Source organism: Ascidiella aspersa, chromosome 5 (assembly GCF_963924565.1).
Source record: "Ascidiella aspersa chromosome 5, kaAscAspe10.2, whole genome shotgun sequence".
In the NCBI taxonomy this organism is placed as follows: Eukaryota; Metazoa; Chordata; class Ascidiacea; order Phlebobranchia; family Ascidiidae; genus Ascidiella; species Ascidiella aspersa.
In genome coordinates, this window is record NC_139451.1 from 25,413,354 (window position 1) to 25,520,265 (window position 106,912).

General features: G+C 36.7%; 3 protein-coding genes across 3 annotated transcripts; 2 read left to right on the forward strand and 1 right to left on the reverse strand.

The window, feature by feature from the left end:
- Positions 1-1,227: 1,227 nt before the first annotated feature.
- Positions 1,228-9,865, forward strand: LOC146145605 (cubilin-like). Its single transcript, XM_083390624.1, has 12 exons — positions 1,228-1,237; positions 1,731-1,839; positions 2,724-2,856; positions 3,190-3,351; positions 4,805-4,909; positions 5,452-5,555; positions 6,518-6,665; positions 7,260-7,401; positions 7,802-7,933; positions 8,042-8,137; positions 8,708-8,826; positions 9,641-9,865. The coding sequence occupies exons 1-12, from the start codon at positions 1,228-1,230 to the stop codon at positions 9,863-9,865; spliced, it is 1,485 nt and encodes a 494-aa protein (XP_083246750.1).
- On the forward strand, positions 4,826-102,394 carry LOC146145606 (cubilin-like). Its single transcript, XM_083390329.1, has 76 exons — positions 4,826-4,909; positions 5,452-5,555; positions 6,518-6,665; positions 7,260-7,401; positions 7,802-7,933; positions 8,042-8,137; positions 8,708-8,826; positions 9,641-9,827; positions 10,361-10,476; positions 11,191-11,296; positions 11,790-11,921; positions 12,729-12,913; positions 14,078-14,240; positions 15,026-15,114; positions 15,427-15,531; positions 16,032-16,209; positions 16,649-16,809; positions 17,122-17,287; positions 17,507-17,735; positions 18,450-18,580; positions 19,106-19,227; positions 20,035-20,108; positions 21,157-21,317; positions 22,018-22,199; positions 24,434-24,590; positions 25,281-25,465; positions 25,932-26,092; positions 27,086-27,246; positions 28,330-28,479; positions 29,075-29,236; positions 30,164-30,369; positions 30,904-30,957; positions 31,338-31,501; positions 32,072-32,219; positions 33,439-33,587; positions 34,681-34,775; positions 36,147-36,315; positions 38,088-38,237; positions 61,388-61,496; positions 62,419-62,545; positions 65,075-65,201; positions 65,758-65,834; positions 67,100-67,246; positions 68,514-68,713; positions 69,183-69,346; positions 69,973-70,069; positions 70,548-70,648; positions 71,323-71,501; positions 72,417-72,638; positions 73,239-73,379; positions 74,005-74,198; positions 74,958-75,129; positions 81,237-81,434; positions 82,151-82,300; positions 82,967-83,091; positions 83,736-83,961; positions 84,844-85,031; positions 85,719-85,869; positions 87,075-87,228; positions 87,579-87,726; positions 88,215-88,320; positions 88,757-88,908; positions 89,338-89,464; positions 91,024-91,134; positions 91,694-91,827; positions 92,888-93,020; positions 94,936-95,056; positions 95,847-95,980; positions 97,001-97,077; positions 98,115-98,221; positions 98,830-98,973; positions 99,617-99,745; positions 100,511-100,601; positions 101,158-101,253; positions 101,644-101,786; positions 102,325-102,394. The coding sequence occupies exons 9-76, from the start codon at positions 10,402-10,404 to the stop codon at positions 102,392-102,394; spliced, it is 9,642 nt and encodes a 3,213-aa protein (XP_083246455.1). The 5' UTR covers positions 4,826-4,909; positions 5,452-5,555; positions 6,518-6,665; positions 7,260-7,401; positions 7,802-7,933; positions 8,042-8,137; positions 8,708-8,826; positions 9,641-9,827; positions 10,361-10,401.
- Positions 40,832-42,364, reverse strand: LOC146145607 (uncharacterized). Its single transcript, XM_083390330.1, has one exon. The coding sequence runs from the start codon at positions 42,139-42,141 to the stop codon at positions 41,185-41,187; it is 957 nt and encodes a 318-aa protein (XP_083246456.1). The 5' UTR covers positions 42,142-42,364; the 3' UTR covers positions 40,832-41,184.
- Positions 102,395-106,912: the final 4,518 nt, after the last annotated feature.

Below are 106,912 nucleotides of genomic sequence, written 5' to 3' on the forward strand. Positions count from 1 at the left end.
GACTCTTTGTGTCAAGGTCACGGATTAAATCTCGTGTTTGCGTTTTGTCTCGTCGCATTGTTTGCAATGGAAACGTTTAAGGGTCTGTGCGGCATGCGGCGTGCATTGGATATGATGCGATAAAAAGGAACTGCGCCCGCCGTTAAATTGTTTGCAAGCCGTTCTGGCGCACGTATCACTTGCATAACGTTGATCAAGTAAACTAAACTGCCACAAAAGGCATATGCCCGACTGAGCGATGGATGTGCTGTTTGGGTCTTATGTATAATGTGGAAGGATAAAAAAATGTTTGCCGATATAGGAGCTAATAACAAAAAATAACAATTAAAATATAATTTGGCAGATTACTGATTAGGATCTCATTTGGCATTATTAGTGAATTTTATCTTACTTAATTTATTTGATAGTGTAAAGGTGTTGGTTCAGAAAAAACACAGAAAAAATGATTTAAAACTCTCAAGAGATAAATTATTAGAAAGATATAATTTAAAGTAAAAAAAAAATGTTTTTGACATTTATGCCTTATAACATGACTTCAGGAAAAAAACACAGAAGAAATGATTCGAAACTCGCAAGAGATAAATAATAAGAAAGATATAATTTAAATTAAAAAAACTGTTTTCGACATCTGAGCTATAAAAAAATATAAAAGTGTAACATGAATGATTAGAAAATTGGTTGTGAACATTTAGCATTGCAAATAGGTAAGTAGTCAGTCCGACAGGACGGAACTAAAACTATGTTTTGGGTTCATGAAACTAACATGACGTCAGAAAGCTACTTAATACGGGAAGTCATGATACAAAGAAATTAAGAAACTTCCGAACTCTTTTTTAAATGTGCAACCATAGAATTTTGTCTTTATACATTAAAGGAAATGGCGATAAAAAGTCGCGTTAACCCAGAATTTTTTTTGGGAAGGGCATGGCTTGATAATACGCTTACCTGCAAACTAAGAATTTATAAATTTACTTGTCTTATTGTAAAGAGCACCCCTAAAAGCAGACAACCAATCACACTAAATTATAAAAGTTAGGAAGCCTTATTTTGTCCAAAACTGTGTCGCGTATGTTTCCTTATTTTCTAGGGTAGGTACCCCAAGCAAAACAAAGTCCCTGCTATAAATGTTCATGGTTATTTCAACTGTAGTATTGTGCAAGAGTTGGCAATTTTTTATGACAGGGTGCGTATAATATAATGTTGAAGTGAAAGGTTCGATAATGAAACATGGCTGTACGTAATGTTTTACCCGGCTTAAATAATGTTATGTAGCGTAGTTTTGCTACAGGGAAAGTTGATTCGTTCCGAGTAGTTCATTGTTTCATATTAAATTGTTGTGGCTAAAAAACAGAATGACAGGGCGCATGAGAATAAGAAATAGTCATGGATGGCCTGTTCAAAAAAGGAAAATAAATTTTAAAATACACATATTATTAAGTGTGTGACAGGTTTAAAAAAAAATCAGTATAAAAAATATTTTAAGAGTAGAAAGAAGTCTATAATATGTAGGCTAATGTAAAGATCCGACCCGCTGGCCGTATTTCGCCATTGTCTGGTCTTGTGCGACCACTGTTGACCAAATAGGAAAAAGTGATTTTCTATCGCAGGTCTACGGCGAAAACTTTTGTTCTCCTAGAAATGCCGAAGTAAACCCGGCAGCATGAAACTTTTCCAAAAAAGTACTTTATCTCTGCTATTTCTTGCCATCTTTCCTTTGGTTTTCACCCCAGGCAAATGCGAAAGATACGAAGAAGATGACAATTACGTAGCCGCTGTGTCTTCATTCTCGGAAAAGCAGGCGCAAAAGGCCTCTGCGACTTTATACACAATTGATGCACAGTAAGAAACCCCCTGCAAACTTAACAAGTCGCGCTGCGCTGTTACTTTATTTAGCTCGAAATTCGTTTGTGCTGTTCCAAAGCCAGCTACAAATTAATTATTGCAGTAGGCTATATTGCTTGTGTTTTTTAAACAAATATACATTAACTTTACGTATTTACGTTAGTTGCTAACGCGCTCCAGCTCTTGATTGTTTTCCGCGTGTTTAGGCCTAGGACGATATGCCGATTGTTCTATATGTTTTGAAAATTATTTACAAGCCCAATTCGTCAAAAAATTACCACTAAGCTAAACTTTATAATTCGTGGCTGATTTTGGTTATAGACTTTGCGTTTTAGCATATAGCTGCAAAATTTCATGAGATGAAAACAAATGCATATAGAGAGTTGCAATAATCAGGGGTTGGCAAGTTTAACTAATACCTTTTAACAGAAGAAACATTTCACTAAAAGGCAGTTTTGTCGGACAAATCTGGTAAGGACGTTTTGTTTGTTTCATTACGCAGCCGCTTTACCGCTTAGCTTACATGAAGGTTAATACGGCAAGAGACTCGACTTCAGCTATTTTTATAATTTTTACTACATGTGCTTGACAACCTGCGATTTAATTTGGTAATCCTCCTTGGCCTGATACAGCTAGGTTGTGCAAAAGCACGTTTAAATTAAAACACTATTTGCTTCGACGTTTAATTGAGAAATGCGGCTTTTGTTTGATGTTATGAAGTTGACCAAACCGTTGCATGGGCGAAGTAGGCCTATCATGCACTGTGCAAGTTTAACTTGCATTTTATTTAAAATGATTGACGTCGATTTAGTGTGTGTAAGGTATACCCTACACGAAGGCGAAATAATAACCTGTTAATTGTATTTCTGTCAATTTTGCAGACCACGCATGTACACCTCTGGCGGTCACCTGTTCTTTCAGACAGGTCCGAGTTATAATATTACCTTTAAAAGCGACGGGCAACTGGGGCGAATAAACCTGAACGACATGGACTTGATTGTTTTGATGGAACAGGTAAAAAGGCTTGTTTTTATCAGTGAAAATATTTTTACAGCCTTCAAAAAACTGTAGTCTACTAAAAGTTCTTCTAATCTAAATGTTTGATTAAGTTGCGGTTCGAATCTTTAAACTATCATGAAAAACAGATCAGGTTTAATTACTATTTGTATAAAATGCTCCAAAACTAGTTTGTGAAGTTTTTTGAGTTCAGTTCGTTTCGACGACTTTTAAAATATCTTCGCCAAACCAAAGAGATCTCTTTGCGCCAAACAATGTATTGGATACCAACAGCTAGAAAAAAGATTTATTTTCGCGCGTAAACTTTTCAATGTTTGCATTTTCTCAAAGGTTCAAGTCAATCAAGACGACATCGCGTATATTAAGGAAAATGGGGGTGGTGACATACCCCCTGGACTTCAGACTCAAGTGAATGACAACCGAGATGACATTGCGTCTCTAAAGACCGATACTACTAGCCTGGATAGCAGATTGGGAAGTTTAGAAAGCCAAGTAAGCTAAAATTGTATTTTAGCGATAATAAAAGTAAGAAGCTATTTACCCCTAAATCAAAGTAGGGAAATCGATATATAATCACTAATGGCCAACAGACACTTACTAAGGCTATTTGGCGCTGGTCTAGAATCTTACCACAACGCACATTATTTGGTTTAGTCTGCAAGTTAGCGTTTGGGTTTGGGTGGTTTAGGTGGGTATAGTTTAAGCAATATTACTGAATAATAATACTTGACCCACCCTCACCCAAACACTAACGGGTAACACTAATTTACGGAATGATGAATGGTCGGAATGGTCGGAACGCTCACAGTATTATTATTAAATATAATAACACTTGACCACCTTCACCCAAACGCTAACCCCCACCTTAACCCAAATATTGTGCGTTGGTTTAATAATTGTTTTAACGGGGTAACACTTAAATTAGTGAGCGTTCCGACCATTCCGACCATTCATCATTCCGTAAATAGTATTACCCTCACTAACCGACCCCTGAGCCCAAATAATGTGCAGAAGAGGGTACTTTTTAGTTGCAAACCAGTTCTATAGCCATTTACTGAACTTTAAATTTCGAACTTCGGTGACTGGCTCATTCTTCCATATATGAAAAATTGGTTCGGCTACTGTACTTAAATTTCGAAGTTCGGTAACCGGTTGCCGGGCAAATAGCCTCTTTCTTTAATATTACAATCTGGCGAACCCTAACCCCTATAATCAAATCAATGTAAAATTACTAACAGGTCTATTTGCGTACCGTACCTGAGTGTTCAGGGCAAAAAGCCCCTTCCACCACTATGGAAAGTATGGCAAGTGCACCCGCGATTTTTTTTCAACAGACACCAGACCTGCATCCCTAGAAAATAAATATGCACCCGGTTTTCCTATATGTTATAATAGCGGGGTGCACTTTTCATCTCAATTGTACCCAGTCACCCCATTTTTTTCGGCCGTGCACCCGCGAGATCTCTTCGAGGTCTTCCATAATGAAAACGATTTTCACTTGTTATTTTGTGTTTTAAAACATGCTGTGTTTTATTTTAGTTTTTACTGTTGTTTTTAGTTTGCAACTCTGCAAGGAATAGTTACAGATCTACAAAACGTGAGTCATTTTGTTTGTGTTGCAAAAAATATCAGAGTGAACGGAACATAGCATTGATATTAAGAATTGGCACAAAATAATTTTAACTTCCAACTTGATGTTTGGTTTTGTTGGTTTTAGATTAAATGTAACTCAACAACAAAGCGATGAGAATTATTACTACAAAAAAGATTGACTTTTAGCAAAAAAAAAAATTTGTTTCTTGTACAGATAGAAGTTCTTTAACACCATTTGCTTTCTTTACCACTATTTTTTATTGTTATTTTTTTTTCTGCTTTAATTTGCCTTTCTTTGTGAACTATTTTGTTTTATTGTTGCCAAAATAGTCATATGTTTTTCTTATGTTAGAAACTTGAGAACGACGACAACTGTGCTTTGTCCCCATGCCTCCACCAGGGAACTTGTATCGATCTTTATGACGACTTTCTTTGCCAGTGCACAGACCAATGGCAGGTATTCAAGCTTTTATGTGAACCAGATTGGAAAGTTTGGCATGTGGGGTAGTTGCACCCTCAGCTACAGTCATACCTGCGCATTTTCCATAAAATGTGTTTAAACGCTAAAAGGGCTTTCGATAGCTATATGGCTTTCGAGAGTAAATTAGTTTACTGCCATTCAAGTATTTTTTCTAATTGAACGCCTTACAGCTAGGTAAATTTGAGCAGTATGTTTATAACAGCTGCACACAATTTTAGGCTAAATAAAAATCCATGTGTAGCCAAAACCCAAAATTTTCAATTTGGCATCAGAACACTATGTTAAGTGTTCTGGCGCTAATGTTTAGCCAACACACCTTAATGTTTTATAAGGTGATATATTTGTGTAAAATATCAAAATAATGTGTATGAAAATGTAATGTTTAATTTCATTTCAACATATCAACACCAGTTTAAAAGGTATAGGTTAGTAATGTACATTACATTGATAGGTTAGCAAAAACTAATTAAAAGAAAAATAAAGAAACTTTTGTTGTAATTAACCAACAATGTTTGAAGGGTCCCACATGTAATGAAGATGTTGATGAATGTTCTCGCTTTGCGTCAATTGGTTGGGGATGCCAGAATGGTGGAACTTGCACCAATTCACAGGGCAGCTTCCAGTAAGTAATAACTGCTGTTTGATTTGCCTTGTTACCAAAAGTGATGGTATGGGTTTTGTACATATCTTTATTGTAGAACAAACACCCACCAACCTGACTAATGACAATAAAGATAGTTGCATGTTACATTTTAAATATTTGCAAGTGGGACATTTTTGAATTAGTTATTTACTTGTCAAAGAATATACTGTTGCTGCCAGGCATTATATCAATTTTAAAGAGGGTTCTTTTGACAAATATTTCTGTGCCAACGTTTCGATTACCTATTCAGGCAATCTTCTTCAGGGCAAATTAACCAGAAAAGTATATATGCAGTGAAGAAAAACGACGAAAAACCAAGGTGGCAAAACAAGGCGAAAAAAGGTAACAAGGCGCGAATAACATGAGAACATGATAACCGGCTGCAGCCTTCTAATTCTTTCCCTGTATACCTTTCTGCAAGGTTTGTTAGTTTGCCCTGAAGAAGATTGCCTGAATAGGGAATGAAACGTCGGCACAGAATAAATATTTGTCAGAAGAACCCTCCTTAAAATTGTTACTTGTCATAGTAACAAAGTAACAAGCCAGCTATTACTTTGCCTATCTTGCCTTGCTGTATGAATAACTATGCAAATCCAAAGTTTATGTGACATAAGTACTATTTTATAATATATTTAAGGACGGAAATGGTCTCCTAAAGTATAGCTTACTTCTAACTACAGTGAACAATTAGCTGTTTTATACATACTTTAATATAATAGTTGTGGTTACTTAAAACTTTTAAAGCCACCACCAAAGCCAAACTTAATAAAAACCCTGGATATATACCTTACAGAATGTGAGTTAATTTCTTGCCTCATCGCCCTTCAATTTAAAAAAAAAACATTGTTTAAATTAGGTCAGAAATTTTCTGAAATACTTTGGGGATCTCAAGTTGAACATATAGTTAATTCATTTGTATCCATTTTTTTGGCATTCTTCAGATGTAGCTGCCCTCCCGACTTTTTTGGGCCTTTCTGCACCTCCCAGTTTGACGATTGTTCAGACGGAAATGCCAAGTGTGTCCACGGCCTGTGCATTGACAACCCAAGGGATGACCCAAGTACTCCAAAGTATTCCTGTGTTTGTGATGTGAGTAAGCATTATTCATGTTCATATTTCATTGTAAGACACCGGTTAAAACAGTTTAATAAAGTCAAATTAGTGAAATACATTCATCCAAGCCAAAACAAAATGGGTAGCATTTTGAACCTTTCAAATAACTCTTTACTTATTTTCAACACTGATTTTGTACTTGATCGCCTTTGATATTCTTACTAGATCTTACTACAACCAAAAACCATTATGATACAAAGCATTTATCCAGAAAGCTAAATGTCCTTGTTTTTCAAATATGTCTTTAGATATAAAGGTAATGATATTTAAAGGAGGACCATTTGTTTGTTTTTACTGCATTAAATAAATAAATTTGAAGGTGCCAATAATAACATATTTAAAGGACTTTGCAACAAAAAATCTACAAAAATGCATCTTATTGTCATGTTTTAGGTCAAAACTCAGAAGACAATTATACATTTGTAAAAAAAAATGTTCATGTATTATTTCCAAAGAAAATTATAGACAAATATGATAGTGCCTTAAGAAAGCAGTTAAAAACAAAAAAAATGGTGCTTTGTAATTAGGATGTTCTGAACTCAATCTATTTGCCAACTATTATTTTTATAGGAAGGGTGGCAAGTTGTAGATGGAGCCGGTCCTGCCTGTACACAAGATAAGAATGAGTGCCTGGAGAAACCATGTTCGAAAAACCCAGAAGTGCAATGCTATAACAACCCAGGATCGTACACCTGTGGACCCTGCCCCAATGGTTGGTAACACTTATGATAATTTGAAAAATATTCTTGACTCTCCCTTTGAGCCTGTGTAAGTGTGTATCTCAGTTGGTAGAGCGACAGTCACGATAAAATTTGTCCTGAGTTTGAACTGCACTGCAGGCTAGATGTTTTTCTAGCCTGCCCTGCTTGCATCGTTGATTGACAGATTCAGTTAGTCTGGGGTGTACCACTATAGTATTAACCAAAGTGTTTATTAAAATAATCTTTGTGAAGCAGGGCTCTTTTGGTGTATATATTAACATATTTTTGCAAAATGTCCTTAAACTTTACATGCCTGTTTATCTTTTCAATGTTTTATAACCCACCAAAAACATCTACAAGGTTTACTGTAAACTGCCCGATCACAAAAATGCATATAATTTCTACTTTCAGGTTTTGTGGGTGATGGTTGGGCTTGCACTGACATCGACGAGTGCGCCACAAACAACGGCGGTTGCTCCTTGGTTCCTGTCGTTATTTGCCATAACTCTCCTGGTTCATTCTACTGTGGTTCATGCCCATCCGGTATAATGTAGGGATATACCAGCAATATTTCTGATTGCCTTTATTATATATACACCTGCTATGTGATTATTGCTACTGACATTTTTACAAAGTTCTTGAATTTTTTAGGTTACACCGGCGATGGTTTTGTGTGTACCCCACTAGACCCATGTACAGTGAACAACGGCGGTTGTAATTCTCTGGCCACATGCTCTGTAAACCCAGGTAAATACTTTTATGGTTTTAATGATTTCGATCTGATGCAACAAGTTTATTGACTTGAAATAAAAGTAGGGGTTGAAGTGGCTTTATATTGTAGTTAATATGTGACCCAGTTGGACAGTTGGAGATAGCACTCATAGCTTTTATAGTCAAACAATTGCATAACATGTTTGTTGTGTCAAGTGTTTCTTTATTTTCACCTTTTTTTGTGAAGGAGATCAATTCTTTTTAAAATTGAAATTTGTGTCATGGTGATTGAAGTTGTATTAGTTTTTAATTCATCTGTGAAAAAACTATTGTTTTTCTTTTCCGTAATAGCATCTGCTGAAAAATGTTTTTACCTTTGTTTTAAAGAGTTCTACGGTATTACTTGATAATAATTAATGTGTCACATTAACTAACGATGATACAATTTCGCATTGAAATTTCTTTTTAAGATCATGTCGATTTACTCAACATTTTTGGATTTGAGATTCATTATCAAGCTACGTTACAGATATGTGCATAGTGTACCTTTATATATTGATATTCTCAAGTGTTAAGTCATGAAACCAATTCCATGTCTTGTTTCAGCGATTGGCCCAACTGTAGTGTTCTGTGACTGCCCGCCTGGCTACACTGGCAATGGGTTCGGTTCCAACGGATGCACTCCTATCGATTGCGCAAGTTCATGTCAGAATGGGCAGTGCACGGTAAGTGTTGTGGGATTGACTAACCAAGCCAGAGTAAAGAAAACAGCATCACACTAGTAAAAACGCAACATTAAATGGAGAAAAATGCATGCTGTGTATACCTACTAATTTTCCCATTTATATCATTCCATTTCCTTTATGTATATTGTTGTTATACATGGGCATTGGGCATAAACAGTTATTATCAATGCATTTCACTTTTTAGGATCATTGTGAGTTAGTTAGTATACAACTTTGCGGAACGTTGCTTAATACAATAATGTTTTTTTTATATTTTTAGTAGGCATATATTGCCAAGTTTATTTGGAAAAGGTGTAATTTTACCTTAATGTTATGCAAAGCAACAAAAAAGTGTTTGTTGGTATATCCCAAAACAATTTTTTTGTATATGATAAAGTCATTGTTATCAAATTTACCAGTACAAATGCGTTATTCGAAAAGTTAATAGTTTTGTGTGACACTAGAAGACAGCTATATGTATACTTTAGTCAAACAACCTTAGAAATTTGTTATAATTTTTATGTTTTGACAAAATGTTACAACAGAAGTATATGTTATTATTAAATCAAAGGTTTTGTTATATATATGTAAAATAAATTGTTATCAAATTGAACAGTACAATTGTGCTACCTAAAAATCAACAGTTTTGTGTAAAAAATTATAGTTTTGGTGTGTATACTCTTCAATGAAAATGCTGTTGCTGCCAGACATTGCCACACTTGTAAAATTGTTTTCCGACAAAATAACAATTTTACAAGTATACTCTTTAGTTAATCAACTTAAAATATGTAAATTTTTATATCTTTTGCATCAGAGCATCGGTGGTTTAGAGCTGTGTGATTGCTTTCCTGGATGGGACGGAAACACTTGCAGTAACAACATAGACGAGTGTGTCAGCTCTCCTTGTCAATCGGGAGGCACCTGTATCGACGGTGTTAACGGATACTCATGCTCTTGTACAGCGGGGCACGGAGGGACAAACTGCGAAAACGACCAATCAAGTAACTGGAACAATTTTCAGTTGTATGGCTCCTACTAACTAGAACAATTTTGTAAGACGGGCTTCGAAAAAATCCATACTTTTGCTACCAGGCATAATATTAATAATGTTATCAAACACAGTTCCTCGAAACTAAGGTGTCTTTCACCCAGAAGGCGACTTGAATAGGTTGCCGTTGTAGCGTGTTTTTCTTGCCGTAACGTTGTGTAAGAATTCTAAATACCAGAAGAGCTGTTTTTAAATATTATTTGTTGATTTTCATTGTTTTTTAGAAATAAAAAATAAATATTCTGCTTTTAAAAAAAAAGGAGATATTGTGAGATCCTTGAGTAAACTTGTCTTAAAGATAAAGCTATTTTATTTATTCTTGTCCCCTTGATTGATTAACTTGGTGTGATGACTGGGCAATATTAACATGAATTGTCAACCTTCAGAAATTCACTTCATGCTGGTACATCAATCAACTAAAAAAATGTACGCCAAGTTTTTTTATTTTCTGTAGCACACAACAAAGGTTTATCACCTTTTGTTTAGGTTGTGGAGGCTGGTACAGTGGGGATTCGGGTTCCTTCAGCATGCCACAAGTGCCCGGGCTGAATTATGCCCCTTCTCTCAACTGTGCCTGGGTCATTCAAGTGTCACTTGGAAAGGTGGAGTTTGATTGATCTGCAATGATATGCAGTTACCTACTATTTAGTTATATGCCACATTCTTTCTTTTCATTTTCCTTTTTGTTTATCTTTTTTAATGTGTTGTTACTAGATAAGTCGGGTAAAGTGATAGGGAGGGTTACATGTGCCTGGGTCTATCAAGTGACACCTTGGAAAGGTGGAGTTTGACTTCAATGAAAATAATAAAGCCCTAATATTTAATAAAATGAACATTTTGTTGTTGACAAATGGTTCAACACTTTCAGCAATATGTTTGTTAACCACGAAATATCGATTTTACTGAATATTATGGCTTTATTATTTTAATTAAAATTAATAAAAAAAAACTGTGTATTGTGTTCCGGAGCTCATTGCAGTTTGACTGTTCTGCATTGAAATGCTCTTCCCAAGCATTTTAAACCAGAAGCTGCCTGTTATATGTCAATTTTTTCTTTACTTTTCGCTTTTTTTACCTGATTTTTGCTCCAAACATATGGGCGATGGGGCCCTACAGAAATTACATACTAAAATTAATTGATATGGTAGGTGGTTTTTTAAATAGATGTTTTTCCATGTGATAAGAATGCAGGTTGTTGTGGTAAAGTGGCAAACATGGTATAATAGGCGTTTTATTTGGGTCATGTAGGTTCGTATGGAAAACAATCATGTTTCACACTAGTTTTTATAAATTCACTAGTACATTTTTGCTTTAAGGTTATTGATCTCACCTTTCCTGTATTTGACATTGAGAACTCTGAAAACTGTGTCAACGACTTTTTGCAAATTCACGATGGCCAGTCTGCATCTGCGCATCAAATTGGTATGTACTCATGTAAACAACAAAGTTATAGACTTGCTTGCTTGGAGTAACACCTATATAAACTGTAGCTTTCTCATTTACAATTAAGTATTGTGCAGTGTTCAAACTGTGTTATTGCTTCTCACAATATTGGGCTTGTGGTTGTTTGCTTTCTAGTTTGTTTAAATACCTTTTTGACATAACCACAAAGTTTGCTTTTATGTGTTTTGAAGTGCATGGCGTTTAAGGACTGATAATACTGTTACAATGTCTGACTATGTCCTACATGTGGCTCTGCACTCTCTTTGACCTAAGTGATAATGTTTGGTCAGCACTTATGTTCTCTAAATATCATTTTTCGTAAAAAAACTGTAGCAGATGGATTCTGTGAAGCCATGTGGAATAAGCTCTTTCAGAAGAATAAAGACAGAATTAAAATTCGAAAAAAACAAATTCACAAGTTACAAGCAAAAATTAATGTATCCATTTATGTGATATTTGTACACTTTATCAGGAAAATACTGTGGGACCTCAGTGCCTGAAGTTCCCTTTCTTTCGACCCACAACACTTTATACTTCTGGTTCATTTCAAACTCGCAGAACCAAGGCCTAGGCTTTGAAGCAAGCTGGCAGTCAGCTGACCCAGGTTAGTGGCCGAAACATTTTACTTTCAAAAGTTAACAACTATTTTAATAAAAAATTTAAATAATTTTAAATCTTAATTACATAAAAGCCTACATTTTGATTTGTACTAGTGCAACCAGAGATACATTAGTAAATTTTATCGGGTAAATGCACCCATTTTTAGTTGATAATTATTAATTAACTTGTCTCAATACTTACTCCTATCTTTATAGGCAATATCGGTAAAGCTTAATTTTTAATTTTGTTCTTGTAACGTTTTTATATTTGGTTAAAATAAAAAAGTACAGAAAATGTATAAATCGAAAATAAGTTTATTCTAATGTAAATAATTAGCATTTTAATTTTTATTTGAAGTATATTTCTTTTATTTTGTGAAAAGAATTATGTTTTTTCACCTGTTTTAATGTTTTTATGTTTACTCTGAATTTAATTTTCATCACCAAAGTCCAACCAGAAAATAAATCAATGTTTTTTTGTCTTTTTAAATGAGCTATGTTTTTTTTACCTATTTTACACTTTTTGTCCGACTAGAAAATAATTTTTTGTATTTTGCCTATTTGAAATGAATTTGTTTTTTAACTATTTCAATGTTTTATGTTTACTCATGATGTTATTTTTATCACTGAATGTCCCAGACAGAAAATGTATTTATGTATTTTTACCTAATTAGAACTAATTATGTTTTTTACCTATTTTAATGTTTTAATGTTTACTGAGAATTTGATATTTATCAATGAATGTACAGCCAGATCACTTGTTAGCAGCATTTAAGTACAGATTCTTTGTTTAAATAAAATTTTTATTTCAGTGTGCGGCGGAGATATTGTCGGTCAAACTTTTGGCGACATTTCCTCCCCCGGTTACCCAGGTAACTACCCCATCAACACCGATTGCTATTGGACGATACAGGTGGAGGCCGGCAATGTGGTGCAACTGCAGTTTGGTGCTCTTTCGCTGGAGACGCATGTCGACTGCAACTTTGATTATCTTGAGGTATTTTTTTACCAAATGTGTTTTGTGCATTAGTACCAGTGATGCAGACAAGTCTTTTTAAATGGAAAAAATCCCAGTCAATGTATGTGCGAAATGTCTTAAATGAAGTCATTTGCAAAATAGTGTGAAAAAATTTCCAAAAAACAATGTTTTGGTGCACAACTGAAAAACGAAATTTAACGGTTTTCAGCTGTCAAATGTGAATCTGCTTAATACCTAATTTTTTATAAGTGTTTTTGGTTAAGTTATATGCATTAAAATAAAATGTAAAATTATTAAAATTGGTAAGCTTATCTGCTCCTGAGCGTCATTTCACAAAACAAACATCAACAATTTATACCGGGCATTGTATGCGAACTGTTTTTCAACCCACTGAAGAAATTTTATTAATTATCATTTAAAACACTTTTTTTGTAATCGAGTAGTTTTTTCTGAAAGATGTAGGTCAAATCAGGGAATTTTTACCAAAAAGTCTAGTCAAGTCACTTTAAAACAGTGTCATTGACTTCATTACAAACTAATATTTAAAAATTATTTTTCATTGGTACAACAACATGCTACAAAAAATATTACAGCAAACAAAAAAATAAGTCTTGATTAGAAATAGAACTAACTTAGAAGACAAAAGGTACTAAATTTTTTGTTGTTGAAATATTTTATTTTGGAAAGAAAGACAAAAAGAAATAACATGAAAGTATTTTTATTAGATTTACAGATAAATATTTTTCAGATTTTAATTGTAAAATGTATGTTTCTTGTTTAGTTAACTAAATTCAATTTTTTACATGATAGCTTTGCTTTAATCGGTGATTTAGAAAAACAACAAAATTAAAATATTTATCATTTTAAATAAAAGTTGAACCTAAAAAATGTATGTTTTGCCACCATCAATTTGACACACAATGCTTGCAACATTTATTTGGCAAACAAATACTTAATTTAAAATAAAAAAAAAAACAGAACCAAAACTAATTCACCCAGCTTATATAATGTTTTTGATAAGGCTCGTTGTACTGTGATTTATGAATCCAGGTTCGCAACGGGTAACTTGAAAACATTTATTTGGCAAACAAATGCATAATTTAGATAAAATAAAAACAGAGTCAAAACTGATTTACCCAGCCTATATATGTTTTTAATAAGGATTGTTGTGTTGTAATTTAGGTTCGCAATGGGTTGCTTGAGACCAGTCCCGTCCTTGCCAGGTATTGCAGTTCCATTTCTCCCCCTCCCCTTGTCACGACCGCTCCTGCTGCTTTCGTGCATTTCCACTCCGGACCCATCGACACTGACCAGGGCTTCCACATCGTCTGGTCCAGCCAACCAGGTGAATTTGTGTCCGAATACCTAATGTGTGGTTCTAGATTGCTTGTATCTAGCCCATTGTAGAGGTAGGTAGCAGTATGAATGTTGTTTTCAAGGTCTATATATCTACTTCTCGGCTTTTGTTTGGTATACGTCTAACCTAACACCAACCTATATGCTCACAACAACACCAACCTATATGCTCACAATAGTTTAGTGTTTTTAAATAAGTATATTTTTTCTTTCCATAAATATTTTGAAAGTAAAAATACTAAAATTAATTTAATTTTGTTAAAATATTTCGGTAACACTAATTTACGGAATGATAAATGGTCGGAATGGTCGGAACGCTCACAGTATTATTATGAAGTATAATAACACTTGACCCACCTTCACCCAAATGCTAACCCCCACCCTAACTCAAATATTACGCGTTGGTTTAATAATTGTTTTAACGGGGTAACACTTAAATTAGTAAGCGTCCCGGCCATTCCGACCATTCATTATTCCGTAAATTAGTATTACCCAAATATTTGCATGACTTTCCTTAAAACGCCAACAACTAGCTGACATGTATGTGTTTTTTGTTTTTGTTTAATGAATTAGTATATTGTACATATAAACGGCCTCCAAAAAATAAAAAAGTGGCTTTCTTTTTTTTAGGTTCATTAATTTTTGCAGTAAGTTAAATCTATACTTGCCACTAAATTTAAATAAATTATTGGTTCAATTAAAATAACCTTAATTGATTTTTTATCTCTTATATTTATGCATTGCAAAAATAACAATGTATCTGTTTTTCTTCAGTTAGCATTAGCGGTTGCGGAGGTTATTTCGATGCTGATGATGGAATAATCATTTCTCCAAATTACCCTAATCCATATGCTAACAGCCAGGTAGGATTGGAAATTTGCTTCTACAGTACCATTTAGCACTCTAATGATGAACTAATTGAGATGTTAAATGCCAGAGTTAACTTTTGTTCATAGGTCTTTCGACAGTTTATATAATAGTTGGTGAACCTTTCTTAATATTTGGATTGCGATATTTTGCATTAAGCTTTTTTAGCATTAAGCTTTTTTTGCATTAAGCTTTTTTTGAGTGTGTTTTAATGAGTAAAATATTGCGCATAGTTTTCAAACCCTTGCATGTATATTTCAAAAAGTGGTTAACATTTAGATTTTTGTCTTTACGTTGTATTTCAATAGGAATGCTTCTGGCAAATCCACATTAAAGACAGGGGACAGATTTATCTCGAGTTCACCGACATGGATATTGACGATCGGGAAACTTGTTTCTGGGACTTTATAGAGGTAACATCCTGCGTTGAAACCAGTGTTTTTGTGTTATGATGAAAAAAATATATGATCTGTGAAGACGCGCGAAAAATCACCACGACCACTTAATCTAAACTTAACCCCAAGTTTTACAAGCTCAAGGCAGCTAATATAAAAATAAATATATTCCTTACACCAGGCATAAAACGTTTTGTATTTTGCACCTTTTTTATTTGAATTTAAACTAAAACCTCCTTCTAATAACCTTTTCACCCGAGCATCATACGTAATATATCGCAATAACTTTGACAGACCAGTTATTAAAAGTACTTTCTATAATTTGCTGGACATAATTTAAAAATTCAATATGAAATATGAATTACCAGCCGTTCATTTTATCAGATTTTTTTTTAATAATATTTTTTTTTAATAATACTACAAAGTACAATTCTTTTTACTGACAATACACTTTACCAGTTCAAGCTAACATTTCCAGTAAATTTTAAAAATAAATTGCTATAAACATTTACTTTCAGGTTCGGGACGGCCCCAACGAGATGTCGCCCCTGGTTGGGACGTTTTGCGGACAAGAGGTCCCCCCACCTTTTACTTCTTCGGACAACGACCTTTATTTGCGATTCAAGTCAGAAGACACACAAACTGGTGCCGGGTTTAGGGCAACCTATACCGTGGCTTGCGGCGGTACTTATACAGGTAAAAAGTAAAGAAATTGAGTATCAATATTATTAAGTTAACACACATTTTTTGAAGTGAGAAAATCTAAAATAGGGTTGAAAATGTCAAAAATAATGGTCGGTGAATTTCACTCTTCGCATGTTTTTTTATAACTGTTTGACGATTATATTTGAAACTTTAAACAATGTTTCATATGTGTCGCTTTTAAATCTTCGTTTTGGTTTTGAAATCTAAATCCTAATGTAATCCTTGTTTTTTTTAAAAAGCACAAAAATTTTGAAAACATTAAAAAGTCAATATGTCTGTCAATCGAACGAAAATTACTCTATTTCCAACTAGTTTTAACTAATTTTAGCTACGTTCTTTGCAAGTATTAAACACTAATAAAATATGCTGCGGTTTAAAACAAAAAAAAGAAAAATAATTCTAACAGTAGGATTTCTTTAACTTTTCTAAGCAACTTCTGGAAGCCTGGTCTCCCCCTACTACCCCAACACTTACCCGGACAACAAAGACTGCTATTACGTCATAAGGCAGCAACCTGGCTACGTTGTGACATTGACAATCACTGATCTGGATCTAGAACGTTCTAGCACTTGCGAAAATGACTATATCGATGTAAGTATTTCTGCTTCTGCAATAGAGGTTATTTGATTGACAATAACGGATTTAATTTTTTTCTAAGTCATCACTTAATATGTACCTGGTTCTAAAAAAGGCAAAATAAAGTTTTTTAGCCCAAAGTGCGAAAAATAAAGTTTTAAAAGGCGAAATGTTGGCTCAGTGATAACAGGCAACATCTGTTATCTAAGAGCTCATTATTTTTGTCTAATTGATAAGCAATTTTGCACATTCTAGAAAATAACGCAATTTTGAAAGTTCAGCTCCTATGGCATATTTTCTAGTTTCTGAAATGCTTGTTTCTCGAAGGTTCGCGACGGCGTAGCTGAAAACTCACCCCAACTAGCTCGCTTCTGTGGCGATAGTGTCCCGGTCCCCGTTCGATCCACACTCAACCACATGTGGGTGCACTTTCACACCGACTCGTCCTCGGGAGCCGGCGGGTTCAGAGCCACCTACGACTCGCAGTTCACAGGTAAACGGCCTAAAAATAAACAAAACTGGCGATTTGTGATAGAGGCGTTGAATAATCTCTGTTGTCTTTTAGTTATGTAAATTATTTATAACGGATTAAATTGGAAAAAAAGGACAAATTCGCTTCCCCAAACTTTTTAATTATTTTTTTAAATACTGAGCTATTTTTTATTTTATACAAATCTTTAAAAAATACAGCATAAAAACCCGTGTTTTTCAGGATGCGGTGGGGTCTACACGGAACCGTTTGGGTCCCTGCAGAGCCCCGGACACCCCAGCCCTTACCCCCACGGCGCCAACTGTACCTACTACGTCAGCGTGGACCCGGCCTTCATCATCAACTTCCACTTTATCGCCTTTTCGTTGGGCGAGGCCAGCAGCGACGGAACCTGTGGTGATTTCGTCGAACTTTTTGACGGACCTGACATCAACGCGCCATCTCTTGGGAGGTTTGGGCAATTTCTAGCTTATTTGTAAACTAAACACTGAATTAAAAATCAGAAAAAAAACGCTTTTAAAAAAAATATTGTTTAAGTTTAAGATTATTTCGATTGGTATTTTACTAATATGTTGTATTTTAACTACTATTTTGCTTCTTAAGCACTTAACAAAATTCCTAAGAAAATGTGTACGCTGCTTACATCGTATTTTTTCATCGCTGATGGTAAATAATTAAAAACTTTTCCAGATATAAAGCTACCTGAGTTGTTATTCTAAATTCTTGCATGTGCCCAGGCGCTGAACTTTCAAAATTCCAGCGTGTTTTTTTGAACCACAATCAAATGATTTATCACCAACAAAACGTAACAGCTCTACGAAAAACAATTTTGCGCTTCCGCATTCAATGGGAAATGTGTTGTGTCTCTTTTAATTTCGTCAGAACAAATTGTTGTTTACTAAAGCGAAAATCGGTCCTGTTATTTCAGACTTCGGTTTATATATTTGTAGGTGCGAACAAACACTTTCGCATATCATACTTACCCACGCTGTAATTCCGGAAAGTATCGTACACTGTTAATGAATTAAATTGTTTTACTGGCGGCGTCTTTTTTGCGTTATATTGTAATAATATCCACCAATGATACTTAAAATCCAGGTTCTAAGCCTATGTATGTGCCACATTCAATCTAAATAACAGAGTATTTATGTATTGATCTTGTTAGGTATTGTGGTTCCATCGTCCCACCCGACATGGTTTCATCAGCTTACCAGTTAACCCTCTTTTTTGTCGCTGACGATTCCATCAATTCGGTGGGTTTCGCTGCGGCTTATTCAACCATCAACGCTAGCACAGGTAAATCCTACACTGCTAAACTTTTATCCGAAATAAAGTGTTTCTGTGAGATTTGGTGATTCCCGAATTACCAGTGATTCCGAAACTGTGTATGATTCTTAAGAAAAATGATTATTTGTTGTTTTTTATTGGTAATTTTTATTCCGTACACTTTGTCTTTAAGCTTGTAAGTTTTTAACGATTCTTGTTGTGTTGTTTTATCATCAATTGAAAACAGGTCATAACTCATATTTGATATTGATACGTTCAAAAGTACATATAAAGCCAAGTGTTTTTAAAATGTTTTTATTTTGAGTGAACTAAATGTTTTGAGTGAACTAACGTCCTTTCTAATTTGGATTGTCTGTAACCACAGTAGAGAATAAGGAACTATATTAACAAATATTTGCAGTCTCTTAAAGTTTGTTAAAGCTAAATGTTTAAAACAAATCCTAGATCCATTTATACTTAACTGATTCAACTACATTAATCACGTACTTTCTTCTCCGATTAATGTGCCACATCGTTTTTGTTGTATTTTTGTAGCTTGTGGGAAGCGTATCACAGACAACCAGGGTCTGATTACATCGCCAAACTACCCCAACAACTATTACGACATGAGGGATTGCGTCTGGGTGCTAACTGTGGATGCAACAATGCAAATCAGGGTGAGTTCATTTAAAGTTTTACACTTTCGCTCCCATTCAAAAAATGGCTTCAAAAATCGGATCAGTATTTTATTGTGATTAAAAAGCCGTAGAACTCAATAGAACCTAGTAGCACTGACTGCACCATAAGATTATACCTGTTTTTAAACCTAATATCTGGTTTTTAAACGGCAGAGTTTGTTAAATGTACCGAATTATTACCTTTTTGTATTACAAATTAGCATACAAGCACGCATGATTTTGACTTAAAACGTGTAAATTGTATTTAAATTTTTACTTGTTTTTTCAAGATTTTTTTTCGAACAATCGCCCTTCTGATGATATTGTGGTGCTTACCTATTGCCTCGCCCTGTATTGGGGGCGATGGTTAAGTTATGATAATATCGTTTTGTAGAAAATGTGCCGCTAATATTTTTTTGATTTTCTTGGTCTGCCGCAACTTAAAAAAGTTTGAGAACCGGCACTATCCTATACCTACTGTCTGTTGCACTGAAAGTGTATTGAAAATCGCCTTTACCCTTACAAGAGAGATGTCTGATCAGTAAGATCAGAATATTCTAGCAAACTGTAGTGATTTAAATTAGACATTTTTTAATGGAATATATATATATATATATATTTCGCCAATAAGGCAACGTCAAGATATCTGAATAAACAACGTAACAGTATAAGCATTTTATTTATTCAGATATATTGACAATGCCTTCATTGGCAAAATATATATATATATTATATATATCTCTTCTAACATCCATTAAAAGTGTCCGGTCTGTCGGTTTAAATGTTTTAATTATGAATCGATTTCAGGTCAACTTTACCGACTTCGCGTTCGAGGGAATGAACGCAGAGGGCGTCTGCATTTATGACTACTTGGAGTTAAGGTACTCCTGTTCTGTTATTTTTGTCCCTTTTTCCTCTTTTTTTTATGTTTTTTTGCTTTTATCTTTATTTGAATTTTAAAACTGATGATGGCATGAGGTATTGCTGAAACATCTGTAAACTGCGAAATGTCGATTTTATCGAATATTATGGATTTGTTATTTTTATTAAAAAACAAAAAAAAAGGTTAATGTGTTTTAAAGGCACTCCTGCTTTTAAACAGTAGTTAATACGGGGGTGTACAAAAAAGGTAACTATGCTAGATATACAATTGCACATATAGTAAAATGCTAATAATTTATGTAAAAAATTAATGTGATTTAAACCTAACAAAATGCCAAACACGTTGGTCATGTCGTTGGACCGATTCTAAAATGTGCCCTTGCTTTAAGATTTATGTACCTAAAACTAGAACTTGTCGCTGGCCATATATTTTTCTCTCTGAACTGCGGATTCTCTGTGAACTGCGAAGTAGTTGATAAGGGCGTGTGTAACCTTTTATTCTGACTTGCCAAATATGTGCATCTGAATTGCCGAACGGACCAAAACGCATGTTTCAACGACCAATTTTACCAGTGAGCAAAATCATATCAAATAGAACTAGTGTTTGGTAGCATCATTACTGGAGGTTTTAGTTGGACGTAGAAGGAATATCAAAACCTATATAACTGATGTTAAAAATGGATCAAGATACACCGAAACGTTCGAAATGTTATCTCCTTGTATGAGAACAACTTCTCTTACTTTATTCGCAGATAATAACTTAAGAAACCCAATTTTGCGATTAACTCATTTTATATAGATGAACCACAAAACTACCTATCAAAGTATTCCTGTCGCCGGCTCAAAACAAAAACAAAAAAACCTGCCGCGGGTAAAAAAATAAACCCCCTCAATCAAGGAAAATTAATTTAAAGCTAGCCTAACATCGACGGCCTAAAAGTAGAATCTGTCGCGAGCGTCATGTCCCCCCCTGTAGGTTGCACCCCTGAATTAATAATTAGTTTACATTTTGCCAACGCACTTATGCTCAAACAATTCACCCCCCAGGAACGGGGGTTATGACGATTCGGCGCTCATTGGCACTTTTTGCGGGAGCAACTCGCCCGGGATATTCATCACACACAGCAATCAAATGTACATGAAGATGCACACCGACCCCTACGTAAACGCCAGGGGCTTTCTCATGTACTATGACGGCAGTCTTACTGGTTAGTGTTTTGAGTGTTGTTTTTTGTTTTTTATTCCATATATTGCACAACCCAGACTTTAATATGTATATATATATTGGGGTTATGATGATTATAGAAGTGAAAAGTGAAGCTCCTTGTTTGATGGGCATAACATATTTTTTTATTCATGTTATTAAATGTATTCACATGTTGTTTCTCGACTTCGTCCCCTCTGAGCCTGCTTAGCTCAGTCGGTCCCGGAATGGCTAAGGTGTTGATATCCACCAAATGACATTTTTAAAAGAAGCCTATTTTTTCCGGCTTTGTTGGCATGAAAATCGTTAATTAATCGGACTAATTTTTTTGTTGAATTACAAACTGGTAGTGTAAACCTCAAAATAACATGGATGCCACCAAAATACATTTTTCCATTATTTAAAACTATTTTATTAAAAAATGTATAGTGCTAAATATGCTGAATTTGTCATTGAGCTGATTGTAAAGGCGTTGTTGCTTCAAGTTTTGTATAATAGATTCTCATATTTGTATAAAATGACAATTGTTCAGCACAACTTTTAGTAAACAAACAGTCAAATACATCACGTAAAAAAAGAAAATCTGGCGTTGCTAAAACAGTCGGGCAAAACGAGTAAAACAGTTAAATCGCTGGTAAAACACAGGGCCAGTTTTGTGTTTCAATTCACATTTTCGTAAGTGATTCTGTGCTTATAATTCCCAGGCTGCGGCGGCACACTTACATCGGCCGACGGCTACTTTCAATCTCCCAACTACCCGTTCGCCTACAACCACAACGCAGAGTGTATGTGGCTCATCAAGGTTTCCGAGGGTTCGGCTGTCCGGCTTACCTTCACAACGTTTGACATCGAAACACACGGCTACTGCGAATACGACTACGTTGAGGTATGAGTCGTGACTGAAAGTTGATGTCGACTGAAGTCTTTATCAGTTAACAGACAATAAATACAATGATGGCTGTAACAAAATAAACAAAAGGTTACCGAACACTTTTATTCGACACAAAATAAATATAAAACTTAAACTTACACAACGAACGAAGAAGACACGTTTTTGGCGAGGCAATGCGCACCAATAGGAGCACAGTTTAATAAAATAAAATTCTAAAAGGTTAACAGTGGCTGTACGTTTTTTTGTTTAATTATATATATTTTTTTTTTTTTTTTTTTTTTTTTTTTACTTTTTACTGGGGTTATGGTAACGCGTATTGTTTTGAACGCTACAGAGTTGCATTTAACGCTACAGAGTTGCATTTACTTAATTTTTAATTTCGGTTTCTATTTAATTTCGGTTTTAATTTTTAATTTCCGTTTTGAAAAAATGTATTAAAATGGTGAAAAAAAGTAAATATGCTGGATGTGTGATTGCTCGGATTGCAAAATGGCCAATATTCTAGATCAGGGGTGTACAAATGAATTCTGCCATGATCCACCACAGTCAAACCTGACGACATGATGATCCACCAAATGCGAATAGTAAACATATTGGACACGCTTTCATTTTTATGGTGCTTTATTTATGTAAATGTATACCCTACAAAATATTGATAACTTTGTAAAAGTCAAAAGTGAAGTGTGCTACAGCACCAAGATTGTTTCGATTTTTTTAGGTATACCGGCATTTCTTTTAAATTTCGTTTTTAATACATTGCCGAAAATAAAAAATGTTAAAAAATATATGTCAAATATTTTTGAATACGTTTTTCGTTAAGGGCAACGAAGCGCTGATCTAGTTCATAAGACAGCATCAAAACGTAAATAAGTTGGACGCAGAAAGATCATTCGCGCGAAAATTGTTCGCACTTACGTATAGTTAAAATAGTCAAAAAGTATTTGAAATGGACTCGTATCCAGTTTGTCAAAGAAGCGGTAGACCGAATGAATTACATTGGCGGGGCGCGTCCGGCCCGCAGGCCGTAGGTTGCCGACCCCTGTTTTAGACTTCAGGTTTTACAATAGCATCGAATTAAGACTTTCTGTCGCTTACTGATATCCTCAAACGCTCACAAAGATTAGCATTTGGGAGTCTCGTTCTATGCTTGAATTTTTACAAAATTCATCAACACTGACAACTGGTATTCACATAAGACACTGTAGAAAGTTTATTTTTTCAAGACTACATTAGAAGATCCGCCCAAAACGCTGAAAAGATCCGGAACCGGATCGCGATCCGCCATTTGAACATAACCGGTGTAGGTATATTAGTGAAAAAAATAAAAAAAATTAACCAACTTTTAAATACTTTGATTATGTCGTTGCGCGGATTGTAAACTGGGCTGTTGCTTTAGGACAGGGATGGCGAACCATCGTCCCACGGGTCACGAAGTGACCCACCTATCAATCTAGAAATACCGAAGTGTTATTAATCATTTTCATAATGGATTAATGTAAAAAAAATTCTTCGTTAGATAGCACTATACTGTTTAAATTAGGGCTGGAAAATCTGTGGGTCGCACAAAAGTGTTTTAGAGGTGGCGAGGCCTACATTAGCTGCACTTCAACAAATGCGCGCAGAAAAGCAGACAAATAAAGGAATTTTGTTTATCGCTGTAAAACGTAACGGGTGTCGACCCTTTAAGGGAAATTAAGAGTTCGCGGACTAAAAGTTCTAAAAACCCTGGTAAACCAATAAACCATGCTGAAAAGCTTTCTGCTGAACTCCTGTAAGCTTAAAAAAATGCTGCAGCACTTGTTAACTATTTAGCTTCTTAATATTTGTGGTAATCTGAATTTGGAAATCATCCAAAAACCTTGAATTACCAACCCAGACAATAACACCTAAAACGACGCAGCAGATTTTCGAATAAAATTAGCCAATAATTAAATATATGACCCACTTGTGCATTTTGTAAGGATAAGGTCGTGTGTGTGACCCGCGAAATGAAAAGGTTCGCCATCCCTGCTTAAGGATATATATATGTGCTATGTGCAGTTAGTTCTTTTAGCATAAAAATTGAAATCGTTGTTCTTTTTCACCGTTCGAATTCAGGCAGATTCTATTATTCTAAAGAAAATTCTGTTTAAATTACTAATGACTTGATAAATATACATCACATTTAATCAAAGGCCTTTCGCTAATGCATCGAATAAACACTAACAGCTTTACATTGTGCGTTTCAGGTGTTCGACGGCCCCACAGTGGGCTACCCCTCTCTTGGGCGCCAATGCGGTTCCAGGCTTCCACCTCCTTATGAAAGCAGCGACAACCAAATGACGGTGAAGTTCAGAAGCGACCCGTTCGTTGCCGGATCCGGCTTTGTGGCCCAATACCACGTCCGTAAGTACAAGGCTTGTCGTTATGTGCTTTAGTATGACACGTTTGTTTTGTAACAAGCTTGTTGTGTTTTTGACTATTGGTGAACTTTTTGCAGGGCTGGTGTGGTAAGGTTTTTAACGAGTAAAAAATATTGTCTCAATCCCAATCCTTGTTTTGCACTAACCTGACCTGACGATCTATTTTCCACTCAAAACTTTTTAGCAATAAATAAATAAATAAAATATTATAAAATAAGACTAAAGAAATAGTCGTTGCCTAAGTTTTTACCAAGGCATTGTTTCTATAAACCAAATTTTAATCCATTTTTAATGTTTTCAGCACAGTTTCCCTGTCCGATTCTGTTATACTATTTTACACACAAATTCGAATGTTATTTCCCAGAAAAATGTCTGAAATATTAGAAAATCATGGTTTTCCTGTATTTCTAATGTTCCTCAGGGCATTCCTACTGTATAAAATATAAACCAAAAAGAGTTTTTAAATTCTAAAGTTGAAATGGCATTTGTTGAAAATTTTTCCAACCACGTATTGTGGGTAGATGAATTATATGACACCCCTATGAGTGGATTTTTGAATATCCACCGTATTTAGTTACGAAATTGGCGAAATACGTATAGTCGAACTCGGACTCGGGACTCGACCGACTCCGTAGCCCTGGTTTAAGCATAAGCTTACACTTTTTTTTCTCAGAATGTTCTAGAACAATCAGCACCAAGACATCAGGCCTAATTCAGTCGCTGGACTTCCCAAGCAACTACCCTCCGAACAGGGACTGTCAGTGGTTGGTGCAAGGGACGAAGGGCAACAACATCGACGTTATCTTTAGCTACTTCGCAATGGAATACTGCGACAACTGCGCTTGCGACTATGTCGAGGTGAAAATACTGGTCTTACTCGCAGTACTAATATTTGTAAAACTTGCCGAATAAAAATGATTGTTTTTTCTCTTTCGTAAAAAAAACAGTCCAACATTCCTAAGAACACAAGGCTCAGTTTTTCTAAAAAAATGCAACATATGTATTTACAAACAAAAAATAAGACGCACTTTTCCTTTCGCCTTCGTTTCTTGTTTGGAAGTAGCTTTTTTACGTTAAACTTGTGTTACAAAACTGGTAAATATTAAAATACAACTGCTACTTAAACAGTGTCTTTAGATTTGCAGGCAATTTGTTGTTTACTTTGGATATACCAAAATGCCTTTTTCGAAAAACTACCGCATATTGTTACATGGTTAAAAAATACTATTTGTCTGTAACCAGTGCCACTCGACCACTTAGCTGCCGCCCCAAAATTACCTTTACAAACGAGCAAATCAATTTGGTGTTTGTTTGTATGTTCCAGATATACGACGGCGATGACCTTCACGCCAGCCCCAACCTTGGTCGGTTCTGCTCTGGTAACCCTGGCCCGTTCCGCACCACTGGCGATTCACTGCTTGTCGTATTTCACACTGATCCATACATACAAGCGCCCGGCTTCGAAATTACTTGGGCCGTTGACGGGTGAGTGATTGAAAATAGCTACATTAAATTGAACTAGCGGTTAGGAATACGTTGTGGCTGATTTTCGAGTGTTTTATCGGAATCGTACGAAGTTTTCCGAAAAACTTGGAAGTGGGTAAAGCGCTATACTCACGAATATTTGTACAATGTTAGAAGGTACCTTTTTCACGATTATTTTGCATTTTTTGACACTTCGTAAATATACGAGCTTAAAATTACAGTAAATCAGTGATTTCCAAACCGTGTGCCTCGAGAGATTGTTAAGTGTGCCGCGAAACTTTTTGTAAATTTGGAAAACAAGTTATTTGTATTATCAATAGTCATACACACAATCATTTCACATTAAATCCGCACTATCCATTACAAATTAAAAATATTGAGACACTTACAGATAGGGTGTCGTGTGGTAGGGGCGTTAGTAAAGTTACTATTTTCTTGTTCTATAAAAAGTGTGCCGCGAAATATTTAAGGTTTTTTTAGTGTTCCGCACGCCAAAAAGTTTGAGAACCGCCGGTAGTGATAAAAAACCTTTGTGCGAATAACTTGCCCGATGCTTTTAATTTAACGATCGCAAATGCATTGTTGCTGACATTCTAAGTGTTTTATTGAAAACGTACGAAGATTTCCGAAAAAACATGAAAGTGTTAGAAGGTACCTTTTTTCGCGATTCGTCTTAAATTTTTAGACACTTTTTAAAAATAAGAACTTTAACCTTTTTAACCCTAGTACAGTTTGGACTGCTATACAATCTTAAAACACTTACCTGAACAACTAGTTTTTACATAAAAATGTTGGACATCTACGAAAAACCATTTAGTTATTTAGGATCTTAACATAAATATCGTGCTCTCCGTCGCAAATCTCGAAAATCTCAATTTCCTTTGGACTGAGAACCCTTGAGACGAAGAAGAATCTTTCCATGTTTATTTTTACGACATTTACCGATTCGTTTTGGGGGGCAATCACCGCATTAGTTATTCCGTTATTCACCAGATGCGGCGACACGTTGACCGACCCAAGCGGCACGATTTCGAGTCCCAACTACCCTAACAACTACGACGACAACAGGGAGTGCATCTGGCAAATAATCACCAGTCCTGGCACAAGTGTGGAGCTTACAGTGACAGTGTTTGACGTCGAACACCACCCCAACTGTGAGTGCCTTTTTACAAGAAACTTTATTTGGAAGCTCATTGAAATGACACTACTTTATTTTGGGCCAAAAAAAGTTTTGCTTTCTATTGACAGAATGAGTTCGTCCCGGTTTGAAATTTAGCACTCGCCCGGTCACCAATGCGACAGCTGATCGACGCTTACTCAATATTATATCTAGTGCTATTTCGTTCGGGCAACTTCTGATTGGCAAATACTTGACCGACTGGCGAGTGCAAATTTTAAGTCATTATTAAACGTGTAGTCCGAACCAAAAGCGGGTAAATTTGTTCAAAGAAACAGTGACTTGTGAAAAACTACAAACATTACCGAGTCGCACAATCATTAGTTTCAACTATCAATGCAAACATAGACATTGAAATTAATTTATCTAGCATAGCTATAAACAAAAAAATCGCGGTTAGCCGCAGATGCCCCTGTTTATCCTACACAATAATTGCTTTAAAATACCAATAAAGTTTAATTAACTCTCATGTTGTATTGCGACGGGGCTGTGATTGTTTGTTTTTATAAACTATACACGTACATAACGTTTCGTCATTCGTCCAAACGTTAAAGTTATTACTGTAGAAATAAGTTAAAAAGATTTTGTTGTTGAAGCCAAATAGTTTTTGCTTTTTTGACTCTCGCCTACTATGGGCAACCCGAAACCCGCAGTTTTAATTACCTTTTTTCGTGATGCCAGATTTTCGCTGTCTCCCACATACATAAATTCACATTCTATATATTGTATAACGATCGTAGGATAATAAGTAATTTTAGAACTGTAAGTAACCCGAAAAATTTTTCTTTGTTTTAACATCCGCCAGTTTATTAGGCGACTACGACATTGTCTTTCACTTAATAACGTTTAGGGCTTCTTAATGGTGGCCTTCCCCCCTAATAATTGAGTTTCCACATTCAATTATTTTATTAATACCATTAACTCGGAATGTCCTATATTTAACATTTGTTTCCGATACCCGATAAATTTTGGGCAAAAATATCGTGATCCGATTCGATACCAAATGATTCCGTTGTTGAAGCCAAACTGTTTTTGCTTTTTTGACGCCCGCCTGCTTCAGGCGACTACGACGTGCTGGAAGTGTACAACGGCCTGGCGGTCGACCCAAGCTACCGACTCGCCCAGCTCTGCAACACAGGTTCCTCACCTCCCAACCTTCCTATGAAGGTTACTTCAACTTCGACCTTCATGACGGTCAGGTTCCTAACAGGTAACGAGCAGTTTATGCTTAAAACTTTTATGTATAGTTTTATAATTAACTGCGATTCGCTCTGCCAATAACTTACGCCGCCCTCAACTTTTACTATTTACTCAAATAAGCTAACAATTGCGGTTACTTATTTAAAGTGGACAAAGCTAAGGCCGTGAGTCCCAATTCTCGTTGCAAACTAGTTTTTGGCCACGCCTTGTGCTTGCATAAAAACCTTAAATGAGGTCGACGAATTTCTGTGTATGAAAAATGAAAAAGTCGCCTGGTTCTTCAGAAAGCCTGTTTTTTTATTCTCAATTGGAGCGAAAAGTAAGGCTAAGTTTAGCTAAATTGAAGAAACGCATTTTAAAATAAATAACAACTATTCAAATGTTGTTGTTTTTTTACCAGCAGTATGTTTTAACAGATAATTTTGTTGATGTGTTCCATATAAGTGCAGCTGTATAATTGTAAAATCCTTTTCAACCAAAAAGGCAAACATTGAAAAAAGTTTTTGCAGGGTTCATCATAATCAAGACAAGTGTTGCGTATGGTAGTTTTATCGGCACAGTGCAGACTTTTTTATTCAACCACCAACTGTATAACGCCTCAACAGATGCGCTGGTGAACGGCAAGGGTTTCACCTCCAGCTACCGTGAAGTGGCAGGTCAGTGCGGTGGCGACTTCCATGCAGCCAGTGGCACCATCACCTCGCCTAACTACCCCGGCAACTACGCGTCAATGCAGGATTGCGAGTGGTACATCGATGTCGGAGAAGGTAACTATGCTCTGCTCTAAAAAAGTTTCACATACGTTTCAAATGTGTTTGAACGTTAACTTCGGAATTTTTTGTTATTTTAATATAATAATTGTGTATAATTTTTGCTATTTTAATATACATTAATCCTGTATAATTTTTGTAATTTTTTATGTAATAATTCTCTATAATTTTTTTATTTTAATTTATATTAATCCTGTATAATTTTTGTAATTTTAATATAATAATTCTCCATATTTTTGTTATTTAAATATAATAATTCTCATGAATAAAAATCTAGTAAAAATACTTAATTTTACTCTGACCGAAAACACGGTTTGTGTGAAAGCTGGTCAACAATAAAATACAATTTGTCAAAGGTGACACTTGATTGATTTTTAGGTTTTTTGTAAGATTAATATGACATCATCCAAGACTATTTTCAACGTTTATTGGATGTTGTTTTAACTCCGTGGCGCAAGTCAGTCCCCGCCTTTATTTTATTATTTGGTCTTTAACACTTTAGACCAGTGATTCTCAAACATTTTAGGTTGCGGCACACTAAAAAATCTTAAATATTCCGTGGCACACATTTAACAGAACAGCAATAGAGCAATTTTATAAATCGCCCTGCACGCACGACAAACTATATGTAAATGTTTCAATATGATTAATTTGTAATGGATGGTGCGTATTTAAGTCTAAAATGCTTGAGTGTATGCCTAATGGTAATTTACTAATATTTTGTTTCCAAAAATACCAAACGTTTCGCGGCACACTTTTCAATCCTTCGAGGCACACTAGTATGCCGCGGCACACAGTTTGGGAATCACTGCTTTAGACGGATTTTACCCAACCTTATCGTGTTTTAATAGCAACAAGCTTTCGCTTTACGTACTTAAGTAGTAAACAAACTAAAAAGTTTACTAAAATTCATTTCTTTTCCAGGCAACACAGTTGTGATAACGTTCGAGACGTTTGACATCGAGCCTGAAACGGCTTGCGGCTACGACTTTGTCGCCTTGTACGACGGAAACACCACCAACGGAGAGTTGCTCCTTAAAGCTTGCGGATCGGCCGTACCCGACCCCGTCCAAAGCATGGGTCATCACGTGCTATTTCAATTCCACTCCGACCCATTTTCGACGCACACAGTAAGTTTTTGCTGGAAAGTTTGTTAAGATACAGAAATTGGCCGACTGCTGACTAATCATCTTGGCTTACCACCTGTTTTCCTTCTATTTTGTTCCCAACCTTATTGGCGCACACAGGGGTACACACAATAAGACAAAGTAACAATATATCTGAAGCGGAATTATCTACCATACCATAGTATTAGGGCCAACGCAACGACATAATAAAGCCAAATAAACAATCTTATCCTCCGCGGAATTTGACATAATCTTGTTGAAGTAAGGCCGAAACCTGTCGGAAAAAGGTCTAAACTTTACACTGGTACTGGTTCTCAACATTTTTAGCTTACGGACCGGTGAAATTTCAAAACAAATTTTGCGGACCGGTGGACCTTCAAAAAATCAAAATCAACTCCAAATGTAATTACGACAAAAGTATACAACCTTTAAGAAAAAAATGGATTTGAGATTTTTATTATTTATTGTGTTAGTGAAACAGCTGGTGTGTGTACCACTACCAGTCACCAAATCACAACGTCATTTTGTTTTGTTCAGGGCTTCAAAGCCACATTCGCAAGCGGGTGCGGCGGCAGAATTCTAGCGGACCAGGTGCGTAAATAAAATTGTACATATCTTTGTATAATTTCTTCATAATCGATGTTGCTCACCTATCTACAGTTGTCGCGGCGTTCGTCGATTTTCGGATTAGAAATTTTTCTCTTTCCAGACTTAAAGCCGATCAAATCTTATTTTCTATTTAAAGAACACAATTACATGAAAAACATATTTTTGTTTAATTTTTTTGCACACTTAAACTATTTATTTGATAAGTAAGCTAATCTTTGCAGACAAAAACTATAAATAGAGTTGTTTTTTGTTTTATTATACACTATGTCAAATTTAAGTTTTAACTTGGCTAAAACACCAAAAGTTCAATTCATACGTACATTAAAATGCCTTTTTACGCTTTTACACCCTTTGTTCTCCAGGACGGGGTAATAGCGAGCCCCAACTATCCCGGTTATTACCCCGAAAACACCAACTGCACGTGGACGATGTCTGCCCCCGCGGTAGACGGACATATCACCCTCACATTCACCCACATGGACATGTGGTTCGACCCAGACCACGACCGCTCATGTGGGGATGCCAAGTAAAAAAAAAATTACTTTTTTTTTGTGTTTTTCAAAGTAAAATAATTATTTTATTATTGAATTACTTAATTTGAAATTTAAAACCAAAGAGAGCAAGTCAATCAAATGATAATAAGTATAATCGCCACTTATGTCGCGCGCTTACACTATAGTTAGCATGACCAGACTTTTGGTTTGGAAATTATGGTTATTTTTACATAGTTAGGTTGTTGTGATCCCTTCCATTTTCTGATTGATTACTTTTTAAATGCCATATAAATTATTTTTTTTATAAAATACTACTGATTAGGAAGACAAACAGTTCTTATATTGCTTTTTTTCTTTTCGGAAACATTTGAAGTCAAAATTTACAAAAAAATATATTTATATTTTACTTTAAGCCACATTTAAATATACGTTAGGGAAGCGTACTATTTTAAAGTATACTGAGTGTGTTTATTTTTTCATTGACAAAAAACATGACATTTTTTAATGGAAACAATTAGGCGTGTACTAATTATGATGCAAATTTGTGTTTTTCGCCAACTGTATTTTATACCAAGGGTCATACGTTGTGTTTTTTGCCGCAGTTCGACTTATCGGCTCCTCGACGATTACGTTGAAGTGCTCGACGGGGCAAGTTTGACGTCACCGCTGTACGATTATTACTGTAAAACGTCACTACCGCCTCCCATTACGTCATTCAGCAACGCGTTCACAGTGACAATGGTGTCCCATGTAAGCTAACTGTAAAGTGTATATAAAACCTAAAACTTACGACCGTTCTTATGTCTTATGCCTGTTTTAGATCACCGCTGTTTTAAATCCTATACTTGTGAAGAGAGCATATGAATCTGACGAGGCCGAATATAGTGTTAATCGTATATTTTGGTAAAACTCAATTAGTCTTTTGCAATGGTTAATTTTTCTTAGACATTTACTAGTTAGTCGAATAAAAAAAAATTAATGCCGGTACAGTGTGACAAAAGGCATACCTCTGACGACACCAACTTATTTACCCAGGTTATTGAAGCACAGTTTTCCCTCTATTTTTTTACCACGTGCGCAGGTTCCCAGAATTTTGCACTGGTAATTTCAAGAACCACGCGTTTTTAAACTTAATTTGTTTAGCAATTTCTAATTTATTTTTTAGGCATTTACAGTATACTGTATTTTTTTGAGGGGGGGGGGGCTTGTATATTTAAAACATGTCGAGTGATTTAATTTTATGTCAATACGAAAAACGATTGGTAAGCAAGATTACAGCTGATAGTTACTGGTTGTACATACCAGGGCTGGGGAGCCGGAGCCGGAGCTGGAGCCCGGAGCTCGGAGCTAAGCATTTTCTCTGGAGCCAGAGCCGGAGCCATTGTTATTATTTTTGTGGAGCTGGAGCCGGAGCCGGAGCCATTTTTATTATTTTTGTTGAGCTGGAGCCGGAGCCGGAGCCCTTTTTATTATTTTTGTGGAGCTGGAGCCATTTTTCAATTTGTGGTGCTAAAGCTAAGAAATTATATTTTGTTCCATCTCCAATGTTAGTTAGCCAAAAGCAATTTGTAAAACTTGCCATTGAATAAGTGACTGGTGGCACCGGAGCTGGAGCCGGAGTCATTGGGTGTGTGTTTGATGGCTCCGGAGCTGGAGCCGGAGCCAAAGGATTATGTTTTACGACTCCGGAGCTGGAGCCGGAGCTAATGCTATTTTGCTGTGGCTCCCCAGCCCTGGTACATACTAGTTCTTTTTACTTGAAAAGTTCATTGGAATTTGAGAATTTCTCAATAAGAGTTTTAACATAAACAAAACAAAATTACAGTGATTTAAAAAAAGAACGAACATATTTTTTACTCGATTAGCACATTTCCTAAAACTTTGGAAATAAAAAAGTTTAGTGCTCTTTGTTTATATTTATATGTCCATGCTGTGTTTATATTTATATGTCCAAGTTTTATCTTCCCAGGGCGTATATCAGCGCACAGGCTTCCGTGCTCTCTACAGTGCTTCCACGTCACGATGTGGCGGCGACCTGACTGCCGAAAGTGGAGTCTTCAACTCGCCAAACTACCCCGATCCCTACCCAACCGATGTCAGCTGCGTTTGGAGCATAAGGTATGTTTTTTATTACACTCCAAAACCACACCTTAAGATAACTTATAAAAATCGCACTGACAAACAATAAGGTTTAGAATCTGACTCCCATGTTGCTGATATGCGGTTATCTTACTTAAGACTTTCCTCCGACTCCACCCAGGGTTAATATGGCACATTTTTTCCGCTAGAACAGCCAAACTCAGAATTTAGACACGAATTTTTCAGAACACAAATCATTACACGTTATCTTTGGCACAACAAATACGAAAATACGCGCGGTAGTCCTATTTTCCAGTATGTGCCCCATCGTTGTTTCTTTCGTCTAACTCAGTGGTCGGCAATCTTTTTTGGTCGCGGCCCAAAGTACTCTTTTCAGAGCTATTGAAGGCCCACTACGTAACACCATTAAAAAAGGTGACTGAATAAGGATATTTGATTTTAAGATGAAACACGGCGCGTTGGTGGCCAAAACACTGTCATATCATGATGTAAAACATAGGATAAAACGAAAAATCTATGCGCGAAGCGCGAAAAATTTTTCATTTATATACAGTTCAAATTTATAAAAAAAATCTGGTTCGACAGGCTCTTATGACCACATTTGGCACGTGGGCCTTTCCAAGCTGAGCCAATTTAAAAATTGTATGCCACACCAACTTTTAAAATAAAGTGCAAGGAATGTACGACTATCACGCGGCCCACCACTACATTATAACACTATAAGCTATACAAACGTAACTCGCGGCCCACTAAAAATGACTCGCGGCCCACAGTTTGCTAAAAATGACTCGCGGCCCACAGTTTACTGGTCTAACTAAACAATCTAATCCTTATGCTACCAATTTTTGTTAAAATTTCCGAACTGTGCTGTACAAGGTCTGTTCACAAAACTGTTTTTCGAAACAAGAAGTATAACTAAAATGAATACAAAAAACTTCTTTTCCGCTTTTGGACCGAAGTTGCATGGGTTCTATATTACTTTCCGTGTATTATAAATAATATTAGTATTTTAGAGTTTTAATTTGAACAATAAAAGCGTTTGCTTAAACTAGCGATGAAATACACGCTAAATTTCGAATCCCGTCAAGCCACTGTTCTCATGTGATTTCAGTTCAGCCCCAGGGAACGGAATTTCGCTCAGTTTTCTTTCGTTCGACCTCGAAGACCACTCTAACTGCTTGTTCGACTACGTGCAAATCAGGGAAGGTAAGTCGCACACTATACACAACCCTTTTTCTTCATCACACAATACACCTTTTCTATTAGTATTTTATTTAGAGACACAACTAAACGAATGCGATAGAAAAAGAGGCGCGATAAAACACATGTTAGATGGCGATGATTTAGCAGGGAGGCATTAAAATACAGCTGGAGGTTGATTCGGGTTTCCGTGTACTGGGCTTCAAAAGAGTCCTGTTCACTTGCAGAGTCAGTCGTTCATTGAATTATTTTTAGGGGCGATACGAAGTTCGAATCTGGATCGATTTGATCATACTGCATGCAACATGTTTAAATTCGCAACGGATTTGGCTTACTTACATCACACGATACACCGACCCCTTGTTACGTCATACGGTGGCGTAGCGACCCCGTGTGTCGTACTTTTTGCCCCAATTTTCACAAACCTGTAACGGAATATCGCGCAGCCATATTCTCACTCTAATGCTAAAATCTCTCACCCTGATGCTACGATTTTACAATGCGCTTTATCGTACAGTCGTGTTTTTTTATTTCTCATAAACCCTGATCCGGTTCATTAAAAATAAGTGATTAATTTTGAATCATATTAAGGAAATATTTTCGAGTGTCAAGTCAAATCGGTGGAAAAGTAGCTATTTCTAATTCCATTACAACTACTCATATACATTGATATGTCCCCAACTGACCCGGCTGATTAGTGGTTCACTTTAAATTATGGTAATGAAATAATTGGCATCGCGTCTTTTTTACCACAAATATCAGGCGTTAGATTAAAATACGCGGTATTGTACATGCTGATGGTTATTAATTTACTGCTCGAGGCTTAAATTCGAAATCTAATTTTAACCCAAGACAAGGAATCTAAAAACGCAAAGAACTAAACAACAACTAACAATCACTATTATTTGACGTAGTAAGCAAGTAGTGAGGGATTGCGGCAGACTTTGACACGGGCCACATTATCATGTAAAACCGGAAACTGTCTGCGTGCCGCTCCCATCGCGGGCCGGTTCTGGTTTTTCTAGCCCAGTGGTTCTCAAAGTTTTTTCATATTTATTCAACTTTTCACAGTGTATGGATATAATGAGCAAGGTGCATTTTTTTATTTATTTTAGAGATAAGAGTGAACATTACAAAAGCAGGGTACAATTGAAAAACAATACAAAAATGCAAAGTACAATTTTACCGAACGAAATTTACATTACGTATTAACAAAGTGTTTTAATCAAGTAGACGTGAGCCAAGTGGCTCCCTTTGAGAACCACTGTTCTAGCCTGTCTTGCTTGCATCATTGACCAACAAGTTCGATTAGTCTGCGATGGCTTCTACTGTACTATGATACGTACCTAAAGCCTATTAATCTATGCAATGCTATAGGTTCCACAACTGGCCCGGTAATCGCGCAGTTCTGTGGCGTTGAAGTTCCCACCAATCTTACCACGATCAACGGCCACCTTCTCTACATCATTTTCCGTAGCGACATCAGTACTGTGGGTCAGGGGTTCCAGGCCGCCTACCAACACACCTACGGCAGCACAACCATATCGTGAGTCGGTTATTAGTTGTGCTTTAAACGCAAAACCTTTCCACTAATTTTAATGTAGTCGGCCGATAAATTTCGATCGTTTTCTTTCCTACGGAACATAACAAAGTAGATAAAGTTTTCGTCGAAATAATGTTTTTTGCCATTGATATTTTTTATTTTTCGTTTTCTTTGGTGTTTTTGTTTCTTCAATCATATTTTGTTGTTGTGCATTTAGGTTTAATATAATAAGATTTTTTATTTTGTGTAAAAAACTAAAATCATCATTGCGTATATCGTGAGTTAGTTGTGTTTGAAACGCCAAATGTTGGCCAATAAATTTTGGTCGTCTACTTTCCTATGAAACATAAACTCAAAAAATATAGATTAACTTTGGAGCATAACGGTTGGAGGTTGTAGTAAGACGTAAAAAGAATATTAAAGCCCATACAGAAGTATAGGTATCACTTTGGACGTTTCGAATAACTCTTTATTCATTTTCAACATCAATAAAGAGTTATTCGAAACGTTCAAACAATATAGATTAAGTTTGTGTCAAAATATTTTTGTTTTGTTTGCCATTAATATTTTCGCATCTTTCGTTTTTTCGTTCTTTGTATTTTTCCAACCATATTTTTTTTGTTCTGTCTTTAGGTATAATATATAAATTTTTTAGTTTTGTGTAAAAACTAAAATCACCATCGCGGTTAAAAAAATCCAACATAATTAAACCACTTTATTATTAAAACAAACCTTCTTCCTGTATTTGCTTCGAAAGGACGTAAATGTGGTACGTGATTGACTAATACAAACTTGTTTTCTTGATAGTTCCTTTTGCTTTTTTTGCCAGGACGCGTACCTTGTTAAAATATTTTTAATTTTATTAAGGTGTGTGATCCACTTTAGGAATTGTCACCGACAGACTACTGATTACTGCATTTTGGTTCATATTTCATTTTGTAGTAAAACATTTAATTAAAATGTCACTCTGTATTTGAAATGTATCTATATATTTTATGAATATATAAGCAACACACATGGCATCATATCAATAAGATAGTGCATTTAGTATTCGCACGATTGTATCAAGTATTTATCTTAAGTTCATGAAAACATGCTAAAAAGCCATTTTTCGTATAAAACAACTTAACAAAAATTTTAACCTAAATCTGAATTTTTAAATTGACGTAGCACGGTTAATGCTAAACCAAACGTTTAAAAATTCGACAAAAAAGTGTTTTTAATATTATATATATATTCAGTAATCCACGCACAATGTTATCCACTGTAAGGGCACTAATATTTCGCACAACTAACGTTCTGCAACCTTTGATTTTAACTCAGAAACTAAAGAAGAATACAAACACTTTTCGATTCGAACTTTACAATATTTTTTAATTTCTTCTGTAATAATGTCATTAAAGTTAGCAAAACACGCAATCTTGACATATCTGGTTTGGAAAAAAAAGCTACCGATACCAAATATAAAGCTACCGTGTCCAATTTATTTGACCGAATCGCCGTTCCGAATGGTTTCGGGTTACTTTCACCACTTGTTAAGCGCGCGCGCTGCTTTTAATTTCAAAAGCAACACGCATATATGTAATATATAATATGAATATTTTATGAATATATATTAACGCACAATGTTATCCACTATAAGGGTTACCAATATTTCGCACAACTAAAGTTCTGCAACCTTTGATTTTAACTCAGAAACTAAAGAAAACAAACACTTCTAGATTCGAACTTTTTAAACGTACCTAAAAATTTAAACTTTACCGTTTTATTAATAGGGAATACGACGGCAACATCGCCTCTCCAGGTTATCCAGGTGCTTACCACAACTACATAGACGCCTACTACTACGTGTACGCTCCTGTTGGTCGACATATCAGCTACTATTTCACCCTGTTCGATTTGGAACCGGCCGTGGAGGGAGAGGGGTAAGTTTTCAACTCACGTTGCAAAACCAAAGTGTTTTAAGTGTTGTTTGTTGAGTGGGGAATGATTGGTGATTTATTTCGGTTTACAAAACTCTAAATAATCCCTTAATCTTAATTTCGATTTATTCGAGAATAGACTGAAAACTACTTGCTTATTTTACCTCACTTAAAAAAGATTTTTTTTATTCTAAGGGGTAGACTAAAAAAAACAGTTTGGACTATTGTTTTCTAATAAACGTAAAAAAAGTTCTATTTTTTTTGTTGTTTTGTTGTTATTGTAGAAGTACAATTTACCGATCTACAAGATTTACCTTCAGTGTTTCACTTTATTTAAATGATAGTCCTAAACTAAGTTCAGTAGGTGATGGAACTGGTAATATCTAAAAATAAACTGGTAATATCTAAAAATAAAGACCACGTAAGACTATCCGAGCCCGACGTGCGCATGCGCAGTACCAAATTTCACAACTGATAATAAGGTCGCAAACTAAATGTTTAAGGTGGAATAGCATATAGTAAAAAAATCAAACACCGTAATATTATATTTTACTGGACTTCTGGGTAAGTTTTTTTCCAAACCGGGTTAAAAAAAGAGAGTATTTGCACCAAAAAGGAATTTGTAAGCCACAAAGGACAACAACGCAGACAGTTATGAAAATCATGTTACCGCGAGGTAGGACAATTAACCGAATGACGTCATAATTGTTGAGAACAAATAACGACGCAAGTTTATTTAGAGAATTGGGTATCACGCGCAAACTAAACGTTCAGACGTTAATTCGGTTTCATATACACATTGTCACGTATTTTCTCGCCGCATTGTCATGGCCTCTTGCCTTATTGTCAGCGTTGCGGGTGTTGAAAAGAGTAGTAGTTTTTTCATTTTAGGTGAATAACATTCTCTGAATAATTAATTACGTTTACGTAAACACTTTTCAATGTTTCATGATTTTTCGCAGCACGATTTATTTTTCCAGTTTGACGACTGCATTCACTGTATTTCTACCGCAAACTCATTATTCATGTCTGCATTATGCACACTATGAAATTCAAACACAAACACCAGCTCCATTGTGGTTTTCTGACCAAAACCAAATGCATATACATAAATACATTACAGTGCCCCTCGAAATAATTCACTTGTCTGTATGCAGGGACGTTTTATTTTCACTTTAACGCTGAAATCCTATCGATTTGATTATATATTCAAACGCCGTAATACATTATCAAGTATAAAAGTAATGCACAAAAAAAAACAAAGTAAAACTAATTTAACACTTTTAATCCAAAAAATAAAAATAAACCCCAATACGCGCGGCACAACATTGTAATTATTGGTAGTAAAGGCATTTACCGCATATCGCAGACAACGCATTTCGAAAAGCATTTTCTTGTCAAACATTAACACAATAATGAAAAAAAATCTAACATTTTCTTCCTAACGGGTTTTACGCGCTCTTGATATTCTGGGGTTATTTTCGTAACCTAATCTGTTTTTGGGGTTTTGTCACGTAAACTCTTGTCACATCCCAGCCCATGTCGACTTGTGTTGAGTTTTTGCGTGCGTATTTAGCACTTGCTTTGAGTGGGGAGAAGCTTTCTGTCAAGAGTAAAAATAACCCCTGCGTTGTCGGATTCCAGTTTATGTGTTCTATGATAAGCAGCAAGTTGCCTTGAACTAGAACCAAAACTTGCGTAACGTGCATAAGATGCGAATAAAATAAATACCATCCATAGCTCGTAGCGAAGTTTGTAACGTTATTTGGACGCTGCAACCAAACTTTCATTTACGCTTGCTTGCATCGATTAAAAGTTTAAAACTGCGTCTAAAGTCTAATTGTAACCCCACAATATTAAGACTCTAAAAATCAGGGTTTGTAGATCCACCATTAACATGTCTGCGCCCAATTACATCCGACCATATAAGGTTGGCTGTGGTGTGTGTGATATCGAAATAAATAGTCAAGTACATTTCCGTGCAAAATAGCAAATGCTTTAAATGGGTGAGATATCTCTGATTACTTATCAAGGGTAAGTCAAGCAAAAATCAGCGCCTGTGTCTACAAGATCGGGTTTTCTTTCACAGCAAAATAGGTTTTCTCAGCACAGTGCTATTTAGTTGCACAGTAATAAAGACTTTTATAGCTTTCATCTAAACAAGTGGTTCCCAACAGTTTTACAAACAGTTAGTTTGCGCCACACTTTCACCCTTACATAACAAACCACACCATGCAATTATAACTTGACAATTACAGCACGTCAAGGAATACCTACCATAAATATTGTCAGTTATAGATGGCATGCCCTTTATATCCTGCACGTGCACGCTCACACATGCCTATTTGTAAGACAAAATAGATAAGTTTTTTCAAATTACTGAAAGTTTTGCGCCCCCATTTTGTAATCTTTAATGGCACCATGTTTAGAACCACTGGTTTAAATGAACTAAACGCAATATCACAATTCCGGTTGGTCTTTTATTTATCAAAATTGCTCTAGTATTGAAAACAATATATAGAGATAATCAAGAAACTAACCGAAATTTCGTAATGTCTCTGTTTTGATAATTACACCCGTTCAATGTACGACAAGCATACAACGTGGTACAGCAAACTAGTAGAAAGCGTGCAAAATTAAAAAAAAAAACTTTCTCATAAATTTTCGCCTGGCTTCTTAAAAAAGGCTGGTTAGTGGTTAGGTTAAACGTATACCTAACGGTTGTTTACACACCCTACTCGCTCAGACCAATGACCAGCATATACGACACATGCTTCTAAATGGCGCAATTTTCCTTTCGATTAAGACTGGTAGACTTGAACGTCTGTCCTTAATGCATAAAAAAAAACGAAATCGTCGACGCCCGAGATGTGATCTATGGCGCAATTTTCCTTGCAATTAACACCGATAGACTTGTACTTGTCCCCACGTTTAGCATAAAATAAAAAACTTAAATCATCGAAGCCTGGGATGTGATCGGCTCCTCCTTGGGCGCTTTGCAAGTGAAAGGCGTTAGCAATATCTGTGTCCAGTAGCCGAACGTGAGCAGCACGGCGCAGAGGTTTATCGTCGAGCTAAAAGCGTAGCAGACCAGTGGCAGGTAGAAGGTGTGCTTGGCGTACACGCCAATGTACAGGCCGCTGGCCCCGTCGCTCACCATACACACAACAGTGGCGGCCACCAGACGAACCAAAATCGCTTTCGTCTTCTTGTGCTTTAAAATACTCTTGCGCGCGAACGGGTAAATGAATAGAAACAGCATAGTGGCCTGGCAAACCACGTTCGTGCACGATACAGCCAGCGCCGGCCCGGAAATGTAGTCATCGGAAAAACCGCACCCGCTTTTCTCAATGTACACGAAACTGTTCAAGGCGTTGTAGAGGATTGCCTGCGAGTGCAGTCCGACTGTCATGATCACGATAGCCGCGTTGCTGCAGCGTTTCAACAGCCTCTTGTTCAGTCCGTCCAGCGCCGGGCTCTCGTAAATGATGCGCTGGCGAATCCAGATGAAGATGTAGATGCCCGAGGTTCCGAAGATCGACAGTTCGACCACCACCTTGCCGATCACGTTGCAAAACTCGCTCGACCTGGCGCTCTTGCCGTAGTTGTACGCCAGCAGGCAGCAGGAAAGAAATGCGACGTCGAAAAGCCCTGAAGTAATTGCGCACCAGTAGAGCATCCTGTCTCGCCTGCGTTGTCTTCTGTTCGACGAACGGCGCTTTTTCGCCATGTATACTATCATTGAGATCACGATTACAGTGGCCACGATTAGGCAGAGTATGCCCAGCACGTTCGCGACTATGAATTCCAGTTCGTCTTTTAGTTTGTCCGGGTAGTCGTCGTCTTCCTTCGTCACAGTGGAGTTGGTGTCTCCAGTCGCCAAAAGACTGCTGCTTTCGGTGGACATTGCGAGATTTAGGAACTTAACCACGGCTGAGGTTGTACAGTAGCCAAATGCCTTTTTCTCTAATGGAAGTTGCTGTGCTGAAGTTTTATTCGTTGCTTTTATGCTTGGCAATCCTTTAGAAATAGCAACTCAAAACTTCAAGAGAAATCTTCTTTTGATTTAACCCTGCATTATTAAGCCCACAAAATATTGAAAGGCTCGTTTAAACATGGCTGCAAAGGCCTAAATCTAAAAGGTAAGAAAACGCGATTAAATAACCTTAGTATATACATACTGGTTCAAAATAGTACGATTTATATATATAACTTCATTAAAAAATTCTTTAAGTATTCTACTTGGTAAAAGCAAATGGGCTCTATTTTTGTAGAACTTAATATGCTGTCATGTTAGGTTGCATACCATGCCGCTATGGGATCGAATACAACAAAATATACGCGCTGTAACCTGAACTACAAAAAGTCTGTTTTCTTGCAATCAACGATTCACACCCGAGTTTTCCGCTATGCTCGCAGATAAATGCAACAAACACTTCCTTCTCTAATTACTGTCGCCTACGCGTTTGCCCATAAAACATTGCCTTTGGCTAATAAACTTAGGCCGGTGTGGTTAATCTCGCTAGCTTGCAACTTTATGTGAAGAATTATGTGTATTCGTCAAAATTTCGCTAATTCCTTAAAAAAAATCTACTCAACCATCAGCCTGGCCTGTGAAGAGCCTACATTTTGTCATTAATGATTTTGTTCAAACGCATGGCAGAGTACTTAATATTGCGATGGGCTAAACATTTTCTTCGTGCTTATTTTGTTTCGCCAACCCTTTTCATTCTGAACGTTGGAACATAAAAAGTTTCCAACAAGTATTCAGGGTTTGTTGTATAAAGCAAAAATAACAAACATGACCGTATTTAAATTGAACGCTTTTCTGAATTTAGTCCAGTCAGCTGTTTCATATTTAACAAATTCTGAGGTTACCTTTTCTCCATTTCACAGGCCAAAAGTTTAACTTGAATGTGGAATATAGAAAAAAAATATGTTGGGCTGTTTAGAATTTTCATACAACGCGAATCGATAATGGCTTTCGAACTGTAGTTTAAAAATAGAAAAAAAAACGGGGCATTAGTCGATGTAAATCACACTACTTTCCAATCATAGACATACACAATGTTATCAACGGTATTGCCTTTTCAGTTGCATTAACAGAACAGTCAATGAATCCCCGAGGTCCCTCCTAAAAGACTTTATAACGTCTGATTTGATCAAAATTAGCAATTAAATCTTTTGTATATGCGATCAACCTATCAAAATAAAATCACGCACTAAAATCAAAAGTCGTTTTAAACGCTTGTTCGACAGCATGGCCAGTCTGCAAAACAAATCTGAAACGCGGTTGACATCCACGCAGCAAAAACGTGGTCTCAAATTACTCGTGCGCCTCGCTCGTTGATCTTGTATTCAGATATCTTGAGAGTTGCTATCGCTACGCTATTTTTCCCTATGTGGTTATTCCGCACACGGAAATGCTTAATGAATCACTGCGCTCACAAAAGCGGTTAACATTCCTTCGTCTAAGTCCTACTCTAAACCAGTGGTTCTCAACCGGGGTGCCGCGGCGCCCTGGTATGTCATTTCTAATGCTCAAAGGTGCCGATAGGTATTTAAAAAAATTGAAAAATCTGATTTTTTTTTAATTGGTAAGGTTCTTGATTTGTGATCATTTAGAGACCATTATATAAAATGACATTTTCCTACATTTTTTTTTAAGTTGATTGTGTTTTTTCAGTTCCAGTTGTAGTGACATTTCAGTAAAACACCCGACAAATGCCAGTCGGGTTGCCGCAAATCTATTTATGTTTTTGAGGGGTGCCGCCATAAACGGCAGAGAAACACTGCTCTAACCCATTAAAAAACGCTTGTTTATACAATTGTTGCACTGTTCTTACTTTTTTAAGTTGAGGTGTATGATTCGGAGTAACACTACCGGATGATTTAAAGGAAAATTAAAATATTCCAAGATTTCCAAGCTAATGTTTTCAGGTTAATTCGCCGAAATTTACATTACTAAGAAAAGTAGAAAGTGCGGCTTTAGGTTGCAAGCTAATAGAATCAAAACCGATACCACCTTAATATCGGACTAAAACCAAAATTACCACTTGGCGTAGGATGTCGGCTTCGACCCGATAATATCGGACCAACTAATCTGAAGTACTTTTACCAACCTTTAAACGACACCCAATTTTAATGTGTACTGTAGCCTTTCGTTACAACCTCACTAAAACCAGCCGATATGTCTTTTTTAAGCGACCTATTCTAGGTTAATTTAGCATCACGTCTTCAGGTTGGCGTTCAGAAACGAATTCATGTTCTACCCTGAGAAAAATTCTAAAAATACCTTTTTGGCACGCGAATGCTGCTTAAAATAATTACAACCCTCAAACACGTGAAGCTGCAAAGCAGTCGAGTTTGTTGCACTCGTTTCACGCTAGTACAATATTTGTCTGATGCTAAAAGAGTAGCTTAGAGATTCGAGAATGTTCGGTTTCGAATTGAAGTTTGTTTGTGATATTTCGTCGCAGGGATTTCGTGCGTCTTATACAGTGACCTCCGTTTCTTTATAAGCTCAATTTACAGTGTGTGGGATTGACTTTTCCCGACCTAATGATGCTATAAAACCAAATAGATGTTGACTATGTAAGTAATACTAAACTAATTAAAAATGTCCAACAGAACTTTTATTTTTATAACCAGACCAGGTTATGTATCTCTACACAAAACACCCGGATATAAGAACACTACATTTTTTTAAATTAAGTTTTTCAACGAAAATGTGGTATCGGATTGTTTATTGGAAATCCCGGAATAGTTTCATAAAGATAAAAAGCATTGTATAAATCTAATTTTATTGTCAAAAAATGTAGTTTTAGATTTAGTTCAGTCGGTAAATGGCGTTACGATGATTAACGGAGTATTAGGCGGATAACTGAACATGTTGCTCAGTCAAAACGGTTGTCTGTAAACATTTTGCTGTACGGCTAGACCAAGCTGCAACAGAACACACGCTTCGGCTACTGGCTTAACCCTGGGTACTCTAACTGAAAAGTGCGAGACATTTAAACAGCTATTTCGGCTTGTTTTCACGTGGTCGGTGCGACCACACATAATACAAGGATTGTTTGCCATGTTTCGTCCAAACTTGAACTACTTTTTCTGAACTGAAGATAATCCAGACACATCTGTCTGTGCAATGAAAGCTATATAATCCCCAACGCAATTTACCCGCTGAAACCAAAGTCTTTTCAGCTAACGCATGTTCTCCATGCAATTATCCCCAATTCAAACTAAATCTAAACCGAATCAAACGCACAAATAGAAGTAAAACATACCCAAAGTTTAAAAACTTTAGGGTCACGGTCTACTTTCTACTCTGACGGAACTGACAATTTGTTTGTATTGTCACACGCCTTTAAAATACCAATGCAACCTCCGCCTTTCACGTTTCGCTTGACTATACGCGCGCTTGCAAAACGCGCATTGTACTAGTCTCGATTCCTCTTAAATAATATCTAATCTATCAGACGCTGTTAAATAGTGGAAACTGCGTTCTAACTGTAGCGAGCCTTATGTAAGACTAATGATTCAAACGTCAGCCTATGCACGCTTCGCTAAAATCCGGTCATGCATACAGGGCGGTTGTTCGCTTAACTATACCCGACACCTCTGCTTTTTCTCTGGGTGCTTACGCAGGCCTGTGTCTCTGACAAGCTGGCGAAACCACGCGCAAAATTTGTTTACGAGGACCGCGCTTAAAAAGTGCTACAAAAAGGCAAATCGACGTTGTGACTGACTTGACTGTTTATTTTGCTGTGTTTTGCTTATTGCGACGCCACATAATCACGGGATAACATTGACTGGGTTTTGGCGCGACAGATTTGCGTGGATAGACGTCGTTCAATTCGCATCTTGGTGGTAGGATCAGACTTGGACAACTTTTTTTAATTATCTTTTTCAAATTAGATTAAATTTCTGCATTCCAGTTTTTCAAATTAGATTAGAATTGAAATTAACGAATCCTTGAAAACTAAAATTACAAATACATTTCGAAGTAGAATTATTTTGATTAATTTACACTCAATCAGTTTAAATCACAATTTATTCTCTTTTGTACGTGAATGGCAAATATTTCCGTGCTAGTATTAGTACTTTTAAAGAGAGTTCTGCTCTTCAGACTATGAAATTCACGTTTCACGTGACTGTTAAAGTCGTTCTAACCAAAGGGGCATTAGTTCGAAAATTTTGCTTCGACTAGAGGCCTCAAAAATGACGACAAGTAACAGTTTAAGTAAACCAGGAATTCCCTTAAAACGAGAGTTAAATTAAACAAGCAATATACATTAGATTAAAATTACGATTACAGTTAGACCAGTTTTACATTTATTCTTTCAATTAAACAACTAGAATTATAAAAATGTCCAAGTCTGGTTTTGGTTTTAAAAAAAACTTTCTTAAACTTTCTTTTGTGTCGTTTATCACTTTTGGTCTCCCGTCCACCAATACAAATGTCTGTTTTGTGTTTAACGATACACATAGCTCATAAAAAAGTACTATATGCATTAAATAAACTAAACACGTCGCCGTCAAAATTAGTCAGTGCGTTTTATAAATTAAGAGCGTTCAAGCGAAATGCGTCACGAAACGTCACAACGGTGGTCTGTGACATCATATTGATTGAGTTTAACTCGCTAATAACTAAAATCGTGATACTTTTTGCAACTATAAGGTTAGACCGACGGTCCCAGCTGAGAAAACCAGCGCCACACAATTGTCTAAGCATTGCATCTTTCAACAAAATATCGAATACATTTACATGCAATTTTACCCATAAATCTCGCAAGCTTGGTGGTAAACACTGCTCTGATTGGCTATCGTTGTGCTTTCAAATCGACAACCGCCAGAAAATAAACTTAAACGACGTTTTTATTATGTACTTGCTTTTCAACCAAATTTTCCAGACATAGTTTATAGTTTCCCACTAACACGGAATTGGTCGCATAGCAACTTATATATACTATTTGATCTTTACTATTCAGTTTGATTGGGAATTCACAATTAGGCAAATCCTGTACTGGGTATCATTTTTTTACGTTTTAGTCTAACAACTTTGTCTAGTAACATATAAATTATATTTTACAAACCTGTTTAATAGTAGGGAGCACTTATTTATTTTCGTTTCCGATTTATTGACGTTTGAATGCCAACATAATCCAGCAATTATTATCTATATAATTTATCTATGCCATTTAAGCTTGCGATGTACCAAGAAAAAATGGCAAAACCCATATACAGAAGGTATAGGTAGCATATTTCCAACGTTTTTCCAATATTTAAAACGTTTGAATTTTAAAATATACCTCCTACAGTGCTGTTGGGGTTTAGGATTAACACTACGTCTAACAACAACCCTGAACTCTTTCAAACTCTATTTTCCTGTTGACTACGTTGATATTCATAAAACAAAGGGTTTATGAATACAGCTAAACAAATTCTCCTGACCAATTTGCATTTATTATATTGCACCTACCACAGCCGCCGACCTTTCTATTCTAAATAGGGTTCTGGCATTTTTACAAAGGTTTCTTGGGAGCATATTGCCCTGAGGTTCTATAGTTAGACATATAGAATGAATATCAAAGTATAGAAAGGTAGCATTTTTTGAACGTTTTAACTTAACTAATTCACCAGATGTTGAATATAAATAACGATTTTTTTAAAGAGTTTACAAAATGCTGACCTTTCTTCTGTATGGATTTTGATATTCAGTCTACATCTGAGCTTCAAAAGATTTTCGCAATACCTCTGAAGAGTGCCAATTCCATCCAAAACAACAAATGCGTTAAAAGGCTAAACAGTATAGCAGTGTTCAGATTCGCGGGCCAGGGTATGTGGTAATCTATCATTAGGGCAATGATTGATCATTACTAACTGGTCTCTCTATCGCAGGAAGGGTTATGGGCGTCACGGTAACATGTCATTAAACGGTGGCGGCGCTCATTGTAGTAATTTTGGACAGCTATTACCGTTATACGTTCTGCGGAAAAATGGGGAATTTTGTTCCTATTTTTAACCGGCGAAAAGTCGCTATAAATATCTGTTGGAGGCAATCAAGGCAGCCTCTTATAAGAGAACGAATGGAATTTTTTTGTTAACTAACGAATTCAGTAAAATTAAAAAAAATATCAAATAAGAAATTATTTTAACTCTCTATATAAGTAAGTTTAAAAAATGTAGAAGTACCTAATAAATGTATCATTAGAATTTTTTAAAAGTAAACGCAGCAAATGTAGAACAAAGCAATCAATGTATCCTTGTATCTTTCTAAACCAGTGATATCTCAAACACTATAATGTGTCGCGGAATTTTTCGCTATGAACAAATTCTAATCGTATTATTCATTTCAACAAGCAATCAAGTTAAATGTAGTATACATTCATAACATTATAATGTTTACCTATCATCTTTCCGTGTATTAGGGGGAATATGACGCTGAAATGTTTTCGTTTTGGAACAAGTTTTATTTTTTAGTTCACCGCAAGCTAAAAATTACAAAAAAACGCTGTTAGGTTTAAGTGAGAAAAACAAACTTATAAGTTAACGATCAAATGTAGAAAGACGTTTTCAGAAAAAAGAAACATAACGACTGTACAGTGAACGTTTTTTTTTTAACATTTACTTATCTTAAATTTGAACCGACACCGAAAAAAGGTTTACAAAAAATGGCCCAAATAGTAAATGGCCGTTTGGAAAGGAAATTTAAGTTGTGAAATCAATTAAGAACTCCTTTAATAACCACTTTAAAGTTCAAACTTGTTTCAAGGATATTTTATTTAAACGCAATTGCTCACCATTGTCAAAACGTATTATACCCAAAGCCCTTTTACACGTTTAAAAACAGTCTCTAAGCTTTTGTAGTTACCTATACTTATACTACGATTTAAAGCTGTTTGGACCATAACAGACTATTTTTAGTCATGATTGCTGACCATACATACTTTAATTTGAAATTGCATTGCACTACTAATGAGCGTATAGAAACAATTGTAAGTCGATATACCTCACTACACTGGCGAATAAAACAATTGCACTGCTAGGTGCTTAATATAGAACTAATAACTTGGGTAATTTGTACTTCAACTTATCTGTCTTCTGTTTCGCAAGTTTCCGCGTTACTAAGTATATCGGCCATACTTCTGCTTATATATCCGACAACTAATATACGCAATGGTCCTGACGTGTATACGCTGTATACCGCAAATTGACCGTACTTATAAAAGTTTAAATTCGAATAAGCTCGCAACGAGCACCGTAAAGGCGCCTAAAACCTCCTTGCAATGAAAAGCACGCTAAACTATAGGTGTATGTTTTGGACTTTTGTATCGGATCGTTCATGCTGAATAGCATTACAAAAATCAACAGAAACAAATCTTAATTAGGCCACAAAAACGTAAATTCGTCAGCGGATTTCAAAAGGATCATATAGACACCATATACTGAAAAATAGCTACCGTATATATTAGGGCTTCTCTTTAGGTCGGCCATAAATGTTGTTTAACTGAGCTATTTTAACTTTTGGTTAGAGCCTATAAAAGCTATACCCTTTTCCAAAAACACAATAAGTTTTGGTATAGGTGAATTGCTGACAATTTTTGGCCAGTTCATGTATATCAAAAGTTTAGAAATTGATACGAGATAAAAAAAAAGTAAAAGTGGTTCGCGGCTAATAAACGTTTACAGGCACAATCGTGTAAATATATATATATCAATTTTGATTCATATGTGTTTTTGATATTATACTATAACGCAGACCATGCATTACTTCAGAAGCCATATGTTCTTAAACTGTCATTTACAAAATTTGGTATCAAAGTAGGCAATACTACGTACCCAAAGTTAAGACATGCCCAAATACAGTACGCTGACCGACATAACTCACTGCGATAACTGGCTAACCTGAAACGTACACGCTGTGCTAACCCACTGCTTATTGAAGAGGGCAATTGACGACGCGTTTTGAATTACACCACCAAGACCGCCGCAATATGTGACCGCACCGATATCCTGCCTTTCATCGGGATGATAATTTGACCGTATATTCACCACGCTATATTTTTTCACATTCTTGGCACAAAGTAGCGTTGAATCTGCAAATATACAGGATCGAATCGTGCGAAAATTTACTGAAAGCTATAGGGTGCGTGTCTTTAAAAGTTTGTACGATGGCAGGGTTTGCACGAATTCTTTGAATATTTGGAAGTCTTTGAATGCCTTTGGATTGATTTGCGTATTTAAAATCTTTGAAAAAATCTCTTTTTGGTCTTTTAATTTATTTTATTTGCAGCTTGGAGTTATGCGTTAAAAAGATGCGCTTTAAATCGATTTTTTGAACTATTATTTATTGTTTTAACCATGACATTGCGCCAACGAACCAATTTGGGGTCTTCATATTGCTTCAAATTTGCGTGCAGCCGTGTTTGCTAAAGCAGCAATCCTGCAAAAGTGTTGAATGTATTATGGTTAACCAACAAACCTTTTGTGGAGCTCGATAAAATCATAAAGACAAAACTATATTAATTTCTTGCAGTTTTGTGGGGCACATATACGGAAAAAGATGTTTTTGCTACAAGAAAAACCTTCTCACATGCTGTAAACTGTTTAGACATTTTTTTTGCCCAACATGTTCTAGAATCTAGATTGTCTTTAAAATAGAGAATGCAATTAAATAAACATTTAACCTGAAGTAAAACGTAGCATACTTGATTTCTAACTTAATTGTAACAGTGTGCTATACAGTGTCTTTTTTTCACAAGTATCCTCCCTATTCTGTACGGACCTACCTTAGAACCGATCACTATTTTAATAAATTACTATCGTGATTACTAGACTTATATTAAAGTAGAACTAGCTTTCTTTCGAATTATCTCGAAATTACCCCTGTCTACATCCGTGTATGTGATTAAATACCACGCTATTAAAACTTTGTAGCAATGCAAAACAATGGATTGCTTTATATACGCAAAGCAAAGCTACCGTATTGTCACGATCATGAGACTCTAGCCGCGTAATGATAACCCATTACAACTCCAACGAATTGCATCCTGTTACATCCTGTACGCGCTAAGCGCTGAGCTGAGTTTAACTGTTGTGCTGCGATTCTGACCGTCTTCACGGTATAGACGAGTTTACAACCGAGCCACTAAATGTCTGGTCATTGACGTTCTTGTTTTTCAACGTTTCGCTAAACGCTCAGTCATTTAACGGAATTTTTAGTTTTAAAATACGCACAAAATATTTGACGTAAAACCTTTATTTTTGGCTGTGGTAACATAAACAATAATATCGAACCTTCTTTAAAAAAGTTGTAAATTATTTTGGCCTATAGCAAGCTATTTAAACTATGCAAACCTATGGTGTTGATTGCCATTTGGGACCTACCTAAACTTGCCACGTTTAATTAACAGCATTTCGAATGACATACATTCGTCTAAACGACAAATTTTGAATACACCTCCAGCAACCCTTAGTACAATGTAAAACATGTTTTTCCACTTTTCCTGTTCAATATACAACGCCTCCACTTGCTATACTTCTTCCGAAAGGCTATATCTAAGCTGGGTGACTCACGATAGTGTGAGAGTTTACGTGTTATAGCATGGCTGCTTGCAACCTACGCTTTACACCGGGGATCGAAATATAGAGTTTGATCGTAAAGGCAACTAGGTACGTTGGCTTACTCACGCCATGCCTTGTATCTGCAGCTTAACGTCACTTTGTTGGAGACTTCCTGAACCAATATAACGGCTATTTTTAAAGTTTTTTTTTCGCTGAACTCATTAAGGCAGCCTTCTTGGCCTGGGGTAAATGCAAGGATAGGTATTCAAGCTCTGAATATTCTGATTCCATTTTTTCAACTAACCTATGCGAAGCGGCTTCTCTGCATTGTTTATTACTATCAAATGTAAAGCACGAAACTGACTCGAATCTGATATTCGTTGTGCATTACCTACTACTACAACAGACATTGAAAAACTCGTTGCCGAAAAGCAAGGGCAGCCGCCGCACTGAATATAACTGTTCTAATTTGTCACTTACGTTTTTTATTTAATTAGCACCACTTTATATATTGGAGGTAAATATGATATTCATCTTTGTTTAATACGATAAGGCTTGTAACCCACACAATAAACGTACCAAAAGCCTCTTTGCAATGAAAAACGCCATAAACTATACTAACGGTGTATCATACACCGTGTATGCAGGGTTTCAAAAGGATCATAGGCACTCTATGCTATGCCTGGTAGCAACAGCATATTCATAGGCACCATGTATACCCTAAAAACCTTGCCACATTTGAACAAAAGATTTTCAATCACGGTTCACTGACGAAGTTCTCATTGCTTAGAGCGCAGAATATTTAATAATTTACCAATAATTAAAGAACAATAATTGTAAAGAAACCACAAGGGCAGCCATCAGTGCTTCACCAACTAAGCAAATATTCGACGTTATTTGCTCTTACGATCGACAAATCGATTTAAGCAGGTGTTGGACTTACGTCGGGGAAAAATTCTTGCCTGGTTTAAACAGATAAAAAAACCTTTTTTAGTTTTGTTCACCCCTTCACATAATATGATAAAAACTATCTCGTCTATTAAATAACAACACAAAATGACTTCGGTTGTTTCGCAAGCTATTATCCATTTATGACAGTTCACCCTTTTTTCACCCCTTTTGGTTGGTTCACCCCTGCAATAATTTTATTCACTCTGGGGTGAACCATTCACCTGATTAAGAAACACTGCTCAATACTTTATTGCGCTTACTAATCTGTGCGCCGCAGACAAATGGATAAACTTTTCTAAAATATACAAACAATATTTTTGTCATCATTTTTTACATTCTTTTTACTTTAAATATATTTAACTATAAGGTCTATGTAATAATTCTTATTTTCAAAAATACATGTACTTATAAGGCCTTTATAAAAAGTAAATATACGGATTATTCTTAAAAGATAAAAGATAAGTAACTACAAAGCCTATGCTTAAAATATATGTAACTATAAAGCCTATGTAATGGAAACTTACAAGTAAAATACCGGTGCAGTAAAATTAATTTCGCGCTCGCTTTGCTCGCCAGGTGCGGCATCAAGTGTTTAGAGCTCCATACAAATGCGCCCTGAGTGAGGAAACACTGCACTGTTGAATATTGTTCGATGTCGCGTCCATACGCAATCATAGCTCTGGAGTAAACTTTCAGGCCCATATGGTGGTTAGAATAAGTTAGAATATATTTGAATCCTATAGGCCTCAGGATCCGTTATTTACTTTAGACATTCCAATACACTGGACACGACGTACACTACTTCATGAGTTGTTTACTATTATTAATTTATGAAACTTCTGGAATATGCGTTTTTTTTCGCAATACGATTGTTTAAACGAATTATTATCCCATCAATATTATTAAAAGGAATTGATGTTGAGGAAATATACAAGTACTGTTTACAGAATGAGTAAAATACAACTTTATTATTTTTTTTTAATTATTTCGTGCCGCAGCACAACAGAGTTTGTAAGTATATTTTTTAAACTTTTTCATTTCAACTTAAAATAAAGGAGTGTTTACTACAGTAAACTGAAAACAGTTTTATTTATTTTTTTAAATTGTATAAAATTAAACAAAAAAATGTTTTAAAAGTTAAAAAAAATGATCCAAGATGTACAATATCAAAGATAAAATATACTAAGATGTACAATATCAAAGATAAAATATACTAAGATGTACAATATCAAAGATAACTTAAACTAAGATGTGAAACATCAAAGATAAAACAGGAATAGTAACGGCATTTAAACAAGGAATACCTGACCGAGACATAGACCAAAAACTTAAAAAAAAAAAAAAACAAGTCCTGCATTTTTTCTACGATAAGTCATGAAGAACTACGATAAGTCATGAAGAACATACTCGTTACTCGTGCCTCATGAATTGCACAGCATTAGTACGCGTGTCGCTTGAATCTGCTGCGTGTTAGGTCGCAAGGGCTGGAAGTGTTGCAATTGTAAACCAGTTTGACGTCAGCATAATGGTAAATCGGTTAGGGCGAATCGAGAATTGTCCGGTTTTGAAACATGTGGCATTTGGCCCCTAAGCTAAAGGATTAGACACCAGTGCATGCATTTTTATTAAATTTTGCAGTTTGGCATTACTCTTCTCTGCTGTCCCACTTTGACCCCTGGCATAAATCACATAATAAATGGTGAAACGTACATTCTAAACACTATACATACACTAATTGATTTTTTATCAGTAAAAATATGTGTTATATGCAAAATGCGAAAATAAAAGAATATTGCACATTGCGATATTTAATAAAGCATTTGGCGTTAATTAAAAACTTTTAAGGGCTATAAAGCTTACGGTAATACCGACAATAACTTTACTCTTTTTTACACGTTTTAAACATTTTTTTACGTTTTAATTGACTTAACTTCAGTATAAAATTTACATAGTTTTGTTATACGTTTGAATCGTAACAGATGACAAAACTTTAGGCCGCCAATATTAGGTACAGGCATACAAAAGTAAAAATCATTGAATTCGAATACTGTATTACGACGATGTGTATAAATAACAAGTCCATCAGTTGCTGGATTCATCTTGAAGTCGCCAGCAAGCGAACGGTGACGTCAAAATCTGTGGCCAATAACCGAAAGTAAAAACCACGGCGCACAAGTTTAACGTTGAGCTAAAAGCGTAACACGCCAGCGGCAGATAAAAGGTGTCCTTTGCGAACACGCCAACGTACAGGCCGCTGGCTCCATCGCTGGCCATACATACCACAGTGGCTGCAACGAGACGAACCAAAATCGCTTTTGTCTTCTTATGCTGCGCCAAGACGTTTTTGCGCGTGAACGGATAGGTGAAAAGAAATATCATAGTGGCCTGACAAAGGACGTTGATGGTTGACACAGCCAGCGCGGGCCAGGGCTGGTAGTGTTTATCAAACCCGCAGCCTCTTCCGGGAATGTACAAGAACGTGTTTAAGGCGTTATAGAGAATGGCTTGCGAGTGAAGTCCAACCGTTAGTACAGCGATAGCCGCGTTACTGTACATTTTCAGCTTACGCGTGCTCACGCCGTCCAGCGCCGGGCTCTCGTAAATGATGCGCTGCCGCATCCACAGGAACACGTACACCCCCGTCGTGCCGAACACCGACAGCTCGACCTCCACCTTGCCTATGACGTTACAAACAGCGTCGGAGCGCGCGCTCTGGCCGTAGCTGTACGCGAGAAGGCAGCACGTCAAAAAAGCGGCGTTGAAAAGGCCGGAGAAGATAACGCAGCCGTACAGAACCGCGTTTCGCCTTCGCTGGCGCCTGTCGGTTGAGCGTCGTTTTCTCGCCACGTACACCAGCATTGAAAATAGAATCCAGGTAGCCGTGCTTAGGAATAGGACGCCGCAGACTTTGGCGATTATGTATTCGTGCACAGGCTCGTTTGTCACGTTTACTGTCACAGTAGTTGCAATGTTGGCGCCTTTAGACATTGCCAACCTTTTGGATTAAAGCCGTTATCGGTAATAGATTGGATAATATAATGTTGGTCTTTTCTGTTTTGACGATTTCTTGTAACTCTGTCAGCTGTAGTTGTGATTTTAATTCAAAACTGCTTTCTATGGTTCATTTAGATACGTTATCTTTATGATCACATTACGCTATAAGTCAAATACACGTTGAACAATTTTAAAAACAAGTGCAAGTTTGACACTAATTATACACCTACACAGTAAGCATTAAAACAATGAAAATAACACCTCTCCAGCATACAATGCTGATGCGTTTGTTAAATTTGCCAGTCCTTAATATAATTTGGTCTGCAAGACGTCAAATGGCCATAGCTGTTAGAAACTAAAACTTGATTTTCAAGAACACTAACTTTCTATTCCTTGCTTTGAAACGGTTTTGTTACTTAAAAAATTTCGAAATTCGATATCCAGTGCAATGTGTCGATGTGAAATCTGGAAACGCTGTCAATCAAGCAAGCCTTGCACTCTTCTCTCGCTGGCTGTGATATAAAAGACCTGTCAAAATGCCACCGAATAGTCATGGAAGTGTGCTTACTTTGGTTGAAGCCTATATGAGAATTCGAAAACCCAGAACCGCTTCGATTACTGTTTTAAAACCTGTGCTTCTTTAAAGAAAGGTACACTTTGAAGTATAATTTTTTCGTGGGCCACAAACATTGCAAAAAATATTGTTTAGAAATTAAAATAACCAACGGTTCTTACTTGCTGTCGCTTTGCAAATAGCTTTTACACGCTTATCGCCACATGGCGATCACGAAAACCGTATTAACTCTATTTGTAAATGGCCGCGTTTGTCTAATTCTAAATAGGGTAATCAGGTGGCACTATAAAAAGACGAATTGTACTGTGTTGTGGTCAAGGTTTCCCACATCCGTGCTTCATCAGGTCAATTGAAAAAAAATATATTTCTGCTTTGACCTGGTGAAGCACGGATGTACGAAACCTTGTCGAGAATACAATGCAGTTTGTCTTTCTATAGTGCCACCTGGTTAACCTATTTACACTATGAGCGTTGTGTTTCACACGTTAGGAAATCCCGCCTCATGACGCCATAGCACTTTATAGAAGGCGATTATAGCGTAGACTAATCGCTTCCTGCCATAACATGTTAATGGGCTCGGTCTACTTCATCCTGCTAACTTTATAAAGACTTCTGATAATGTTTCTCTTACAGTTATGACATCAATGGTTTTTAGGTCTTAAGAAAAAACTTTAAATCTTAATCTCTTGACAATTTTATTACTGTTTTCATTCTTTGGCAATTTTTTACATTTTTTTATATGCTAAAGAAACACACAGACTCTTTGTTACCGCTATAAACAATTTCGATTTTTAATGAAACTTACACACTCTTTGAGTTTGTTCTTTCTAATATAATATACATGGTGCATACTTGCAAAAAATAGTACAAAAGTGGGCGTTTTACACAGCCTTTTGTGCCTTGGCGTGAAAAAAGCGCATTCTACTATGTTCTGATATAGCAATGCTAAAAAACGACCCTTAATTGCTTTAAATAAAACTACTTGGCTTAATATAATGAATGTCAAAGCAAATTAAGTCGACATCATCTCAAAGACATTTCGATACTTGTATCATCGTTGGTTAATGAACTGATTTGGCTTTACCATTCATACTCCATTACAGATCCTTGTATAGTGTATCTAAAACTACATGAATCGAAATAATGTTTTTCGCCAGTTAACATTGTTTTTGGTAAAATGTAATTTTGAACGTTAATTATTGTGTCGATTTTGATATTCTTGTTTAAAACAAAAAATAACAAGACCCTTAAATAGATCAGACGCGCAATATTGTCACTTTATACACCTAATATAGTCCCGACTTCCGATAAAACTCACAATGCAAACTATCGCCTATATGATTAACGAGTCAAGGCATAGTTCCACCGAAAATTCCCGTTTGTCCTAAAGTTTTTCGTTATGTTACTCATCCCTTGAACCAGTTATGCGACACCGACCCTATTTCCTCTGTCGTCTTCCTGGTTTAAAGTAGGTTTATTCTATAAAAAAAGATTTTTTTCGTGAGCAGCGTCGGTTTAGTCGTTTTTTTGAATATTTATACCTAAAATAAAGTGCGACCTTACACACCACATTTGATCAAGATTAAGTTGTCTTACCAATTTTTTTATATTTGAGCATAGTTCTGCTACGTTACGAAAGTTAAACATTTTAAATCGGATTTCAACAAAAAGAAACAATCGTTAAATTATGCCAATGTTACTTTTAAAATTTTAAAATGTCTCAGTTTGTTTGTTACAAATGTGGGTGTTGTATGTTTCAGTAAAGGCTGCGCTGGAAATGGTAAAATGACCACAGTTTTAACAGCACAGCACTTTATAAAAATATGGATTCCTTCGGTTTTAAATGCTGATTAAGCGTCAAAACCAATGTCTTTCATCAGTCGTGTACTTCACATATGAAGACCAGTGCTCAACCGGGTATTCTGTATACCCAAGTGTATACCAAATTAAAACTGGGGTATACAGCTTGCGAAAGGTATTCGAAGGGCATACATATTAGTTAATCATTAGTGAACAACCCAAATGTGACAGCTTATATAATCGAACTACAATATTTCCCCCCTTTTACGATACGTAATTTCGATTCGCGAATCTTATAAGTCTATTTATGTTGGCACGAATTAAGGACACCTTTTAGCCCAAAGATACTGTGCGCTGCATGATTATTTCGCTTTCTAGAGAATCTGGCTGTTATGTCGTAATTAACACCCCTAAACTATTGAATGTTTAGGGGGGATAACAGTATTATAGGTCGAGATAGACCGATATATCGGTTTACCGATTATAGCAGTGATTGTCAAACTTTTTTGAGCGCGACCCAAATCTGAGTTTTATGAACATCTCACGACCCAAGCCTCAAAAATAAAAAAATGTGCGTTTTCTGACGTGCATGAAATAGAAAAAGACACAGATGATCAGATGTAGTAGCCTCTATGAAACAATAATTTATTACAAACAAATGATTAATTCTAACTTTCAACAATACTACCTGCAACTAATGACCTAGTTCAAGACTTGGACAACTAGATTTATTTTAGCTTTTTAAAATTAGATTAGAATTAAAATTAGAGCATTTTAGTTTTTCTAAATTAGATTAGAATTAGATTGTTTTAGGTTTTTTCAAATTAGATTAGAATTGGAATTACCGAATTCCTAAAAAAACAAATTTCAACTAGAATTTGAACTAGAATCACATACAACCAATTTAATTTAATCGCAAAGTATTCTTATAAGAATGTGAATGGTAAATATGTGTGTGCTTATTTTTAAGCCTTTTTATGCTTTTTAGACAGTAAAAAATACATACAAGTCGTTCCAACCAAAGAGTTTTAATTGAAATTCTGTGTTTTAACTGAGTCACTAAAAATGCCGTTGGACAAAGTAGCAGTTTTGGAAAAATCCGAATTAGATTAGAACTAGAATTAGAGCACACAGGCAATTCATAAATTAGATTAGAATTAGAATTAGCCGCATTTTGCTCTAATTCAATTAGAAAACTAGAATTATCTAGTTGTCCAAGTCTGCCTAGTTCAGTGCTTTTCAACGCGTGGGATGGTACATAATTGTGCGGACAAAAAAACTTGTAATACGGATGACTAACGTCGTGCGAATGTATGTGCGGATGAAAATGGTGCATTATTATCTTTTATTATGTGTAATACAGTAATCAAATAAGCCCACTTATTCGTTACAGGTACAATAATATAGTGTGGTATAGTGGTTCATTGCAACTTAAGCTATTTATTTTATATCGGTTAAGGCTTAGCCACACGGTTTTAATACACAAACCCTTTTATTGTTATTTCACAAATAAAACTAAAGGTTGCAAACTTACTGTGCTTGTTTCGTGCGGATGGAAATTTTAAAGGTTGAGAAGCACTGACCTAGTTGAAAGGAACAAAACCTATAGCTAGCATCGAAAGAAACGTACCTATAGCTTGAACGGAAACGGATGAGTTTCTGCACAGGACCTCAAGTTGCGAATAAATAATACACAATATTCTCAATTCTAATCCCAAGTTTATCAGTGACTACTGACTACGACAGCACTAACGCTCGTCTAACAGAATTCTGGGGTATATGTGTGTAATACGCAGGGAGTCGAACCGTTTGACTTTTCCGGTTAAGGTTCGGTTCAGGTTCAAGGATTTTCTCGGAATCCGGTTCAGTTTCGGTTCAGTTCCGGTTTTGGTTCGGAGTAATTTAAAAGTTCCGGTTCAGCTCCGGTTTGAACATCGTTATTTCAAAACCGGTTCATAAAGTTCTGGTTCAGATACAATATAATTTGCGTTAAATCTCAAAATGTGGGTCGATAAATGTAGAGAATAATCTTTGAATTGTAAGTCATTTAATCTAAGTTCCGTGACTTATGAACTATCTAAAAAATAAAAAATGAACGATTTTTTTATTCAATATTCATATTTTTTTCATAAAATTTCGAACATGGCGTGACTTGACTCTGTAAAATAGAAGTTGTGACGTCATGCTGGAGCGCACCGCTTTTGTTTACAGGTTCGGTATCGGTTAAGGTTCAGGTACTTTCAAATTATTCGGTTCAGTTCCAGTTCGGCTCCTTAAAATCTTATAAAAAACGGTTCAGGTTCGGTTACGGTTCGGAAAAAATTGACCCAAAACCGGTTCATAAAGTTCCGGTTCGGTTCCCTGGTAATACGAGCTAGCAGAATAATCTTCTAAAAAAATAAAAAGTAATAAAGCAAATGTGCGGCTTCCGCTTACATCAGTCTTATAGCTACTGTGGTTGGCTATGACTATACCGTGGTTGGCTGCCATCAAAACGTTCATAAAACCACGTATGATGCAATAATCCAGGTTACTGAGTTGAAGCCACATGAAATGCTTATAATGCAATGTTTCAGTCATGGAAGATTGAATTGAAAATACTTAAAAAATTAAACGAAAAAAGTTCGTTTGCGCAAGATTGAATCACCATAGAGCGACTCATTTTTTTACCTTGCGCGACCCATACTATGAGAACCACTGGATTATAGGAACCATACATCTGTTAAATCGTTCACGTCTTGTTTGCCATTTGATTGATATGTCACGCCTATTTTAAATAAAAAGTTTTGTATTTTTTTCGCGTTCGCGTGATTAACGATTCCCGTCTTTTAATGTGGTTATACTTGGTTTCTTTGGTGCGCACTAGCTTGACCGAAAACAGCAAGTTCTCAAGGTTCCTTGTTTTAAATCGCCACGTTATTGCGTAGATTTGTGGGGTATATGGAGTATTAAGAAGTTGCTGAAGGTATATATCGGTGTAAAAGGTTGAAAAGCACTGGTATAGACCATCATTCTCAACCTTCCATGCACATTTTGTAGTATATTTTATAGGTATTGGTAATACCTCCAAAAGGTGTTGGTTGTACCTTCAATATTGGTATTGGAAGGCTTTAAATAGGTATTGGTAGTTCAAACGGCTTAAATAAAGCCTTTTGAACCACCAATAAAAATTTTGCCCCATGAAGCGAGTCCGAGGGCTACTTTTGAGACTCGTGGTGAAAATATAGACGAAATCCTTATCTGAGTGGTGTCGTTTTACTTTTTTCAGGTGCGTTTACGATTACCTGATGATCTTCGACGGCGATTCGACAGAATTTCCGCTCTTGCTCTTCATGTGCGGCAACGATTTTCTACCACCAGCCGGTTCCACATCCCAGGTTATTTTACGTCTTTTAAACATATACCTTAAAGTTGGTTCAAATCGTACCGTAAATCAGAACTCATTATCGCCACAAACATAATAAAATAAACGACTTTTGATGCATTGTGCTTAAAATTTCGGCCGAGGGTTAAATATTACAAGCAGATGCATTCACAATGAAGCTAAATTATTAGGATTATCCGTTTAAAGAATACCTACCTCCGGGTTCCTGGTTCGAGACAGTTATCCTTAATACAAACTACGGATCTACGTAGGATCAGAGGGAGCAAGTGGTGAAAAAACACGTGGCGCTGCTACCTTTCTCATCCTGTGATCGTACTTTGATAACTCATTTAAATCGTATTGATTCGTAACTTAGAATTCTATCAACTGAGTTGTCGTAGCCCTTTGAGCCCTGCGTATAGCTCAACTCAAAATAAAAAGGTCCTTTCAAAACTTGTTTATATAGGCCATTATAGGATAACGTCGTGTAAACTTTCTACAGGATTTGATCAAAACGTTTATATTATGGCTCTATTTTTGGCGTACTGTGGTGTATTTTACAACTATCCTTGCTATGTTTGAGTAACGTGCACAATTGCACATATTCTTAATTAGTCCAATTCAATTACTCCGCTTCGAAATTTCGAACTTGGTGCGACGTTTGAATTTTTCAAGGGTTTCGATCAATGATTTTCCGTTTTGTATTCAAAACTTATTGTGGAAATAAAATGCCTAAAAGTATTATTATCTCCTGAAAATGCATTCTTACTCATTGGTTACGAAAACAATGCAAATATTGATTATGATTTTATATACACATAAATATAAAAACGAAAATTGGCGAAATGTATATGGCTAGGGGCGTCGCAAGTGCAACAAACAATTTCAAAGGTTTGCAAGAAAAAAAAATCGATTTTTATCGCGACTTTTTTCAGGGTGCAATGCTTGTGTGGTTCCACTCGGACTGGGGTGTACACGGACTCGGCTTCTACATGACCTGGACCGCTCAAGGTGGCGGTGGAATTGACCCGAACCCAACCAACGTACCCACAATCCAGCCAGGTGCTGATAATAATTAAATTAAAGCAATAATGGCTGGTTTTATCGCCCCGATGCTGTCGTTATTCTATTTGAATAAGACAACCGACTCTCTCTGAATGTTTATCGAGTTTACTAAAATCCCGTTTTTTCCTAGCGAAACATAGATTTGTTGGGGTCAGCATATTTAAAACTTAAAATCATTAAAACTACTTATACCTACTGCTTATTACACACCCGTCCAGTGATTTTTTAAGGTGTTTTTTCAAATTTCTCCAGCGGTTTCCCAAAAAATAATAAATAATTCGTTTAAGCAAATATGGCTATCTTTTGGTATTTAAATGAAACACTTGCGGTTTCTTAAAACTACTTAGCGGTCACCCAAGCCAAACCTTAAAAAAAAACCTGCGCCCGCCACCAAAAACTAGAGGTTAAAATGTTTACATTCTGCCTTTTTAAAAAAAGTTTTCCTTTTGCGCATCTTGAACTCGGCCCTTACCTCCGTATGGGGCATTTACTCCGGGCTCAGACAACTATTAATTCAGTCAGACATTTTCCTCGCACTTATTCAGACAATGGGAAGAACCCAGCCACAACTTTTACCTAGTTTCTTTGTTTTTACTTTACTTTCTCCTAGAAAAAAATTTTGTCGTTATAAACCAGTAATTTCCCAAGCAGTATGCCCCAAGAGTTTCTTAAATCGCGCGAAATGGTTTATTCGTGTTACAAGTAAGGATGCATTTAAGCATGAGATACTTTTAATACGCACTTTGCACCAGGGCTGCGGAGTCGGACTCGGGACGCGAGGAGTCGGTTTGTTTTTGTTGGAGTCGGACTCGGGACTCGAGTAAGACCTTGTAAAACTACCCGAGTCCCGAGTCCCGAGTCCGACATGCGCAAGCACAGTACTGAATTTTTAAACTGTTATGGCCGCAAAATGGAAATTGTAAAGGTGGAATATTATATGGCGGAATATTTTCCAACCATGTATTGTGAGTGAATGAATTATACGACACCCCTATAAGTGAATTGCTGAATATCCACGTTATTTTAGTTACGTAAATTAGTCATATACAGGCTGTAGAGTCCGGGCCGGACTCGGGACTCGACAAAATCGCACATTTGCCGGAGTCGGACTCGGGAGTCGGACTCGGGTTTATTTTTTTTGTGGGGAGTCGGACTCGGGTTATTTTTAACCGACTCCGCAGCCCTGCTTTGCACTGCCTATTCGAAAACTTATCATACCATAATATTTACATACCGCCTTGCCATGGATTAAGGATAACAGTCATGTTATTATGATTTATTAAGTTTAGAAGTCTGTTATACGAGGATGAGTCGTCATATGCAAAAGTGAATATGTCATGCGTGTTAAATGATTACGCATACCGAAGATATGAAAACACGTTAAACCGATGCTGAAGTCTGCAGCAGTTTAAAGCAGTTTAACTACAACCAGACTTGGGCAATTAAATTATTTGTTTTTATTTCGGTATAATTAAAATTAGGGCACTGCTGTTTCTTTAAAGTAGATTAGAGCATTTTGTTTTTTAGATTAGAATTAGAATTAGATTTAATTAATCACAAATGATTTAGTTCGAATCGCCATTTAATTTCGCAAGAATATAAATGGCAAATATTCCTGTGTCAATTTTTTTTTTAGCATAGCCTATGCTGTTAAACAATAAAAATCACTTAGCGGTTGTTCCGACCAAAAAGTGTTAATTCAAATTATTTGTTCCCACTGAGAAACTAAAATGCCGTTGAACAAAGTAGCATTTTTGGTAAAATCCAAATTAGATTAGAACTGGAATTAGAGCACAAGGCAAGTCACATATTAGATTAGAATTAGAATTGGCCGCAATTTCCCCCAATTCATTGTTTTAGAAAACTAGATTTATCTAGTTGTCCAAGTCTGACACAATGGTTCAGTAAAGTTTTATCCTATCTTCAAATTGAATGAACTATCAATACATGCTAAGCAATGTTGTTCTAGTAGGGTCAAGCAAACTGTCATGTTGTTATAACTTATTTTGTAAAAGTTTAAAAATCTGTTATAGACGGATATAAGAGTCGTCATAGAAAAATCAATGCGTCACGCGTGTCAAATGATGTCGCGCATAGACAAAACGCAAACAAGTTGAACCGGTATTGAAGTAGTAGCACATTAAAGGAACTTAACTACAACAACACAATGGTTAAGTAAAGTTAAATCATGTTTTCAAAAATAATGAAACAACAATACATGCAAAAATATTAGAGTGAGGTCAAGGATAACGTCTTGATATTATATGTCAATTACGTTTAACAGTCCATGAAATACAGAAATCATAAAAATGCTTTGACCTAAATGCACAATTGACAAATTAGATTTTCTGGTTTCTGATTTATTAAAAGCGAACACGTATGACAGCGTGTCATGTCATAAAAAAATTGTCTGCTCTTCTTAAAAATATCGACTTACCAGCAATCAGCATGTACAGAAATTTCCCAACATTTCTTTCGTGCCAAGGCAAATTATGACGTAATAAACTTGAATTGTCAACTTGTCAGGTACGTGTGGATCCGACCAGCTGGTGGCGGCCGTCTACCCGATCAACATATTTTCGCCAGGATGGCCGGGCGAATACCCAAATAACCTGAACTGCATATGGACCATTGAGGCAGCCGTCGGATATACGTAAGTTCGATATACGCTGTTGGATTAATATAATTCGGGTGTAGCCAACTTATTATTGCCCATGACACTTTTGTTTCTGTATTTTCCCCACCTATTAAACCAGTGTTTGTAAACCTTTTCATGCGGGCGACACAAACATTAAGCCTAAGTAGAACAGCCAAGCTTTAGCGACCCAATTCTTAAACGGAACTTTTTGTAGGTAAACACAATATCGCCTTTTAATTAATATGCGACATGTCTCAGTGTTTCTGCCGCACTTTGTCAAATTTAAGAGACAGCCGAAATCCAATCCCAATAAAATATAAACATATAAAGTTTTACATTGTAAACTACTGCAGTCGGCCATCGAACCAGGCCAAACAGCGACATGTGAAAAACTGTATTAAAGTTAGCATCCTGACAGGATTTACGGCAGGACATGTTTTGCTCATTTCACACTACTGTATTACACCCCTATCTTTTATATATGTCTTTTTAATATTAAGTTTAGTGCTGATACCACTTGTATTTTTTGTACCCGTTTGAGTTAAACCGGGCGTGTGTTACACCTTTACAGGGTTATTGTGAATGTTGACTTTCTTGACACGGAAACGCAGGATTCCTGCATGTACGATTACCTCGCCTTCTACAATGGTAAGCCAGCCATCGTACAAATCTAACATGATTCCGTTGTCGAGGGCATTTCCGTAGTATTCAATGTAGGGCGATACAGGCGAACTGACATAAAAAACATAAAAATAACTAAGTAAGTAAGTAATGTTTATTTTCCGTTAGCGCTGAAAGTAAAATACACAAAGTATGACAAGAACAAATTCATGCGCGATACGGCCGGAGCAGCGATCGTATAAAAATAGTTACAACAGGGGTGGGCATTCTTTTTCAAGTCGGTGGTCGAAACCAACCTCAGAAACGTCTCTGCTGGTCGTAATAAATTTCAACTGACAGTTATGCTTTCAGATACAATGAGTTGGCGTAACTTCCGTTGTTGATAGTTCCAATCAAGGGTAAACTTACACACCACTTTAAGCTGTAAATTTTTCGCATTTACTTTGTTGAAATAGCCCCAAAAAAATAGAAATGGCCTCTTATCCATTTCGTTAAAGAGGTGACGGGCCGGATAATATTCATTGACGGGCGGTTTTGGCCTGCGGTCCGTAGGTTGACCACCCCTGATTCACATCACTGATATTGACAACCGCGATTACGGAAACGTTTGTTATGCCAAACATTATTCATGTACATGTTTAAAAGGACGTTTTAAATGTGATGTTGCCGGCGTTTAAGTCCGACATTTTAGTGTTATGCATTTACTTTGTTATCAGTTTTCCATGTATTATACCAATATTTTCGCAAATGTTCAGTGTCCTTTTTACAACAGTAAAACACTTAATTGGGAAAGCGTCTGTACCTCACGAAAATAGTATTTTTTATGACTTGTTTAATACCTCGCCCGTTACCAGACGAACATACAGTCAATCGTATTCCAATGCCATTGACACATTATCACTAAACTTTCCGGTTTATCAATTTCATTCACGGGTTCTCTGTTAACATAAAATCTAGTTTTGGTGATGTGTCTATTATGTGCAAGAAACAGGCAAATTTTAGATAAAATGTGGGCAAGCCTAGGTGGTATTAAGTAAGAATTTTTTTTTCAAATTTTACATTTTGAAACTACAAAAAATCCTTGCTTCTTATAAATCACAGTGTTTGCCTTGAATTAAAATTTGCCCCAAATCCCGCTCTGGCTACAACAACCGTCTGCAAATTTCCGTCCTAGCAAATTGTTTTCAAATTAATTAACCTATCCTTGCTATTTCGGTGTGTAAACATACTTCTAAAAAAGCCAAACCCGGTGTTTTCAACAATTTGTCAAACAAATCGACTCTTTTCCCCAGGACCGAACATAACCTCACCACAGATCGGCAAATACTGCGGCCGCGTGAGCGTTCCGACACAGCACTCCTCTGGCAACTTTTTGACGATGCGTATGGTGTCGGATAACAGTGTGGGTTACCTCGGCTTCAACGCTTCATATCAGCAAGGTGAGCCGCTTACGTTGCTTCTGTGGTTTTAGTAAGTTTTTTTTTCTTTTGCGTCACGCGCAAGTCCGTTGAAATCAGGGGTTTCTAAATTTTTTGAAGGTAAAAAAAAATGGTTTGTATTTACTAGAGTCGGCATGAAATATTTTAGAAGTGAAAATATTTTAAAAGTCATTAATGGATTTATATATGCCATGAAACAAGTAGATTTAAGAAACCACCTGTTCTCAATCTAACTCGTGCACAAATACAATACTGTATAAATCAGGTGTGCTTAAATTGGGGTCCGTGTATCACTTGGGGGTACGTGGACTTATTTTAGGGGATCCACAAAGGCCTAATTAAAATATTGGTGTAAAATTTAAAATGTAGAATTAATATTCAAAAAAATTGTTTAATTGAAAAAACGCCCTGGCGGATTCTCATTAAATGTAATATTTTGACTTTATTTCTATTTAACATTTGTTGGACCGAAAACAGCATGTTTCTTAACACTGCTTGTTTTGTGACGTCATCTATAAAAAATTCGTGTAGACCCTGGTCTACGAGAAGCTAAAATCTATTTAGGGGTACCCAGCAAAAAAGTTTGGGAACCCCTGGTCTAAATACATTCAACAATAGCGGCTATTTTTTGTTTGTTCACCAGATTCATTATATGTGTATTTCCCAGACCTTTTTATTGTCTGCTTACCAGAGTTGTAAACTTTTTTAAAAGTCCCAGCAAAAGTCATCGGTTGGCCAAGTCAAGTCCCAGTCAGTCATAATCATAGCAAGTCATCTTCAAGTCAAGTCCTTGTCACAAATATAAAACTTTAAACTGTTTAAACTGGTAAACTCGTCCTATACGCAACATATAGCAAGCAAATTGTTTTATGTGCAAAAAATTAAGTAAATACCCAATTTAAAAAAATGCATAATGAAAACATTAATTTTAACCCTAGTCACTTTTCCAAAGGATTTAAGTCAAGTCATTTAAAACAATGAAACAAAACAGACATTACTAGTTATGTACATTAAAAAAAACTTTTTTCTGTAAATGGCTTTTAAGAATAAACAACTGATGAATTGGGAATGTTTAGTTTGTCTCTTAGCTTGAGATCATTTCGCCTCAAGTTTTCGTTTGTATTTTAAAATACAGTCATGTGGTTTTCTACTGGTATTCTTTAAAACACATTACACGGGTTCTGAAACAAAATAAATCGTCTTAAAAACGAAGTGCACATTACAAACTACACCTACATTCTGTTATATATGTCTGCTTATATCTCAGGCTGTGGCGGGCTTGTAGTGTCCGACTTGAGCGCTATCCAGTCGCCCAACTACCCCGGTCAGTATCCCCCTAACACCCGATGCAGTTGGGTGCTTGTGGTCACTATAGGCCACACCATCTCTCTGAACTTCGACTCCAACTTTGCCATCACAAACAGCGACGGCGCCCAGTGTTCTGAGGACAGCGGCGATTATATCGAGGTATGTAATATCGTATAGTAGATTTAATTTGCTATTCAAATAAAATTGAATAGCATGCTGCATTTTCGTCACTTTTGTAGTTATCAAAGGTCTGCTTTTTATTATGAAAAAAATGTTTGTGTGCAGGAAAACCTTAATATTTTGTTTTATGCTTTGACCTCTGTGTTTTTTCTATTTTTTGCTAGGGTAACGTGCAAATAAGAGTTTACCAAATATAGGTAGATAAACTCCCAAGTTGATCGGATTTTATTTTTATTTAAATTGTTACCATATCCAAGGATCGGTAACGGGTATCGGTTGGTAAAAAGGTGAAAAATCGTGTATCGGTCCGAGAAAGCGATATCGGTCGATCTGTACTTTACATGTCAAATAAATTTAACAAAAATATCAATCTCCTTCGTTTTTTAACAAATAATAATCTTACATGTTTTTTTAACAAAAAAAATCTATCTTACTCGTTTTTTTGCAGCTACTTAACGGTCGCGACCAGGACTCCCCGCCTCTTAATCCCGAGGGTGTCGACGGAAACGGTCGCTACTGCGGGGCTTCCCCTCCACAGGACCTCGTCACTTCTTCGAATGGAATGGTTGTCAACTTCCAAACCGACGACACTGGAAACGCCGTCGGGTTTAAGTGAGTCTTTTAACATTTTTCTTGTCTGATTTAATGCGTGCTGTTGGGAGACTGTTCATATTTTTTCTTATATTATTCAGTGTGCTTTTTTTTGTTTGTCTTTTTATTTAAAAAAATTATTTAAGATTATTTTTTGTTTTTTAGCAAAGTTATACTGTGGTTTGCCTTACTTTGTACAACTCGTAGTTTTTATATTTTTAAGTCAGTCTTGCTATTGTTATTTGACAGAACGGCAATAAAAGGATAGTCTTCTTTCGCAAATATTGTTTGTCAATTTGATTAGCAGGTCCCTGGTAACCTTTAGTATATTAAATAAGTTCTTTAATACAATTTAAAACATTGTTTAACGGTCCCAGTGTGCCCCAAGGTCGTGAGTTCGAACCTAACTGCAGGCTAGAAGTTGTTTTTTAGCCTGTCTTGCTTGCATTATTGATCGACAGATTTGGTGAATCTGTGAGGGGTTTTAATGTATCCGAAACTACAAAAACAACGGCCGTACAAATTAAGTTAAAATGTACGGATTGAACAAGGCATCAGTTAAAAAAGTTTAAAGTCACCTTTTCACACGGAGTTTATTCTAACTATAGTGATATGGCAAAAAAGCAACATGTTATGATTTATCGCAGGCTCGTGTTTTCTGGACAACAGGGCGAGTGTGGAGAAATAATGACCCTCACTGACCTGGTCACTTCGCAGACCTTTTCGTCGCCAAACTATCCCAGCGTAAGTATAAAATAATTAAATACTCTTCATTTATCCCAGTTGAATTTTTTGAAAATAAGTTGGTATTTGTTCTGTTGAGAAAATAGAAAGCTTCTATTATGTTGCTTAGTGTCTGTTAATTAGAGGTGTATTTCATAATAAAAGTAAATTGTTTGTTTGTTTTTTTCGGTTAGCTGCCTTAGTTTGTGATTTTGGTATTTATACCTCAATCGTACAATCTGCTTTGTTTATTTTTCTTATTTTACATGCTTATTTATTATATAACCCACTTTACTTGTTATTATTATGTGAAGTATTTTGAATAATAAATTGTTGATTAGAGAGGCGTATTCAAAAGAGTAAAGTAAATTGTTTTTTACCGGTTTGTCTTTGTGATTCTGGTATTCATAGCTCAATCCTGCTACTTTGATCTACTTCGTTTAATTTTGATTGTTTTATTTTGCACAAATTAATATGTTGATACCCACTTTACTCACAGAACTACCCGGATGGAGTCGACTGCTATTGGATCATTCGGGCTCCTAGCACTGAAGCAGTCCAGCTCGATTTCAATACGTTTAGCGTCGAGAACCATCCAAAGTAAAATACCTAATGGCAATATATTTCAAGTAACGCTAGGCTTAACTAGTTCAAGCAAAAATCTGCAGGCGATTGAAATTGTGTAAGTTATAGTACTTCAGAAGGAGTGACTTTGCCTTACTTCGCCCCGCTTGTACAAAATTTAGACTGGTGGTTCACACAATGTTTTTTTCCCAATACAATACATTAATTTTAAGGCAAACAATTCCTAAAGGGTTATATAACTTGCTGTAAAAAAATTGTTTTTTTGTGTTTAAACCCTGCTACTTCTGTATGGTAGTTAACACATTTAACGTCTTGCTTTAATGTGTTTGCAATGTAATTAGCGCACCAATGTCCTTTTACCATTTTCGTTCTGCCTGGTTATATAAAACGCTTGGGCTAACTTTTAGGCGGCTTCATTTCGAAAGTATGCTTTTCGACCTCTTTATTTGGGCAAGGCAAATCGTCAGTAATTTAAAAAAAATAAAACAGTGGTTCCCAACCCTTTTCGGCTTACGGCTCCCTACAAAAAATATAAATAGTTCGCGGAACCTGTACTAGCATTTTCGCCAAGTGGTTAACCACAACAATAAACGAAATTGAAACAGCACACAACTGTGCATACACTACAGGAAAATAGTATACAGCCTTGCGAAGCGTTTATTAAAAACACGCGATATTTTTTTAACCAGTTGTGAATACGACTACGTGCAAGTGATGGACGGGGCGACAGGCGACGGACAGATTCTCGGCACATTCTGTGGTTTTTCACAACCTCCCACCACCAAGTCCATATCCAATGAGATGACGGTACGCTTCCGAAGCGACCCTGTATCCACGGCGGGGGGATTCACCGCAACGTACAGCATCGGTAGGCCATCTGCGTCGTTTTTTCTCGTATTTTCGGCCCTTTTGGGGTGGCAACGATTTGATATTTTGTAACATAAAGGGCTAAAGTGTCATGACTGAAGTTTATAGTTGCAAAAAAAGAGGACTTTTCTATTTTGTAAAAATGTTCTTAACCTTAAAACACCTAACTAGATTGATTGCTATTGTTTAAGTGTTCCTGCACTTCTATCAATCGAACTTTAGTGGCAATAAATTCAAACGTAATAAAACATTCATATACGCAATGTGTATAATCTGTAATCATTTCGGTAAGCCTTTCCGGTGGCATAATGCGATCTGAAGTGAAATATTTTCATTTCTCCTTCACTTTGAAGTATTCAGTTTGAACGCTTGCGCCTTTACTCGTATTTATATTCTTCTATTTATTTGGACGGATAAAGCACGGATGTGCGAAGTTTGTTTGCATTGCCACTTGTGTTGCAGTTGAGTAAGAAAAATGCGGCAGTAAACCAATACTTTTATTGATTTTAACAGCTTTTTTTAACCAATGCTTACGCATTTATTTCCTAAAACAGCTCATCACAATTTAACAAATAGAATTTAAAACTATTAGATCCGATGCTGAAGTCTTTATCGGTGTACAGGAATTTATTACTAACAAATAAGCTTACACAAAGGGATTGCTATCTTAATTCGAATGGAACAAAACAATGTTAATAAAATAGTAACAGCACAAGGGTAATAACTAACAATTTGATCTCCTACCGCGACAAAGTAGTAACACCAACTGCCGTAAGGAAAACTACAATGTCAAGGTACCATGTGCTCAGTGACCTTTGACCTTTTGACTGCAAGCAATATAATGCTTACACAACTAAGTAATAAAGCCCTTACATCTAAATGCGCAGGGTTAACAAAATTTGTTAACATTTTTCAGCGGCATGTGGGGGCACGATCGTGGGTGTAGGGGGTACAATCACCTCCCCCGAGTACCCCAACAATTACCCCACCTCCACCTCGTGTTCGTGGGTTGTGCGGGGTCCTGCCTACCACTTCTTTTCCTTTCACTTTGACGCGTTGGATCTGGCTGTGGTGGACGGCGACGTTTGCGGAAACGGTGCAGGGGATTACTTGGAGTTCAGGACCTACAACTTTACAGGTTTCTTTTAGAACTATGGAAACTTTGTGCAAATAATATCTGTCAATGCTTTAAACTATTTTTAGGCCATTCTACAACTTTACAGGTTTCTATTGGAAATCGACAAGAGTATGAGCCTTTCGACAACTTTTAAGCCATGTTACATCAGGGTTGCCGTACAAGTTTAGGTCCTTGAAAGGATAAAAATTTATTTGAAAAGTATTTAAATGTCTTTCAATTGTTATCATAAAAGTGTGTAGCAACCCTGTACAACTGTACATATAATATTATTGCGAAAAAATCTAAAACCATAAAAAGATACCGATTGACCGGGACCAAAATATGTTTTCTTGTCAATATTAAAAAAAACAATTTCAATTATTAAAAGATTATTTTCAATAATTAAAGTCAATATTTAAAAAAAAAAACAATTTTTCTATGGGACACTTTTTTTTCTATGGGACACGTGATTTTAAACGTTCAACAATTATGACAATTTTGATAAATAATAAAAGGCCATTCAGTTCGTACAAAAACAGTTATTTAACGCCGTTATGAGTTTGTAAAGTAAATAATTTAGAAAGCGGGTCGTCAAATTAGGCATAAATACGTGTTATCCAGGTCCCTTGCTTGCGACCGTATGTGGCAACAACATGCCCGATGTAGTTGACACCGTCACCAATGTGGTCTACATCAACTTTGTCAGCAACCAGGCAAATGTTGCCACTGGTTTCAGCATGAACTACCTCGCCAGCGAAGACGGTAAGTCGTGTTTGAGTTTAATCCTGATTCCTGAACATGGTATAAGTCGCATTACAAAGTTAAGAAGAATATAAAAAGGAAAATCACATAAGCTCAACGCAATATGTAAACCTAATTAAAGTCAGAAATAACTCTAATTTGGTAAAAGCAAAACTTACATTGAATTTCAGGTTAAAGTTATGTCGGATTTTTTATTTAATTGCGCTAATACACGAAGGTAAAACACAATACTTTGACTTTACACGTGTTTAAATGTAATATGTAATTACAATTTATTGTTATTCTACCAACATCTTGCACAATTGCCAAAAATGTGCTCAAATAAAAAAGAGCGTTCCTCGTCGAGAAATACGAAATGCCTGCGTATCTGGACAAAATGGCCAACCACTAAAAGCAAAGCGTTTAACAACATAAAAATGCTGGAATCCAGGCTTTACTTATTTATTAATCAATCAAACCGCATTTTTTGTCACATTTTATACTTATATAAAAAAACAATTACTCTGTACAAAACTGCCACCATTTTAAACCAGTAAAGGCCCAGCGATTAACAATCACAATAAGACTAGAAACCAGGCAATACTTATCTCCGAACATTGTTATCACTGTTTGTGACGTCACACAGCGTGCGGGGCTGACCTGAACAACGCGGGCGGCACCATCTCAACGCCCAACTACCCGAACGCGTACGACCACGCTCGCGTCTGCACGTGGAACATCGTGGTGGCAGAGGACAGACGCGTGACCTTGACCTTTAACGCGTTCGCGGTCGAGGATCCGCACCAGGAGAACAACTACTGCTACTGGGACTACATCGAAGTGAGTTCGAACGGATGTTGGGTTTAACTTGAAATTAGTGTACTTATGTGCAGATAGTCACCGAAAGATCCTTACACATGCAATGTAAAACAAGGGTGGTCTAGCCTTTCTAAATTCGTTTTTTTGGCCAACGATAACGGCTTAGTGTCATGGTGCACCAGTCCAGAGGCCTTCGACTGAATAACTGCATAAGTCGGTCAAGAGCAAGCAAGGCTAGAAATACAACTAGCCTGCAGTGATGTTTTGAACTCACGACGTATTTATTGCATTATTGACCGACTGATACGGTTAACCCAGTGGTTCTCAACCTTTTTTTCACCGCGTACCACCTCGAGCTTCTATGATCTTGTTGCGTACCAACAAATCATAAAGAATCAGATATTTGCTCTAATGGTATACTTCTTAATACAAATCTTTGTGTACAATTATAGTACAACAAATTAGATAATTTTAAACATTTTTAGAGAGAATTTTTTTGCACGCCAGCTTGCAACAAGAAATTAAAGTTAAGATTTAGTTTTCGAATGACTAAAGCTCAATATATTCGTATTTTACGATATTTTATTTTTGGTATGTTTAACTTCGCCTTGGCAATCCTATCGAGGTTTAAGTCCAATATTTTCTCATGTTAAAATGCAAATTTTCGAATCGTCTACTATATGTTTGTAATTGATCTCCGAAAATCCTATTCGAAAACACCCAAAAAAATACTTTGACTGATAAAAGTCGCTAAACTCTCCACAAAAACTTGTGTCCCAGGTTTTCAATGGCATTACCGTGGAGTCTCCCTCGATCAGAGGTCGCATCTGCGGAACCCAGCTTCCAGCTCCCATAGAGAGCACCGGGAATACAATGAGGGTAATTTTCACAACCGACGCCTCGGTCAGCAATGGAGGCTTCCTAGCCACCTACACTTCGCAAGAGGAAAGAGGTCAGAATTGACTCTACACCTGTATTGGCCTTAACAGTAGTAGCAGAAAAACAAGAACAACTGGGATAGTTTGTCACAGAAAGTGTAGGGCAGTGAAATGGTAAAAAATGTTTCAATTGTAGCAAACTGGGGCAAAAATAGCGCACTTAATTGAAAATTAACTGGTGTTTGATTCTTTGAAAGTCTTTAAATGCCTTTAAATTTATTTGTGTATCCAAAAGTCTTTAAAAACCCTGTTTTTTCCAAATGTCTTTGAATTGATTCCTGTATTGAAAATTCTTTGAATAGTCTTTGCATTTATTTTATATGAAGCTTTAAGTTATGTGTCAAGTAAGACCAGTGTCTTTTTAACTATTTCAAAAATCGAGCGATCCAATTTTAGGTCTTTTTAACCTACAAATTTTCTTTGTTCTCATCCGTGTTTATAAGTTATTTATCTTGACCAAAAACAGCGCTTACCTAAATAACAAGTCATAGGAATATGGTTTAGTCCAGGACTTTCGTTCGATTTACCAGTCGACAGGATTTAGAGAAACGAAAAAAAATGCCAAACACTTGACCTCAAATTAGTAATGTGCATGCTTCTTGTCATGGAATGTTCACGTGGTTCTCCTGAGAGAGGTTGCCCGCGGCCCCTGAGCCGCGTGCTCTAGTCACGTGTTTTGTAATCATTGCTTGTGTTGTACGTTAATTGTATCGCAATGTAAATTACGCGACTACTCGCCTATAAATGCTCGTGCCCTTCTTGTGTTATAGCCATTCGAATTAAACCAGTTACTTACTTGGACTCTGTTTACTATTCTTGCAAGGCAAACAAAGGTTAGAAACACAACAGAGTTTTGGCGACGAGGATATTGGATTCAAGGTCTTCTGAACGAGGTATCTACGCAGTTTGACTTTTCCAACTACTTTTGTTTGCGCAATGGAAGAAATATTGAAGCTCATGCAAGCACAGTTACAGCAACAAGCACAACGCCAGGATGAACAATCCAAACGCCACGAAGAACAGTCAAGACGCCACGAAGAACAAATGCATGTAATGATGGCTCTAGTGGAAAAGGCTGGGTTACCGCAAGCAGCTACGTCATCCGCAGCAGTACCAAGTTTCAATCCATTTGATTCTACGTCTGAGTTATGGAATGATTATTGGTCGAGGTTCAGCACGTTTATCAAAGCACACGCGGTCCCAAGCGAACGAAAGGCTCAGGTTTTCTTAACAAACCAAACTCCTACAACTTACAAGCTGTTATCAAACTTGGCACTTCAGGGCAGCCCGTCCAAAAGTGTTAATGATCTATCTATTAGCGACATTGAGGGTTTTATGAAGAACCAGTTTGACCCAAAGCGATTCGTCATTCGGGAACGGTTCAAGTTTTGGAGTAATATGCAACGGAAGCCTGGTGAGACTGTTCAAGAATTGGCTGCACGCATTCGTCTTGAGGCAGCCACTTGCGACTTTTCGGCAATCAGAGACCCGTTGGACGAGGCACTTCGCACGCGCTTGATTTGCTCGATCGGCAATGAGGCTGTTCTCAAGGCACTTTTCAAAATTAAGGCTGATGAGCTCAGTTTTGCGCGAGCCATCGAAGTTTCCATTCAAACGGAGGATGCTGCTAAAGTTGCGAAGGAAACTGTTTATGGAAACCGAGGCTCTGTTCAAAAGGTACGCGAAGCAGCGAAGCCAAGTCCGTCTCCGTATACTAAAGTTTCAAAGGACGCCGCAAGTTATGCTTCGAGGGACAGTAAAGCCAAGACGAACATTTGTTGCTATCGCTGTGGCAAGTCTGGACATTTTGCTTCCACATGTCGTCACCGAAGTTCAACTTGCAAGTTTTGCAGACGTATCGGTCATTTGGAAGTAGCTTGTCGAAAGAAACTGGCGTCAACAAAACTTTTAAGCATGGTTCATACGGTGAAGCCTATTTCAAGCATTGGGAGGTCAACTCCGAAGCTGGACGTCAATATTTACGTTTTAGACAAGATTTGTTGCTTGGAGCTTGATACTGCTACTACCGGAAACTTCTTATCTGTTGATACATGGAAGCGAATTGGCAGTCCAACGCTGGAGACGCCTACTTACCGTTTCAATTCGGCCACAGAACATTCAGTGCCACTAATCGGTATTTTTCAGGCAGAAGCAGCATATGATGAAACCAAGTGTACGCTAGAGTTCCACGTATCTAAGATACCGAACCTTGATTTACTTGGGAGAAATGCTATTCAGTCTCTAAAAATATCAGTGGACAAATTGATATTTACCGATGTTGTTCCCGTACGTGCTTTATCTATCGATACTCAACCTGATATTCAGTTACAAACGGATTGCCGGAAACTTTGTAGTCAATTTCCGGACCTGTTCAAAGAAGAGTTAGGTTGTCTAAAGGACTTTGAATTAGAGGTACAATTCAAATCCGCGACGAAGCCTGTGTTTTGTAAAGCTCGCTCAGTTCCGTTTGCTCTTCAGCAAGACGTGGGGCAAGCATATGATGTTGGCATCACTAAAGGAATCTGGTCTCCAGCGAAGTTCAACGACTGGGGTACGCCTGTGGTACCCATACGCAAAACTCCGCTTCCAGGGAAATCCAAAGGTCGATTGCGCGTGTGTGGTGACTATTCGGTGACGGTAAACCCGCAACTGGCCACGCACCGCCACCCTTTGCCGCTTCCAGAAGATTTGTTACGCAAGTTGCAAGGTGGATATGGCTTCACGAAAATCGACTTGGCTGATGCGTACAATCAGATACGTCTCGGACCAGAAAGCCGAAAAAGGTTGGCTCTTAGCACACATCGTGGAGTTCTTCTGCAAAATGTTTTACCTTTCGGTATACACTCCGCTCCAGGGTATTTTCAGGAAATAATGGATGACCTTATAAAAGACCTTCCAGGAGTTGCTGTCTACTTGGATGATCTTTTAGTCAGTGGTTCGTGTGCAGAGGAACATCTTCGTAATCTTCGTCAAGTTTTCCAACGTTTGCATGACAAAGGACTTCGCTGCCGATTGGAGAAATGTGTGTTCGCGCAACCCAAAGTGGAATACTTGGGGCATACCCTGTTTAAAAGCGGAATTGCAAAAGGTTCCAAGCTTGATGCTGTATTGAATATGTCACCTCCGAAGGATGCAACAACTCTACGTTCATTCTTGGGGTCCGTTCAATTTTATGGAAAGTTTCTGCCGACCAACTTTGCCGAAGTGGCAGAACCTTTATATCAACTTACCCGGTCTAACATTTCGTGGAAATGGGGAGCGGTTCAACAAAAATCTTTCGATCAGTTAAAAGCATGGCTTTCGGAAGATAATGTTTTAACTCACTTCAATTCATCGCTTCCGATCGGAATTGCATGTGATGCTTCAAGTGTTGGAATTGGCGCTGTTTTATTTCACCGTTATCCTGACGGTACTGAAAGGCCGATATCTAATGCTTCAAAGACGCTTTCAACCAGTCAGCGCAACTATAGTCAAATACAAAAGGAAGCTCTTTCTATTATTTTCGCGCTGAAAAAGTTTTACCAGTACTTGTTCGGGAGGAAATTTATTCTTGTCACCGACCACAAACCGTTACTGGCACTATTCGGGCCAAGCAAGCCTACTCCGGCACTTGCGGCAAATCGACTCGCAAGATGGGCACTTTTTCTCAGTCAATTTAACTATGACATTGAGTATAGAAAGACGTCAGAACACGGCAATGCTGACGCACTTAGTCGTTTACCTGGAGGTAAAGATGAGGAGTTCGACGGAGAGGAGAGTGTAGATGACGTGGACACCGTTTGCTCCATCACTACATTAAGCTTACAAGTGAAGCCCGCCGATAGCGCCACCCTCCAGAAGGAAACCAAAGTGGATTCTGTCTTATCGCGTGTTGTGCGATTTACAAGGGAAGGCTGGCCACCTAAATGCAATCAAAGTGCTGATGATGACGCGGAGAAGTTTCGGAAAATATCCGATTCGTTAAGTACTTGCCATGGATGTTTGCTCTATGGATCGCGAATTGTAATTCCGCTCAGACTTCGACCCCAAGTCTTGCAGCTATTGCACCAGGGACATTTCGGTGTTCAGCGCATGAAGCAACTGGCACGAACCGCCGTATACTGGCCAAATATTGATGCAGAGATATTGTCATTGTGTCAGCGTTGTACTACTTGTGCACAGCATCAGAACGCACCAACCAAAGCAGTCATTCATCCGTGGATGATGCCAGAGAAGCCGTGGAGCAGAATTCACATTGATCATGCAGTGAATTTTATGGGCTACAATTGGCTGGTGGTAATCGACGCATACTCTAAGTATCCGTGCATTCACCGAACGCAATCCATGTCAACCAAAACTACTATGGAATTTCTAGAACAGGATTTTGCGCATTTCGGGTACCCGCACACTATTGTCTCGGATAATGCTCAAGCATTTCTTTCGGCAGAATTTCAAGAGTTCTGCAAACAAAGGGGAATTATACATTTAACAGGTGCTCCTTATCACCCTGCTACAAACGGTGCTGCCGAGAGGCTTGTGCAGACTTTCAAGAAAGCTCTCCGTAAGTCATCGAAGTCTCCCCACGAAGCGCTATTGGAGTTCTTAATCCAGTACCGACGTACACCTGACAGCAACGGTTTCTCTCCGAGTGAGTTGTTAAACGGACGTCAAATTCGTGCTCGGATCGACACCTTGTTTCCCACGCCAGCTCACGTAAAGCAACGCGAGCAGATGAAATGTGCATCGAAAGATTATCCTCGAAGGGAAATCATTCACAAACTACGACACTCGTTTAAAGTTGGCGATCCCTGTTATGCGTTATACTTTGGTCCAAAGCGAGACAAAGATGGACGTTGGGTCCCAGCTATTATAACCAAACGACATGGCAGTCGAAGTGTACATGTCAAGGTGATTCCCCGTGGTCCGATATGGAGGCGCCATATCGACCAACTTCAATTTCGCTACACCAGCGACGAGGACGCTGATCCAGGAGAAAATAACTTTCAGGCTCCTCGACCCTCAACGAATTCTACGCGGCCAACCTTGGTTCTGCCAAATCCCAATTTGGCCACAGCCAATCAAGATGAGTACGGACCTCACAATCCACGACGCTCGAAACGCCCACGTAAGCCTCGACAGCTATATTGCTGTTAACGAGGCGTTTCTTTCAAAGGGGAGGTGTCATGGAATGTTCACGTGGTTCTCCTGAGAGAGGTTGCCCGCGGCCCCTGAGCCGCGTGCTCTAGTCACGTGTTTTGTAATCATTGCTTGTGTTGTACGTTAATTGTATCGCAATGTAAATTACGCGACTACTCGCCTATAAATGCTCGTGCCCTTCTTGTGTTATAGCCATTCGAATTAAACCAGTTACTTACTTGGACTCTGTTTACTATTCTTGCAAGGCAAACAAAGGTTAGAAACACAACACTTCTCGTAACTTGTTCTTGCAGCCCGCTTGCCAATCGACAAAAAAATCTCATAACTACCTAAGAATGAAAAATATAAAGAGCGGAACTCAGCTCAATAAACATACTAAAAGCAAATCAATAAACATACTAGTTTATCTTTAAAAGAATATATGCACGTCTGTTTTAAAATATACCCCAATGGTTTAAACGTTAAGTTGTCCTTTATTGAATTTTGTTAGGGGGATTCAAAATTTGACAATATGGCGTAAAATCGTGGCGAATTTTACTAATTTTAATCGCCTTTTAAAAAAATCCCAGCTCTCCCCTGTCATACGGGTTTCACGTAGTGGGCCTTCAGTGCTCTTCTAAACCAGTTGTTCTCAACCTTTTTTCTTGCTGCACCTTTTTCAAATAACCGAACAATTCTCGCACCCCTTCTAGAATTGCTTAAATAACAAAATCTTGTAATTTTATATTTATACAAGTAACTGATAACACATTAACACAATACTAAAATGTGAAGTCAACTTTTTTCCCATTTAACTGAGCGAAAAAATATATTACAGTAAAGCCTTTTCTTCTTCTTTTTGATGGCTCAGGTACGTCAGGGTAAGTGGGGTTAGCAATGTGATAACCCTCCCTTACATTTTCTGTGTCTGACTTAGCATCCCCGCAAACCCCGTGGAACTGGTTAAGAAACCCTGCTCTAAACAGCAACTGATCGATTGTTTCAGTTTGCGGAGGCCACCTCAAGACTTCAGGCGGTTGGTTCACGACTCCCAATCACCCTTCCAACTACGGCAACGGCATGGAGTGTGTGTGGACCATCGAGAACCCAAACTCAAGCAACTCAACCATGCTCCTGTCCTTCAGCGAGTTCGCGTTGGAACATCACATCACGTGTAGTTGGGACAGAGTCAACTTTAGAGCCGGTGGGTGCTATATTGAAAGATCTTAATGATAGTAATTGTGGACGTTTCTATAGGCTTTTAACCAAAAAGTAGGCTAATTTTGTTTTAAACGAGTTTCACCCATTATTTAAATCGACACTTAATTTTATAGATAGAATTACAAACAAAGAATTAAAAATATCCATGTCCGTTTATAATTAGCTAAATAAGTTGTATTTTTTAAAACGTTACATAAATAAGGAGCGTCACACAATAGTCTGTCAAAATCGAAAACTATACGAATATTCAGGTTTAACTGGAATATAAATGATATTGTCACATTGATCCAGTCTCACTACCGCCAGTGCTACAATATAACTTGCGGTTTGGCAAGAAAAGCTAACGTATCTCACTATATCGAAAAAATAGCGTTGCAATTACCTGGTATTTCTTTTATGTTTTATGTTTTTTGTGTGTATGTTATGCATCGCAACTACTAGGATTCCATATTCTAGATTCGAAACCTAATATTCTAAAATGCTCAAATAACCCTAGTATGAACGCTTGAATAATTATTATCGAAAAGTAGAAAACGTTACCTACTTCTATATGGCCTTTAATAATTCTTCTATACGTCTTACTAAAACCTTTCGACGGTGGCGGTCGACGATTTATACGTCTTACTAAAACCTTTCGGGTTCCGAAACTCCGCTTAAGTTTTTTGTTTGCCTTGTAACTAAAACAACGCTCTTTTTCAGGTCCTTCATACGACGGTAGGCCGGTTGCAACTTTCTGCGGTCAAACCACCCCTGCCCCGTTCGGCGTCCCATTCCCAGTCACCTACGTGCAGTTTATATCCGACGTTTCGTCAACTGACACCGGGTTCAACGCAACCTACCGTTTCACAAGTAACGGCTGTTTCGTTTTTTTGTCGCTATTATAAATGTTTGATGGAATATGATAAAGGCTGACCTGTGACCACTGATACCTGTTCGTAGTATCGGTTATTGTCCGTCCGATACTTCAGATGTATCGGTATGATACTGTGCACGCTTTATCGTGGAATGCAGAATTTAAACTTCTTTGTTTAACCATTTGTCTAATAATTTTGCTAATTAATACCGCTTACTACTACGTAAGGACTTTTTTGCAACGACTGTAGTTAATTTCAGCGAAATTTGGATTCGCTTTTAGGGTCTAAGGCCTAAATAGCGAAATAAGTTTAAACGGACGTAGCAAAACAACAAGACGATTCTGAGCACTTCGTTTGCTTATTTAAAGCCCTGTATATTTTGTAAGTCAGCAAACGACTACACGCTAACTATAAATGTTTTCAATTTCGGTTTTCTGTCTACTTTATTTTTTCAATATTCAATATTTTTTTTATTTAGGTCGTTTTGTTTTACGATTTTGATTTTGTGTCTACCTTAAAGCGCCTTAATTTAAGGTACGACGAAATGTACCCAATATTTAAGTCGTGTACGTCTGCTATTTCGAATCAATATAATCTGTGTTTACAATTATTTTCACCATACCTTCTCGGAACGCCATTTTTAACTAAATTTTGTGTCCAGCTTGCGGCGGCTTAGTTCAAGGAACGACGAACGGAGTTATCACAAGTCCAAACTATCCGGACCCGTACGATGACAACGACTACTGCATGTGGACGATAGCTGTTGTACAAGGGACTAGGGTTAATGTGAGTTCGAATATTTAATAACCTTGGTATTTGAAGGCTTGTTTAAATAAGGTAAAGGACTATTTGCAGTTTGCGACCTCTTCATTTTCCTTGGAGGGTTAGTTCTAGCTATTTTTATTTCCTAATTGTTCCTGTGTCTACATTAATTCAAATACTTTGATTCAACAACTATAAGCAGTCCCGAAACTGTGTAAAAAGTTATTATAAAGCACTAACTGGTTTAAAATGGTTTGTTGGAGTTCAATGGTTATATGGTTCCCAGTAAGGCTACTCACACAATAATCGGTCCTACAGAGCTAAACAGCATTTTTTTTTAAAGTTTTTTAAATTCTTGTTTTTATTTCGTTTTGGTCAAAAGTAAAGTTATACATATATTTTAATAAAAGTCTCATGCAAATTAAACCACCCTTTTTCTATAAATTTATATACCCTAATTGAAGTCCACATTTCATATTTTATTCACATTCAATTGTTTCATTTAGTTTCAGTCACTTGGAGTTTAACCGCATTTTTTGGTTTAATTTTAGCCAACAGTAAACCAATCTGCATTTAACAGTAAAAAAATCTGCATTTGGTAATCAGTTTTAGTCACTTGCCAATTAAACCGCAACTTTTAATCACTTTTCGATTTTATTTACTTTCAGCTGCACTTCACGCACTTCGAGATTGAGCCGCACAACAACTGCCAGTACGACTACCTGAAGATTTACAACGGTCCGACCCTGGACTCCCCCCTGGTCGACACTTACTGTGGCACCAACAAACCAACCGAGTTCCAGTCCGGTTCTAACCAGATAACTCTGCTTTTCCAGAGCGACTACTCGGTATCAACTGGCGGTTTCCGGGTTGAATGGTCCGAAGATGGGACAGGTATGAGTTGAGAGTCGTCTGCGGAGGCTTTATATGTTTATCTAGATTTTGAGCTCTGAAATTATGATAATGGAAATCACCTGGACCCTTGCTAGATAAATGTCGACCTTAATTCCTGATCAGTAACAGTAATACTTTGACTTTGACAAAGCTAGCAATTCAGTTCGGACAATATTAAAAGATATATTTCGCCAGCAAAGGAATAGTGTCTGACCTGAATATGTACCTTTGCTCGATTTTGCTGATATTTGTTGGCTATATTTATGCTCAAAGTTGATATCTACTAATGTCTTTATCAGTTGATAGCTAATAAACAAAGGTGATAATTGCAACAACTTAGTTCCTTGTTTAAATAGAAAACAATAAATAAAATCAGTGCTGATAACTAATCAACAAAACCTAAATGTAAAACTTACCCAGCAACAAAAGTAGCTGTTAACACCAACAAACTATAGCGTCTGAAATGAAGCACTTACAAGACCCATTTTGAGACAAAGCGCGCCACTATGTTTTTGTGCAAGTAAGGTCAGGCTAAAAAACAACTACTACCCTACAGTGGTTTGAATTCACGACTTCCGGCCAAACCGGGACCGTCTCTCTACCGACTGAGCTACGCGGGCTCAGTTGGAGCTGGTCAAGAAACAACCATAGCGCTGACACCTGCTGCTGCTGCTGAATCCTGTTTGTTCGTGAGTTCGAGCCTCACCGCAGACTAATCGTGTTTCTAGCCTGGTCTTGCTTGAAAGGACCATCACTCAATATTCACCGGATTAGCTGTTCTCTAAATTTTTCCCATATAAACATGGCGGAAAATACCTGTCGTTCGGCGGAGTGCAGTGCCCCGTGAAGTTTCCCTGCCTTTTTCAATTGCGCTTTTCACAGATTGCGGCAACGTTATTTTCCACGATCACACCGGCTCTTTGTCGTCGCCCAACTATCCTGGTATTTACCCGGTGAACGCCGACTGCATTTGGCAGATATTCGTCGACGCTGCTTATCACCTGGACGTGACCTTCGACGATATCTTCAACATCGAGTACCATCCGTCCTGCGCCTACGACTACGTTGCGGTAAGATTGGTATTTTTGATAGTACTAATCTGATTTGCGACCTGGTTTAAGGTTAAATGAAAAAAAGGAACTTGTTTTAAACTTGAACAAGGTGCAAGAGTATACGTGCGAGTGCAGTATATACGCATTTTAGTAGAAACGACTGTTTGGCGACTTAAATTACGTTTGCCTTTAAAGTAGTTCCCCAAACTCCGCAAGGTTTTATATGAATTGGAAGAACGGTTTTATTAGTATTAAAAAGATTTGCAAAAAATCAGCAATTTAAGCACTTGCTAGATTAGTATTCCTGTTTTTTTTTTCAATTTAACAACCTTATATTCGAGACGTACAATTTGCTCCTAATTTGCCATTTTGGAAGGTTAGAACTTTTATTTTAATGCTAAAAATTCATTATTGTACATTGAAGTGTTGTCAAATTTACTTTACTGTAGTTGACATATATTGTTGAATGGCAAAGTCGACCCGGTTTTGGTTTCGTGCAAACATCTGAACAATTCAAGTGTGGTGTTGTAACAACAATAAAATGAAAAAAAAAACATTGAAATGTTGGGTTGTGTTTTGAAATTTTGGGTCTTGCCAATTCTAGTTATAATATTATGATCGACCAAGGAACATGTCTGGTATGCTTGTTTAGATAATAATTGTCTATAGCTTTTTGTAAAAGTTTTGTAAACCTTCTTGCGGCAGTTATACGACGGCACTTCGGAGTACGCTCCTGAAATTAATCGCTACTGTGGCCAGAGCGGCAGCCCTTTCGCTCCTCCAGACGAACCGGTGAAAAGCTCGATACAGTACATGACCATTCGTTTCCGTACCGACTTCTCCTCGCAGAGATTGGGTGAGCTTTTTTATCTCGGTGGTTCTCAACTAGTAGTGCACGTACCACTCAGACTTAGATTTATTTTGGCTTAAAAAATAAATTAGAATTAGAATTCGATCATTTTAGTTATACATTTAAGCAAAGCTTATAGCCTTTAAGAAGTCCTGTAAAAATCGCATACCAAGTTGCTTGTTTCGATTGAGAAACTAAAAATACAGTTAAACAAACGGGATTTATGGTCAAATCCGAAATAACAATAATAATAATAATAATGATAATCATAATGGGTAAATTTGTGCAACATGGTTTCATTGAAATCAAATGGTACATAGCGACAGTAAAAAGCCACCTTGTTGTACTCGGCTTGTAAAGGTTTTAAACCACTGCTTTATCTTTGCCCTAATACGAGTTTAAGATTACTTTCTTATAAGCACAATTGTGTTGTAAATATATTGATTCTGAATAAGGATGTCAGATTATTTGTATTTAGTTTCGATGTTGAAACACGATGTGTTAGACGAAATTGTCCAAAGCCAAACAGGACACTAGTTTGACAAAATAAATTACTGAAATCGTGCAAATATGGTTTCCCAGGGTCTCAAAAAAACAAGTTAGCATTAAAATAAATCGCATGAGTACCTTACCATATTTAACACAGTTCGTGGTATTCAGCGCTAAAGCATTCTAAAAAGTTGGCCTAATGACAGTGTTGTAAACAAGTCATTTTGAAATAACTTAAGTCCAAGTCAAGTCTTTTGCAAAAATAACAAGTCAAGTCCCAGTCCAAGTCATCGGTTGCCCAAGTCAAGTCCCAGTCAAGTCATTATGAGAGCAAGTCAATTTCAAGTCATGTCATTAACATAAAAGTAATTTGTTAAACTATTAAAATTGGTAAACTCGTCCGATTACAAGCAACAATTTAACTAAAAAAACACAAAAACGCAATATACAGTAATAAGAGTGTTAAATGTGCAAAACTTGAGATAAATTTAAATGAAAAACACTTAATTTACTCCCAAGTTATTTGACAAAATGACTTAAGTCCAAGTCAAGTCATTTGTCCAAAAGACTTAAGTCAAGTCAAGTCATTTTGGTCAAAGGACTTAAGTCAAGTCAAGTCATTTGAAAACAGTGACTTAAGTGCACTTAAGTCAAGTCAATGACTTAAGTCATTACAACACTGCCTAATAGATTTTAAAAATGATAAAAGAATCTTTTATTAGGTTTCCAAGCCAATTGGGACGCCCATTGCGGCCAGAAACTTACCACAGAAACCGGCACCATCCAGTCGCCAAATTATCCTGCAGCTTACAACCACAACGAAGATTGCGAGTATCTCATCACATACGACGACCAGTTCAAGTTTATCAAACTTGAGTGAGTTTTGATGGCGGTTGTCTCGGCGTTTGCCCTAAAATCCCTTTGGTGTTGCAAAATGAAGACTATCACTTATACTTATAGTCATCAGTGTTGTAAACAAGTATTTTGAAAAGACTTAAGTCCAAGTTAATTCATTTGAAAAATAACTTAAGTCAAAGTCAAGTCCCTACTTAATGTGTAGGTCAAAAATCGGCCATTAATTTAAAAACGACTTGTTTTGAATTTTGTTCTAAAACTTTTTCAGCCACCTATCTGCTTTTTTGCTGGCCAGGCATTAAATTGATGCCGACGGGTTTTAAAATGCTTCCTTTTTAAAACCAGCCCAACACTGCTCTACTTTCACACAGGTTCACGGCGTTCGACGTGGAGGCGGGCTCCGGTCCAGGTTTGTGCGATTACGATTACGTGAAGATTTACGCCGGAACAGACGCCAACGCCGCTCTACTGGCGACCTACTGCAATAATTTGAGACCGGCGGTACCGATCAGTTCCGAGGTAAATTGAATGTTGTAGTACCCGAAGTTTTTATGAAGGTGTTCTGTTTCGACGTCGTTGTATGCTGTCTGGCGCGATCCAATTAAATGTCGTTTTAATGCTGTTTGCAAGATAAACCCGACAACATGCAATGTGAGCCTTAATTGAAGATTATATAAGTTTGCCGAAAAGAGATTATTCATTTGTGGTATTTTTACATTATTATTTTTACTGAAAGACTATGATTTTTCAAAATAGGTAATAAAACTTTTTTGAAATAAGGCAATAAAAAACAGTTTATTGTCAACCTTTTATAATAAAAAATAAAGCTAGATACTGCTGTTTCAAAAAGTCTAACGATTAATCGCGAAATTACCACGTACCGATTCTAACCGTTCATTTGTTCTATGTATAAGCAAATCATATTTTGCATTTTGTTTCATAATATCGATGTAAGTTCATAAAGTTTTTTAAAATTGCCTCCTCGCGAATCAAAGTGTTGTTTTTAGGGCAGCATGTTTATCACTTTCCACGCCGACCCTGCCACTCTCGACTACGGTTTCAAAGCCACTTTCGAAAGTTCAGATTGCGGAGGATTGCTTACTGATGCTTCAGGTTTTAACATAATTTGCACTAGATACCTTAATGGTGAAGAAACAATGTTAAGTTCTTTCGTTTAAAAGCTGTAAACGCAGTAGGCCTTTTATTTTTTACGGGGGTTCTCGTTAAAAATATGTTAAAACCCTGGTTTAAAAAAAAGGATTATTATTGTAACTTTGTCAAATCTATATTTTGCTTCATCAGCTGTCACTTTAGTGTTGTTCGTTACGCAAAAAAGAGTCAACGATGTAAAAATGAAAGTTATACTGTTTTAAAAAGACCAAACAGTTCTTTTAAACGAAATGTATGCCTTGAAAAATAAAATCCGCTTTGGAATCGTCTGATATTGCTGAATACTATACACTTTTTTGGTTTATACATCTGTTTATGCTTTTTGCCTGCTTGAAATGTGCCAAAAAATATTTTTAATCTTACTTTTTGCGGTTTGTAGGAGACATAAACGCCTTTACCCATTCGGACATTCACAACAACAGGAACTGCACCTGGCAGATCAGGGTTCCAAACCAAAACCGACTCGTCGAACTAAAGTTCTCTACTTTTGACCTTGAGTCGCACGCCGGATGCCAGTACGACTACGTCAAGGTCACTAGTCTTTAATTAACTTTTTGTCTTTCATTTTTGTATAACTTAAGTAGATGTTTAGTTATTTTTTATTGTTTTGTTTTTTCATGTCGGACTAAAAATATAACAGTAATATTTTTACGATCCTTATTTTTCGCTATTTTCGTATTAAGCTTTTCGAAATATACGCCTCTCAAATAAAAAAGTAAAAGATAAGTTGTTACATTTTATATAAAACAAAAACTTTAGAAAAAATTATTAGAAGAAAACAAAATATATTAAACCCATTTTTATATGATATTTTGAGAACGTTAAAAGTGCCTCTTTAAAATTGAAACATTAACAAAAATCGTGAGATTGTTTTTAACAGAAGACAATGCATTTTGTGAACAATACATTAACGTCCTCTCGATTTTATGTATTTGTTAAAAAATTCTGCCTTTTGTTTAGGTTTATGACGGCATAAACACGCAGGCGCCTTTGATAGGGACCTACTGTGGAAGTCGCGTCAACTCCTACATTGTCACAACTGGCAACGAAATGACCATAGAATACGTCACTGATGATCTTATTACAGGTCTGTTTATACGCATGTTTCAATACTTGTGCTAGCCCTTAAAGCAGAGGTTCTGAAACTTTTGGAGACACGCCCCCCTTTAACAATTTTAACCAAACTCGCGCCCCACCTTGTTTCAAAATCAAAAAACATTAAGCATAACAGCAACTTATTTCTCGGTAAGTTGCATTAATGCAAAGGATGTTTTTAACCCAGCCTAACCTAGGGTTGCCATATTTTGAAACGCGGAATTTCTGACAAATTTACCGCGGTTTCAGTGGCCAATTCCAGATCAGGGACCTTAAAAACACTCAAAAATGACGTCAAAAATCTCTAAAAATGGGGTGGAGTATGGATTTGGGGGCTTTAAGAATACATAAGTTACATAAAACTGGAAAATAGATTAGTGATGCTTTCTTGCCATTGTTTAATATAAAAATTACAAGGTTTCTGTGTTTTCAAAGAAAACGTACACAGTATCGTGTTAGGGGAAGTCCCAGATTTTAGCAATTTTAGTGTTGTAATTTTGGAGTGTCTGCGGAGCCCCTAAATCTTGTCCAATTGTTTTGCAAACTTATGAAACTGATTTTTATGTGATACATAATGGAAAATCAAGCCGAAAACATAATTTTTCAAAAAAACGTTAAATCTGAAACACGCAAAAACTCTACAAAAGCGAAAACAAAATGATTAAAAAGCCATAAACCTGGTAGTGTGTGACGTAACAATGATCAGTATTTTCAAACAATTAACAGTATTAGCACTTTCTCTGTGAATATTCGAGCTATTTATTAAACAGTACGAAAAATTAAACAAATTTTGGTATTAACAAATATCGTTTTTAATCGCATGCGTGCGTGCGGCACACACCATGTTTTCCTCAAATGGCCTATCAGAGCGGTTAACTTAATCACGTGATTAATGCGTTAGCATAAAGTTTTTATGGAATCATCTCCTTACAAAACGAAAATACCAACCTTAAAATCAACAGGAATATTCTACACGACAGAAAAACTAATGTGTGATAACTCGATGTTGTCCATTCAATGATCACCATAAAGTTTAGTCATAATTAATGCAGATTTTGTCAATTTTCGCGCCCCCCTTGTGAACCTCGCACGCCCCCCAGTTTAAGAACCTCTGCCTTAAAGTAATACACCCAGGGATGCCACAAATTCTTAGAGTCTTTGCATGTCTTTTAATTGAGTCGAGCGGTACAATTTTAGGGCTTTGAAAAGCTATAAATTTTCATTGAAAGTCTTTGAATTGTTTTCACAAAAGTGTCTGGCAGCCCTTGTACACCAAAAAACTTGCTATTTTGATGTCCGTTGAGGTCTTACAGTATAGTATAAGTAGCATATAATACTGTTGATTCATTTCCAGCATCTTAAATATTTAATCTACGAATAGGGTTTATATTTCAACAAACCAAAGAACGATTTTATATTAGTGTTCGACTTTTTGGAGACAAGCGACGTTGCTTTTTATTTTTACAAACCTTAAAATGCATTTTCCTTTTATTTTACATGCAAAAATAAATACGTTGAGTTGATTGAAATAGTTTTTTGACTATGTTCCAGGGAACGGTTTTACTGCGGGTTATCGCGAGCTGCCTGGACCACAAGAGGGCTGTGGCGGATCACTTACTGCAGATACAGGGACATTCTCATCAATTGATCTTGATAACTCGGGTAAGACAATCGTCTAGGAAAAATATGTTCTTATCCTTGTGAGCCGAATTAAACTGGTTTGACGTATATTTACTGGTTAAACGCACTATTTTAGCTGTATGATTATTTGTAGACAATAACTTTTATATTTTTGTTCGGCAAATTCCATTTTTATCTTTATTTTGGCATTTTTGTGTTAATGACATTACAGTGATGAGATGTATGCACTTTGAATTATACATGTTGAAAGAATTTCAGTATTATTTTTTGTTTTGTTTACAATAATTAATCATTGTTACTGTTACCAGGCATTTAGTATAATAAAAAGTCTCTTTCGGCAAGTTCCTGTTTATTTTGTCTAACGTTTTGGCCTACAGGTTGCCTTTATAAAGGAATGCGAATATATATAAAGATTACCACTGAGATCGCCCTGTTTTGTTTTTTTTTTCTTTGAGTAACGTTGAGCGTGGTTCAATGTTGTATTCCCTGAAGAAGGTATCCTGGTTAGCCAAAGCGTTGGATCTAATAACTAAGAAATTGCCGGAAGGGATTTTTTTAAAGTATAATCTTTGCTTCGAAGGCAATTACGACCCCAACTTGAATTGCATCTGGAGGATTGAAACCGATGTAAATAAGGTGGTCAAACTGGAGTTCAATTCGTTCCGTTTGGAAAACGAAACGTCGGCCGGAGTGTGTGCTTACGACAGGGTTGATGTAAGTTTTTAACCTTGAAATCATTAAATATAAAAAAAGAAAATGGTATATTTTCCCTCTGTTCGATAGAAATGTCCAATACTGACATCGAATTGAAACCAGTCAATCGGACCAAATGAAACGTAAAGTGTCGGACAAGAACAATCTGTTTGTTTTTAAGCTGATTTGTTTTTCAGTCGGTAATAGTGGTTTTCAACCTGTGGGACACGAGATTTCATTTCAGGGCCAATGACTAATTTAGAAAATTAATTCAAGGGTTAAAAATGGTATACTATTATAAAACTGTAGCTAACGCTGAAAGCGTGGTTTTTAAATTCATTTTCTGCTTAGATAAACATAAGTCGAACTAAAAAAAACGACAAAAAAGGTGTAGAACCGCTGTGTTAGATCAATTCAGAAAAGTTAAGAAAGCTACCTGGCGCTGATAACCCAAATTAGGTAACTACCGCTAAATTTTTTGGCAATTATCTTGGCCAGCTTAACCCAGACCAGGTGTTTTTTTATTATTTTTTAGTAAGCCTTTAAAAACTAATTTCGCATAAGCCTTTACGCCACCCTAGCTCACCTGTTTTGTGTGCGTCTTTTTTTTTATAATTGCATAAAATAGAAGTTGGAAACTTACAATGTTGTTTATTTTTGGTCGAAATATAATTAAAAAATAATAAATGTAGTATTAATCTGCCACAGGTTTGTTTATATGCTACAACTGCTAAAACAGATAAAAACAAAATAATTAATTTCTCAAACACGGCCTCCGGTATTTCCTATCACCCAACCTCACTTAACAACGTAACAAAAGTAGTTGTAGTTGTTGGTGTTGTGTTAGTGTAAACTTATTACTATTAAGTTTAGGGTAATAAGAGGAGTGGCTTGGACCAGCGGTTCGATTTATCTTTCGCCCCTATACCCAAATTTGACGATCGATTTGCACGTCAGAATCGCTACGGTCCTCCACCAGAGTTTCCTGTGGACCTCTTCAGGCATAGTTCACCATCTTTCGGTCAAAAGCCTAGTTTCGGTTTGCCCGTGTGTTCTGACAAATCGATGTTTATTTTCGCAGGTTCGAGACGGCACCAGTGAATTGGATCCCCTTGCTTTGATGGCTTGTGGCTTTAACGTCCCCGCTCCATTCATGTCTTCTACAAACGTACTGTACGTCAGATTCCATTCGGACCCCTATGTGGAAGACACAGGTAATTAACTATTTTATAGATTTAACTATAGACGTTTGATGCTTGGTTTAATTTTTTGCAATACACATTTTTTAAGAAAGAGTCCAGTCGAATATCAATTAGTCCAGTACTGTGATTGAATTAGTAAAGTAACAACGCGGAAAATACAAAGGGCACAGTAACTATGTTTTAGCATTATAAGTGAGATAACTGTCAAAAATGTGAACCCACGGCGTTGTCATGGTTTCGAACGTTGACGGGTAGCATAGGACAACCTTAAGCAAGAACGATGAACTCCCAAACAAAATGGCAGGATACAGGGTTGCCACAAAGTCTTTGAGTCTTTGAAAGTCTTTGAATGTCTTTGAATTGATTTGTGTATTGAAAAGTCTTTGAAAAACACTTGTTTTTTACAAAAGTCTTTGAAAAGTCTTCGAATTTATTTTATATGAAACTTTGCTGCAATATTGCGGGAGTTGAAGAAATTATTTTATTCCGTATTAACAGAAACAAGTCGTTTTTTAAATGAGATAACTCACTGTTTGTATCTATTTCATAGCATCAAAGGAAAACAGCTGGAATGCTTGCAGTGACTGTTGGTAGAGGGCTAATGTTTCTAATGTAGCATACTGTTTTTAGTTTTAAATTCATGGATTGTGTGTTGAGATTTTTTTTTACTGTGTGATATAAAATAGTTTTCTATGTAACTTAAAATATAACCTAATACAATCACAACCTGGATTTATGTTGTTGTTAGAATGTTTAAAATTTTTGACAAAACCATAGCTATGTGTATATGTTTGCATTTTGTGAAACATGAGGAGATAGCCAGTGTAAAATTTTGTACAACTTAATTTGTATACAGTATTTTATGGTAAATTTTTATGCAGTATTATGATTTCCAACTATTTAACTATTGATTATATCCAGTGGTGGGATTTACATTTTTTTCAGCCGGTTCTGTTTTCAAAAGTAATATTTTCCGGGAAATAATTCAACTAGTTGCAAGAACAGGATGTAACCCCAGTTCCAGCGAATGTTGCGAATCGCGAACCAGTTGAATCCCATCATTGCTAACAGCCACATTAAAAAGCAGCAGTCGTCTCATGACTTGTACTTATGACGCAACAATTAAATTATCAGACAAACTATCACAAAAGGAAAATTACTGCAATTATAAAAATTAACACAATGTATGACTGTTACGTGCGACCTAGACCATTTCACATTTTGAAAAAAAAACAAACACATAAGCTACTTTGATCTCCCAAATCAGTGCATGAGATAAAATGCAAAAATCATTGACAGTGACCAGTAATGCTAACCGGTTCGCTGATCTCATAAAATTTCGACTGTTCTATCGAACCGGTGCGAACTGGCTGAATCCCACCACTGGTTATATCGAAGGTAGTTAACAACTTCTACGAGTTAACAAGGGTTACTTTAAATATATATGATGTTACTCATTTATACTGTTTTGATTTTGAAATGACCTCCGAGTGTTTCAGTTTCCGGTCTTTAAATTTCGAAAAAGTGTCTTTGAAAAGTCTTTGAATGTCTTTGAGTTTAATTCTTAGAACTATGTGGCAACCCTGATATAGGTTTCTTTGCACTTCAAAGCAGCCGCTACACATTGGATCGCAGACACTGTGCACAACAAAAATTTATTGTATCACTTAAGCTAAACCAAATAAACTGTCATATGTCGTGTATAGTTTAATGAAAAAAATGTCAATAAAAATATCTAAAATCTATCAGCAATGCTATGCTAATATTTAAGACACGGTTTGGCCTACGACCCGTCTTAAATGAAGAAACTCGATATTCTGGATTCGTTATTTTAATTTCAAAGCCTACTATTCTAAAATACCCTGGAATTCTACGTTAAACATCCCAAGATGTAAGGAAGTAATGCTTGCTATCTCAAAATTTCAAGGTTTCACGGCCAGCTATACAACGACCGCTTCAACATGTGGTGGTGCGTTCGACGCTGGACCAAACTACACACCTTTCACCTCGATTGGGCTCGACAATCAACCGCAGGCGCTAAATTGCAGGTGAACTATTTTACAACTATCCAATGCAATAATTTGCGCGTTTTAGAAAAACAAAGAAAACTTATCCGCTGCTTTTGATCTTTCTGTTTGACTGAAAAAAGTCATCATATTAAAAAGGTTTGTTATGATCGTTACTAGGCCGAGTAATTTTAATCTGGCAGAATGCTCCTTTGCCCTGAGTGCTGACAAACTCGTAATTTCAGTACAGCAGTCGAATAAATATCTCTAAAGAAATGATCGTTACTAGGCCGAGTAATTTTAATCTGGCAGAACGCTCCTTTGCCCTGAGTGCTGACAAACTCGTAATTTCAGTACAGCAGTCGAATAAATATCTCTAAAGAAATGATCGTTACTAGGCCGAGTAATTTTAATCTGGCAGAACGCTCCTTTGCCCTGAGTGCTGACAAACTCGTAATTTCAGTACAGCAGTCGAATAAATATCTCTAAAGAAATTTAAAAAAACTTCACTTTAAAATATCTTTGAATTGATTTGCGTATTGAACAGTCTTTGAAAAACATATTTTTTACGAAAGTCTTTGAATAGTTTTCGAATTTATTTTATGTGTCTTTAAAAACCTACAGATTTTCTTTGAAAGGTCTTTGAACAAAATTTTTGCCTAAAATTTAGAAAAAATTACCTTCACTTTCATCTAATTTGCTCATTTGGGCATCGTAACGACGTCATTGTGTATCAGATGAAATCGCGATACTTTTCTGTCGAAAGTATGGGGTATCGGATTAAAACGTCATTTATTATCGGACATCCCTAATTGCAACACAATGTTATTAGATGGACGATCGACGCTGGTTCAGATGTGACCAAATACCTGCAGATAACTTTCGACTCTATGGACATACAGTCTGCCGCCAACCCGGGTACCGACTGTACTGCGGCCTACGTCGAACTACGAGACTTCCCGCTAGGTAAGCTTTTTTAGGGGGAGCGACTTTAAAATATTTTTGGTTTTGAGGCAGTAGTTTTTCTTATATTGGAGCACGTTTTCATTACAGGCGTGAATTATAATAAGAGAACGTATTTACTGAACATCCCTGATGGTAAACGAAATAGGTTCGAACTCACGACCTCCGGCCTTACCGCGACCGTCGATCTACCAACTGAGTTACACAGGCTCACAGGGGAGCGAGTCGATAAACAGCCATGATGTCATTGCTTGCTACATTCTGTGTCATTTGAAACTATGTTTTCTAGTGCGATTTGACATAGGGATTGGAACGTGTACGAAAAGCGGTTTTGTGCATTTTTATCATTTGTTTAAGTTTGCTATCGATCGTAACGTTTGGAATTAAAGTTGAAATTTTAGCCGTCGTTTTATTCATAGTACATTTTTTGCGCGCCATTTAGATCGCCTGGACACTATCTAATTCGAGAAGAAACATATTTAGGCTTGAAAAACTTTTAAAACGACGAAACAGAATAATGTTCGGATATTGTGTGAAACGTCGTTTTATTGTAATATACCTATTATGTCACCGAAATATTCGTACACAAGTGCTTACAACTGCGGAATAGCCCTTTAGAAGTCGTACTGACCAACATTATCGGCACACGAATCATAGTAAAACCGGATCATCATTCAGAGTGGCTAACCGACGTCAGTTGATTTATTAAAAATTCCTAAACAAAAATGCCTAATAGGCCAACCGAATTCGGTTAGGCTCTCTGAAGGCACCCGGTCTACCCCCAGTGTTTTTTAAGGTGTTTTCAAATTTCTCCAGCGGTTTCCTAAATTTTGGACTTAACTTTTTGGTATTTAAATGAAACACTTGCGGTCTCTTAAAACAACTTACCGGTCACCCAAACCAAACCTTAAAAAAAACCTGTGTACCCTTACTGTGTTTTCTATTTTTCCATTCTAAAAATGTTCTTGTTCCATTATAAATTACATGTTAAATTAAAATCTAACGAGTCACAACTGCATTAAGGTGACACCGGTCAGGTGATGAAGTATTGCGGTTCTGAGATTCCTTCAGACTTCTTCAGCTTACAACAAGTTGTCCAGGTAACTTTTTTTGAATTATTTCGAACATGTGTCGATTTCTCTGTGTTAGCTTCGACGCGCGGTTAAAATAGTAGAGGACAAAAACAAAATTTTCGAATTTCATAATGCTACAGTATTTTAGCGATGACTTTTTTTATTGTTTGTGTATGTCACATGGGTTGTTCAAAGTAAAATCCCAGGGGATTCTGGAACTTTAGGTTTCGAAACTAACGAATCCAGACCATCGAATCCTAGTATATTTTTATTAAATTCTTAAACCTCGATTTCGTTTGGGTAAAGGGACTAATCTTAATATACCCCACGGTCACAGCAATCAATCGCAAAACAGTTTGCTAACAGGTTTATATTGTAATAAAAAAAATCATCCAAATATTTATAACATCTGTCATTTGAAGCAGTTGTGTAAACTGTAGTTTATGTCCAGATTGTTGCCAAAGCCTAATATTTTGCCAATATAGTGAGTACAATGCAACACTAAACAATAAACTCTTTTCAGCAACTCGGTATTTATTTTTTAAAACGTTGTTGTGTTTCAATTCTACTTTTTTGGCTAAGGTGATCTGTTATGCAGTAAAATATTTTACTGCAAAGAATACAACGTTACTATTGTCATAATTAATACTTGACGATTACGCTGTGCATAACCTCGCTAAATATTTACCTAAAGTTGACATTAAATACCCTGTAGCGCATTTTGTCTAAGGCCAGCGCATTTTACGAGGAAATATTACTTTTGCAACTTAACGCAGTTAAGCAAATAACTCTACACCTGCTATTACACGTTAGTCGCTCGCCCAATAACGCTTGATTGACACTTAATTATTAGGCGAAGATTATATCGCGAGACGCGAGGTATTGGTCGCCTGAAAACACGCGGACACTGTATTACCAGTTATAATTAAAGCAAGCACTGTAAATGTGTCGCCACAGCGACGGGCCTTTGCAATTAAGTCCGTCAAGCGTTGCTCTATCGATCTGAAAGAAATGTTTAGATTTATTGCTACAAAAACTTAAAAGCTAATAGTTATGACGTGTAGGTGAACCTGAGATCTGACGTAGGATCCAGTGGAAGCGGCTTCCAGTTGCGTTACAAGCAGATCGGTTGCACCAGACACCTAGACCAGCCGTTTGGACAGCTCTTCAGGTAAAACACATCCTACTGGCTTTGCATGTTTGCGTATAGCTGAGTTAAATCCAAGACTGGATTTGTTTCAACTTCGCAATAGATTTTTGGACATATGTTAGCAGTGTTGTAATTACTTATGTCAATAATTTACCATGACTTGAGTTCAGTGCACGTTCAATGACTTGACTTAGGTCACTATTTTCAAATGACTTGCCTCCAGTCTTTCGGACTTGTGGTATTTTCATATGGCTTTTTTTTATAAAATTATGGTATTTATCTTAATTAACAAAACGCGCGGTACTAACGGTGTTTAAGTACTTTACATTTTATTCCGATGCCGATACCAAATAACTTTTTTCCCAAATAAACAAAATAGACGAATTTGAAACGTTCAGGCCGAAATTTGCTTTACGAGTTAAGAAGTTTAGCTACATCCAGTTGTTCGGCGTATTTATTTTTTAATAAATTTTGATTTCGGCATAGAAGCGTTGCGTTGACTCTCAAATCATTGCTGGAATTCCAAAATTAATTTGTTGAATCGGAATACCTAGTATCGGACAAGTACCGATACTACGACCGCATCTTATGGATATCCTTATTATATTCTTCTACATGTTGTTTTGTAGTGCCGGCTTTCCCGACCCGTACCCCCACAACACAGAGTGCGAGACCACAATCCAAGTGGACCCGGGTTCCGAGATTCAGCTCTTCTTTAATATGTTCGACGTCGAGTTTGAAGGAAACTGCGACTACGACCACCTTGAAATCAGGTAAAGTCTATTTTTGTCCTGAATCGTTTTTATACTAAAAGTCCTGTGTTTTGCAAAAAAACGCGGATGGTGTGTTGTTTAAGTTTTTTGTTTCACGTGTTAAATCGCCCCGGCAATTGGAGTTTCCAAAAGTTGGAGTTTACAAAAGGAGCGCAAGTTTGGGCAACTTAAACGATATTAAGGCGTTTGCGCTCTATGCGCGATTCGATAACATCGTTGTAGCTTTTGCATTAAAAGTAGCACCAGTCTAACCTAATTCCGTAGCTTTGTGACAAAATTGTCAAAACCCCCAAAACAAAATTTCTAGATCCGCGTTTTTTTTTAGTTTTCGTAAAGATTTTTTTGTTTGTTTTTTTACTAGCGATTCAACCTTTAAAGGTAAATTGAATAAAAAATATAGCAGGGTAACTACTAGAGGTAATTGGAGTTGATAAAAGCAAATTTTTGCTTAATAACTGGAAAAAAGTTTTTTTTTTCAATTCACCTATTAATTATTATACTTATTCAAATCCACCCCCGCATTGTTGAGTGAAGTAAATTGTATCTGATCCAAGTTTGAGGTTTTTATTTATTCAGGGAGTCATGGGTGTTTGTGATTGAATTGCGTTCTTCTACAGTGCATAAGCTATATGTTTTGTTACAGGGACGGTCTGACGTCTAGTGACCCGCTGATTCAAAAGTTGTGCGGCAATTATATCCCGGATCCTGTGTTCGTGCAATCCAACACCGTATATCTTAAACTGCGCACCGATCCTTTGATTGTAGGAATGGGGTGAGTACATTTTATAGCAGAGTTTTTTTATCTTTTGTTACGGTATAATAATAAAAGTTACTATGGTGTCATATATATGTAATTCCTTTCGATATATTTTATTAATTGGACCTTTAAAAACCGCCCTTATGGATAAAAACAGTTTTATAATAAATTATATAGTTTATCACAGTGTCCCCATGGGTCGCGACCCAAAATTAATTCGTTTGTTTGGTCGGCGACTAAAGTAGATTTATTGAGATTGGTTCTCAGCGAGATTTTTTTTTAAATTTACGAAAATTGCGGAAGCAATACGGAGACATGGCCGATAGTTATGAAAATTGACTTTATTAATGCTACTGTATAATTTCTTTTTTGTTCACGTTAAAGTTCAGTGAAGATAATTGGGTCGTCAAACTTCGCTGTTATGCTCACGATTGGTATTTAGGTTGCCGTGAAAAATTTTTTTAAAAAATGTGAGAAACACTATTAGAGATAATAATTAGGTGGTATTAGTAAGAGACCATCTTTGCTAAACGACTAAAAATCACTGGATAGTTCACAACGCACTATAACTTTGGAAAATCAACATTTAGTAGAAACCCTATATAATGATAACGTTGCAAATTACGGTAATTAAACTTTGTATTTATCGTGTGCTTCACTGATTTTTTTTTTCTGACCAGGCGTAATTGCATCGTTTACAAATTATATGCTAAGTTGTTGTGTCGTTTTATGCCCCTTTTGCTTTAACAATAATAACCCGTTGTTTGTCGGTTTGTCCAGTTATGACATCACGTACACGTCATCGCCGGGAAGTTGCGGTGGAAACGTCACAGGTGACCATGGCAGCGTTTACAGCACGCTATATCCGCAGGTTGGTAAAAAGAACAACGCACAATATTTTAAAATTGTAGCTAAACATTTGAAAACAAATTAGAAAACTTGATGAAAAAGGTCAACACAAATGTAGCCTACCGGTAACATTTTTCAAGGCCTTTCTAAACTTGTAGTAAAAAATATATTTATGTGTAATTTTTGCACAACGAGGGTCAACCCGAAATTCCTTATATCCAACTGAAGATTAATAAACGCATTTGATGGGATGTAACAATATCGATACATATACTCCAACTCGGCTCCATTATCGACCTTTTTCATACCCGGTTGGGTCGAGAGTAATTAAAAGTTGTCCTTATTAAATTAGTCACTGGCATCGAGCGACATTTTCGATTAAAATAAGTTGACAAAGTTTATCACAGCAATTAATCTGATTTACTCGACGAGTAACTATAAAATGCTTGACCTAGCTTTCGGAAGAACTTTTTTCATTCTTGATTTGTATTGTCGGTACACAATCCTTACTGTGGTGGTACATTTGCGAATCAAAACGCTAGTTGTTCTTTTTTAATTCCTAAATGTTCGTTTTGCAGGCTTATCAGCCAAACACCGACTGTGGCTTCAGCATAAGAACACCAGCCGGCCGTCCTGTTACCATCCATATCACGTACATCGATGTCTACTACGAGGTATTAAAAAATCCGTTCACACAAAAAACTTTTATTTTAGGAACAAGAATTTATTTCCGTTTTGTACAATTTAAATCATCCGCATCTTCGTAGTATTGCTGTAGGCTAAGTTAACCTGAGAAATCTTGTTTCAAACGGAATATACAAAGCCTGTTCAGGAATCTATTTGAATCACTTTAAACTGTTTTTACTCGATTTTGAGTTTACATATTCCGAATAAGTTTTTTTTTTCATGTATTTAACTATATAATTGTAATGTTTTATGGGTCTGATTTAAGGCGCCGTTCGCTGATTTCTACAAGAATTAAAGCCACGAAAATTTTGTAACCTTAATAACTATGTCAAGGCGCTGATGTTTATTTCGCTGTGCATAAAACTTGAACGTTTTAGTGCGGAGATAGCGGATGCTACTGCGTGGACGATCTACTTTACATTTACGGGGGACCTGACAAGAGCTCTTCCTTGATTAGCGCTTACTGCGGTAACGGAAGGCTCAGTGATCTGCAGAGTCAAACCAATTCAGCGTTCGTAAGGTAAGGCCAGTTGGAGCTTACTTTTCGCAACCTAATTTTCAGGTTGAGAGTAATTTATTTGAAACAGTCGCGATATGCTCCTATAAACATTTGTATAGGATTGTGTTTTGCTTTTAAACTAAATACGTTTAACTTTAACAATTAATTATACTTGTAATTTCAATAGACCTGTTGTAATTGTGTGGACATAATAATTGAAAATACCTCCCGACTGTTTGCGCCAAGTAAGATTAATTCTCTCGGCATTGGTGGTTTACTATTTCGGTGTTTTTGTGCAATAAATTGCTTGAACATTTTAAAAGAAGGTGGTTGTCCTAGGACAGTATTAAACAAATTTTCTAAACACTATAGAAACCAACACATTTTTTAATTATAAAGAAAGCTCATAAAGAAGTAGGCAATTTAATACCCCAAATATAAATTGTCTTTTGTTTGGCGGTTTTAAGATTTATTCCTTTCCCTAATGATTAACTTCTAAAATAGTTTTCATTAATATTGTATAATTACACCCCTAATCCCGATTATTTTTATTTTTTAGATTGAAGACGAACGATTTTCCAGTTGGTAACCGAACCAACATTGGTTTCAGGATAGACTGGGAATCGTAGTTTAAACAACGTTTTCTTTCCATATTTTATCTCGCCTTAATTTACAACCATTTCACAATCCTTCAATACTATAAAAAATGTAAAAAAGTAAGTTTACTTTCCTATAACGTTTGTTATGTTTTTTTTGACATACTATTTTCAAAAATGAAGACTCTTTTTAGTACAAAGCTTCTTTGGGATTTTTTATTTTAAGTTATTACAGTTCCTAACATCATAGATTTTATTAACATGACTTTAAATGTGCAATAGCCCGCATTAGCGTTATTTTTGTTATGATTTGGCGTTTTATTTTTCCACGTCTTGATTTTTCGCTCATCTTGTTCTTTTTTCCAAACCTTCGAATACTGTTTATGTTCTACTAATTTCGCGTTTCGCAGGATGAAAAATAAAAGCAAGTTTTGTGCTTTTGCTTATTCGATTCGTTACCACTGGTTGTAAAGTTATGCGTATCTAACGTCAGTGTCGCAATATCGGTTTGATTGACAGGGCCACGTAAGAGTTGACTATTTTCCTGTCCACATTGCTAAATCTGCAAAACAAAAAGGCCCACCAATTTTTTTTATTGATTTTTGTATTGGTACATGGGTGTTTTCACAAGCTAAACAAGACAAAACGTGGCAAACAAATGTGATTGCAATATTTAGTTAGATGTAAAAGCGAATATAAATATTATACAAATAACAATCTATTGCAATTACTCCAACGTGAATTCAAAATGAACATTTTAAATTAAACTATAACTGGACTTGACTGTGGCAACCCAAAAAGCTCTGGCAAATTAATAGTTTAAGTTTTCCTAGAGGTTGTTTAATTATATGATTCATCGTGTTATCGTCTCGTAGGTGTTGTTTTCTGTTCCCCTGAAGTAACTACTTGGTTGGTTTTTCGTTTCCAGGAATGCTAATGTTTTACAAAAATATTAACAAGTGAATAAAAAATCAAAATTTAAAAGTTCCAACTGTGTGATATTGACATAGGCATCTGGAATTTTTATGGACGGTAAAAAAGAGAGGTAATTCAATATGACATTATGTTGTAGTTTAATGACCAGATATATATACATCTATTGCTAGTAAGCGTTCGTCCAAATGACATGATTGTTTTTATAATTTGCGTTTTGGCCAATCCACCAGGAATGGAGAAAAAACTTTAACTTCGTTAATATTACCCTTGGTGACGCGTCGTTTTACAGATCGTTTACTGTTTCCAACATTTTTGGACTTCTATCATGTGTGGTATGGCCTAGTGGTAGGTTTCCAACATGATGTATCAATGGTCTGTGGTTCGATTCCCTTCAAGTGACAATCCGAATCCAGGATAATCAAACTCACGTTAATCGCAGCTTTACAGTACTATGACACCTAACGTAAAAATTCCTTGTAATGTAATCTTAATCACAGCTAACTTAACCCCATAGCTCAGCCGTTGTAACTGCATCGCCCGTAATTGTAAATCATGTTGACGAACTTAACCATCCATCGCCTTTCCTTCAGTGTAAATCACATTAACCGACCTTAACCTTTCATAGGCTACTAAAACCTTTGATCGTAACTATAGTAAGCCTTTGTGGCCAGGTGAAAATCTTAAATCTTTAGGGTCATTTAAATTGCTCTTATCGAAACATCTTCGACATAGTTCCTCAGCTCCTTGTTGTGGCGTAGCGGAAACGCACTCTGGTTAGAAACCGCTACGCCCGAGTTCGAACCCGGTTAAAGGTAAAATCTTTCCCCGGTAGCCGATAGAATTCTATGGGTTCGAACCTGATAACTTAACTGTAATTTCTCAATCTCTGTTAATGATAGAATTAACCATAAATAACCTCACAATGAACAAGGAGTCGCCGAATCCTGTCCCAGCCTGTGGCAGGATTCGGTTAGCCCGGTAAAGTTTCTTATATGTCACGATAAATCCCCAATGCACACAGGTCAGAACACTGGTTAGGTAGCCGCAAGGTTTCCTAGGTCAGCTTAGTCAGGCAAGAAGTCGCTGCTTCGGGCTGGCAACAGTGTTCGAAAAACTTAGGCCCTCAGAGGGCGTGGCTCAGAGCCACACAATAGGGAACCAGCCCGAAGCAGCGCACGAGGAGTATAGGCAGCGACTTTTTTTGCATTTTATTTTCGAAAAAAAATGATGATGTTGGCTTTGTGTTAATTATCTTTTGAGCGGTTAAGGTGAGTTAACGTGATTTACATTTTAAGGGTGACGAAGGTACAACAGGTGAGGTATGGAGTTACAGTTACAATTATGTTGGCTGTGGTTAAGTTTGTATTATGGTCTTTTGAGCGGTTAAGGTGAGTGAGTTAACGCGATTTACATTTAAGGGTGACGAAGTTACAACAGATGAGGTATGGAGTTACAGTTAGAATTAAGTTGGCTGTGGTTAACTTTATATTATTGTCTTCTGAGCGGTCAAGGAGAGTGAGTTAACGCGATTTACATTTAACGGTGGCGAAGTTACAACAGGTGAGCTATAGAGTTACAGCTAAGTTGGCTGCGGTTTACTGACATTTCCGATATGCATTACCAATGCTTATACAATTAAGTTTGTAATTTAACCATTTATCGAACGCGTGGAGTGTAACATCTACAGCAGTACATTATGATAGATTTACCAGATAACGAATGAGCAATTGACGGGAATCGAACCATAGACCAAGGTAACTTCATGTAGGAAACCTACCATTAGGCCATACCACACATGATAGAAGACAATGCAAAATATCTTAGAGACAGAAAACAATCTCCAATACGACACACAATTTTTTAGAACCTAATATTGCAATTATACTTTATAGCAGGGATGGTGAACCACTGCCCACAAAGAGACCCATTTCAGACTTGTTGATCAAAAAATAACGAAATATAATGATATGTTTTACAAAAGAATAAATACGTCAAAAACAATGGAAAACCAGGATAAGATTAGCTGTAGCTTTGTTAAATTTATAGGATCTTAATTGAAATATCTCGATTTTCGAATTTAAAATTAGATCATCTCAATAAACTTGAACTACCAACCAAGGATAATAATATTTGTAGAGAAGAGCAAGTACCACATTATATTAACTTGTAATTTGCATATTTTTTCAATGAGGTATATAGGTCTTGTTTGGGACCATGGCAATAAAAGGTCGCTACCCCTGCATTATAATATAGTGAATATACCGTACTATAGTATGGGCGCCAGACCCACTGGCAAAAGTATATAGGTGTCCTGTCAGTGTAAGACCTTTTAAGTCAATATTTTTTCTCATCCAAACAAAATTAATTGATAAAAACATGTTGACACGAAGTCGAACTTTTATAGGTACTGATGTTTATATGGTCTTAAAACTACAATATGTCATATTTGGTTAAAATTCATTTGTTGATGGCCCTTAACGTTTGTAGTTTAAGCCACAAATGTTTACGTGAAAGCCTCGGCCAGCTCAGCCAAAGATTTCGAAATTGTTATTCAGGTAAAAATCGATCAGTTTAGTTTGAAAAAATTTTTCGGTATAATATCTTAGAGCAGTGGTCGGCAAACCGTGGGCCACGAGGTACCTTTGAATAACTTAGTTGTGGCCGCGTGATAGCCGTACTATTACTGCACTTTATTTCAAAGATTGGTGTGGCAAAGGATTTTTAAATTGGCTTGCTTGGAAAGGCCCACGTGCCAAATGTGTTCCTGATAGTTTTATCCACCTTTAACTATATGTAAACGACAAATTTTCGCGCTTAGCATGTATACCGTACTGTTCTTGTTATGCTATGTTTTACATTATGACATTAGTGTTTTGGGAATCATAAAGCGCCGTGTAATATTTCACCTTAAAATCAAATATACCGAATCCGCCACTGTTTTGCAGTGATTTTACCTCGTAGACCTTCTATAGCTCTGAAAAGAGTACTTTTGGCCGCGGCAAAAAAGTTTGCCGACCACTTCTTAGAGCAATACATGGTGTACGCGAACCGGTAGAAATACCCACGCAGCTACGCCTAGATCAGGGGTGGGGAACCTTTTCAGCTAAGAGCCAAATATTTTTGGTTGTATTTCAATGAGAGCCACATTATATTTTTCAACACCGAATTCTAGAGAAAGCGCAAAAAATACTGTAGCTAAGTTCGCAACTGCGGGAAATTTTTCTTTCATACTGGTTTAAAAAATAGTTTAAGGGGGTATGGCCGCGTGAAGTTTATTCAAGTCATGATAAGAAATAAAAACTTATCAAAAAACATTTGGCGAAAACAGCAATAAATGGTTCGCGTTTATAGGTTTCCCGGCATCTGGTCTAGATTATCGCGGGTTCAGTTAGAGCTTTCGCTTTTTGCTTATCGCATGGCTTTGTTGAGGTTATAGAGTTGAACAACATTTGTTTGTTTTTTTCGGTGGTGATTTAGAATTACGTCTTTTCCGAATTCAATAATATGCTAGGCCTGTGCTAACCTACATATGCTTAAAACATCCACGCGACTTTGACATAAACCCGAAAAAAAGATGATAAACTTCCATCGATATTCAAGAAAACATTACAAAAT

Coding starts and splice junctions, on each gene's coding strand:
- LOC146145605 (XM_083390624.1), top strand. Junction 4,910..5,451: donor AGTGCACAGACCAATGGCAG/GTATTCAAGCTT, acceptor CAATGTTTGAAG/GGTCCCACATGTAATGAAGA. Junction 7,402..7,801: donor CTGTGGACCCTGCCCCAATG/GTTGGTAACACT, acceptor TTCTACTTTCAG/GTTTTGTGGGTGATGGTTGG.
- LOC146145607 (XM_083390330.1), bottom strand. CDS start 42,141: ATGTCCACCGAAAGCAGCAGTCTTTTGGCGACTGGAGACACCAACTCC.
- LOC146145606 (XM_083390329.1), top strand. CDS start 10,402: ATGCCACAAGTGCCCGGGCTGAATTATGCCCCTTCTCTCAACTGTGCC. Junction 24,591..25,280: donor TGTGGCCCAATACCACGTCC/GTAAGTACAAGG, acceptor TTTTTTTCTCAG/AATGTTCTAGAACAATCAGC. Junction 101,787..102,324: donor ACCAATTCAGCGTTCGTAAG/GTAAGGCCAGTT, acceptor TTTATTTTTTAG/ATTGAAGACGAACGATTTTC.